The sequence below is a fragment of the Musa acuminata genome, chromosome BXJ1-1 (genome assembly GCF_036884655.1).
Source record: "Musa acuminata AAA Group cultivar baxijiao chromosome BXJ1-1, Cavendish_Baxijiao_AAA, whole genome shotgun sequence".
NCBI classification, from domain to species: Eukaryota; Viridiplantae; Streptophyta; class Magnoliopsida; order Zingiberales; family Musaceae; genus Musa; species Musa acuminata.
This window is the reverse complement of record NC_088327.1, coordinates 18,750,966-18,895,144: the sequence shown is the minus strand read 5'-3', so window position 1 is coordinate 18,895,144 and position 144,179 is coordinate 18,750,966. Positions and strand designations below refer to the sequence as shown.

Here is a 144,179-nt window from a genome sequence, read left to right as displayed (position 1 = left end):
CATAGGGATTGTGGAGAGACAAATTCTGAAGATCAGAGGTGATGTGATAGGAGGCACTAGAGTCCACAATCCAGTTGGGCTAGCTAGTCGTCGGAGTAGTGAGGAGATTTGCTTGAGGCCATTGTGAAGGAGTAGGAAGGTGGGGTCGAGACCGACAAACTTTAGCGGAGTGTCCGATTTTATCACACAATTAGCAGATGACCCGTCGTTGTTGGCTTGAAGGGGTAGGATGCTAAGGCGGATGAGTATTGCAGTTGCCACTTTGTGAGAAGTTATGATTAGAAAGATAAGGGGGGTGTTGCATAGGACCCATAAGATCAAGAATACCTTTGGTGATGTTCGGAGGGTACCGAGTGTTTTTCCTCTTAGACTTATGACTGACTTGAGCTATGATAGACGGTCCAGGCAGTTTATCTGTATGTTTCAAATACATCTCATAGTCAGTCAACTTGTCATAGAGTTCTTCAAAGGAGACTGGCGAGTCGCGTGCCCAAATTGCAGCCACCAATTCCTTATAGTTGTCTCCAAGACCATTTAGGGTATGGATGATGATATCCTCGTCATATAGGGAATGGCATATCAAAGCCAAGTCATCGATGATAACTTTGATATTTTATAGATAATCAGTGATAGTACTTCCCTCTTGTTTGGTCACCATCAACTTGGATAGAAGACTGAGCTTGCGAGTACGTGAATGATTCGTAAGGTTGTTTGTAGTTTAGACCATGCATCGGTAGCAGTCACACATGTAGAAATCAATTGAGCGACGGATCTAGCAACTGAGCTTGAATAGCCTAAAAGATGAGATGATCTTAACGCAGCCACAATTTGTGAGCTGGATTAGGTTCTCCGGGGACGTTGAGCAAGGCTGGCGGACAACTGAAAGAGCCATCAATGTAGCCTAGCAAGTCATATCCAAATAAGAGATTAAAAAATTGAACCCGCTAGGACGCATAGTTGCCACCCTTTAATAACTTAAATGCTAGTCATAGGTGCCTAGCAAGCCAATCACGTGAGTGATAGTACGTATGACTTGATACAGAATCTTTTTGCTTATTATATTTTGGCATATATCACTTTATAACTATTGCATATATGCATATATATATTGTGATGTTCTTGGATTTGTGCAATGCGAATCAGATCGTGATGAGATCACGAAAATGAGATAGATTCACCTTGAAACACATATCCTAAATAATCCAGATCATAGGTTACTCGAGAGGGATATCGTGATAACCGGACAGACTGGTGTGCTGTATACCCGTCCATATGATGGATGCAGCGGGTCTCATAGCTGCTCGTGTAGGAACACTAGGGATACAATACAGGTGCTCATTGGAGAATGAGTTCACAGATTGATCCGCTTACGGAATGTTGGATGGTTGATGATGCCTTATTATCAAACAGCGATTCCGTAGTCTTAGTGGTATATCTGGTCCTTAGACTTGAGACACCAAGGATGTCTTGTATGAGTACTCCACTCTTTGATACCAGACTTATAGGTTTGGTTGTCCCAGATCTAGTACAGTTGGTCATTGGGAGTGGTAGTCGACCTTACGAGGGCTATTGAGTATCGATAGAGGATCATCCACTCTCGGCGTCATAAGAGGAATATCACATGTGTTCTTTGTTGGGAAATCTTGGGGGTGACATCACATGCGCACCGGAAGAATAAGAAAACAAAATCCCCGATTCCCAAAAAAGATGTTCGTCGTCGTGCGAAGATTGGTGCGAAAAATCCGCGAAACATAAAACTGCGTATAGAGTAGATTGTGTTACCTAGGGAGATCGTATATCCCTGTTTCCTTGCAGATCCTTAGGAGAGGGTGAAGGAGGTCAAGCGTCCTCCTCTCTAGCGGTGATCCACACAGCAAGGTTGCGTCGACGCTCCTCAAGACTCCAGGCCTGCTCTGAGGTGGAGAGGAAGAGGAGAATAGGAAAGGCAAGCAAAGGCTCTAACCTATGAGGCTCTGATTCTCTCCTATTTATAGAGGTCCCCTGTCAAACCCTAATGGGTCCTCCCCTAGTGGGTATTGGATCGGCATCCAATAAGACAAGGGCTCCGTCGGATATCTCATGTCCGAACCTCTACTCATCGCAATGCCTACCATATGTGTGTGACCCTCTAGGCCCAATATCGAGCTGGCCGTGAGTCATACTTGTCAGAACTTCTTCTAACTCAGTGAATTATTATCTCTGTAATAATTCACTTGACTCATCGACTACGGAAGTACTAGGCCATTACGCCATAGTCCCCAGACGATACAGGGGAATCCAATCCATTGGACCTGTCTGTCCTCAGTTACCGTGTACCTATAATCCCTCATCCATCTAATATCCCAGAGACCGTATATCGAGCATTGTGTTGTCAGACACATACGATTTCTACTCGAGTCTCGCTCTAATCGGATTCTCCCGGAGAACTCTTTCTCTCTCAACCCGAATGACCCTGGCTAGGGATTTGTCTGAGCAAGAACACATGGGATATTCCTCTCATGACGCCGAGAGTGGATGATCCTCTATCGACACTCAATAGTCCTCGTAAGGTCGACTACCACTCCCAATAACCAGCTGTACTAGATCTGGGACAGCCAAACCTATAAGTCTGGTATCAAAGAGTGGAGCACTCATATAGGACATCCTTGGTGTCTCAAGTCTAAGGACCAGATACACCACTATGACTACGAAATCACTGTCTGACAATAAGGCATCATCAACCATCCAGCATTCCGTAAGCGGATCAATCAGTGAACTCATTCTCCAATGAGCACCTGTACTGTATCCCTAGTGTCCCTACACGAGCAGCTATGAGACCAACTGCATCAATCATATGGACGGGTATACAGCACACCAGTCTATCCGGTTATCACGATGTCCCTCTCGAGAAACCTATGACCGGGATTATTTAGGATATGTGTTTAAAGGTGAATCGATCTCATTATCGTGATCTCATCACGATCCGATTCTAATTGCACAAATCCAAGAACATCACAATATATGTTTGCATTTATGCAATAGTTATAAAGTGATATACGCCAAAATATAATAAGTAAAAAGATTCTGTATCAAGTCACACGTGCCACCACTCACGTGATTGGCTTGCTGGGCACCTATGACTAGCAATCTCCCACTTGACCTAAAGCCAATCACCTATATGTCTGATTCCCATCAGACCCCTGTGATGCTCAAAGATAATCTGAGACAACGACTTTGTCAGTGGATCTGCAATGTTATCTTCGGATGGAACTCTTTCCACTGCTACATATCCTTGGGTTACGATCTCTCTGATAAGTTGGAACCTCCTCAGAACACTTCTGATGAGACCCGGGTTCCCTTATTTGAGTAATCGCCCCATTGTTGTCGCAATATAAGGAGATCGGCTCCTCGCTACCCGGCACGACTCCCAAATCTGTAATGAGCTTCTTCAACCAGACTCCCTCCTTTGCTGCATCTGATGCAGCAATGTACTCCGCCTCTGTGGTCGAGTCAGCAGTGGTATCTTGCTTGGAACTCTTCCAGCACACTGCTCCTCCATTCAAGGTGTACACATACCCTGCATTCGATTTGCTATCATCGACATCAGACTGAAAACTTGAGTCCGTGTAGCCTTCAACCTTAAGGCTATTACCTCCATATACTAGTAAAAGATCCTTAGTCCTTCTCAAGTACTTAAGAATACACTTTATTGCTTTCCAGTGCTCCAAGCCTGGATCCGCCTGATACCTGCTCGTGACACTCAGAGCATGCGCTATATCAGGCCTAGTACATAGCATGGCATACATGATAGACCCTATTGCTGAGGCATAAGGTATCATATTCATGTTTGCCCTTTCTTCTGGAGTCTTTGGGGACATACTCGTAGAAAGCGATATCCCATGTCTCATCGGTATGAGACCTCTCTTGGAATTTTCCATGCCAAACCTTTTGACAATGGTTTCTATGTACCTGGACTGGGACAAGCCATGCATCCTTTTGGATCTATCTCTATAGATTCTAATCCCCAAGATATAGGATGCTTCCCCTAAGTCCTTCATGGAGAAGTGTCTAGATAACCAAGCCTTTACTGTGGATAGCATTCCTACGTCATTCCCAATGATGAGGATGTCATCCACATATAACACCAAAAAGGTGATAGCGCTCCCACTTACTTTCCTGCACACACAAGGCTCATCTTCGTTCTTAATGAAGTCATAAGATCTGATTGCCTCATCAAATCTTATGTTCCAACTTCGGGAAGCTTGCTTTAGTCCATAAATGGATCTAAGCAACCTACACACCTTATCTGGGCAGTTCTTGGACACGAATCCCTCAGGTTGCATCATATACACCTCCTCCTCGAGGTTCCCATTGAGGAATGAGGTTTTCACATCCATCTGCCAGATCTCATAATCATAATGTGCTGCAATAGCCAATAGAATTCTGATGGATTTTAGCATTGCTACGGGTGAGAAGGTTTCGTCGTAGTCAACACCTTGCCTTTGACGATACCCCTTAGCCACTAGCCTTGCTTTATAGGTCTCTACCTTTTCATCTACTCCGATCTTTTTCTTAAAGATCCACTTGCAACCGATGGGTACAATACCTTCGGGCTTCTTGGAGTACATAGAATCCATCTCAGAATTCATGGCTTCTTGCCACTTCCCGGAGTCTATACTCATAATAGCCTCCTCGTAGGTCTGAGGATCAATATCCTCTACATCCTCTCCTCTAATATGTCCCACATATCTCTCAGGAGGATGGGATACTCTATCAGACCTACGTAAAGTTAATACTTGTGTATTAGGTACTTGAACAGACTCGGGCTGTAGAGTGGTGCTTGAGCTTGGTTCTCCAACCTCGCTCAACTCTATCATTCTCCCACTGTCTCCGCCAAGAATGTGTTCCTTCTCAAGGAACACTGCTCTCTTAGCTACAAAGACCTTTTGGTCCTCGAGATGATAGAAATAATACCCACAAGTTTCCTTGGGGTATCCCACAAATTTGCATCGCTCTGTCCTTGATTCTAACTTATCGGGGTTGTGTCTTTTAACATGGGCAGGGCAGCCCCAAATCTTAACAACCTTAATATCAGGCTTCTTCCCTTTCCATATCTCATATGGTGTAGACACTACCGACTTAGTTGGAATTCTGTTCAGAAGGTAAGCTGCGGTTTCTAGGGCATATCCCCAGAATGAGATGGGTAGGTCAGCGAAACTCATCATGGACCGTACCATATCTAATAACGTACGATTTCTCCTTTCAGAGACACCATTGAGCTGAGGTGTGTAAGGAGGTGTCCATTGGGATAATATCCCATGGTCCTTGAGGAACTGAGTAAACTTTGTACTTAAGTACTCACCTCCTCGATCTGATCGAAGAGTTTTGATACTCTTTCCAGTCTAGTTCTCCACCTCATTCTTATACTCTCTGAATTTCTCAAAGGCCTCGGACTTGTACTTCATTAAGTACACATATCCATACCTTGAGAAATCATTAGTAAATGTAATGAAGTAGGAGTAACCTCCAATGGCATGAGTTGACATGGGTCCACATACATCACTATGTATGAGTTCCAACAACTCAGTGGCTCTCTCTCCAGTTCCACTAAATGGAGAGTTGGTCAATTTTTCACGAATGCAAAGTTCATAAGTTGCATATGACACATAGTTGAATGGATCTAGATATCCATCATTTAGTAACTTTTGAATCCTTCTTTCATGGATGTGACCTAGCCTACAATGCCACAGGTATGCACTGTTTACCTCATCTCGTTTCCTCTTAGACACATTTACATTAATGATATGTGGAGTAGTGTCTAACATAAATAAACCATTATGCAATGTTCCTTTCGTGATGATCTTATCATCTAATAATATCGAACAACCATTGTTCTCAAAAACAAATTTATATCCACTAACTGTTAAACATGAAATGGAGATAATGTTCTCAAAAACAAATTTATATCCACTAACTGTTAAACATGAAATGGAGATAATGTTTTTGATAATAGAATGAACAAAATAACATGCATCTAATGTAATAAAAGCTCCACTAGGTAGATGTAGGGCGACCTCGCCAACAGCTACTACAGCAACTTTTGCTCCATTACCCATCTTGAGGTCCATCTCGCCTCTCTCTAGTCTCCTAGGCCTTGCCAGAACCTGCAACGAATTGCATATATGATAAGCACTACCGGTATCCAATACCCATGTGTTATCATAAGAGTCTGACAAATGAAGACTGATCATGAATGTACCTGAAACTTCATCAAGCTTTTGTTTCGCCCTTTCTGCAAGGTACTCTTTGCGGTTCCTCTTCCAGTGCCCATCTTTACCACAGTGGAAGCATTGGCCTTTGTCCTTTACTGGGTCTTTCTTAGCAACCTTTGCTTTACCTGGTCTGCCCTTGCCCTTTCCCTTCTTAAGGGACCTTTCTGCTTTCCTTTTCTTTCTGGTCTCACCAGTGTAGAGAACTGGCTTCTCTTTCTTAATAGTACTCTCTGCCTCCCTCAACATATTGAGGAGCTCTGGGAGAGTCACCTCAAGCTTGTTCATATTAAAATTCATTATGAACTATGAAAAGGAATCTGGTAGGGACTGAAGCACAATGTCCACACACAAGTTATCCTCTAGGACCATTCCTAGACCGGTGAGTTTCTCTATCCACTCAATCATCTTTAGGACATGGTTCTGAACCGGTGTCCCCTCAGTCATCCTAGCGCGGAAAAGGCTCTTGGATATCTCATATCGTTGAGTTTTCCTTGTTCCTCAAACAATTTGCGGACATGTAGTTGAATGGATCTGGCATCCATCTTTTCATGTTGTCTCTATAACTCAGGAGTCATAGAGCCCAACATATAGCACTGAGCAAGAGTGGAGTTATCAATGTACTTCACGTAGCGAGCGATCTCATCCTCGTTTGCCCCTTCTTCGGGCGTAGGTATCACTGTATCAAGGACGTACACGATTTTCTCCACTGTGAGAACAATTCTCAAGTTACGGAGCCAATCCGTATAATTTGGATTAGTGAGGCGGTTGACATCAAGTATGCCACGTAAGGGATTTGAAAGCGACATTTTCTGAAAATAAAGATGCAGCAAAAATGAATAACATGCAGATTTTACAAGAAATAAACTATCAAGATATGGACTTCTATCTTAATATGCTCCCACTATTTTACTAACGAGTCACGCGACACCCTCAGCACGTGAAACGGAAGTCTCCGGCAGACTTCTAATGGGGATCAGGATCCAATCAGCGTCTTAATGTAACCTCGAGGGACTCGACCAATCACACTAAGCCTAAAAGGTAGGCAACTCTTGCCGATTACAACTCCTTATGATTCCTGTCCTATTCGGCCTCCGAATCACCATGGCCTCGAGGGACTCGACCAACCATGATGCTCGGTTAAGTCAACACCTTCGTTACAAGATGAGTCTGATTTGATGATATACCCTCGAGGGACTCGACCAAGTATACCATGCCCTCAGGTCACCGGTGACATCTCTATGTCGTAAGCAAGATAGCGAATCGCGATATAGGTGAGTCTCGAGGGACTCGACCAACTCAACCTACACCGGAAATCGGTTCCTACTCATAACGATGGAAGGCCACGTGTGTCAATCTAATTGCCTCACGTTTACCGACTTAATATTATCGAGAGATGTTTCTAAGATTTGGTCTCCTAATATGACATGTCACACATATGTGTGCAACGGTGCATCTCCATGCCCTGTGATCGTCCATCTCGTCCTCGTCGGTTCCGTCGACATCTTGATGCATCTTCATGCATCGCGATCGTCCTTCTCGTGGGTCCCGCTATCGCATCCACGCTCCTGTTGCGCCTCCTCATGTGATTACAACTTAATCATAAGCACGCAGACCCGACAATAAACGAGAAATATAATGGAGGCTCGCAGACCTCAATAATAATAATCACAAGTACACACATCACACGGTCCATGATCATCCGTCCACACATCATACATCACATGTATAAATAATCATCATCATGTAGGACTACTAGATAATAATAAAAATAATAATCAACTAAACCATTTAATTAATTAATATTTTCTGAAATCAGGGACATGTATGGAATTTTTGAATTTATAGGGGTATTTTCGTAATTTGGACAAAAGACAGAAACTAGAATTTCTCAAATTCCGAGGGGCAAAACTGTCTTTTGCCCAGAAAACCCTAATGTCCTTTCCCCCTTTCGCTGCTGCCGCCGCCGCCACCCTGCCGGCGGCGGCCTGTGTGGCGGGGCGAGGGCGCTGCCTTCGCCTGTAGGGGCACGCCAGCTGGCGGCGAGGGCACTGCCTTCGCCTGCAGGCGGCACGCCAGCTGGCGGCGAGGGCACTGCCTTCGCCTGCAGGCGGCACGCCAGCTGGCGGCGACGCCGCTGCGGGTGGGCGCCCCCTTCGGGCGCCGCTGCCTCCGCAGGCGGTGCTGTCCCGCCGGGCGGCAGCCCCTATGGGGGGGTTTCGCTCGAGGGCAGCAACTGTTGCTGCCCTTTCTCGCTTTTCCGTCAACGATTTTGACGTCAATATTCTTCCTAAACACAACACACGTCAACATTCACACGAACAACCTGGCTCTGATACCACTGTTCGGAAATCTTGGGGGCGACATCACATGCGCAGCGGAAGAACAAGAAAACAAAATCCCCGATTCCCAAAAAAGATGTTCGTCGTCGTGCGAAGATTGGTGCGAAAAATCCGCGAAACATAAAACTGCGTATAGAGTAGATTGTGTTACCTAGGGAGATCGTATATCCTTGTTTCCTTGCAGATCATTAGGAGAGGGTGAAGGAGGTCAAGCGTCCTCCTCTCTAGCGGTGATCCACACAGCAGGGTTGCGACGACGCTCCTCAAGACTCCAGGCCTGCTCTGAGGTGGAGAGGAAGAGGAGAATAGGAAAGGCAAGCAAAGGCTCTAGCCTATAAGGCTCTGAATCCCTCCTATTTATAGAGGTCCCCTGTCAAACCCTAATGGGTCCTCCCCTAGTGGGTATTGGATCTGCATCCAATAAGACAAGGGCTCCGTCGGATATCTCATATCCGAACCTCTACTCATCGCAATGCCTACCATATGTGTGTGACCCTCTAGGCCCAATATCGAGCTGGCCGTGAGTCATACCTGTCAGAACTCCTTCTAACTTAGTGAATTATTATCTCTGTAATAATTCACTTGACTCATCGACTACGGAAGTACTAGGCCACTACGCCGTAGTCCCCAGACGATACAGGGGAATCCAATCCATTGGACCTGTCTGTCCTCAGTTACCGTGTACCTATAATCCCTCATCCATCTAATATCCCAAAGACCGTATATCGAGTATGGTGTTGTCAGACCCATACGGTTTCTACTCGAGTCTCGCTCTAATCGGATTCTCCCGGAGAACTCTTTCTCTCTCAACCCGAATGACCCTGGCTAGGGATTTGTCTGAGCAAGAACACATGGGATATTCCTCTCATGACGCCGAGAGTGGATGATCTTCTATCGACACTCAATAGCCCTCGTAAGGTCGACTACCACTCCCAATGACCAACTGTACTAGATCTGGGACAGCCAAACCTATAAGTCTGGTATCAAAGAGTGGAGCACTCATACAGGACATCCTTGGTGTCTCAAGTCTAAGGACCAGATACACCACTAGGACTACGGAATCGCTGTCTGACAATAAGGCATCATCAACCATCCAGCATTCCGTAAGCGGATCAATCAGTGAACTCATTCTCCAATGAGCACCTGTACTGTATCCCTAGTGTCCTTACACGAGCAGCTATGAGACCAGCTGCATCCATCATATGGACGGGTATACAGCACACTAGTCTATCCGGTTATCACAATGTCCCTCTCGAGTAACCTATGACCGGGATTATTTAGGATATGTGTTTAAAGGTGAATCGATCTCATTATCATGATCTCATCACGATCCGATTCCCATTGCACAAATCCAAGGACATCACAATATATGTATGCATTTATGCAATAGTTATAAAGTGATATACGCCAAAATATAATAAGCAAAAAGATTCTGTATCAAGTCACACGTGCCATCACTCACGTGATTGGCTTGCTGGGCACCTATGACTAGCATTCTTGCTCAGACAAATCCCTAGCTAGGGTCATTCAGGTTGAGAGAAAAAGAGTTCAATGAGAGAATCCGATTAGAGCGAGACTCGAGTAGAAACCGTATGGGTCTAACTGCACCATGCTCGATATATAGTCTCTGAGATATTAGATGGATGAGGGACTATAGATACACGATAACTGAGGATAGATAGGTCCAATGGATTGGATTCCCCTATATCATCTGGGGACTACGACGTAGTGGCCTAATACGTTCGTAGTCGGTAAGTCAAGTGAATTATTACAGAGATAATAATTCACTGAGTTAGAAGGAGTTCTGACAGGTATGACTCACGGCCAGCTCGATATTGGGCCTAGAGGATCACACACATATGGTAGGCATTGCGATGAGTAGAGGTTCGGATATGAGATATCCGATGGAGCCCTTGTCTTATTGGATATCCAACAAGCCCCTGAATTATTGGATCCCATGGACGAGATCCAATAAGAGCCCATGAGAGATTATTGGATAGAGATCCACTAATCTAAAAGGCTTGGGTTATTGGATGCAGATCCAATACCCACTAGGCGAGGATCCATTAGGGTTTGATAGGGGACCTCTATAAATAGGAGGGATTCAGAGCCTCATAGACTAGAGCATTTGCTTGCCTCTCCTATTCTCCTTCCCCTCTCCACCTCAGAGCAGGCCTAGAGTCTTGAGGAGCGTCATTGCAGCCCTACTGTGTGGATCACTACTAGAGAGAAGGACGCTTGACCTCCTTCACCCTCTCCTAAGGATCTACAAGGAAACAGGGATATACGATCTCCCTTGGTAACACAATCTATTCTATACGTAGTTTTTCAGTTTCGCGGATTTTACGCACCAATCTTCGCACGACGACGAACATCTCTTTGGGAATCAAGGATTTTGTTTTCTTGTTCTTCCGCTACGCATGTGATGTCACCCCCAAAGATTTTCCCAACAGTGGTATCAAAGCCAGGTTGTTCATGCGATAGATTGGTTTTAAACTGCGTGTGTTGTGTTTTGGAGAAGCTATTGACGTCAAAATCGTTGACACAAAAGCGAAAAGGGCAGCAACTGTTGCTGCCCTCGCTGCCGCCATAGATAGCAGCACTACCATATATGTGCAGGCAAGAAGCCTACAGCAGCAGCCATAAGGGCAGCGGCCGCTACTCTCACGTGGTGACACGCCATAGGGTAGCGGCTCCTATGGCCGCTGCTCCCGCGAGCAAAAACCCAGTAGGGGCGGCCGCCCAACGAGGCAGCACCACTTGCGGGTGCTGCCTCGCGAGTAGAATTGCCCGCAGAGGGGACGGTGCCCATAGGGACGCCCGCTCACGGAGGCGACGACCCCCACTAGGGTGCCCAACTACAAGGGCAGCGCCGCCAGCGGGCGTGCTGCTTGCAGGCGAGGGCAGCCACCCCGCCCTCCGCCGCACAGCCCGCCGCCGGTAGGGTGACGGAGGCGACGGCAGTAGCAACAGCAGGGGAGGATGTGGGCATTAGGGTTTTTTGGGCAAAAGATAGTTTTGCCCCTCAAAATTTAAGAAATTCCAGTTTTTATCTTTTGTCTAAATTACGAAAATACTCCTAGGAATTAAGAAATTCTTTATATGTCCCTGATTTCATAAAATACTAATTAATTAAAAAGTTTAGTTGATTTTTTTTTTTTTTATTATCTAGTAGTCCTACATGTAATGTATGATGTGTAGACAGATGATCATGGACCGTGTGATATGTGTACTTGTGATTATTATTATTGGGGTCTGCGAGCCTCCATTATATTTCTCGTTTATTGTCGGGCCTGCGTGTCTATGATTAAGTTGTAATCACATGAGGAGGCGCAACGAGAGCATCGATGCGATGGCGGGACCCACGATACGGACGATCGCGATGCATGAAGATGCATCGAGATGTCGACGGAACTAACGAGGACGAGATGGACAATCACAAGGCATGGAGATGCACCATTGCACACATAGATCTTGATGTGAGTGATTAGGCCTACTGGCTCGGGCCTAATCACATTAGGTTGTGGTCCATGATCATCTGGTGTGATTGCTTATACACTTACTATATATGTATATATATTTACATGCGATGTAGATATATATTAAATATGTATATGTGTGACATGTCATATTAGGAGACCAAATCATAGAAACATCTCTCTCGATAATATTAAGTCGGTAAACGTGAGGCAATTAGATTGACCCACGTGGCCTTCCATCGCTATAAGTATGAACCGATTCCCGGTGTAGGTTGAGTTGGTCGAGTCCCTCGAGACTCACCTATATCGCGATTCGCTATCTTACTTACGACATAAAGATGTCACCGGTGACCTGAGGACATGGTATGCTTGGTCGAGTCCCTCGAGGGTATATCATCAAATCAGACTCATCTTGTAACGAATGTGTTGACTTAACCGAGCATCATGGTTGGTCGAGTCCCTCGAGACCATGATGATTCGGAGGCCGAACAGGACGAGAATCACAAGGAGTTGTGATCGGCAAGAGTTGCCTACCTTTTAGGCTTAGTGTGATTGGTCGAGTCCCTCGAGGTTACACTAAGACGTTGATTGGATCCTGATCACCACTAGAAGTCTGCCGGAAACTTCTGTTTCACGTGTTGAGGGTGTCGCATGACTCGTGAGTAAAATAGTGGGAGCATATTAAGATAGAAGTCCATATCTTGATAGTTTATTTCTTGCAAAAACTGCATGTTATTCATTTCTATCGCATCTTTATTTTCAGAAAATGTCACTTTCAAATCCCTTACGTGGCATACTTAATGTCAATCGCCTCACTGGTCCAAATTATACGGATTGGCTCCGTAACTTGAGAATTGTTCTCACGGCGGAGAAAATCGTGTACGTCCTTGATGCCTACGCCCGAAGAAGGGGCAAGCGAGGATGAGATCGCTCGCTACGTGAAGTACATTGATAACTCCACTCTTGCTCAGTGCTATATGTTGGGCTCTATGACTCCTAAGTTACAAAGACAAATGAAAAGATGGATGCTAGATCCATTCTCCTACATGTCTGCAAATTGTTTGAGGAACAGGGAATGACTCAGCGATATGAGATATCCAAGAGCCTCTTCCGCACTAGGATGACTGAGGGGACACCGATTTAGAACCAAGTCATAAAGATGATTGAGTGGATAGAGAAACTCACAGGTCTAGGAATGGTCCTAGAGGATAACTTGTGTGTGGACATTGTGCTTTAGTCCCTACTAGATTCCTTTTCACAGTTCATAATAAATTTTAATATGAACAAGCTTGAGGTGACTCTCCCAGAGCTCCTCAATATATTGAGGGAGGTAGAGAGTACTATTAAGAAAGAGAAGCCAGTTCTCTACACTATTGAGGCTAGAAAGAAATGGAAAGCAGAAAAGTCCCTTAAGAAAGGAAAGGGCAAGGGCAGACCAGGTAAAGCAAAGGTTGCTAAGAAAGACCCAGCAAAGGACAAAGGCCAGTGCTTCCATTGTGGTAAAGATGGGCATTGGAAGAGGAACTGCAAAGAGTACCTTGCAGAAAGGGCGAAACAAAAGCTTGATAAAGCTTCAGGTACATTCATGATCAGTCTCCATTTGTCAGACTCTTGTGATAACACATGGGTATTCGATACCAGTAGTGCTTATCATATATGCAATTCGTTGCAGGTTCTGGCAAGACCTAGGAGACTAGAGAGAGGCGAGATGGACCTCAAGATGGATAATGGAGCAAAAGTTGTTGTAGTAGCTATTGGAGAGGTCGCCCTACATCTGTTTGGTGGAGCTTTTATTACATTAGATGTATGTTATTTTGTTCCTTCTATTATCAAAAATATTATCTCCATTTCATGATTGACAGTTAGTGGATATAAATTAGTTTTTAAGAACAATGGTTGTTCGATATTATTAGATGATAAGATAATCATGAAAGGAATATTGTATAATGGTTTATTTATATTAGACACTACTCCACATATCATGAATGTAAATGTGTCTAAGAGGAAACGAGATGAGATGAACAGTGCATACCTGTGGCATTATAGGCTAGGTCACATCCATGAAAGAAGGATTCAAAAGTTGCTAAATGATGGATATCTAGATCCATTCGACTATGTGTCATATGCAACTTGCGAGCCTTGCCTTCGTAGAAAACTGACCAACTCTCCATTTAGTGGAACTGGAGAAAGAGCCACTGAGCTGTTGGAACTCATACATAATGATGTATGTGGACCCATGTTAACTCATGCCATTGGTGGTTACTCCTACTTCATTACCTTTACTGATGATTTCTTAAGGTATGGATATGTGTACTTAATGAAGTACAAGTCCGAGGCCTTTGAGAAATTCAGAGAGTATAAGAATGAGGTGGAGAACCAGACTGGAAAGAGTATCAAAACTCTTCGATCAAATCGAGGAGGTGAGTACTTAAGTATAGAGTTTACTCAGTTCCTCAAGGACCATGGGATATTATTCCAATGGACACCTCCTTATACACCTCAGCTCAATGGTGTCTCTGAAAAGAGAAATCGTATGCTATTAGACATGGTACGATCCATGATGAGTTTCGCTGACCTACCCATCTCATTCTGGGTATATGCCCTAGAAACCATAGCTTACCTTCTGAACAGAGTTCCAACTAAGTCGGTAGTGTCTACACCATATGAGATATGGAAAGGGAAGAAGTTTGATCTTAAGGTTGTTAAGATTTGGGATTGTCCTGCCCACATTAAAAGATACAACCCCGATAAGTTAGAATCAAGGACAGAGCGATGCAAATTTATGGGATACCCCAAGGAAACTTATGGATATTATTTCTATCATTTCGATGACCAAAAGGTCTTTGTAGCTAAGATAGTAGTGTTCCTTGAGAAGGAACACATTCTTGGTGGAGATAGTGGGAGAATGATAGAGTTGAGCGAGGTTGGAGAACCAAGCTCAAGCACCACTCTACAACCCGAGTCTGTTCAGGTACCTAATACACAAGTTTCAACTTTACGTAGGTCTAATAGAGTATCCCATCCTCCTGAGAGATATGTGGGATATATTTGAGGAGAGGATGTTGAGGATATTGATCCTCAGACCTATGAGGAGGCTATTATGAGTATAGACTCCAAGAAGTGGCAAGAAGCCATGAATTCTGAGATGGATTCTATGTACTCCAACAAGGTTTGGAACCTAGTTGATGCGCCCGAAGGTATTGTACCCATCGGTTGTAAGTGGATCTTTAAGAAAAAGATCTAAGTAGATGGAAAGGTAGAGACCTATAAAGCAAGGCTAGTGGCTAAGGGGTATCGTCAAAGGCAAGGTGTTGACTACGATGAAACCTTCTCACCCGTAGCAATGCTAAAATCTATCAGAATTCTATTGGCTATTGCAGCATACTATGATTATGAGATCTGGCAGATGGATGTGAAAATCGCATTCCTTAATGGGAACCTCGAGGAGGAGGTGTATATGATGCAACCTGAGGGATTCGTGTCCAAGATCTGCCTAGATAAGGTGTGTAGGTTGCTTAGATCCATTTATAGACTAAAGCAAGCTTCCCGAAGTTGGAACATAAGATTTGATGAGGCAATCAGATCTTATGACTTCATTAAGAACGAAGATGAGCCTTGTGTGTACAGGAAGGTAAGTGGGAGCGCTATCACCTTTTTAGTGTTATATGTGGATGACATCCTGATCATTGGGAATGACGTAGGAATGCTATCCACAGTAAAGGCTTGGTTATCTAGACACTTCTCCATGAAGGACTTAGGGAAAGCATCCTATATCTTGGGGATTAGAATCTATAGAGATAGATCCAAGAGGATTCTTGGCTTATCCTAGTCCAGGTACATAGAAACCATTATCAAAAGGTTTGGCATGGAAAATTCCAAGAGAGGTCTCATATCGATGAGACATGGGATATCGCTTTCTACGAGTATGTCCCCAAAGACTCCAGAAGAAAGAGCGAGCATGGATATGATACCTTATGCCTTAGCAATAGGGTCTATCATATATGTCATGCTATATACTAGGCCTGATATAGCGCATGCTTTGAGTGTCATGAGCAAGTATCAGGCGGATCCAAGCTTGGAGCACTGGAAAGCAGTAAAGTATATCCTTAAGTACTTGAGAAGGACTAAGGATCTTTTACTAGTATATGGAGGTAGTAGCCTTAAGGTTAAAGGCTACACAGACTCAAGTTTTCAGTATGATGTCGATGATAGCAAGTCGAATTCAGGGTACGTATACACCTTGAATGGAGGAGTAGTATGCTGGAAGAGTTCCAAGCAAGATACCACTGCTGACTTGACCACAGAGGCGGAGTACATTGCTGCATCGGATGCAGCAAAGGAGGGAGTCTGGTTGAAGAAGTTCATCACATATTTGGGAGTCGTGCCAGATAGCGAGGAGTCGATCTTCTTATAATACGACAACAACGGGACGATTGCTCAAGCGAAGGAACCTAAGTCTCATCAGAAATCTAAGCATGTTCAGAGGAGGTTCCACCTTATTAGAGAAATCGTAACCCGAGGAGATGTAGTAGTGGAAAGAGTTCCATCCGAAAATAACATTACAGATCCACTGACAAAGCCGTTGTCTCAGATTATCTTTGAGCGTCACAGGGGTCTGATGGGGATCAGACACATAGGTGATTGGCTTTAGGTCAAGTAGGAGATTGCTAGTCATAGGTGCCCAGCAAGCCAATCACGTGAGTGATGGCATGTGTGACTTGATACAGAATCTTTTTGCTTATTATATTTTGACATATATCACTTTATAACTATTACATATATATATATATATATATATATATATATATAGTGATGTCCTTGGATTTGTGCAATGGGAATCGGATCGTGATGAGATCACGAATATAAGATCGATTCACCTTTAAACACATATCCTAAATAATTCCGGTCATAGGTTACTCGAGAGGGACATCGTGATAACCGGACAAACTAGTGTGTTGTATACCCGTCCATATGATGGATGCAGCAGGTCTCATAGCTGCTCGTGTAGGGACATTAGGGATATAGTACAAGTGCTCTTTGGAGAATGAGTTCACTAATTGATCTGCTTACGGAATGCTAGATGGTTGATGATGCCTTATTGTCAGACAGCGATTCCATAGTTCTAGTGGTATATCTGGTCCTTAGACTTGAGACAACAAGGATGTCCTGTATGAGTGCTCCACTCTTTGATACCATACTTATAGGTTTGGCTGTCCCAGATCTAGTAGAGCTGGTCATTAGGAGTGGTAGTCAACCTTACGAGGGCTATTGAGTGTCGATAGAAGATCATCCACTCTCGGCGTCATGAGAGGAATATTCCATGTGTTCTTGCTCAGACAAATCCCTGGCTAGGGTCATTCGGGTTGAGAGAGAAAGAATTCTCTAGGAGAATCCGATTAGAGCGAGACTCGAGTAGAAACCGTATGGGTCTGACAGCACCATGCTCGATATACGGTCTCTGGGATATTAGATGGATGAGGGACTATAGGTACACGGTAACTGAGGACAGACAGGTCCAATGGATTGGATTCCCCTGTATCGTCTGGGGACTACAGCGTAGTGGCCTAGTACATCCGTAGTCAATGAGTCAAGTGAATTATTACAGAGATAATAATTCACTGAGTTAGAAGGAGTTTTGATAGGTATGACTCACGGCCAGCTCGATATTGGGCCTAGAGGGTCACACACATATGGTAGTCATTGCGATGAGTAGAGGTTCGGATATGAGATATCCGATGAAGCCCTTGTCTTATTGGATATCCAATAAGCCTATGAATTATTGGATCCCATGGACGAGATCCAATAAGAGCCCATGAGAGATTATTGGATAGAGATCTACTAATCTAAAAGACTTGGGTTATTGGATGCAGATCTAATACCCACTAGGCGAGGATCCATTAGGGTTTGATAGGGGACCTCTATAAATAGGAGGGATTCAGAGCCTCATAGGCTAGAGCATTTGCTTGCCTCTCCTATTCTCCTTTTCCTCTCCACCTCAGAGCAGGCCTGGAGTCTTGAGGAGCGTCGTCGCAGCCCTATTGTATGGATCACCACTAGAGAGGAGGACGCTTGACCTCCTTCACCCTCTCCTAAGGATCTATAAGGAAATAGGGATATACGATCTCCCTAGGTAACACAATATATTCTATACGCAGTTTTTCAGTTTCGTGGATTTTGCACACCAATCTTCGCACGACGACGAACATCTCTTTAGGAATTGGGGATTTTGTTTTCTTGTTCTTCCGCTGCGTATGTGATGTCGCCCCTAAAGATTTTCCCAACATTAAAAGGGATTAGCATGGCAGCATTGATGCAGATAAGCCCTATAGGAGAAGAACTGTGAGTCCCTAAAGAAATAGGAACTAGAATATCAGAAGAAGATAACCCCCCCCCCCCCCCCGCCCCCTCCTTTTTTTTTTACAGCAGAACTTTACGGAAGATAGAGGAAATGAGTGAGAAGAGGAGCTGCTGCAAATCTCTATAGCTGCTGTGGTTGCAAAAGCTGCTATAGATCGTTGCTGCTACTGCAGTTGCTACAGATTGCTACGGCTGCAGCTGCTATAGCTACTGCGGCTGTAGAAGCTAGTGCACCTGCTGAAGCTACAGCAGATGAGGAAGTTGCAGCGATGCTAAAGAAATCTGCAGCGATTAGGTGGAGAAATCTATAGCGATTAGGTGAAGAAATCTACAGCGGTTCTCAAGGAAAATGCAGCGGGAGAAATCTATGATAAATCTGTAGCGATTAGGTATATAGTGGAAGAGCTTCGTCAACCTCAATGTAAAGGGAAGCAGCAGCAAAAGTTACTGCGGCAGACGAAGCAAGATGCAGCAATTGCGGTAGAGGGAAGCGGCTACTGCTATTGCTGTAGAGGGAAGCGACTACTGCGGACCAAGAAGCGGCTACGGAAGATTTCGTAGCATCCTTGGGATTTTAGAGGCTGCGACGGCGAAGGAGGAAGACGTAGTAGCCACCATTAAGTGAGGAAGACACCGCCATTGTGTCTGCTGTTCGCCGATAAAGAGGACACCGCTGTTAAGGAGGAAGACACCGCCATTGAGGAGGCAGTGGGAGAATGTTTCCCTCCTTGCACGACAGTGACGAAGAGTGTCTGCTGTAGGCAACAAAGTAGGAGAGCGAGCAATAGGCCGGCGAAGATGAGAAGGAGTGGATGAGCAGAGCCAAGATGGGCTTAGGATACAACCCTTACAAATTTTTCTCTCCTCTCTTGAAAGATCAAAACTTGGAAAAAGAGGGAGGAGAACTTCTAGCCTTTACAACACTTTTGAGCTCTAAAAATCACAAAGTAAGATTGGATTTTCGGTACCCTTTCATGCAGGAAAGGGTGGGGTATATATAGGCCCCAAAATAGTTTGAATTTGGAGCTCAAAGATGTCTTTTCCCGGATTTCCGGGGTCCTGGCGGTACCACCACCTGACTGGGGCGGTACCACTGCCTGGAAGCTCGGAGACTGAGCCTCTAGGCGGTGCCACCGCCTGACAGGGGCGGTTGCACCACCCAGTCTCGCTTGAAGAATGAGCCTTGGTGGTGCCACCGCTTGACTAGGGCGGTTGCACCGCTTGGCAGAGCTCAAAGACCGAGCTCAAGTAGTTCCACCGCTTGTCAGGGGCGATTGCACTGCCTAGTCTTGCTCGGAGACTGAGCCCAGGTGGTGCCACCGCCTACCTGGGGCGGTTGCACCGCCTAGCTTTCCTGGGAGACCCTCTCTTGGGCGGTGCCACCGTCGACCCTGGCGGTGCCACCACCTAGCAGGAATTCTGGTCCGAATGGGTTGATCCATTCGGCCCAATTTGGGTCTGTCAAGGGCCCAATTGCTCCCAGATTAAGTTAATGGGATCATCTCCCATTCCTAACTTAATCTACATGCTAACTATGACATTTATTAAGACATTTACTACAACTTGCTCCGGTGCGTCAATCGCTTCTTCCGGCGAACTTCCAGCGAACATTCAACGAACCTTCGGCGATGCTCCGACGGACTTCCGGCAAACTCCTGGACTTGCGACGATCCACTTAGCGAGTTTTGACGAGCTTCTTTTGGCAAGCTCCTGGACTTCTCGGATTTGTTCCCGCAGAACCTCCGACGACCGTCTATACTTCCGTCGAACTCTCGAACTCCCAATGTGATCATAGTCTTGACTCCGGTGTAACTCCTGTTGCATGTCTTACTTTCATCGTAGTTAATCTTGCACACTTATCTCAACATATGGATTAGATAACAAATGACAATTGACTTCATCATCAAAATCTGAGATTCAACAATCTCCCCCTTTTTGACATACTTGAGATAAGTCATTCTTGAATTCAAGGCCTTTGAATTCAATAGACTTATTGATAAGTTAAGAACTCTTAACCTTATCAATTACTCCCATCATGATTCCTATCATGATGTATCTTACTAAAAATGATATCAAGACTTGACATCTATTCTCAAGTTATACATTTCAAATATGAATGATGGTAGTAGTTCAACATAAGATATCAACATGTAAATTTACAATTTAAGCTTTTGATATCTTAACGTAAAGCAAACATTTCAAGTGTTTAGCAATCGTAGTATTTCATCACATGGTAAGATATCAACACGTAAAATTACGATGCAAGTTCTTGATATCTTAACATGATGCAAACATGGCATAATGCAAATATGGCAATCATAGTTATCATCAATTCATATATTTTTGATGATGCAAGAATGGCATAATCATAGCATCAATACTCATAGCATCAATTCATATATCTCTCCCCCTTTGTCATCAACAAAAAGGTGAACGATATAAGCAAATTTTAAGCATAAGTGTTGTATTTATTCATGCCATAACTAGGTTCATGTCATTTTCTAATAGTGAGTGATACGACACCAATTATGCAAACATCTCAAGGAAAACATGACATGGAGATAGCTTTTAATACTTCTTCCTTTTCATTTGTTATTATCTTTTTGCATGAAGGAGGAAGGCTATTTGTGATACCAGCTATTTGTGAGTTTACTTTGAATGAAGTTAAAATTGATGAGAGATTAAATCATACTTCATTTTTACAAGTTCTTGATATCTTAACATGATGCAAACATGGCATAATGCAAATATGGCAATCATAGTTATCATTAATTCATATATTTTTGATGATGCAAGCATGGCATAATCATAGCATCAATTCATATATCTCTCCCCCTTTATCATCAACAAAAAGGAGAATGATATAAGCAAATTTTAAACATAAGTGCGGTATTTATTCATGCCATAACTAGGTTCATGTCATTTTCCAACAATGAGTGATAGGATACCAATTATGCAAACATCTCAAGGAAAACATGACATGGAGATAGCTTTTAATACTTCTTCATTTTCATTTGTTATTATCTTTTTGCATGAAGGAGGAAGGCTATTTGTGATACTAGCTATTTGTGAGTTTACTTTGAATGAAGTTAAAATCGATGAGAGAGTAAATCATACTCCATTTTTACAAGGATCAAGATATGTATGTGAAATAAATCCTTGTAAGTAAAAACACTAACATCCATATTTCAAGAAGGAATTTACAAGCATGAATCATTTTATCAAATCCATTTCTCAAAAAAATATTTTTCACATGATAAGTGTATGAGAGATGTTTTTGCTAGTTGATTCCATATGTCAAAAATCAATGATGAGAATCAAACTCGATATAACATATGCTTATTAAGTTCGGAAAAGGATAATGTATCGAGAAAATCTGATTGTTAGGATACCACTAGTTAAGAGAATCCAAAAATGAAATTAACACTTTCATGCATTCGGACAAGACTATACTATAGATTTTCAAATACAATCATGAAGACAAAACATGCTCATTGTTATGAAAATTTTTGTATCCATAAAACATAATTTCCAACATGTAATTTTAGGCATGTAATGGCAATCAAGTGATTTGATCATTCAATTAATAAAGTCCGAAAAATGATTTTAACAAGTTTATGCATTCGGACACATTAACATTCCTAATTCTCTTCTAATGAAATCAAATCATTCTTCGCTTAGAGGTTTTGTAAAAATATTAGCTAGTTGATGCTTAGTATCAATGAACTCTATGATTACATCATGATTAGTGACATGATCTCGTATGAAGTGATGTCTAATATCAATATGTTTTGTTCTTGAGTGTTGAATGGAATTCTTTGTTAAACATATTGCACTTGTGTTATCACATTTAATGGGAATATTTTTAAGATAGACTTTATAATCTTATAAGGTGTTTTTCATCCACACAACTTGTGCACAACATGCACTAGCTGCAATATACTCAGCTTCGGTTGTTGATAGTGCAACCGAGTTTTGTTTCTTAGATGACCAGGAAACAAGGGAATGTCCCAAAAATTGACATGATCCTGATGTGCTTTTTCTATCTAATTCTCGGATTTTAGATACCATAATCTTAGATTTGTGGTACCTTTAAGATATCTAAGTATTTTTTTAACCGCTTTAAAATGAGATATCTTAGAGTTCGATTGAAACCTAGCACAAAGTCCTACACTGAACATGATATCTGGTCTAATTACAGTGAGGTAAAGTAAACTTCCTATCATACCCCTATAAGTTTTTTGATCGAAGCTTTCTCCACTTTCATCAACTTCTAACTTAGTGGAGGTACTCATAGGAGCGTCAATAGCTTTTGAGCTATTCATATTAAATCTTTTTAGCAAATCTAAGGCATATTTAGTTTGACTAATAAAGATGTCATTGCTTAGTTGCTTAATTTGTAAGCCTAAGAAAAATGTTAATTCTCCCATCAAACTCATTTCAAATTCGAGACTCATGGTTTTAGCAAAAGATTCACAAAGAGATTCATTCGTAGAACCAAAGATAATATCATCAACATAAATTTGAACAATGAAAAAATTATTTTTAAAATTTTTGATAAACAATATAGTATCGACCTTGCCTTTTGTGAAATTATTTTCAATAAGAAAAGTACTAAGTCTATCATACCAAGCTCTTGGGGCTTGTTTTAAACCATAGAGAGCTTTAGTTAATTTAAATACATGATTATGGAGGCTATTATTTTCAAATCCGGGAGGTTGTTCAACATAAACTTCTTCAGAAATAAAAACATTAAGAAAGGTGCTTATAACATCCATTTGAAACAACTTAAAATTATTATTACTAGCATAGGCAAGGAGCATCCTTATGGCTTCTAATCTAGCCACAGGAGCGAAGGTTTCTTCGTAATCGATACCTTCTTCTTGGTTGAAATATTTGGCCACTAATCTAGCCTTGTTTCTAACCACGATACCATATTCATCTTGCTTATTTCTAAAGACCCATTTAGTACCAATAACTAAATGATCATTTGGCCTAGGAACAAGCTTCCACACCTTATTTCTCTCAAATTGATTTAACTCATCTTGCATTGTAATAATCCATGAATCATCTTTCATGGCTTCATCAATATATTTAGGTTCAATTTGGGAGAGAAAGGCAGCGTTGGCACAAAAATTTTTAAAAGAAGAACGTGTTTGAACCCCCTTAGATGTGTCTCCTAGGATTAGCTCCTTAGGATGAGCATCTACATACTTCCAATCCTTGGGTAAGGGTGTTTCGGAAGTGGATGCATCCAAGTTACTAGTTGGAAAAGGGGTTTCATTTAAATTCAAGGAATCAAAATTAACATCATCATCAAAATTATTTTTCTTGATTTCGGAAATCTCATTGAAAACAACATGAATGGATTCTTCTATAATTAAAGTTCTTTTATTGAAGATACGAAAAGCTTTAGAAACCGAAGAATAACCAAGAAAAATTTCTTCATCGGATTTAGCATCAAATTTTTCTAAGGCATCTTTTTCATTCAAGATAAAATACTTACACCAAAAAACTTTAAAATATGAAACATTGGATTTTTTATTATTCCACAACACATAGGGAGTTTTGGTGAGTAAGGGTCTTACTAGAACTCTATTCAAAATATAGCATGTAGTATTTATGGCTTCGACCCAAAAGTATTTGGGTAGGCTATGTTCATTTAACATGGTTCTTGTCATTTCTTGTAAATTTCTATTCTTTCTTTCTACTACTCCATTTTGTTGAGGATTTCTCATAGTAGAAAAGTTGTGGTTGTATCCATTAGATTCACAAAATTCTTAGAAATCACGGTTTTGAAATTCACCATCGTGATCACTTCGAATTGATGAAATCATAAAACCCTTTTCATTTTGAATAAGTTTACAAAACTTGGTGAAATATCTAAAGCATTCATTTTTGTGTTTCAAGAAATAAGTCCATGTGTATCTACTATAGTCATCTACAATGACGAAGGCGTATTTGCTACCTCCTAGGCTTGATGTAGAGATTGGTCCGAACAAGTCCATATGGATTAATTGTAAGGGCATAGAGGTGCTTATTTGATTCTTAGATTTGAAACTACCCTTAATTTGTTTTCCTAATTGACAAGCATCACACACATTATCTTTGATGAACTTGATATGAGGAATTCCTCGTACAAGTTCTTTGATGATATTTGAGTGATTAGTTTCATCCTAGCATGACCTAATCTCCTATGCCAAAGCTAAGCATCCTCATTCAAAACCGAGAAACATATTTCATTGCAAAGATCATTGATGTCAATGGTGTATACGTTATTATGTTTTAATGCAATCATAGATGTGTTTTTGTGTGGTTTATCAATGATGCAAGCATTATATTCGAATTTGACGATATATCCTTTATCACATAATTGACTAATGCTCAAGAGGTTATGTTTTAAACCATCAACTAACAAAACTTCTTCAATAAAGAAGTTGGATTTGTTACCTATGGTTCATTTGCTAATGATTTTACCCTTGTTGTTGTCTCCGAAGGTGACATAGCCTTCGTCTATGCTAGTGAGCTTAGAGAATTGAGATGGATCTCCGGTCATATGCCTTGAGCATCCACTATCAAGGTACCATCTCTTGCTCCTAGCTTGTAATGGTGTCTCTACAAGAAAGGATAATTTTTAGGTACCCATTTGCTTTTGGGTGCATCAAAAACTGATCTACATTGTTTATCATGTTGCATAGAGTTTATCATGGTTCCTTTAGGAATCCAAATTAATTTGTTCGGACTAATTTTCGTGAATGTACACTGATGCATTTTGTGTCCATATTTGCAACAAAAGTTGCATTTGCTTTAGTGTCGAACATGTAAGATGGGGTCTTTTATGAAGGTGGTTGGATTTTGGTGAGGACTTCTCACAAATCTGATTCCACTTCTTTTGGGAACGTGACCCTTGTTTGCAAGGATCATGTTCAAAGACTTGCTACCAACCTCGAATTTCTTCAAGGTATCCTTAAGTAGCAAGTTTTCCTTTTGGAGAGTTTCTAGATCATGACATTTTTCACATTTAGCTAAACTATCATGATATTCAGTTTTTATTTTATCAAAATTGGTAACAAGACTATCATGCTTATTTTTCAGTAATTTATATTTTCTACTAATTGTTTTACATTCATCAAATAAGTCATGGAAGGCATTTAATAATTCATCAAATGATAAATCTACATCAATTAAATTTGTTACCTCTTCTCCGATGGCCATTAAGGCGTAATCAGCAACTTGCTCAGTGTTGGACTCCTCTTCTTCGGACGCACTCGAGTCATCCCATGTTGCTTTGAGCACCTTCTTCTTTGATGTTCTCTTCTTGGCTTGGGGACAATCACTTTTGTAGTGTCTCGGCTTTTTGCATTCGTAGCAAATAACTTGGTCCTTTTTGGGTTCAAGTTTATTTTTTGTGTCACTTTTAAACTTATTTCTCTTAATAAATTTTTTGAATTTCCTTGTTAGAAGTGCCAAGTTATCGTCAAGTGGTCATCTAAAGTTTAAGTGTCATATCCTTCCTATTCTTTGGAATGATGTCTTCTTGCTCTTCATGAGCCTTGCAAGTCATTTTATAGGTCATTAATGACCCGATTAGTTCTTCAAGAGGGAAGTTGTTTAAATCTTTAGCCTCTTGAATAGCAGTGACTTTAGGGTCCCAACTCTTAGGAAATGATCTTAGAATCTTATTTACGAGCTCAAAATCTGAAAAACTTTTGCCGAGTCCTTTTAGACTATTGACGACATCCGTGAAATGGGTGTACATGTCGCCAATAGTCTCGCTCGGTTTCATTCGGAAAAGTTCAAAAGAATGTATCAAAAGATTGATTTTTGACTCTTTCACTCTACTTGTACCTTCGTGAGTCACTTCGAGTGTATGCCAAATATCAAACACGGTTTCACAAACTGAAACACGATTGAACTCATTTTTATCAAGCGCACAAAATAAGACATTCATAGCCTTTGCATTAAGAGCGAAAGTCTTCTTCTCCAATTCATTCCAATCGATCATTGGAAGAGAAGACTTTGAAAATCCATTTTCGATAAGATTCCAAAGTTCAAAATCTATTGAAATAAGGAAGATCCTCATTCGGGTCTTCCAATAGGTGTAGTCCGTCCCATTGAATATGGGTGGACGTGTAATAGAGTGGCTCTCTTGGTTTCCGGCGTATGCCATCTCTCTTGGGTTTTAATCCGTTTGAGAGTTAACCCTGCTCTAATACCAATTGTTAGGATCAAGAGCACTAAGGGGGGGGGGGGGGGGGGTGGTGAATTAGTGCAGCGGAAAACTTTCGACGATTAAAACTGCGTTCGTATGTTGAAATCCGATTCCGACGTAAAAGTCGTTTTGTGCAAATAATAACTTTGAAAGCTTACGGAAATATATTTGAAGTAAAGTAAGGAAGGCAGTTTGCACTTAAGATAAAAATCAGAATGTAAGCGTAAACTGAAATATGATGTTTGTACGATAAAATCGATTTCCGTCTTAACGCCGATTCGGAAAATACTTAACTATGAAACACGTTCGTAAATGAGCAAAAGGTAGTAAGCTATTGAGGAGGTTTGTAGTAAAGATAAGATGCTCGAAGTAAATGCAAACTGAGATTTAGAGTGGTTCGGTCAATCTTGACCTACATCCACTTTTGGCTTCCTCCACCAACAAGGTCACCGACGTCCACTAGAGGCCTTCCTTCAATAGGCGAAGGCCAACCACCCTTTTACAATTTCACTCCTTTTGACGGGCTTAGGAGACAACCCTTACAAACTTTTCTCTCCTCTCTTGAAAGATCAAAACTTGGAAAAAGAGGGAGGAGAACTTCTAGCCTTTACAACACTTTTGAGCTCTAAAAATCACAGAGTAAGATTGGATTTTTGGTGCCCTTTCATGCAAGAAAGGGTGGAGTATATATAGGTCCCAAACTAGTTTAAATTTGGAGCTCAAAGATGTCTTTTCCCAGATTTCCCGGGTCCTGGCGGTACCACCTCCTAACTGGGGTGGTACAACCGCCTGGCAGCTTGGAGACTGAGCCTCTGGGTAGTGCCACCGCCTGACAGGGGCGGTTGCACCGCCCAGTCTCACTCGGAGACTGAGCCCTGGTGGTGCAACCGCTTGACTGGGGCGGTTGCATCGCCTGGCAGAGCTTGGAGATCGAGCTCAAGCGGTTCCACTGCCTATCAAGGGCGATTGCACCGCCTAGTCTCGCTCAGAGACTGAGCCCAGGTGGTGCCACCACTTGCTTGGGGCGGTTGCACCACCCAGCTTTCCTGGGAGACCCTCTCCTGGGTGGTGCCACCGCCTAGTAGGAATTCTGGTCTGAATGGGTTGATCCATTCGGCCCAATTTGGGTCTGTCAAGGGCCCAATTGCCCCTAGATTAAGTTAATGGAATCACCTCTCATTCCTAACTTAATCTACATGCTAACTACAACATTTCTTAAGACATTTACTACAACTTGCTCCGGTGCGTCAATCGCTTCTTCCGGCGAACTTCTAGCGAACATCCGACGAGCCTTCGACGATGCTCCGACGGACTTCCGGCAAACTCCTGGAGTTGCGACGATCCACTTGGCGAGTTCCGACGAGCTTCTTTTGACAAGCTCCTGGACTTCTCGGATTTGTACCCGTAGAACCTCCGACGACCGTCCGGACTTCCGTCGAACTCCCAACGTGATCATAATCTTGACTCCGGTGCAACTCCTGCTGTATATCTTACTTTCATCGTAGTTAATCCTGCACACTTATCTCAATATATGGATTAGATAACAAATGACAATTGACTTCACTATCAAAATCCGAGATTCAACAGATCTCCCCCTCCCAAGTGTCGCCAAACTCCTAGCGCTACTTGGTGGCTTTCATCTGGGAGTGTCAGGGGGCTGGGATCGAACCGTCCCAACCCCTCTTTCTGGCTTGCTTCCGCCTGGGCAGGGGACCAGGCGGGTATTACGTATTACTTGACCGCCCGTAGTGGTTTTAAGATTAGTGGTGCGCCCTCCAACGACAAAGGTTGGAAGAGGCGTTTCTTCTATATTAGTTGTGATCAAGAGTGGGGCTTCAGCATTAGGTGGGCTTTTCGGACCATCGATAATGCCCTCCCGTCGCCTTCTACTGGAGACACAATGGCCATGGATCGTCTAAGGGGTATCCTGTCCTCTTCTCAGGCAATTAAGGAAATGATCGAGGAGTGAATGGTCGAAGCGGAGCTGAGCCCCGCCACCGAGGGTATGGCCATTCGTATATAAAGGATCGTTCGCTCGTCCAAAACCATCTGACCGCTGCCTATTTTGCAGAAATGGTGGATTTGAGATCGATGAAGAAGATGGCTAGCGCCAAGGCTGTCGAGCCCCCGTCTCGGGACGGGGAGGGCTCTGGAGGCGGTGTTGTCCCGCTAGAGGGCATGCTGAAGAGGGTGCCGACATCACTGGCATCAGAGTGCCCTCTTAAGAAGACGAAGACAGGGTGGCTCGGAAGATGCCCACGAGTCGGGCCACCCGCTCGAGCGCCTCCCTGGAATCACTCGGGGCTACTGCCCAGGGGGAGGGGGAGGGGAGTGTGAAGTGGAAAGGGTCGGTCGGGTCGTCTGACAGCGACCCTTCCAAGAGGGCGCCGATGTGCCCCTTGCTAGTATGGGAATTGTGCCGCATCTATTCCTAGGCCGAGGGTGAGCAGTACCAAGCCCAGCGTATGATTGATCTTCCGGCCGGGGAGCCTGAGGCCCCCTACGCCACTCGGTGGCCGACTCTTAAGGCCGACAACTGTCTATGGGGCGATGGGCTAACCGCTCAGGAGTTCGTCCGAGGGGCATTACACCCAGGCCTAGCCAAGGACCTCTATAGCTCCACTTCTGAAGTGCTGGTAGAGCGAGCGGCCAAGTCGCTCATCTGGGTAAGTAATGGCTTCCTTCTCCTACCCAATCCCCTCTTTCTTGGGTGCCGATATCGATCCTCATGTAGAGCCAGCACTACATTATGGTGTTGGTCGATCAGGTCCTCGACATCGGGCGGGTGATCGGGTGCCAGTTGGAGATCGAAACCGCCCTCTAGTTGGAGATCAATGCCGCCCTCCGACTGGAGAACCTGGAGCCGAAGAGGACGCCACGGCACTAGGTGAGGAGGTGGCTCGTTTGAAGACCGAGCTAGAAGAAAGCTGGTCACACATCTGTTCACTAGATGACGAGCTGCTGACCCTCTCCCAGGACGTTGAGACCGCCAGGGCGATGGCTTGGGCCGCAGAGGAGGCCCTGAAGGAGAAGCGGCTGGGGTTGCCTAAAAGGGTTAAGGAGGCGATCGTCGGATATAAAGCGTCCCCTGGGTTCGAACGTGGCTTGGTGAGGTCGGGTCGGGTCATGTACGAGTATGGGTACCGGGTGGCCTGCGCTCGCTTCCGGGCGAAGTACCCGGACTTGGAGTTGGAGTCGAACCCGTTTGTAAACAACCCGACGGATCAGGACGTCGACATGCCAGCGAACATCCCCTTCGACGATGGGCCCGCGACTCCTCCCTCGAGCTAGGGGTTGCGCCCCCTCTCTTTTTGTCTTTTGCTCTGGTCGGGATTGGGGTTGTGCCACCCGATCGCCATGTGTATCTCCTCTATCATTAAGAAGCACTTTTATTTTGGAATTTGGACTCACTATTTTCCCCAATTGTGGGTGCGCGAGCCCCGTATATCTTTTCTGCATCCCAACCAGCCTCCTTTATGGGTATAATTTCTTCAGGTTTGCTGCATTCCACGTTCTCGGCAAGGGACTTCCCTCCATAGTCTCGAGTCGGTAGGTCCCCTCTCGGACCATGTCATAGACTCGATAAGGGCCTTCCCAGTTGGGTGCGAGCTTTCCCCTTGCTCGGGTTGGGTCACTCACTTCTGCTCTTCGAAGGACGAGGTCCCTGATCTTGATCAGGTGCGGGCGAACCCGTCGGTTGTAAATCCGAGCTGTCGCCTTCTTATATGATAAGATATGCAGATGTGCCTTGGCTCTCCCTTCCTCAGGGAGATCCAGGTTTACTCGGAGCCCCTCATCGGAGTCTCCTTGCTCGTAATTGGAGGTGAGTAGGGTTGGGAATAACATTTTGGGCGATAGGACCGCCTCCGTCCCGAACACTAAGCTAAACGGAGACTCGCCCGAGGCGGTTTTGGGAGTCGTTCGCATTGCCCACAGGATGAACTAAGAGAGAGACTCGTCTTTGGGATAGCGCGAGCAAGGTGGTCATGGAAGGCCTGGGTCGCGCGCTGGCGAGGAAGTTTTGCTCGAACTCCCCAGTAAGCTGGTCAAAGGATGAGACTAAGGATTGGCGTAGCCGACTGAACCATGTTCGTGCCAGCCCCCTTAGAGGGGTTGGGAATGCCCGGCACATCAATGCATTGGAGGTGCCGTAGAGGGACATCTGGACCCGGAATGCGGAGACGTGCTCCATGAGATCGGAGCCATCGTCATATGTCTCCAATGTCGACAGCTTGAAGTTGAGGGGTACTGGCTTGTCCTGTACTTCCTGAGTGAAAGGGGACCCACCCGAGCCGCCTTCACTGGACTTACTCTGCGATTTTCGAAACTCGCGCTGGAACGCATCTAGGCGTTGGTTGACATGGGATAGTTGGGCCCTAAGTGAGTCATCCGTCGAGTCGAACGATATGGTGTCAGGCTCGAGATGAGGTAGCGCGGCTCGACAGAGTATGGGTATGTTCTACCTGGGAGGACCTCTCAGGTCCATCGCTTGCTCTCGGGCATCCCTGATCCCAACCTGCTCCCCGCTCGGGGGCTGTCGGGTCAGGTCGGTCGGGGGCGTCACTAGTCGCACGATTTGGGGAATGATTAGAGCGAGCGTCTACATCATGCCTGCCATGGCCTGCACTTGCTTGGTCAGGCTAAGGAACACCTCGGGTGTCACGGCCGAGGGCCTTGTGGTGAGCCTTGGGGGCGACAATCCCGGGTCGTTGAACAGATGCCAGTAGCGATCCGACGTCGAAGCCGGGATTCCCTCATCTCCGGGGGCGGGGAGGGCCCGACTTTCTGGCTCGACGGAAGGGAGGTCGGTCGGTGGTTTTCTCCCGAGGAGAACTCCTGTCAGCTGCTCCTGCAACATTGGCCCTCCTTCTAGCGCTAAAATGTTAGTGAACAAAAGTACCGTGGCTGATGAGTTAGCACGGTTAGGTCCGCAGGTCGATGTCGGGAGCTTCTTGCGGGGTAAGTAGGATGATGAGGTGGAAGGAATGTTGGCGGCGTTGGTCGGGATCCGAGCCGGCTCACTGCTCTCCTTTGTGCGATAGAAGATATCTCCAAGGTCGAGACGCTCGTCGCTTGGGGGTGTCCGCCTTCTTGCAAAATGGCCTTCGTCGGGTTTTTCCCGACTTTGGCCTCTCCGACGAGCAAGTCAGTGGAGTATTTGATATCGAGTTTTTTTTTTTTCTCCCATGGCCGGGCGTTGGCCAAGGGTTTATACTATTGTGTGAGGATTAGTTACGCCTCGGTTCGGTGTGGCCGCTGACCCTTGTGGGATGGGACGGCTTTTCTGACGAGTTACGTCTTAAGGGATGCTTAAGTGACGTCAAACGGCACCGCCCCGAGCCCTCGGGATAGTCGTGTTGTATAATATCTCAGTACAGAACTTGGCGTGACGTGCGTCACGGGGTTCTGATGGTGTGTGGTGTCGGATTCTGATACTGATTGAGACGTGACGTGTGACGTCGGTGATAACTCATCTAAGGGCCAAAATATGTCATATCACCATGAAAGTGAAAAGATAAAGAATGTGACATTTTCTTTTTATGACAACCGTATGATAACAAATGTTGGGTGGTGATTAACTGTTAAGGTCTCACCTTATATCTGCTTGATCGATTGGTATGTTACAGAGTCCGACGAGCAAGTTATAAGACTCGACCCGACTCCGACTCCGAGTCCGACTCCGACGCCTGCACCGAACTGGAACCCAACGCCTGTGATCTTCAAGGTCTTCCAAAAAGCTACCCGGAGTACCTTACCGGGTGCCACGTCGTACATTTTCCATTGCATTTTCTGGTGGGGTGGGCCCAGTCGAGAACACTGGATTCGTGTCTTTGGATATGTGGCAGTAGAACCGACACGGATACACCATGTGGATGAGTCCCGGAAAATGATCTCACGCTCGCTTCATGGGCCCTATCTGACTCCGTAGCCTATACGCGCACCTGGGGCGTTTACCCCATCTCGCCCTCGACGCAGTTAGGGTTTCTGGCTCTCCCGGATAACTGCGCCCTTTTGTTTAGGGTTTCGCTCCGGCTGCCTCTACTGATCACGCCGCCTAGGGGTCGATTTGACTGTCTCTCCTCTGTTCAACCTTCCCTCCTCCTTTTTATCGGCCGCTCACGATGATAGGGAGGAAGCTTTACAAGACGAAGCTCTGTATATTGTTCCAGAGGGGCCGGTGCCCTCGCCAGAACTGCAACTTCGCTCATGGCGAGGCGGAGCTCCGCCGTTTCGGTGGATCTTTTCATGGTAATCGCTAAAGTTTCCCATCTAAGGGTTTCTTTTTTTTCCCTTCCTTTTTCTTCGGTGGTCGGTAGAATTACATGACGATTTGTGTGATGGTTCCGTAGTGCTATTCCTTTACAATTCGCTGCTTCTCTATAGTTGTTGGTTGACGTGACGGGAGTTGCGCTTTTTTGATGACCATACCTTAAAAAGTTGAATATCATCGAGTTTAGATTCGTCGGGTAAATAACAAATTTTTATAGCATTATGCTCATATCGACTAAAGCTATTATTTGAACGATTGAGCCTTTTTCGGTAATTATCACGGAGAGAAGCCAATGGAATTTTACTGATATCTCAAAAGAGATCCAACTACCGTGTGGAGTCAAATTATACTCTTTTCAATGAACCTTTATCGGGATGTGTTTGAGCATTTAAGTGATGTTCTGATGTATGGAAGCTAAAACCCTTGATACATCCTCCCTTTTCAGAAGAAAAGAAAATTTGGTTTTTCAGTTTAAGGAGTTTTAACCTGGTTTTCATGCTTTGCTCTAACTTGGATTATTTAGATATGATGCATTTCTGCTGTTGTTGATGAATCTGTGGAGTATGGCACTAAATGGAGTAGATGAAAAAAAAATATGCATAGGGAATGTAGGAAACAACTGCAGCAGATAATTTACTGTTGGCACCACATCTAGTCTGGTTCAAGATGATAGGAATTTCTAATTTTATGAAGTCCTCAGAAAGCAGCTCGTCGCTATATATATATTTTTTCATTTTTTTTTCAACTTGCACTTTATCACTCAGTATTGAACTTTAATGTATAATGCCAATGCTACTATGTTCTGGGAACATGACGAAACTCAGTACAATTGCCTGCAGATGAAAAATATGTTCTTATTTTTCTGATCAAATATCTTCTCAGGTGAATTTTTTACAGAAACTTTATGCCATATTCTTGGTTGCCTTTTGATACTATAGTGGATCAAATGATCAACCTTCAAACAGCTTTCTTGTACCGTCTGCAGTTGGAGTATGGCACATCCTGGTTTTCTTAGCTTGAAGTCAGTGCCATGATAGTTTTGATTGTTCTGACTTTATAATTACTAGCTTTGCTGCATTTCAGTCTCTACATTGTTAGCAGGTTCAGCTAGTAGTTGATGACTCATTCAGTTTCTCTGGTGCATTCTACTTGGGTGTCCTGGATCCTTCTTAATGGCCTTTTGAAATAATTATAGAAGTCATATGTTGCAAGGCTATGTTGGGAGGATTCTCAGACAGATCAGCAAAGTTATACTGTTATTGTGTCTATGGCTCTACAATGGAGAAATTTCTCAGTTTCTGTTGCTCATGTTTTCTTTTCCTCCAGAAGGCATCTATTATAAATTCCCTATCATTTTCTTATTAAATATTCAAAGGATTCTCTTGGTGATCTAAGGTTCTTATATGGGTATTGCGATATCTATTAATTTTATGATCTACTTTGTTTACTTGGTGGCCCTTTGGAATTGTTGAGGAGCCAGTACTAATCATTATTGAATTTCCCATATTGCTCATGCTGATGGTAAGCTTGATGAGATTTATTGGTTCTCCAATCTTCACCAACCTTCAGCTTGGTATCAGAAGAGGAACCAACTTCCTTCTCGTGCATGAAATCAATTTTCCTTATTTGCAGGTCGACGGGATCATAGAAGTGGAGACTTGAGAGATAAACTTGACAGAAGGCATTCTCCTCATAGGAGGCTTTCCCCTGATAGAGATGCAAGAGGTTATCATACTTTTCGTTATCAAAAGCCAATCTCCCGTGACAGAGGTAAGTACTATTATGAATTTCATGTTTTCCTTGTTTCTTCATCAAATGCTCTTGCTGTTGTGGTGGCTGTGTTTCTTATTTGTACCCGTATTTGATTTGCCTTTTTAATCTTCGCATGCTGGTATCTGGCTGCTTTTTGTCTTTCTTGTTATGATTTTAGAATTCTTTGTGCAGGCTATAGCCTTTCAAGGTCTCCTGTCAGGAGGAGGTAAGTTGTTTCTTAAATTGTTCAAACTCATAAGAAACTTGCTTTCAACTGATGAAATCATTTGGTTATGAGACAAACATGCATATGGTACATTTACTGTGCACCTGATGTTGATAAATGAACTCTACTGGTAAATTTGGAACTTTTGTGAGGCCTCATAGCTCATACTTCAGACTCTTGTTTGCTAAATGTGCTATTAAATTAAAAAAGTCTGGATAAAAGAGTCATGTATGTTTTCCCGAAGCCTAGACCTAATGAGGCCATTTATTGCAGTCTTGGTGTATGATGTGGTTACACTTCTTATAATTGATTGCATTCACCCTAAGCAAACCATCCTTGTGGTTGGGAATTGGGACGCATATGTAGGATAACATATTAATGTAGGAAGTTGCTTATTTTACGCATAGTAAGGATGCTATAGAGAATGACACTAGTGTTATTGTTAATACAGAAAGATCCTATGGTAGAAAGTTTTGAGATGCTATTGAGGCTGCAACCCTGTTGTTGAATTCTTTTCCAACTTTTATTAAATGTTTTTCTGTTTCTATTTCTTCTCCTCTTGTGGTGCTTCGATGGTTCTTTCTCTTTCATTCAAAAGGGTTTCGACAGCGTGATTATCTCTCATTTCTTATTCATGCTTTCTGATTGGAAGAGTTCCATTTTGTTCTTAATTCTTTATTTTCCTAGTTAACAAAAAGATGTGGCTTTGATAAAGTTATGATTGGTATCCATCTTTTCTTTGCAGATTACATGTTAATATGCATTAGGGCTAACAAACTGTCCTGTAAAAATCCATGACTCTTTAACATTTACATCAACTTAATCAATTAGTAGATTAACCGTGATTATATCTTATTCTTAGTGCTCAGCTGTAGTGAATCTTAGAAAGAAACAAAGTAGTTCAGTACCAAAAAGAGATTTCTATTTTTAAATTTCCTTGTGTAGATGTCAATCGTGGGTGCCCTCTGGGAAAGGATTTAGGAAAGAAGAAGGGAAAGGAAGAAGGTTAATTGTCAATTGAACTTAATCAATTAGTATATTGACCATGAAATATCTGACTCAGTGCGCGGCCAGATTGGATCCTAGAAAGAAACAAAGTAGCTCAGTACAGGAAAAAAAATAGTGTGGATGTCAATCCTAGGCATTCTCTGGGAAAGGATTCAGAAGGAAAAGGGAGAGGGTTTATAGTCAATTGGATATATCTAGCTCTTTCCACTTTATGTACAAACATGAGAAAAGTTCAAGGATCTAGTTGGTGTATAATGTATAAAACTTTAAAGTAAGTCAAAATGATATTTAATTTGCTCATACAAATTTTCCATTGCATGACCATGTATGAAAAATCTGCCACTAAGGAGTTACTTCTTTAGGTATTAAGTGTATTAGGGAACTAAAAAGTAGTAAGGTAATTCAAATCAAGATCATTAAGTCAGTTTTCTTTTCTTATTTTTTTGCAACTGCATAGCAGTGTTTTCTCGGCTAAGAAACTTACTGTAACAGGTTAATTCCTTTGTCCCTTGAATTAATATCCATCTTCTTGCTATCTTTTCACTCGATTATGTCATGAGAGTGCAGTGGGACAGTTCTGTTGTACATAAGCCTTAAACTTTCCCTTTGAGCCTCAAGATATTCTTTTATCTTCTAAGTGTACTAAATTTTCGCATGTCCACGAAGAAAAGCTTTCATGAGAAGTACCTAATATTGACTAACAATATTATAGAACTATTGATCAAGTTTCTTTTGCTAAACAAATATTCTTGTTAGTTGTATGCTGGACATACATGGGTATGGCTTATGGTGGTGCATTTACTAATATGCAGTGAGAGAAGGCATAGGAAGAAGCAGCACACTGATGGAGAAAGTGATGTTTCTGACAGCTTTAAAGGTTCTGATGGTCCTGAAGATAGGAAAAAAGAAGACAAGACTTCATCTTATGATGAGAAAGATGGCCTCGAAGAGCAGGTTGGAGATATACCTTGTGGTTCAGTATATCTTCTCAAGTTTGACTAGCAAAAATTTTCTAACTGCTATTAATTTCTCTTTCATCTGGTGTTCTCTTTTTCTTATTGAATTTCATGCAGTTAAAGCAACTTCAATTGGATATTGAGATGCTTGATGATCACAAATCCCAACTTGTGGTAGGTTTTATTGCATTTTCGAAGTGATGCCGATTTTCTTTTGGTTTTTTCCATTGTCTTCAGAATATTTGGATATCAAGCAACATAATGTCTTTTCTGAGGAATTTTGGTGAGAGTCACCTTTAGCATCTTAATGATTACTTTCATCTGGTATCGCTTGCCAGTTGCTACAGCTTCTTTCATCTTTGCACATAATAAGCAATTATAATTAATGCTATGTTAAAATTTTGTAATATGTATACATACTCACCAATCTACCCACACACAAATCACGCCACTTGAATTTGCATTAGCACCTGAATCCGTATATGCACCTGCGTTAGGTTACATGGATTTGGAAATATATCATCAAGCTTCATGCTTGCTAGTTCCATCATTACTTATCAGTGGTTTTATGTTGTGACATAATTAATATTTCTCAAGAAAATAACCAATGAATAATTTTTCTTCATCTAAAATTCCATATGTGGATAGTAAAGAGATGATGAGTTAACAGTGGTTCTTCTTTTCGGTTATATGGCAAGAGGGTCCCTTCTCCTTGGTCGAGAGAGACCCATCTTTGGTTGTCCCATTGTCCCGTCCATTTTTTTATTTTCGTCTGTAATCAATCAAGATACTATTACCTATTTTCGTTTTGTTCTCTCTTCCATCTACTGGGCACTACAAAAGAGGCTCATGTAAATTCTTTTGCTTCTCAACTAAGAAAGGACTTGCAAGTCTTTTTTTGCAGAAAACAACCACATATTATTTGAGGACGATTTAATTGCAGGTAGTGGTATACTTATGTAGACATATTGTAGTGTAATTGATTATCTTACAATGAAGACTGTATGTGAGCTTTTTATCTGCACAAACCGATATGTTAAGACTCCGTAAGGATGACTTTATGTTAGCTTTTAGGTGCATAAATTGCACTAGCCTTGTTTTAAATTAATCTGATGGACATTTTAGGGTGTGGTTTCGTGCATGTTGATTAGATTTCGATATATGACTCCTTTGATGTTGCTTTTATGTAAATATCCAAGTTCTGCTCTTTTGTAGTTGTGTTACAGCTTTTTGATTGAATCTGATCCAAGTTTCATTCATTTTTCTTTTATTATACTAGATGTGTTCATATCCATGATAGTGAATAAGGTTATTAAGATGTGATGGAATTCTTGCTATTGCTGGAAAAGATCTGGCTTCTATTGCCTGTTGAGTTGAAATGTGGTTTCAGTTGATTGTAAAATAATGCACAAAATCATGTCATTGAAAGGAAAACCTGTGAAGAACTTAAAACCCTTGAAGAATGTTACCATTCTTGTATCAGTCCATGGGTTTTCCTAGATGTTTCATTGTATAGGTTTTAGTCATAGGATCCATTTTATTTTGGTTATCATGTCCTGTTTCACTTTGTTTCTGCTGTGTTTTCACATCATGCAAATTCTCTGACATGCTCACTCCTGCTGTTGATTTTGTGCATATCATTTTTTCTGGTTGTTGACTTGTCTACAGATCTTTCTGGAGGAGAAGGTTGATGAAGCACACAAGCTTTCTAGTCGAATAGCAGATCTTGAATCACAACTTAGTAAAGAGCAAGAAGATTGTAGAAGGTTATTAGTTCCATCGCAAATATATAACTGGACTGGAGCATATTCGTTTAGTTTCCAGCACCAAATTATCTATATGTTGAATTCTCAGTGTTTATCAACTCATTTTTTTTGTTTCTTTTATCCGTTGACTTCAATGTAGGACCACTTCAAAAATTAAAAAATTCATTAAAGCTCATGGACGGTATATGAAAGCACAGGAGGAGTTAAAAAGGCAAGTATAATTTTTGAAAATAAGAAATAATTTATCATTTTATTCAGTTGAGTGTGTCTTTTATGCTTCCTTCTTAGGTGTGCTATGGTGAAATGTATGTTTCTCCATTTGTACATGAGATTCATGTGTTTATAATAACATAAAAAGCATCTCCATACCCAGGTCGGGCTGCCTTTGCAGTCCCGTGTTAGGAGCATCTAGCACTAGGCTGCTTTTCTTTTTCCTTTTTGTTTTAAACTTAGCCGACGGCATTTCTAAAATCTGTTGGATATTGTGACGGAAACATTGAATGTACAGGTCACAAACTCGTCTGCAGAAGATTGGTGATCAGCTTGGTTCAGATACCTTAAAATCTAATGCCAATGAAGATGATCCAAGCATAAATGTTGTCAGCGATGGAGAGCCTAATGATGATGGTAAAACAAGTCCAAGGAATGATGACATTCTGAGTAATGCTTTGTCAAACAAGAAGAGATCACTTGGATATCTGGCTGCAAGCGAGGAAGTAAAAATTGGTAATGCATTTATATAAGTTTTAGTAGGAGTAATTCTTAAGCAATAAAAAAAATTTAGTATTGCTATTATAATATTTTCGAGTAATACTCATGGTGCTTGTTTGACTAATTTGTTTTTCTTGTCATGCCTAAATTGCTTTTACTGATTGATGTTGGGATCCATACTCTTTATGTTATGTCTTGGTTAGAAGCCATGGAACAACAGTACCGTGTGCCTTTCCACATGGTTATGCTTAATGGTGTGGAAGATTTTATGGACTAATTATTGTAGCCTCTGGTTGTCAAACTAATGCCTTATGTATGTCTGTCATAGCACTTATTTCGTTTCTATTCATGATGTTTGGTTATGAATTATGTATTCTCCTGCTTTGTAGATCATTGGTCACTCGAGTTCTTGCTGGTGACTGGCCTTAAATAACTTCTAATCTGTTGTTTATTTTCTGCTGCCTCTTGTATTCAACCTGTAAAATAACAAATTTCCTAATCTTTGTTGTTTTCTAGTGCTTCCAGTGATGCAGTTCATGATTTCTTGTTTTATTCTTAATGCAATCATCTTGTTGTTGCAGGGATTTCACGTAAAAGAGAGAGAGACTCAGAGGTAGTATATAAATCTGAGAAGCTTCCAAGGTCTGAAGGACCTGTCCCGCTGTCAGAAATGATCAATAAAGGTACTGAGACAATGAAAACAATCCTGACCAGGAATAAGTCATTGGTAGAGGATTACAAGCACAAACAAGGAAGAAGTGCTTCTTCTAGCATTGCTTCTTTGGATAAGGTTAGATGTGATTATCCTCTGTTCTTGCCACATCTTGAAATAACTAATGGTTTTAGTACAGTGTCTAATACAATATATACATATGTTATATATAGATAGGTAGATAGACAGATAGATTGATAGTAGTTTACCATCTATCCTATAGATATGATAGTTTGTCTCATGAGCACCAAACATTTGTATAGTTATTCAGACTAGACTTGGTACTTTCTTGAAGATATTTTGATTAATTACTTGAGATATGGTTTGAAGAAACTCCACTGTCTTTTCCTATCTTGCTGAAGTAGTGTGTTCTTTTTAAATGAATTTTCTTTCAGTTGTCCTTCTTTGTGGATCTTTCTTCATTCAATTATGTGCTAAGCTTAAGCAACATTTATAACCAACAGGGAAAGGGTTCTGAAGTGAAACACTCCTTGCCTTCGACTGGTATGGCTGCTAATGCTGCAGATGAATTCATAGAGGCAGTTGAAATTGATGATAAGCCTGAAGCTATAGATGCTACTACAGTCTTTGATTATGGTGATGTTGATTATGGGACCAAGTCCTCTTATATTCCTCCTGCACCTCCTCCGGTCACTCAAAACACATACAAGCAGGTGAATCTCAACCTTTGCTCATGGCTAAAGATTCAGTTTGGTTAATAGAACTTTATTAACTAGATTCATCCGTCTTGTTACTTTATAGGCTTCACCTAACTAGTTTGACATAATATGCGTTTTGAATGTATGCTCTCCAAATGCAAGTTGATGAAAATGTTACTATTTTGTTTCTATCTTAATTATACCTGTGGCAATGTGAATAGTTTTACACTTTTCTGTAGATGTATGCTTAAAGTTCTCTTGAGACTATGTATAACCGTCTTTTGATTTCTCGACATTTTGTCCCCTTACAACAAATTCTCAGTTTTGTGTACATATATTAAATTTTACTGCATTTCTTCCACTACCTTCGATATGGATTTTCGGATCTCCGAACATTTATCAGCTCTCATACATCGTTTTCCATATCATGAATCTTACGCAGTTATCGGTTGTGTTTTTTGCAGTACGAGGGTGATGACGAGGAAGTGGATGTGGAAAAGGTGGACTCTGAGATGTTAGATATTGACCTCAACAGTGAGGTGGAAATCGAGCAGGTATGATATGTGTGGGCTCTATGATGAAGCTGTTTGGTGCGTGCAATATTGTCTTGCAACCATCATGTTAGAAAACCCTTGGTTACTATGCTTTTCTCTTTTGTTTAATATTCCTGTAATGTTTATCTAGAAATGGAGCCTTCTCAGATCTATTTTTGCTTACACAATAGTAATGGTAAGGTTCTTAAGTGTCATATCTAACTCCTTATGCGTTCGTTGCCTGTAAAACTGTTTTCTTATCCAATTGATGCTGGATTTTGCTGTTTTCATGTGCTTGGCGTCCTTTTTTGTCTTCCTTTTTTGTGTTTGTTGCTTGCCCATTATGTACATCTGTTGCCCGCAATAATAGCATGTCAGTTAACACAGCTACGCAATGAAACCGGCGCAGATCTGTGCATACAGCCCTCACGAAAGCCTCTCACCGTATTCGCCACGATGGCAATGTACTCAGTCATCAAGCTTCGACAGGACAAATAATGCAGGAAAAAAAAAAAAGAGGTTACCTTTTTGGAATCGATTTATCGCTATTTTTATGAACGTGGATTTCTTTGTTTCATTACAAAGTGAAAGTGCGAGAGAAATGTATCCAACGAGAGAAACATATTTTCTCTTTGGAAGGTCGTCATGGTCTCACCGGTCAATCGACGCCTGAATTAACTGTTATTGTTGCATAAACCCTCGTCTTTTAGTGGGCCCTTCTCGTGTGCCGGATGCCATGAAAGCAACAGATACCAGATGGCACGAAAGCGACAAATTTAGAATCTGACAGCTCATTATAAATGCCACCAACTATAACACGCATGCATGCATGCATGCATATTTAGAGTGAGAGTAAATTCTCTCTTCTGGCAGAGATAGATACGCTCACACACCACACCGTCTTGCGATAAAAAGGTTGGAGGCGCGCGCGAGAAATAGATGGAAAAGGAAAGAGCAGAATAGGACAGTGTACCAAATATAGATGCGCTCCCCTGTGGTGTTGGTGTTTATATTATTGGAGAAGAAACAATGTATGCATTGAAATTACAGTATTTGTAGGAACGCTACACTGAAACGTATCGATCTATTATACTCGGAACTTCAAATTGATTTTACATTTCAATCTCTAGGTTAGATTCATCTTTTCGGTGTCTTTTTTAATTAAATATAATGAACATTTGAAAACAATGAGTCTTAATATTTTTATCAATTTCGGTATCAATATTGTTTTTAAGATAAATTTTCTTTTATCAATATCAATAATATGTTCTTCTGTATAATCACCAAGAGTTTTAGTATCTCAAAGTATATGAAATTTATTGATACTTGTTTAGTTGTAGTTTTGGTCCATAAAACATGGGTCTCTACTATCCCTAAAATTTATGTATATTTTTAAAAGTAATATTAAGAACCAAACATATTAACTAATTACCACTTATCGAAGACAGACAAACGATGACAAAAAGAAAATTAAGAAAAAGTCTAAATTAACAGAAGTCGCCCGCAGGCGTTGGGCAAAGCCAGGCAGGGGAGGGGGTATTCATCTACGTGAGCCTTCATATTCGTCGATCCTAACTTCTCCTCACCGTCAGTATCGATCACAAGGCAGACTGGCGACGTCGAGCTGCAGCGGGCGGAGGAAGGCCCACCAGGGAGTCTCGCGAAGGGCGCGGTGGCGGTCGTCGGCGCCGCGGAGCAACGCGCTTAGCGTCACAAGAGCAGTCCCGAGGCCGACGAGGAGGAAGAGGTCAAGGCAGTCGAAGACGGAAGCGTCAGCCCCGCACTCGCTCGGGAAGACGAAGACGTAGCCGACGGCGAACCAGATGAGGAAGCAGCCGTAGGAGGCGACCACCGACAAGAGATCGTTCATAGTCGGGTGGGGGCGAAGAAGACTACGTATTGGGATGGTGGCGTGAACGAAGCACGAGGGGTGGTGCATCGCTTCTTCTTATATCCATCGGCGAACGTCATGCACTACGTCATCCCCAGCAGCAAGTCTAACGTTGCTGGCTATAGATTCTACTTGCAGCCCCCAACATGATCTGAATGATCTACCCTAAGCTAATAAAAAATTATTCCTACGACGTAATTTGATTAATTACAGATTAAATTTTTTTTATTATTTTAATCCTTAAACTTAAAATATTTATATTAAAATCTATCTATCTAATTAAACCTCTTTAATATCTCAATTCTTAAATTTTAAAAAATTTATATTTTTATTATCTTAATCAACAATATATCATGAAATTATCTTTTTACTCATTATTTTTATTTTATTCATACATATATTATCACGTATTATATCTTCGACAAAATAAAATTATTAAACTAAATAAAATTAAAATTTTCAGAGAATCTCAATATTAACTTTTTGAATTTAAGAAATGAGATATTAAAGAAGTCTAACTATAAGAATTTTAATAATTTTTTTTTTAAATTTAGAAAGAGATCTAACTACAATGAATAATCTATAATTTTCTCCTACATTATTGGTCAAACTAAAATATTATTAATGAAGATCATATACTTACCAGCTGTGTGAGTGATCATACATTACCAGACAAAACACTGCTGTTTCCGAACTTAAATAGCAGCAGTCCGTGTGAGTACTGCAGCATGTCAAACAATCGAGATCTGACGGTCGATGATTTCGTAAACATCATATAAGAATAATAATTACAGAGTTCCAACAAAAATGTGCTATTCTTTCAATTGTTTGATGCTGAATAATATAATAATAAAAAATATACCTTCCAAGATAGATTTAGCAGGTGACACCAACAAAAGCAGCTCCTCATCGCTTTTGACCGACAGATCATATCACAAACACCTATCATCCAACCGATCCATGGCCCAGGCTTCAGTTTAGCAGAACAGCCTCCATCTCAGATTCTCTCGGAACAAGTTGATATTTTGCATGCCTCTGTCGAGTTCAAGTCGAGCCTTACTCAGCAAATTAATGCGCTCTCTACCGCTTATGCCTAACCTTGAGGCCATTGGAGAGGCAACAGTCTGACTGGTGTGACCCAACGGTGGGCCTTTGCCATCCTCTTGAGGTTGCAAGCATCAAACTGTGGAGTTGCATTTGCAAGAATGATTCCAACTGATGACTTGTTGGAGCTTGTTGTAGCATGCCACCTACTACAATGTCATAGCAAGGGATGATTTAGCCTTGCAGTTTGCTGCATACTGTGGTGACTCAAGGAAAAAGAAGAGTATTTTTTCTAAATCATCCAGCAAATAAATTATGCATATTGCAGCCATTGGCATGTCTTTGCATTTCCATAAAGGCAATTATCAGAACACCTTGTTCTTCCCTCATTCAGAAGCAAGTTTCAATAACAGTATGCCGTTTTGCAAGATTGGATGAGACAACGAACATGGGGATCCTCTTTTGGTATCTGTTTCAGCATTTCGTTGGCAGCTTCCTGCTCCCTTGATGCCAGAAGTGCTTGGTACATCCTGCTCGGTAAATTAGATGACAAGCAACTGCTTCAGAACATTTCATTCAAGATGAAAGCAGAAATCTATATATCTTAGATGATATAACCTGCCTATCATCAGCAACAACAGTTGAAGACAGATTCTGAAAAAATTATTATTAAGAAGGCTTTTTTGCATTTTCCTGAGATCTAAAAGCATTTGAGGTTATTAATCATGAAAATTATAATGATCCATTATCTGAATGACTTTTTTTATTTTCTTTTAAAGGATTATCTTATCATACTACAAAAGAAACATGCCAAACTACAGGACAGAAACAACTTACTAGTGGATTCCAAAGAAACAACTTGTAAGTTGTAACTATGAGCTCCATTGCTGATATGACACTTTTAACCACAGCCTGAAATATCTACTTGGTGGCATGTACAGCACAGAAAATCTGACCAAATGAGGGATGGCAAGAGACTTGACTGACTACAAGTTTGGGCGAGCTCCACTGCTGGTGGGTTGCCCCTTCTTAAACTCTTTTTCCTCACATTTAAATCTTTTTGGTCATTCTTCTTTCCACCAATGGCATTGTACTCCAGCCTCAGACACAGCTAAACAGCGAGGTACATTTACATTTAATTTTTCAAAATTAATAGGCTCCACTCATACACCTAATTTTTCAAATTTATTCAACTTTTCTGCCGATATTTGCTACCCTATACCATACATTAGAATGTGACTGGTATGATGTATGATCATGCTCCGAACAGAGGATCCATATATAGGCTTTCCTTCACAACCATGTGCTGATACGTTTACCTTAAGCTCTTTTTTTATTCACCCTTGAAATTTCAGAGTTAAATGTGTGAAAACTATTCTTGACAATTACTGAACAGCAACTAGAAATCATTAGCCCCATACTTCATCTAAATAAGAGGTCTACTTGTGACTTCTCGGTTATCTATAAATGCGGTCAATCATTGCTTAGGATTTGTGTACTTTAAAGTTGCTTAGGCTTCCAATTTTTAGCTACATTTAGGTAGTCAAGTCAGCTAATATCAGCAAGCATACTTCCTTGAAGATTATGGCAATCCTTATAAATGCACTTTGCAAAACTTCCTACACTTGAAAAATAGCATAATCAACCTAACACCAGCGGATACAATTGTATATCAATTTATGTTACAAGACAGGATCCAAACTGGGATCATAAGCAATGTTTTATAAATCGGAGCATAATCACAGGATTGACATAATAATAATAATAAAGTACACCTTTTTTGGTCTCTTAACTTGATAATATGCTACAAATTTATAGCAATATTGCCAATTTAAATCCACTTTTACAACAACTGTCTCTCTGACATCACATGTATTACATCACAATGGATGAAGAAAAGGCTTTAAAGAAGCCTTATATATGACTTCCAATGTGACTGGACAAACCAACTTATGATACCTCTATAGCTGAATACAAGTGTTTCCTACATTTCCTTGTGATCCTGATATGACAAATGAAGGCATCTTCTAATCTGTTCCCAATGTGGAATCAAAACCTCAATGCAATCCAAGTAGATCACAAGCTTGTATTCATTATGATAATGTACACACAACAGGAGAGATTAGTGATCATTATGTTCAGGCATGTCTGACATGGCAATTCTGACACCTAATGTAACGACACCATACTAACAGACAATTTTGTAGTCTTTCTTTTCAAAAACTGGAGGAACAAGAAAAATATCTGCAAATGTGGCCTTCAAGCCTAAACCAAATTGCACCATTAATCTAATTTTTTTCCTTCAATAAATTTGTTGGTTAAAATATGTGGGGCCCCCAAGATATTAGGATTGTAAAACTAAAAATGAGATTCCAAATGACAACTTGCAACCAGAAAGAAGGCCATTTTTCTTTGTTTCAAAGCTGGGGAGATCAACAACCAGAACCAAAGATGGAATAAGAGCTTATTCTTGGATAATCTATGTCTCCACTTGAACCAAGGATCATTAAGAAATGCATTTTCAAAACAACAAATAGATTTCATGTTCAAGCAATTCCTCGTACTGATGACTTAAATATGTGAAGACACTAAGATGCAAAGACTTTAGCACCATAGCAACATGCATTTGATATCTCTTTTAGCAAGATGTGTTAGTGATATCAAGTGGCATACCTTACAAAAGTCGAAACATTGTAAGAAAGGCCAGCAGCTTCATATTCTGCCCAAACAAACCAAGCAAGTTGTGAATCTTTTGCCTTCACACAGGTGCTGAGAAGAAAATCGAGACTTGTTCGAGAAGGATGAAGCTCAAGCTCTTCCTTAACAGCTTGGAGTAGTTCTACACCAATCTTTACATTAGTAGGTGTTGTCTCCCATATCTGGCTAAAAATCTGATCCATCAAGAAACTTAATGAGTTGACAAAATTTAATAAATAGGTTGTAGAAACAGAACAAGTCAAATGTAATTTGGCATAAAAAATGTAATGTGTGGAACATAATATGAATGAGCAGATGCACATAAATCATCAGGAACCTACACGTTTTAACATGGAGTAAGTACCATCGTGCTGAAAGCCAAAGATTCAAAAGTGAAGAGAAAATCACCTTACTTTCATAATGACCTAGCCTCAGGAAACTGACCTGAATTAAAACCAGAATTCAAATTCACCAGTAGCAGGTGGCCTAACATGACTTGAGAAAATAAAGGCTGACGAGTAATGGCCGAAATCCGACTGTTACTAACCTGTACCGATTGATAATGATCGGATTTCAATCGTTATCAATCAAGGGTTGAGATCGCTCTATTTCAAATGGTCAAATTGATCGTTTGAACCGTAGGAAAGGATTTTTAAACCCTTTTCTCCCATTTTTTTCAACTCATATCACTCGCTCAATCTCTTCAACTCTTAAACTCATTCTTACTCACATCTCTCTCTCATTCTCATATTTTCACTCTCCTAAACTTAGCAAAATTATGATTTGTGGATTGAATCAAATTTGGGAGGCATAAGAGGATGATCCCCCTCGGTTAGAATATGGCGAAAGGAGTCGGACAACATCGAGTCAAACTACTCGAGGAACTAGAGACACCAAACCGTCACAGTCGTTTGCCCAATATACAAAGGCAAAGGCAAAGGGGAAGGGGAAGAAGGTAGTAGCATCAGCTACACCGTTGGAAAGAATCGAGTCGGATGACGAAACACTTTCTCAATCGCATTCAAAAACCCGCTCAATCCACAAACATGGCAACAATGTGGACAACAATGCCTCAACCGATAATAGTGACAACGCCGGAGAGTCGATGGTTTCGTCTACATAATTTGAGGGTGGTGCATGGACCAAGGAGAGGTATTTTACACATGCCACCCAAGATTCAAATCATGAAACTCGACAAGATACTGGTCAAATTTAGACATGAAATGGGAAGGGGAAGGGGAAGATAGTGAATGATTTTGAGCAGATGCAATAGAGCCTACATGACGTAGACACAGAGCGAAGCTTATTGTATTCACAACCATCGTATCATAGAGAATCTTATGGCCAACAACAGTACGGTGATAGTTGGTCATACTTCTCCGAACAGCAGAACAGTAATCGAACTTATGATACATAATAACAAATCAATGGCGAAAGTAGAAGTTTTGACATTCTCTATACTCTGCACCAATACATCCCACAATCGTATTTGCTCAGGAGCCGCCTCAAACACATGTGATTCACGACGATCAGACTACGACCATCACTTCATTGATGCACCAATAGCATACAGTGTATCAATATACTAAGTCGTGAGATCAATTTTAAGATTGGGTCCAATAAACATATCAAATTGATATACAAAAGATACATATGATCAAGGACCCTGATCCACTACCCGTGGAGTCCCATCGTTCATTTTGGAGATAGAACCAAATATATTCATCGATCGATTATTTAAAAAAATAACAATTCAAATAATTTCTTTGTAGATAATTCAATATTAACAAAAGGATGGTCCAAAATGTACTACAAAGCTACTCCTCAATGTTAAAAAAAAATGTCACTATTCTTTCCTAATTTAGATTATTTTCGCTAAAATTATACTAAATTTATATTTATTTTCAACTTAAAAAACCTAATCTAACTTTTTTCTATTTTGGAGTTATTTTCGATGTTTTTTGGGCATACTATCGGTACCCTAGCATACTGTCGATATGCCTCGGTACGTAATGTATCGACCATTTGTCAGTATACCGATACAGACTGAGATTGCAAACCTTATCAATACGTAACATACCGACCATTTGTCGGTATCGCTTGGTTTACATCAATGTACTAGTTAGTGAACTATTATTGGACTGATAGTTATTGCTCATACTATATCTTACGAGACAATATTCTAAACCTTGCCATTGATATTAACTGTTTTACCTCTTTGATTTACAACATCTATAGATCTCCTTACAATATGACCATATCCCAAATGATTTTTCTCTATTTTATCATCTGTCAAGGCTACACCTAATTTTTCATAAATCAATCTGCCTTGACCACATTCTCAAATTCACATTCTCATCATGATGATGCTCTTTTTTTATATGTTGTTTGTGACCATTCAACATTCAACTGCATAAAGCATTGCTAGCCTATAACTATCTTATAATTTTTTTTTCTTTTTATCTAAAATGTATTCAGTGATCACACAAAACTCTGTTTGTCTCTTTACACTTCAACTATCCAATTTACTATATCATCTTTAATCTCATCATCTTATTAAATAATTGATCTAAGATATTTCAAACTTTTACTTATTGAAATTTTTTATCCATCAAATTAAACTACCTCTTTAGTCAACTCCCAGTATTACTAAATTTGCATCATATATATTTAGTCATTCTACTTAATTTAAAACCTTTAGTTTCCAAGGTTTCTCTCTAATAACTCAAATCTAGAAATAACTTTATTTTAACTCTCATCCAAGGTTCATCGTACTACGGCGTACTACTTGGTATGGATGGTACATACTAGTTCGTCAGTATACCCCACTATATCGTGTGTCGGTATGTCGATGCATACCGTACCAACGGCCGATCAGTTTACTGTTATAGATTGGTAAAGCGAACCATGCTCTCATCAACTAAAATTATATTAACAACATATTAAATACATCAAGAACCTATACGACTAGTAAGTTCAACCGTTACAAATGTAAAGAATAAGGATTTAATGTTGAGCCTTGATACAACCCAATATTGACAGAATACTTACTAGACACACTCCTTATAATCTAACACTAGAGACTGCACTATCACACATATTTTCTATAGCATTAACATAGTTAGTGGAATGCCCTTCTTTCTCAAGCCTATCATAATAAATCTCCAAAGACTTTATTATAGGAATTTTTTAAAACCCACCATCTACCTTGACCACATTCTCAAATTCCTAAATAGCCGCTTGGCTGATGAGTCCACTCGCTTCTCTTTTCCCCACATCTCCTTCTCCACTCTTGTCCTCCCATAATCAGCCAAGACTGAAATGGCCATTCCCTTTCTTTTTGCACTATTTGAGGGCATATCAGGCCGATCAATCAATCTCCATCGAATTGATTTTCTTCAACCTATGTCTTAATCACTATAGCATGTGTTTGTTGGAAAATTATCTTAAAAACATGAAAACATGAGCATACTGGTTCACTTTGACCCACTTTTGAAAGGGAGATTCATCAAGCAACACAACTGGCACAATTTAGAAGGAAACGAATCAATGAGAAAGAGAGTGGTCAAATAACACAATCAACAGAAATGATGAAGAGTAAAAGAAATACTAGATAACTAGCCAAAGTCAACCCTTTCTATGTATCAGTGTGATTAAATTCTCACCACTTGAAATTCATCAGGGCACTTGGCACCAGTAGAGAGTGTAATGATTGATTAAACTGGTTAACTGGATGATCAGTTAGTTAACCAGTCCCATTCATTCTCCTATAGATTTGAATTTTGCTAAACAAAAGGTTCATTCGGTTCATCAATTTGGTCCAAGATTAATTCATCAAAACCAATTAAAACACCACTGACGATAGGCATGCAGGATATGCAGTCACAATTATGTACTTTATCATGTGGAAATTGTGACAATATGCAGCAAACTCATAAGCAGTACTAATTATGAAAAATAAAGAAAGAATTCAAAGCCAAACCTGATCGATAACAATATATGTACTGGATTTATCTTTCTCTTTGAGCTGCTTAAGTAACTCAATAGCAGTACTGATTGAGAAAATAAAAGCATCAGAACAAAAGCAATAAATGTATCATTTAAAAAAAGATACACACAGCCAGTAACAGCATACCTAGAAAGGTTATACTGGATGCAGTACAGGATTACTCTACTGCATCCATCAAACCAACTGTTTGAATCCTTCAACTCCCCTAGTAGTTGAAGCAATCTATCTATTTCTCCTTCTGCTCGGATGTGTTCCTGAATTAACAGATAAAATACACATCAATTATATATCATTTCTTCATTATTTTACATGTATTAAAAATTAGAATAGCAAAAAATAACTTAAACAAACAACAGTGCGATGGTGCTTACAATAAGGGATATAACAGCCTTAGGCTCTAGGTTGGATCCAGCTTGCTTGATTTCATCAGAAACACAGAGTGCATCATTTACTTGCCCATTTGATGAGAGGGCTGACACGAGCACACTTTTAATTTCGTTAATGTACTTGACTGGTATCTCCTTATCCAAAACAACCTGTAACAGAAGATGTATCACTTTTATCTAGAATGACTACCACTCCTTTAAAAATATAAAGTGGTCAAGATCCCAAAAACAAAAGTCAACTAGCAGATGGATGAGATCACAAGAAAGGTTTTCTTAGTCAAGTTGAAATCAGGTTGGAGTAATCCAGCAAATGAACATTTATAAAGAGACTATCAGTATTCAGACAGTATTCCCAATCAATCATCAATGAAGGCTTTGACTTCTGGACCTATTACAAGAAGTTCCTAAAATGTGTAATGTATGTACATATATACATATGTCTTTTCTTTTCCTTTTTTTTGCTTTTTGAGAAATAAAGTCAGAAAAAAGTTGTCATACAGCTGTGGGGTAAATCTTCCTCAGTACCCGTATTGATGGATATGGTAGGAGAACAACACCTGAACATGTAATTCAGCACCAGATGCAGCAAGGAGAGAAACGAGATACATTGACACAAAAGAAATAGGCCAATTTTCCAGGAAAAGCACCAAGTTTTGGGCTTCTTCGGGATCGCACACCCTATTCCATGATACCCAAATAGAGCCCCAACTTTTCAAAAGAATAAAAATACCGTCACTGACAACTGACAACCTTAATTCAGCCACCAACTTCTCTTGGCATTACCAAATTGCACTTGATAAATTCAGTTTTAGTTCTACTTATTCATTAAAAATCTCTTAGTTTTGTCTGTAGAGGAGAAAAGAGGAATATAGGACAAACATGGTGCATACTAGGGTTTTCAGCTGCCTTGCATGACATCATTTGCCTGTTCACTCTATCATCTATGACAGAATTAACTAGGGCTCAAACTACAATAGCAAGGGTAGAGAGAGAAGGCAGTTCAGATTGTGACTTGATTTTATTAAAAAAGAAAAGAAAATAGAATATAAGTGGAAAAAGAGAACATTAGGAAACAAAATTTGGACACCCAAGATTGTAGCATGGAAAACTGCTTGAACCGGTTTGCAACGACCTACATGTAAACTGCATCTTTTTGGCAGTCTAGTTAGGTGACTCAAAAGACGCTCGTCGCACTGTAGGTCCACCCCTCACCCATCGCTTGCCACTACTTTGTCACGGACAAAGCTGTAAACGAGGTGTTTAATATAATGCTCATGTATGTTCGTGTCTTTCGGTTTTGTTCATACTTTGCACAACATGTAAAGGGTCGGCAGTAGGCTTGATAGCCCAATTTTGGTTGGCTTTGGTGGTCATTTTAGGCTTGTAAATGCAGGATGTGTCATGTGGGCACTTGTGGAGACTTTGGTTTGTGGGGGACCATCTTAGATCCTTTGTTACGCAACCATTTAGAGCTTGCGAAGCCCATGTTTGTAATTTGCATTGCCTATCAAGTGTTTGCTGAAATGATTGTTTGTGAATCCAGGGTTAAACAGTTTCTCTAGCCCGTTTTCTCTTTTGTAGGTCTTTAAGGCATCATAAGAGATTTTGCGGAGGCTGACCCTTTACGGACGAATATGCACGGGTGTCGCACGGCTTAGGCAAAACAAGCTAAGAACGTGATAAATGGTATCAGGACGAAATGAGTACACTTAAAAACACTTGACATGCAAATGTGATAGACCTAGTGGGGCTATGTTGAGGGCAGCCAGCACGCGTGATCGTTTGGGGGAATGAGCATAGGTGTAGGGAAAGGAGTTGCTCAGAGGAGCGAACATCTGAGATGACATTAAGAGGAATGACCAACCCTTCATGCGAGAGGCATCACGAGGACAAGCGAGTTGGGAGGAACGCGTAGCACACAAAGGCAAGTGGGGTGCTTAGCAAAGGATGAGACCATGTAAGGTGGGATGGGTTGCTTAATGATTAAAAGAGTTGACCAAAGCTCATAGAGGTGCGGGGAATTGCTAACTCGAAGTATTCGGTACTTATGCAAGGGCTTGTATGCGGATAATGGACTGTTTGTGGCCATCTCAAGGCGACCAAAACTCGATGCCATGGAGCATTGAAACTTTCTCTCGACATGGGAAGGATATGTCAGCAGGAGGCTGAAGTGAGCAACAAGTTCAGCATGTTGCTTGGCCTTGAGGGGTGCAGTGAGAGTTGTATTAGCGAAGAGTCGTGATCTAGCAAAATGCGTTTGCGGGGGCTGAATAATTAGCAATTTGTTCAGCAACGCGAAGTAGCCCAAGGGGATGGTGATCTCCGAAACTTCCAAAGGGAAGGATGCAAAAAGAGAAGTTGCTTCAACGGGACAAATATCCAGGAGGGATGAGTCCTAGTTCTCCAGAGGGAGAATCATGTGCAACGGATCACAAATGTTGAGAGGGGGTATCTCAAGACGACAACAACACAAAGCTCAATAGAACGAGCAAGCGACGAGGAGTCATCGCATGATCTTGCATGAGGCAATGCGTTGGTGGATGCATTGCAAGATCATGTGAGGGAGCGACCCAAGGCAACACTAGACGAAGGCACACTTAGAGCCGATGTAGAAATCGGATTCAACAGAGGGTTGACTCGTGGAATGGTGGGCGTGAGAGCTACCATCAACTCAATACAAACCGAAGGGAGGAGCAACTTGGTTGGAACTTGGTTAAGTGCTCAAGCCGCATGAAGGGAGTCAATATAGAAGATTAAACATAGAGCGGAGGCACAAAGCTTTCCTTGGACAGAGGTCAAGGACATGAACTCTTGCAGAGGCAAGAGCTGAATAATGTCATTTTATGGGTCTCTCATTCTGATGGAGCGACTCATCCTGCATGGTGCCAAAGACGAAGGGAGCTTCGAGGCACATGCACTTTATCTCGGTGAAGCATTTAACGGAGGAATTGAGGTAACTCAACCTGTGGAGGTGAAGTTAGGGTCAAAATGCCTTGGCACAGGGCAAGAGGATGTGGAGGCGGGTACTCTTGAAGAATATGCTACAATGCAGTCATTCGGGTTGTCGGCGAAGGAAGCGATGGGTAGCGGACATTGTGCTGGGGGCAGAGGCCCAGGATCCAGACAATGGCGTATCAATTTCAGTGAAGTCGGTGGACTTCGAGAGTTGCTAGGCGACGGACTGTCCTAGAATTGCACTTTGTCCGGGTGTGACTTGAGAGCGGGTGGACGAATGTTGATTGCAAAGGAGCAAACACAATCGGAGATATTACCAGGAGGTGACATGGTGTAGCGGATCGTGATGGAATAGTTCGAGGCAATGCGACACACACGGGACAAGTCTCGCGAGGGACTAGATCATGCAGAGATATAATCGGGAGCACTATTGGGAGCTCCACTTCGGTGAACAACACGATGACAAAAAAGGTTATGGATTCAATGAGTGAATGCCATGGTATCACAGAGGCGAGTCTTCCGTGCGTGCATCGAATGTTGCATCGAATGAAAGCCTTGGTTATTAGCATATGGGGGTTGTGTACCATCGAGGGAGAATTCCGAGTGTAAGTACCAATGAGTCTTATAGGTGGAGCTTATTATACAGAGGTATGATCAGAGCGATTGGAGAGTTGAACTATTCCAAAGCTCATATTTGCTCAAGGGAGTCCGAAAAGTTAGAGGACAAGCCAAGTAAGTGAACATTGCAACCAAGGAAGCTAAGAAGAACAAAACCAACGTGAGCCCTTCAACATGATGGTAGAGGCCATACATGAGAGTTGTAGTCTATCTTTCCATCGACTACGGGAAAATGCTTGGAGACCATAGAGGTGTTGAAACACGAGTCAGAAAGGGGCGAGAAAGCGACTACGAGTCCAGAGGGACTTAACTACCCAAAAACAAGCGTCGGCTAGAATAGAAGTGGACTCAAAGGAGTGCCACAATGCTATAGAGGCTAATCTACCGATCGTGAAGCAAGGGGCGCAAATGCGAGGTGATGGATACTAGGGCCCCAGAGGCGAGACTTCCGTGGAATCATTGATCACTTGCTCTCACAGAGGGAGAGCGCTTGGTCATGAAAGGGACTGAGGTGAAGAATGCAAAGGCAATCTCCAAGTACCAAGATAAGGCTGAAAGGTAGAGGCTAGGGAACTTTGTAAGATTGATGTCAACAAGATTTTCATCAAAGTAGCCAAAAGTGGAGAACTTTGAGTCGATGCAACAGTGTTCTATCGAGGAACGAAGTAGGCAGTACGTGGTGCTGTACCTTTTCTACTTATAGTAAGCGATAGAAATGATGGAGAAGATAGTACAATCCCAAAGGTGACCAAAACTAGTGGAGACTTGCTTTAAGTCAGGGCAAAATTTTGCTCTTTTTGTGTAAAACTTCTTGCATTCTAGAAGTTCGATGGCAGTGAGAAAGCGAATCACGATAACTAACTTAATGCAGAAATGCAAACGCTTCGAATGCTTCAGAAGTGTGAGCAAAGAACAAGCGAAGGCTAGTAACCAACTCAATGCATGGAGTATAACCCTCAAGGAGGCAAGCGAAGTCAAGTAACCTTTGTTTTCTCAACTCTTAAGAGAATGGATGAAACTGAGTACCCTAGTCCTCTTATTGGACGAAACTCTACATAGGTTTAATGACCCTTTGAAGAAACTTAGTGGAAGACAACAACTGTCAAATCCTTATCAATGATGATCAATTCTACCGAGAGTAGATTGTCCGTTTCATTTCTCAACAGAATGCTAATCAAAAGCGAAAATGATGCGAACCTACTTAAAGGTGATAACTAAGTGAAAGAAGAATCGATGGACAAATTTTGCGGAGGAAAGACCCCAAAAAACTTCAAAGTTTACGAGACGATGCTCGTTAAAGCTCCAATATGCATTCACCCAATTCAAACGATGTGAGATGTTTGAGAGACTAGCATACAACAAGGAAGGTCTTTTTCTGAATCGGAAGGATCTGTAGGAACCAACAAGGATCAGCATAACTCAATTGATCCCACACCAGAGTCAAGAGTCATTAGCGAGTTGAAGCAACATAATGGATCAAAGTTTAACTACTCAACAATAGCGGCGGAGAGCAGCTAGGAACCAAGAGACACATTGCAGCTAGAGCAGAAGATTGAAGATTCAGCAAATGCGAGATGTAGCATCCGCAAAGACTTCAACGAGGACGTCGAAGGAATAAGTGGGGGAGAATATCACGGATAAAGCTGTAAATAGGGTGTTTGATGTAATGCTCATGTATGTTCGTGTCTTTTGATTTTGTTCATGCTTTACACAATATGCAGAGGGTTGACAGTAGACTTAACAACCCCATTTTGGTTGGCTTTAATGGCTATTTTAGGTTTGTAAACACAAGTTGTGTCATGTGGGCATTTATGGGGACTTTGGTTTGTGGTGGACCATCTTAGACCCTTTGTTGTATAATCATTTAAAGTTTACGAAGTCCATGTTTGCAATTTGCATTGCCTATCAAGTATTTGCTGAAATGGTTGCGCTTGTGGATCTTGATTTAAACACTTTCTCTAACCCGTTTTATCTTTTATAGGTCCTTAAGGGACCATAAGAGGTTTCGGGGAGGCTGATCTTTTACAGACAGACATGAAAGGGTGTCGCACGACTTAGGCAAAACCAGCTAAGTCCGTGACAGCCCGTCATTCCTAGACTTGCGCATTGTCTTTTCCTCCTTGCCTCACCCATAGCATGGATTGGACACATATCAATAGACTAGTATGGGTCCCCTGAAATTAAATTCTTTGGGTTGTAGACTCTCAATAGTATGTGCATCATAAGGAAAAAAAATTTGACGCCAAAGCTAGATCACATGCAGTCGAATAATTCAGAGTGGAAGTTCAGCCATCTAAGACAATTTACTTGTTTACTGCCCCGTGGTTTAGTCTTAGTTGAAATTGTGGTTTAATTTACAGCCATATCATTTTCCCTTTGCAATCAGTGCAAACAATATGTAGTAGAATGATTTATTCTGTTGAAAAGTATGGATTATGTATCCCACTTTAAGTTGATTGCCTCAAATGAAAGTCAATAATATGGAACTCCATTTTGCTTGGACTAGTACGTCCTAGGTAATATGTACAAGTCTAGGCATGAACCAGTACATGGACGACCCAAAAGCCCCTATTTGTGGTGCTCGAGTCGTAATTAAAAAAATTTAAAAGGTTAAAATTAGCCCTCTTCTCCATAGATCCTAGTTGTCGTCCGCCACCATGAAACCTCCGCTCTTCTCACTATCACCTACATCTCCTCATTGTCATCCGTTGACCTTCGACCTTGGGTATGCTTCCTCGTCTTCTCCTCTTCCTCCACCGCTTTCTCTTCTTGCTTTCTTTTCTTCCATCTTCCACTGCATCCTCTTCTTCCTTCCTCCTTTCTTTTCTTCCTCTATGGCCATATGTCCCTTCCTTTTCTCTTTATTACTCTTCGAACCTTCAGAATTTACCAATGTGGTTGGTACGTTCCAATTTGACCATTCCTTGTGAAATGAGGTAAAGACCAAGAAACTAATAAGCTCATGCTACATTATGTATTACAATACCTAAAATGCACTTGGATTCTTCCATCTTAAAATAGCATTTCAATTATTGTTTTAGTTGGTTCTATTGAGATGCACAAAAAAAGCAGTGGCTTTAAAGCAACCTTTTGCATATGTGTAGGAAGAACAAAATTTGAATGAATGGAACATGTAAATTATATTATCACACCATCAGGTATAGGACTAATAGAGACAATTAAGTAAATAAGGGATAATCTGGTCATAAACTAACAAAGGATAAGGAGATTCTAAGCATGGTAAACTTGCTAAAATACAAGAATTTTAATTTTCAATAATTGATCTCAATCATGAATGTGCCTACTAACAATTTCTAACATGACTTATTAAAAACAACCAACACATGATTACAAAGGAATCATATATGATGACAAGCTGATGTATTACACATGGAACAAGTACTCAGATACCAATATGGCATTGGATGAAAGCACAAATGAGCAAAGAAAATATTCTTTTTCTAAAATATAATAGTTATGGATTAAAAAATAGAAGATTTTAGATGAGATAAAATTCATATAAATCAATTAAAAAAACATATAAATCAAAACTACAAATTTTCATCTTAGCTCAAGGCTCAATTCTCGAGAATGAAAGCCTCACACTTCCGAACGTCTTATATATGAATGATGGAATCACATCATTAGGAACATGACTGCAATTAAATAGTAGAGAAATGAGCTAGGGATTTTATCGAGTCGACTCGCGAGTGGGTTCGATCCCATTAGATTTACCTTCGAAGACCAGCTCAACTTGCCAAGCTTGACCTGGGCTGTAAGATTGTGTGATCTTAAGGCCCATATCGTGAGTTTGACAACCTTGATTTAAACACTTTGTAAAACAAAGTATTTCAAGGAAAGTTATTGTCAATAGGTGGTAGCTTAACCCAAGGATTTGAGCAATAGTTACTCTCAAATGATATCATGAATGCAAAAAAACAGTACTCTCTACTTATAGAGAACATGATTTGGATAGCAATGTTAAGAAAATCATAAAATTAGCCACAATTAAAACAACAAGAAAATTGTGCACATATCTGAATGGATTACCTGTTTTGCCATTTCAAAGTTTCCAAATTTTGCATAAGCATTTATGAGGGCCATATAAACATACTTAGTAAATTCAATTCCAGAGTGGCGCATTTCATCACGATACTGCATACAGTTCAAAGCTCACTATATTAGGCTTTAGCAGAATATCATGAGTGAACAACAATAATTTATGGTAAACATCATAATGGAACCATCATAAACAAATGAATTTTTGGAAAAAAAAAAGATTCAATAAATCTTCAGAATCATGATGAAAACATATTATAGACGAATATAAATTGGACTTACCTGTTCAGTACAGGCCAACCAGGTGGTTTAGGTCCAATACAGGGGTTACAGCTTGGTAACCCCTGTAAACTGGACTTACTGTCCATTACAGGCCTGATAACAGGTCCGTACAGGCAGTAAACATATCCAATAGTGACCTGACCAAACAGACTTACAATGCTTGTACTAGGTCCAATACAGGGGTTACAGCTTGGTAACCCCTGTAAACTGGACTTACTGTCCATTACAGGCCTGATAACAGGTCCGTACAGGCAGTAAACATATCCAATAGTGACCCTGACCAAACAGACTTACAATGCCTGTTCTGGCAGTAGGCATGCACATTACTGACCTCAGCCAGATGGGTCTCTTTGGTAGCTTTAAACCGACTCTCTCACTCACTTTATTTTCTTCTTTACTTCCCTTCTAAATCTCTCCTTAATCTTTCACAAATTCTTCCAAAATCATTTAAGAAAATCTAGGGGAGGGCTATTTGCTCAAGAAGATTTTTAGTCTCGTACCATTACTGGCTCGACTGGTATGTACTGGTTGGTACCAGTACACTGACACCCTATGCTGGTACACACCAGTGTTTTGAAGATGAAGAAGCAGAAGAAGGTGGCACAGTGGAGGAGGAAAAAGGAAGAGTAAGAAAGAGGAGATGGTGGAGGAAAAGGATGAAGGAGAAAGAAGAAGCAATAAGGGAAGGCAATGGAGGAGGAAGTACTGAAGGAGAAGGAAGAAAAAGGAAGAAGAGAAGGATGAGAAGAGGAGGAAAAGAAGGACAACGGTGAGAAGGCTCGCAGATGACAACAGTGGTGTCACAAGAAGAGGGCTCAAGAATGGCAGCAGCAGCAAGAAGAGGGCTCATGAATCACTGTTTTATGTTTTTTTCCATGAGTTGTACCAACCACCCGAAACGAGAGACCAGGATGTACCACAGCCCTTTTCGTACAGGTTTGAGTGGTACAACAGTCTTACTATTGATTTTATTTACAAATAAAATATGAGAAAGAACCCTAAATTAGGTTTTTTTTTTCTAGCCAATTTTTTGGTTTTTTTGTACAGTGGTGTGTACTGACATACCATCAGCTAGTATGCATCAGCCAGTATGCCAGCACATATAGGACCTGTACTGGTCCAAGGTTGGACTGATGTCCAATAGGCAAAATTGAATCCCATGCTCCAAACATAAGCTTATATGAATAATGTCTTTTGGTTTTCCCCAACAATCTCTAGATTCTACTTTAACTTCCAAAAAGCTAAATCAGCAAGAAATCTAGACAACAAAAAGGAAAACAATGTTTTTAAGAGAATTATAGAAGGACAAACATTAATAGAGATAACTGATGAAGACTACTTCAACTAGATGCAGCAATTGACATTGAAATGCATAGACATAAAAGACAATGAATTATAACAAAAAACAATTAGAAGGATCTCTGGACTCATCATTACAGTATGTTCTCTTAGTTCCTGCTTAGAACTCTGTCATGAAAGTTGTCTCTTTTTAACTCTCCTTTACCCTTTTTTCCAATAGCATCACTGCAGTCTTATTCTCCTCGAAGCCTGCAATAGTTTTTCTCATAGTAATCAGAACTGGACCGAACCAGGGTGGTCAGACCGGAAAAAGTGGGAACCACGATAATTAGCACAAATGTTTATGTTCATAATGTTGGTTGATATTATCGTTTTCCTCTTTTTTTATATAGTTTTTAATTAGTCTCAATATTTTAGATTTTTATTATATATAATTTAAAAGTATTTAATATAATCTAAAATATTATTAAATTAAACATATGGTCCGACCAATTGACCCACTGGATCGGCCAGTAACCCAATGCTTGACTGGGTTGCTCCTGGTTCAGTTATGATAACTATGGTTTCTCTCTTGCACACACACACTAACAATAGAATTATCAAGTGGACCTAACAGCAGAATGCATTATGAATTATCGCTCAGTTTTCTCCCAGAAACTGATAGAATAATTTCATCAGGTTAAACTAAGGTGCTGTCATCCGCTTAAATTTTACGATGAGAAATAAGACACCTGTCCATTGATATCTTAAAAAGAATCTCAAACCCCATTTTGAGTTCACATAAAGAAAGCTAGACAGTGCAGTTGCATGTCTTCAAACTTATGCTTGGAAATTTCACTTTGGGGAAAATCATTATTGCATCCATCACACACAATCATTCCCTAACATATCAATGTCATATATTACAAACAATTTGAATATTAAACTGAAAATGTCAACATCAAGTCCATCAACATACTAGTATCCTTCCAACAATTAAGCTTGTAATTCACAAACCAATAAGCAACCGAACTCAAAGGACTAGGCGCATGTAGGTTGCTAAAGAGTAAATAGTGCTCAATTATACTCGTTATTGAATAACAACCTACAACTAAACTGGTTGCCGAGGTGTCACGAACGGTCGTCGCGCACCAGCAACAACTCTGTTCAACGAACCGTTCGTCGCTCCCACCCGCATGTACAGCTGCTTGACAGCATGTTTTCTCATGGTTTTGGGTCATTTTGCTTGTAAATATGTAAGTTCGAACAAGCTGCAGCGTTGCAAAGCGACCGCTCACCGAACCGAGCAAAACAACCCCAAAACAGCCCAAAACAGCTCCGTTTTCGCGTGCCGCGGGAGGTGAGCGGAGAGCTGCCTCCGCTCACCAAAATGTCAGCCATCTCAGACCCCAGGAACCCCCCGGGTGGCACATGGCTGGATGGGGCTTCGGTTATATACCGGGCGTTGAACACTCTTTCGCAAGTTCGCACGTGACCTTTACGGGAACTTGGTTTTGCGCCCGGGACCAGGTGAGCGGCTGTTTGTGGGCTTGCAGCTGTTCGTTCATCCTTGAAAGCCTTGTTTTTCTCCCTCTCCCTCTTTTCTCTTGTGCACACAAGGTGTTCGTCGAATTGCTTGTAAAGCTTCCCTTTTCGCGAGACTTCGGGACTTGTCCGTTGCTCGTTCTTTCGAACTAACTTCTTTCTCTTTTACAGGTCCTTCGGGACCTGCGAGAGGTTACAAAGTGGGCTGATCCTTGCGGAGCAAGATCGCAAGGGCGAAGCGCGACTTAGGCAACGCAAGCTAAGTTCGCGTCTTTGCCACAAGGGTGACTCGCGACTTAGGCAACGCAAGCTAAGTTCGCGTCTTTGGCCGCAAGGGTGCCTCACGCCTTAGGCAATTCCAGCTAAGGTCGTGACAGAGGAGCAAAGTAAAACATCCCAGATTATTTCAATTAAATGAAATATTTAAAAAAAAATATTTTCAGTGGAATTGTAAATGACATATGAGATAGATCTCTCTCTCTCTCTCTCTCTCTCTCTCTCACACACACACACACACACACACACATCTACTCTTATAGATGAGAAGTTTGTCTCCAATCAAACATGAGGAGTCGATTTCTTCTCATCTATCTACCTTGGCTCCAGCAATGTCAAATCGGCCCCAAGAACCTTGAAAAGCAAAAATAATGATGATCAAACATGTACCAAAGAAAAGAATATAAATGAAAGTAGGGTTCACGCCATGCAGAGGAGATTGACACCACACCATTGTATTGAATGCACATTTACAAACACCCTAGATATTTTGAAAGGCAGCTCCAGCATTAGTCTCTCAGTCATGTGTTAGTCTTTGCTAAACATGATTTATGCAGTCTAATCTATGATACTTGGTCTGAGTTTAGTAATGGCCTGAGTGACGTAGAATGGTCAGATACTGCACTGTCCAAAATCTCAGTCACCTCATCACCATGCCCGTTACATTTTTTTACCACAATATATCATTATCGCTATAGATGTATCTATCATACTGATAAAGGGTCCATGACTCAAGCCATAATTTTAAGAATTAGAACCATGAGTCCTGAATATTGTACAAACACTAATCTTATTGAAATCTTAGAATCCCAAATAAATTACCGGAATGTCACGGACTTAGCTGGTTTTGCCTAAGTCGTGCGGCACCCTTGCGTGTCCGTCCGCAAAGGTCAGCCTCCCCGAAGACTCCCATTGTCCCTTAGGACCAACAAAAGAAAGAACGGGCTAGAGAGAACGCCTCAATCGGGATCCACAAGCAAACATCTCCGAAAAACACTTCATAGACAATGCAAATTACAAACAGACTTTACAAGCTCTGAACAGTGGCACAACAAAGGGTAAAATGGTCCATTACAGACCGAAAATATCTCGCACGTGTCCACATGACACAACCTTTATTTACAAGCCTAAAGAGGCCACCAACCCAACTAAAATGGGACTATTAAGCCTTCGGCCGCCCCTGTTTCGAAGTTTGTCCGTGACATTCTCCCCCACTTATTCCTTCGACGTCCTCGTTGAAGCCTTTGTCGACACTGCAACTCCTCGCCTTTGCTGAGTCTTCAATCTTCTACTCCAGCTACAATGCGCCTCTTGGCTCCCAGTTGCTCTCCGCTGCTGTTTTTGAGTAGTCGAACCTTTGATCCGCCATGCTGCTGCAACTCACCAATGACTCTGACTCTGGTGTGGGGTTGGCTGAGTTGTGTTGATCATTGTTGATTCCTGCGGATCCCCCAGATGAAGGAAAAAACCATCCTTACTGCGTCAGTCTCTCAAATTCCTCATGCTGCTTGAACTGGGTGGATGCTTGTTGGAGCTTTAACGAGCATCGTCTCACAAACTTCTGAAGTTTTGGGTCCTTCCTCCACAAAATTTGCTCATTGACTCTTCCTTCACTTAGTTGTCACATCCAAGTAGGTTCGCATCACTTCCGCTTTCGATTGGCATTTCGTTGGGAAATGAAGCGGACAATCTACTCTCAGTAGCACTGATCACCGTTGGTGAGGATTTGACAACTATTGTCTTCCATTATCTTCGAAGGGTCTTTGAACATATACAGAGCTCCTCTGCTGGATAGATAAGAGAATTGGGGTACTCAGTTTCGCCCATTCTCTTAAGAGTTGAGAAGGCAAAGGTTACTTGACTTCGCCCGCCTCCTCGAGGTTGTACTTCATGCATCGAGCTGGTTACTAGCCTTCGCTTGCTCTTTGCTCACACTTCTGAAGCACTTGAAGTGTTTGCACTCCTTGCGTTGAGTTAGTTACTGTGATTCACCTTCTCAATGCCATCGAACTTCTGGAATGCAGGAAGTTTTCACCCTAACTTGGAGTAATTCTCTCATAGGTTTGGTCGCCTCTAGGATTGTACCGTCTTCTCCATCAACCCTGCCGCCTACTCCTCTGAGTAGCAAAGGTACAGCACCGCGTACTGCCTGCTTCGTTCCTTGTTATGCACTCTTGCATGACCTGAAGTCCTTCACTTTCGGCTATCTTGATGAGAAGCACATTGACACCGGTCTTACGAAGTTCTTCGGCCTCTGCCCTTCAGCCTTGTCTCGGTACTTGGAGATTGCCTCTGCATTCTCCGCCTCCTCGGCCCCTTTCACGACCAAGCGCTCTCCCTCCATGAGAGCAAGGGATCAATGACTTTCACGGAAGTCCCGCCTCTGCGGTACCATGGCACTGCCATGCCCATGGCCCTATAATCCGTCGCCTCGCATCTGAATCCCTTTTCTTCACAATCAGTAGATATGCTTCTGTGGCACTCCTCCGAGTCCATTTCCATTCTAACTAATGCTTGGTTTTGGGTAGCTAAGTCCCTCTGGACTCGTCGTTGCTTCCTCACCCCTTTCGACCCCCTGCTTCAACACCTCTGTGTTCTCCAAGCAGTCCATTTGGTCGATGGAAAGACAGACTGCAACTCCCATGCATGGCCTCTGCCATCACATTGTAGGGTTTGCACCGATTCTGTTCTCCTTAGCTTCTTTGGTAGCAGCGTTCGCTTACTCGACCTTGTCCTCTGACTTACCGGGCTCCCTTAAGCGAATATGAGCTCTGGAGCAGTCCAACTCTCCAGCTGCTTCGATCATACCTCTGCATGATCAAGTCCCTCCCATGGGACTCACTGGTACTTACATTCGAACTTTTCCCTTAGTGGAACACAGCCCCCATATGCTGATGACCAAGGTTTTCATCCGATGCAAAATTCGATGCACGCCCGGAAGACCCGCCTCTGCGGTACCATGGCCTTCACTCCTTGAATCTATAGCCCTTCTTGCCGTCGTGTTGTTCACCGAAGTGGAGCTTCTAGTAGCTCCCGATCATACCTCCATATGATCTAGTCCCTCCCGGGACTCTGTCGTGTGTATCGCATTGCCACGAACTGTTCCACCACGATCCGCTGCACCATGTCGCCTCCTGGTGACATCTCCATTGCATTCTGATCCTTGTGGAATAAACTCGAATTGTGAACCCTCCATGTGTGGCCTCTGCCAATACATCGTAGGGTCTCCTCCACCTTCGATTTTGTTCGCTCCTTTGGCAATCGACCTTCATCCACCCACTCTTGGGTCACACCTAGATGAAGCACCGCTCTAGGATAGTCCGTCGCCTAGTAGCTCCCGAAGTCCACCGACTTCACTGTAATTTGTGCACCATTGTCATGATCCTGGGCCTCTGCCCCTACCAGCACAATCTCCGCTGCGCACCGCTTCCTTCATGGCAACTTGAATGACAACACTGTGGCATATTCTTCAAGAGCACCCGCCTCTGCGTCCTCTTGCCCCGTGCTAAGGCCTTCTGTACCCAACTTCGCCTCCGCAAATTGAGTCGCCTTAGTTCCTCCATCAAATGCTTCTCCGAGATAAGGTGCATGTGCCCCGAAGCTCCCTTCGTCTTTGGCACCATGCAAGATGAGTCCGCTCCGTCAGAATGAAGGACCCATGGAACAACATGATCTTACTCTTGCCTCTGCAAGAGTTCATGTCCTTGACCTCTGTCTAAGGAAAGCACTGTGCCTCTGCTCCATGTTCCAACTTCTATGATGGCTCCCTTCAAGCGGCTTGAATACTTCGCCAAGTTACCCCCAAGTTGCTCTGCTCCTCGTTTTTGCATTGAGTTGATGGTGGCCCTCGCGCCCACCATTCCACGGGTCAGCCCTCCCTTGAGTCCGATCTCCATATCGACTCCAAGTGTGCCTTCATTTAAGTTGCTTTTAGGCCGCTCCCCCACTTGATCTCGCAATGCATCCACCAATGCATTCTCTCAAGCGAGATCATGCGACGATTCCTCGCCGCTTGCTCAGTCCATCGAGCTTCGTGGAGTTGTTGTTTGTTGAGGTACTCCTCCTCAACATGTGAGGTCCGTCCCACATGATTCTCCCTCTGGAGAGCCGAGACTTATCCCTCCTGGATAACTATCCCATTGGAGCAACATCTCTCTTCGTTTCGGAGACCACCATCCCCTTGGACTACTCCGATCTACTGAACAAACTGTGCATTGTTCTGCCTCCTGCAAACGCACTTGCTAGATTGCGACTCCTCGTCAATACAGTCCCCGCTGCACCCCTCAAGGCCTAGCAACATGCTGAACTCGTTGCACACTTCAGCCTCCTACGGACGTATCCTTCACATGCCGAAGAGAAAGTTTCAATGCTCCATGGCGCCGAGTTTCGGTCGCTTTGGGATGGCCACGAACATTCCATCGTCCGCATACAAACCCATGCATGAGTACCAAATTCTTCGAGTTAGCAATTCCCCTCACCTCTATGAGCTTTGCAGAACTCTTTTGGTCGTTGAGCAACTCATTCCACCTTGAATGGTCTCATCCTTTACCAAGCGCCTCGCTTGCCTTGAGCACCATCAAGTATGATTGTCAACGTTGAGCCGTAGCTCAAACTCAGCCATCCCAACCTTTGTGCGCTCCACATTCTTCCAAGCTTGCCTGTTCTCGTGGTGCCTCTTGCGCGAAGGGTTGGCCATTCCTCTGAATGCCAATCTCGGATGCCCGCTCCTCTGAGCGACTCCTTTTCCCTACATCTCCATGCCCGTTTTCCCCCAAACGGTCGCGCGTGTGCTGACTGCCCTCAACGCAGCCCCGCTAGGTCCCCCACGTTTGCATGCTAAGTGTTTCTATGAGTGCTTGTCCCACTCTGATACCATCTGTCACGGACTTAGCTGGTTTTGCCTAAGTCATGTGGCACCCTTGCGTGTCCGTCCGTAAAGGTCAGCCTCCCCGAAGACTCTCATTGTCCCTTAGGACCAACAAAAGAGAGAACGGGCTAGAGAGAATGCCTCAATCGGGATCCACAAGCAAACATCTCTGAAAAACACTTCATAGACAATGCAAATTACAAACAGACTTTACAAGCTCTGAACAGTGACACAACAAAGGGTAAAATGGTCCATTACAGACCGAAAATCTCTCGCACGTGTCCACATGACACAACCTTTATTTACAAGCCTAAAGAGGCCACCAACCCAACTAAAATGGGACTATTAAGCCTTCGGCCGCCCCTCTACATGTTGTACAAGGCATGAACATGCCAAAAGACACGGACATACATAAGCATTACATCAAACATCCTGTTTCGAAGTTTGTCCGTGACAGGAAGTCAAATCAATATTGACGAGGCTATAAACATAAAGCCAAATATATGTTATTGGTTTAGACCTTGGCATAGACAACAATAAATTAGGATATCTAGGCACCATGTTTAGTGGGTAATTAGAGGCTTATTAATGCATATTTCAGTACCAAATTTAATTTATATACTATAAAATTACGATAAAATCCCTTTCTTGGGTTTAATGACATGTACTGATGTATATGTTACACGAACAGTACGTACCGGTCCAACCAAAGACCAATACTTCGACATGATAAGGTGAACCATGGTTGTTAGTTGTTACTCTCCCGAGTATGTCTAGTTCAAACCAATTCAAATTCCCTTGTTAGAGAATGTCTTCTTCGGACATTTATTAGCCATGGAAAACAATTATTCATCATTTTATGTACAATTCTTTCCTTATAAAACAACTCATCCTTCCCATGTTTTATCTTAAAGAAGAAGACCATCCAAGGCATACCATATTCTCTCGCTTTCTAGAAGGGGCTTCCCTTGTTGTATTCTTGGGTACGATTGATTCAAAATCAACTCAAGTTCCTTTGTTTTTGTATTTAAAAGTCTTTTTTTGTCACCAATGAATACCACATTGGTATTATCCATTGTGAGTACCTTCAACAAACGAATAATGTAATCATCTCACTCTTTCCTTATAAGGCACTCAAACTACCCAACATTCTGGCTTAAGAAAGCAAGGAAGATCAGTGAATTTCTGATAAAATTATCTTCAAACATAAGTGTATTAGATAGTCAAACAGAAATTCCCGATGCACCTCTTCCTCTCATCTTTCATTCATTAATTTATTCAAGGCACTGAAAATTTCTCTCTTTGCTATATACCTCTATTTTCTGATTTAGTATTGACAAAGTTCCTTTTGCTTGTAGTCTTCTGCTAAAATGATCTCTACAACAACTTGATAATGTAAGTCTATCACACTAGCTGCAGACAAATATTGACTTTGAGGACTGGCAGTTGGGGCATAACTATATGATAAAGGCTCAACTGATCCAAACAAGTAAATGATCCAGTATGTCTCCCCAGTAGGCCACAGTAAATATCATTTTAGTATCTAAGAAGAAGGTTTTAACTTTGGCAATCCAGTGCTATTATCACGCTAGTAACAAAGGTCTGAGCCAGCTGAAACAAGTCAAATTTGGTACCCTTCTTTATCAAAATACTCTGGACACAAATACCATATGCCTATACCATGCCAGAAAAGTAGAAGTCCCTTGACATTGATCAGCATAGCTAGTAATCATATAATATGCCTTTTCTATGTCCAAAAATATAAAATATAAATATCTATACTTCTCCCCAAAAATTTTGAACACTAGCATTAGCAATAGAAATTATCACTGTGCCATTGCCATTAATTACTCAGACATGTAAGAATAAAAGAAAAAGGGCACCAATGCACAGCACAAGGCTCCATTAATACAGGGTCTAGGAGGGTCAATGCAAGCCTTTAAGAGGTTGTGTTTGTGAGTCAAGCTTTGCTCACCTAGGTCACAAAAAAACAACTTTATTATAGCACCTATAGCTTTCTCCCTCTTGGACATGTCAAAATCCACCACAAAAGGCACACAATTTGAGTTTATCATATTCAAGTTAAGATTAGACATACAAATTTATGGTCGATGCAAATGCATCAGTAAAGGCTAAATAACCGAAACACAAAAATAGGAGAAACAATCTACAGTGGGATTCAAGATCCATGAATCTGAAACAAATAATATGCATCGTCCATTGCAATGACACAATAACAGATATAATGCAATCTGATATATACTAACCTTGACAATATCCTCTTCACATTTACAGTTAGCTATCAAATAACTGAAAGTCTTGGAATCTGGTTTTATATCTGCATCTTCCATTTGTTTGAGAACATTAAGTGCTCCATAATAATTTTGCTACATATACGGAAAAAAAGAAAGACATAAGAGACCAAGATAGACAATAAAAAAAAGGGTATTATTTTAAAAGATATCCATTTTACGAAGGACCAAAGGTAATGCCAGACTTTACTGAAGAACCACTAGGCTTCTTGGTCAAGAAGCAAATGGATCAAGAAGATACCAGCCATAAAAAGTTGCATCAGTGCAACCTAGCTTGGTTTTAGCCTTTTAGGATTAAGAAGTAATGTTTGCTATTGTACTTTTAAGTTTTATCTACTTACATATGTATTAGGTTCAAATACCAGTAGGACTATTAAGTATCAAGTATCATCCAGTATTTGCTAGTCTGATCAAGGATGGGAACTGGAACATACAGCTCAATAACAGTCCATGATTTTCAGTGAATCGGTCAGTACAGATCGGTGTCCCATCCAGTATACCTATACTGAACCAATGCTAGCATGAAAAGATCTTTTGAACTTTTACAACCAAACCATTCATAATGTTTCTTTTGTCTAGGCCTTTCTTGGTCACTCTCTTCACTTGGAGGATCCACATTAGTATTGGAAAAGGTTCTAAAATGGTTCTTTAGCTGCTCCATGTTGATTGAATAACTAACTACATTCTCATATAAGAACTTTTAGACAAGTAGCATGGTTTTTCAATTAAATGCACAAGTTTTTATATGAATTCATGTAAAAATGGGCAAAGAGAAATTTTTTTTCAAATGTTTGGAATATTCATTTGTGCACTTAGTTTTTGAGGAAATTCCATGGCTTTCTGCAGTTTGCATGAGTTTTACATAGTAATAGAAATAGATTATCAATTATAGAGACAGTGGTTTGGACAATTTTGCTTCATCTTACAAAGAACAATGACAAAACAACAAAATAAGTACTTACCTCCCTAAAATACCCAGCCATGATAATATTATACATGCTTGTAGTAGGCATTTCGTTCATCCCTTTCGCATATGCTAGCAGATTGTAAGCACCTTCAAACTGGTTAGAAAGCAAAGTTCCGCTAAGTATCAACATTCAACAGCAACAAGATGGATATTCACAATACAACAACCACAGATAATGTCCACAGAACACAGTACGAGTTTATTCATACCATTAAAAACTACTTTTCATTAGATTAGCCACAATACTTCCTAATCAATGTGAATCACTTGAAAAATTAAATTTGACATGCATGAGATTGACCAGAACATAGCCTTGTGGTTTACACTGATAAGAGTATAAATCTGGACAATCAATGTTGCCAAGGAGACTCCAAACTGTCAGGAAAATTATGTGCGTTATAGTATTGAAATGAAATAAGACACACGTAGCTTTTGGTGGTTATTATATCAATAAAGGCAACTATACATCATATGTGAGAAAACACATCAAAGCAAGGATTAAAGGTTTGACCTTACTACTTGGTACAGACTAGTTTTTACAGTCCAATCCAGAAACCAAACTTACCAAGTGGTGACCTTACTGCACTAGGTTTATTGGATAGTAAGCTGACTGGTACCAATTTGCATTAAATTGGTATGCCTATCGCCACTTACTCGTATCCATCTGACCATTATTGGTTTGTTTTGTATAGGGAGAAATCTGCAGTATTCTAGCAGCCTCACTTTTGCTTGTGTTTTAAGTCCTTGTAAGCTTCACAAGCAGAGTTGTCCGGTTATTATCGCTCAAACGAAACCAGGCCAAACAACCCCTTTTCCCCATATTACCGACGTGGTTGCAACCAAGTCGAGCAACCAACAAAATGTCAACTATCACAGCTCCTTGGAATCCCCTAGGTAGCAGCACAAGGAGGATGGGAGATTCAGAAATTGGAGGAGGGGTGGTAAGTAGTATTAACTATTAAGCAAGCCCTATTGTGTCATTTCTTGCAAGTGCCTAGTGATCGTTATGCATCATCCATCAGCGACCACTCACATTCACAAGAGTGCTTAGTTGCCTAACAAAAGTTCAGTTGCCTTTATTTGCTTGTGAGATCCAAAATTCAAGTACCATAGCGTACCACCCGATACGGGTGATATGTATTGGTCCGACAAGGGATCAATATGCGGACCATCTCGTACCAGGCGGTACATGTTGCATGACCCTAGATCAGGTGAAACATGGTCTAGACCGGTTGGAATGGTCAAGATCCGATCGTTACCAACCTATACCGATCGGATTTCGACCGATACCGATCAAGGGTCGAGATTCCTCTCTTTCAACCCATTTCACTCTCTCAAACTCCTTGTCACTCATATTTCTCTTACATTCTCATATTTTCACTCTCTTAAACTCAACAAAACTGTAATTTGTGGATTGGATCAAATTTAGGAGGATTAACACTTAAGTCAAAGGAAAAACACTCTAATCAATAGGTATGTATTCTCTTTCTAGATTTTTGTTGATTTATGATATGATTAAGCCACTTCTATATGGTTAATGTCTAATATGTTGTTTGACATATTTTTGATGATAGAATAGCGTTAATTAAGGAGTAATTAAGGCCCTTAATGTTGTGAATAGTGTGCTTAATGCTGATTTTTTCAAAATTAGACATTTAATGGGTCAAATTTTGTATTTCATGCATATTAAGATGATTTACATGTTTATGATGGTATAATAGGTTTAATTAGATTTTAAGTAAGTTTTTTAATACAGTGATTATTGGTTTTAATGATGATTTAATCAAAATTTGACACATATCAGGTCAATTCAATGTCTTTAATACCTATTAGGGTGTTTGACATGTTTATAGTGATGAAAGAGGACTAATTAGGGATTAATTAACTGTTAATGCTATGATTAGTGTATTTCAATACAATGGTATTGAAATTTGACCCATATTGGATCAATTAAATGTCTTTAATGCCTATTAGTATGTTTGATATGTTTATACTAATAAAAGAAGAATAATTAAAGAGTAATTAAATATAGTAATAGTGTGATTAGTGTATTTAATGATGATTTCATCGTAATGTGACCTATATTGGATCAAATTTACGTATTTAATGTCTCTTAAGGTGTTTAACATATTTATAATAATAAAATAGAGTTAATTATGGTTTAATTAAGTTTTTTAATGTTGTAATTAGTGTATTTAATGATAAATTTATCATCATTTGACCCTTTATTAGGTCAATTTCATGTATTTAATAATTATTAGAGTGTTTGACATGTTTATTGTGGTAAAAGATGGCTAATTAAGGGGTATTAAATGTTTTTAATGTTATGAATAGTCTATTTGATTATGAATTCATCATAATTTAACATATATTGTACAAGGAAGCAACGAGGCATCAACAACCTGGCTCACAATAGGAGCATAGCGTTGGCAATGAGTCTACGCCAAGGATTCCAAAGGTTGGCCAACATGAGACAGCCAACTACCCCTCCTCGTCAATGGAGTCAAATCGATAGCATGAGAAAGGGTGGAATCTATGATTTTATTAAAGGACTTAGCAAGAGGTCAATACCAAATATTATTGATATCGATCGACAAGTCTATCCTCCACAAATAACGAAGCAAACATGGATTGACAATGCATATACAAAAGAAAAGAAGCAAGATATTGGGAAGACAATTGAAAAATGATTCAACTTCTACAAGATTCCAGCAAACATAACCCACGGTCTATATCATCAAAGCATGATCTCTTTTATTCAAAAGGTTAGCGTCGGGATCCAACCTCCAACATCGAAGGAGATCCATGGCATGAATTTAGATAAGGAGGTGGCAGAACTAAAGGATCGAATCAAATCCTTCAAGAAACAATGGGAGGAACATAGGGTGACACTAATGTGTGACAATTGGACAGTGCCAACAAGAATGAGTATCATCAATTTTCTTGTGTATTACAACAGACGGGAGATTTTTCATAAGTTAGTAAATGCTTCCGACAAGATTCAAAATACAAACTATACTGAAAACCTAATGGACACCGTATTAGAGAAGATCATATTATAGTACATTGTCCAAATAATCACCAACAATAGAGCTAATTTCAAGAAGGTCGATTTACAATTAATAAAAAAAAGGACCATTGTTTGGGATTCCATGTACAGCTCATTGCATGGACCTAATGCTAAAAGATATTGATGAACTACAATCAGTCAGCAAGTGTGTAGCCCGATAACAATCGATCACAAAGTTTATATATAATCATCATTGGGTCCACTCTTTGATACAAATGGTGAGATACTCCGATCCAGAGTCACTCAATTTGTTATAAATTTCATTGTCTTAAACTCAATGCAACAAAAGAGGCAAGGCCTCAAGATAATGATCACCTTACAAGAATGGTCTAATTCTAGGTATTTGAGATCGAGCTATGGAAAAAGGTGAAAAGGACTTTTCTTACTCATCGTAGTGGAACCACTTTATATTGTCCGCTGCAAGGTTAATATGGACAAGCATCCCCAAATGCCTTATCTTAAACATATGCTAATTATAATAAGAGAGGAGGTTAAGAAAGCATTTACAAATTATTTTAAAGTTGATCAGTATTTACAGATCATCGATTGCAAGATCGAAGTTCATATGAACCAAAACATTTTTAATATATCAACGTATTATTAAAATTCAGCCATTCAATTTCGAAATAGTCTTAGAACATAATTAAATTTATTGTAACCAATAAGAAATTTATATATCAACTCTTGCTAAAAACTATTGATACAATCGATGCTATTATGGAGGGTCGATTATTCCGAGAAATAATCGGTTCATTCTCCGATGTTGTAGTTGTATCATGTCATTACAATATAGATCCTAGTATAGCTTTGCTAGGATTATAAACTATATTGGTTATGTTAATAAAGTCATTTATATCTTTTTATAATCGAGTGGTGGCTACAATTTGGAGGGAATGCATCAAATTTAAGGAAGATTGTTGTCTGTGTACTTTCACGAACGATGACCTCTAGTAGTTGCAAATGTAACTAGTCAACGTTCACATTGATTCACATGAAGGTCTGAAACAGACTATCGTATGAACGATTTGAGAAGCTAGTATATATCCACTACAACGTGCAACTAAGGTTGCAGTGTGCCGAGCTGGACAAGGAGCCAGAGGAACCAGAGATTGATCCCATCGACCTCCAGTACTACAACGAAGATTCACAGCCGATATTAGAGTGGGTCGAAGCAATGAAGAACCAAGAGGATCCTTTACTTGATGAGGCGAGAGATCCTCCATGTCCTTCGTGTTTTATCACCAAGGCAATAGAAGAAGAGGAAGACCATCCCTAGTAGGAGGAAGATTCCCCTTAGTCAGAACGTGGCGGAAGGAGCCGGACAACATTGAATCAAACTTCTAAAGGAACTAAAGACACACAACCATCATAATTGCCCGCTCAGCGCACAAAGGCAAGGGCAAAGGGGAAGGCAGTAGTATTAGCTGCACCGTTGAAAGAATCGAGCCATGCGACGAGACACCTCAATCACATTCAGCAACCCACACGACACAGAGACGTGGTACCGATGTGAAAGAGACTGGCGTATAACAACGAAGGTCTTTTCCTTCATCTAAAAGATCCGTAGGAATCAACAAGGATCAGCATAACTCAGCCGACCCTACACTAGAGTCGGTCATTAAAGAGTTAAAGTAACATAGCGGATCAAAGTTCGACTACTCAACAACAACGACAAAGAGCAGTTGGGAGCCAAGAGGCGCGTTGCAGTTGAAACAGAAGATTGAAGACTCAGCAAAGGCAATAAGATACAATGTCGGCAAAGGCTTCGATGAGGACGTTGAAGGAATAAGTGGGAGCGAATATCATGGACAAAATTGTAAACGGGGTGTTTAATGTAATGCTCATGTATGTCCGTGTCTTTTGGTTTTGTTCATGCTTTGCACAGCATATAGAGGGCTGACAGTAGGCTTGGCAGCCCCATTTTAGTTGCTTTGGTGACCGTTTTAGGCTTGTAAATGAAGATTGTGTCATATGGACACTTGTGGGCATTTCGGTCTATAGTGGACCATTTTGGACCCTTTGTTGTGCGACCGTTCAGAGCTTGTGAAGTCTATGGTTATAATTTGCATTGGCTATAAAGTATTTGTTGAAATAATTGCTTGTGGATCCCGAATGAAATGCTTTCTCTAACCTGTTTTCTCTTTTGTAGGTCCTAAAGGACCATAGAAGATTTTGAGGAGTAACCTTTGCGAACGGACACGCAAGGGTGCCGCACGACTTAGGAAAAACCAACTAAGTTCATGACAATGTGTCGGTACGTTTGGTGCAACTTGATACGTATCGTACCGACAACTGATTGGTACATCGACACGATATGGTATTCAGAACTTTGGTATTTATACCCTTCTCATTATGAGGCATCTTATAGCCAACATATATAAGGCATGTGAGGTCAACTTTTTTCGAGTTTGATCATTCCTATGCTATAAAGCAACATATCAATAATGATAGTTAAAGTTTCAATGCACTCCAACCTCCGTAGGCCTATATGCCAAGGTAGGCAATACCGAATGATACCGCCCGATACGGGCGGTACGTACCGGTCCGACGGCATACCGGTACGCGGACCGCCCGCTACCGGGCGGAAGGAAAAAATAATAATAAAATTATATATATATATATATATATATATATATATATATATATATATATATATATATATATATATAAACATCGCCTTTTAAATAATATATATATATATATATATATATATATATATATATAAACGAGGTGATGTCGCCGAAGCGAACGTCGAAACACCGGTACGGTATGATATTGCGAACCTTGCTATATGCCACGACCATTCTTGCATCAGGAAGCTCTTAGAAAACTTGTTAATGATGATAGGCAATGACTCTTACCACATAGATGTATCAATGATACATGGTTTACCACAACAATATGAGTGTTTTCAAGATTGGGTCCGATAAATCTATCATATCAATATACTAACTTCAAAGGATTCAGGGACCCGATCCATCAACCATGGAGTCTCGTCATTCAATTTGGTAGTAGAAACAACTATATGTTAATGTTATCTTGATAGTTTATTTTGCTCGAATATTAGAGGTTTGAAACCTAATCAAACATCACAACTCTCTTTTTTTATTAAGGTGATTCAAGATCAATGAAAGTAACTTTCTTCGATGGAAGGACCATGCAACAAAGCTCATAGATCCGAAAATATAAGAGTTTCAATTTTCACTTATGGCTTAGATATATATTATTTTTATTTAAATTTATAAATTAAGCGGAAAAAACCCAGAAATGGGTTTTTTTCTCAATTTCAATTAATGTACTAGTATGTACCAACGTACCAACATACCAACGTACAACACATAGGTACCAACCAGCATGTGCCGGTCTGGTCGAAGAACGATACACCTGGTCCATATGAGATAGTAAACCTTGGATTAAAGAGAAATAAAAGAGCATTTAATTAACAATAGTTCCCACATCTTGTTGACCTTTTATAGTGTGGATTAATAGAGAAGAAAAATAACATACCTATTTCTGATAAGAAACCAGCATGTGACTGCCAAGGTTGACTAGTCTAAATCTTGGCATACTAGAAAGATAAAAATATATATTAACTATGAGGAACATGCAACTCCAAAACCACCCAAAGTTCAATTCAAATGCCTTTGCATCTCACATGCTCAAACTTCTAGTTTTTAGTTATAAACTAATTTCTTTGACATGCAATGTGCCAGCTTTACATGTAATAATTTTTCAAATAACATACTAGGCTATATCAACAATAAAAGCAAGAAGAGAACCTGAAAACGATTTTCCTATGAAAAATAGTTTCTTATCCATGCAAAGAACAGTTGTTTGTCATTTTCGACAAATATTCCACCACACAGAATAAATAGTACGCCCATTATGAAGACAAGACAACAATAAGTTACCAAGGAAAAAGAATTCAGGTAAGATTTGGCATCACTCTTTTTTTGTGAAAAAAAAAATAAGCTACAAAAAATGTTTATGACGACTTTCCTTAATGATCGCACAAAATTATAATTTTCAGTTTTTTTTCAAAAGCGAAACTCCATCCTTCAAAAGATTTCAGAAACAAAACAAGACAAACAAACAAGAATTTGTTTTCCCAATTATTACTTCATCTTTGATAACCATATTTTCTCCAGAAAACCAAAAATGGGGCAAAAAGTCTGTTTTGGTAAAAAAGACTAAAGAAAAAAGGGACTAAGCGATGAAGAATATCCAGGTACTAAAATTACACTAACATACATCTTTCATCTTCACAAACAGGCTTATCATGCTCTCGGAGAAGTCTCCTTTTGGTGTCAAGTTATGTTGCTGCATCATCGAATAGACTGGATGAACCTAAATCAAGAAAAATTCAACCTCAAAAACTGTAGGTGACCAGGAAAAAAAGATCTGGGGCATATAAGCAAAATAATAACCAGCAGAAAAAAATAAAATGCAAACTCAATATCATACATAAATGCAACAAAATAAAAGTTCAATATTTTTCAATTAGGATAGATGCTTCATGTGCTGTACAATGGAAGAGAATCCTTACTAGTGCTCTTCTAACTCAGCACGAAACATAGTTCAGACTCTGAAACTAAAATGATGGATAACAGCATCGAAGAAACTGTATTCAGTTTTAATAAATTTAAACGATGCAAGCTGAAATTATAATATTTCCTAATTCACCATATGTCAAGTATCTTCAGTTCTTGCCAACATTAGTAAATTTTTTTTCAATTATGAAGATAAGATGAAAGGTTTCTTCACCCAATCAAAAAAGAGAAGGCCCACAAAGTTTTCCAGAAAATAAAAGGGAAAAAACAGAAAAAGGAAATTGAGACTTCCTCTTCTACTTCATGCCATCTAGGATTATGAAAAGTGAGTTTTGGCCTTTAAGTATTCATTTTTCCCCCTTTGGAAATTTGAACTGAAGAATCCTTTTCATTTCCAGCTCTCTGTACATTTTTTCCCCCATGTCATTCCGGTTATATTATTTTATCTAAAAAATGTGGCATCACATTGCTGAGTTATATTACGACATTACTTTTTAAATCAAATTGTTCTTAGTTACCAGTATCTTTCAATTTAGAAACCATTCCAGCTTAAGATCTGGATGTTGGTATGATTGTTATGTTTGTTATAGCATAAAGACCAATCAGTTTATTTGGCAGGATTAGGAATATCATTATAATATTATGTAAGATTGTTGGAAATTAAGAGGTGTAGAATTGATGCCAAAGTACCATAATTTTGAATCAAAGCCTACATTGTGAAGCTTAATAAATTGACAAGAATTCAGTTATTCCACTATCTGAAGGCCTTGGGGTCGGTTTATATTTGTGTACAGCCAACTGCCAAAATACATATATCAAAGAAAATTCTAAATTCGGAGCTAACTCATCTAATAACTGTATCAAAAAATTCAAACCCAAACTTGACCTACCTGATATATGTAAAGAGAACCAATTTGTTTAAACTCCATCAATAAACAGGTCATTTGTTTCAAGTCAATGATGACACGGTCAACATAAATTGACACACTTGCACAATCCAAACTCGAATTGGTAAATTCAGATTGACCAAGTAATGACACAATTAAACCTTATAATATTCATAAATAACAATAACATAGTTAACACAAAAATGAAAATGGCATATCTAACATATTTAAGATTATTATCAATTGCCCTAATTGGCTTCAGTCAGTTCAAATTTGTAAACCTGAATCAGACCCTTTTAATGATTTTGTTGTTCCTGTTAAACCTTTTATGACTGAAATTCATATAAGCCAAAGAAACCTGCTTATATTACATCAAGGTTGGCCAGGCAACAATTGCCACTCCTAATGGTAGTTAAGTTTATTTCCTCTGACTTGTTGAGAGATAAGGACCTTTGCTCACAATATAGGCCTCACAACTTAGCTGGCCTGTCATACAAACTGGCAATTACCATGGATGGTTGCCCCTCTCATGTTCAGATGATAAATGGAGCCATGATCCAAGATTACATTAGGATTTATGAGTTGTGAGCCAGAGTCCACAGATGTTAATGACATTTCACAAGGGAACACCAAATTTTATAGATGCTATCCTTTTTACCAACACAACCTATACAATAACAACAAGATTAATGAGAAACAATATTTCTACAATGTTTACAAGTGCTAACTTAGATGAAACAATAAAAAAGCTCATGAAATGAAGTACTCCACTCAAGAGACATACTATTCCACCACTTTGTAAGACAACTGGATCCTACCCAGTGTCAGATGAGATGACCTCCAATCATAACTCAAGAACAAGCCATGGTCAACAGAAGTGATATGGTGACAAATGAAGACAGAGATCATGTGGATTCGTAGGTAGAAACTTGTAGATTAGTCAAAATTCAGATTAGCTTGACAAGCCTCAAAATGTATATTTTATAGAATAGTCCTTGACAATTATTTAGGCTCTGACTTACAGCTACATCCCACAAACAGTGAGTGTTGATCCAACATGATCACAAGTTATTTGCTAACAGGCAAACTACTTCAGTGGAGCCGATCTACCTACTTGAACATGATAGAAGAGAGAGCCGCAGATGATCACCTAAAAGAAGACAACCGTCGGAGCCACAGTAAGGGTGGCTTCTATAAGCTAGGTGACCAGGATTTGAGACAGAGAAGCAACCTCTCTATAAGACTGCACATATTGACTCCCACTAGACCCCACATTGGCACGCGCCTTCTTCACTAGACCTTCCTTTCTTTTCTATAATCAGCCAAAACATGGTTGCTGACAGTTATTTGAGCATAATATAGCAATTTGAATGTTAAATAGATCGATTTCCTAATTCCTAGGCCATTGTTTTTTTGCCTAATCATCATGAAAAGCAGGCCAACGATGACACAAGGATTATCTAACATTTTGAGCCACAGAAGAATGTAGAATAAAACGAAAAGGAGCATCTGCTCAATGAGAGAAATTTTACAAGTTTCCTTACGACAGAGACTACCTTTCTGTTTGAATGGTAAATCCTCATCAAAGTCTAGAAGAAGCACAAGCACGCTCATGAAAATATCTTTTTAAGGATAACTATTTTACAAAATCCAAGTGTCATGAATTCCCTATTATCCTTTTGAGTTGTCACTCATTGGCATACTTTGGTATTGCTTTTGAAATGAAGTATAGATGCGAACTACTAATTGGGCACATTTGGTGAGATAATTGGCGGCAGAATCATGCCTAGATAATAAGGACATCATCCTAATAGAATCAATTTCAGAATCCACATCATCCAAGTTATGTGACAAATAAGCATTATTGGGTAAAGATGTTGAATCCACAAACAGTAGAACTTCATATCAGCAGATTTGGACTTCAACAAACCATAATATTCCACTATTTGATAATGGAGTTTCTGAACAATACTATAACCTGTTTAGGACATTAACATATTAACAGCATGAACAAACTAAATGGAGTTGGTGGAGAATTAAAGCATACCATGTCAAGCTCACCATATTGTTCACAAGCATGCAATATTGGATGAAAACATTGGATTGGTACATCCAAACCAGATTTACAAATATGGTCCACTATATCAAGGGCAGCATAAATCTGCAAACAATTCATGGAGTATTCCATTAATTCAAAAATGAACCAGAATATATGGCTAGAGACTTCAAAATAAAATGTAAAACACAGAACAAAGATCGAACAAAATTCAAAAGTGTTTATTCCTAAACTGAGTTCAAGATATGTGATGTTTAATAACCAGCAGAATGTTTCGAAGCGAAACAGAGAGATGAGTTTCATGATCAATACAGTTAAAGCATCATATTTTTCAGATCAATATGCTAAAATCAGAGGAGCAAGTCATTAAATTGCTAGAATATGTTGCCACCGGCATATATCTACAACGAATTTCATACTAGCCAGAACAGGATTTGTGCCTAGACCATGCGGTGTTAGCACACCCTCATGCCTGTACAAAATATTGCACACTAAAGTGACAACCAAAGAAGCATTGACACAAGCACATGATATACATAAGCCAAAATAGAAAATCCTCAAAACGAAGACACATCACAGCAATTACCAAATATGAATTTTGTATATATAGCTAAAATCTTTATATATCAAGAAATATTGTGCAGTGTGAACAACTTGGATAATCTATGATTATTTACATGGACTGCAGTTCCCCCTAGTTCAGTTTGTAATGACTGATGTATACTAGTCCGAGCCCAAACTGAAATGCAGAAAGCCCCCCATTTTAGTTAATTCTATTAGAAAAAATTAAAACAAAGGATTAGGACATCACCTTGCAGAATTTAAAATTTTGAGGCCTCTTCATTCACAAAATTTGCACAATGATTTCACTTTTGCTTATCCATTACCTCGAAGTTTGTGTCACATCCGCTTTTCAATGTCACTCTACTAGAAGATGAAGGAACCTTTCGTGAAATCGATCGACATGGGATAAGTAAGAGAAATGAGGCATTCGATTTCACCCATTCTCTCAAAAGTTGAAAAGACCAAGGAATCTTGACTTTGCCCACCACTAGAAGATGTACTCCATACATTATGCCAATTATAAGCCTTCACCTTCATTTGCACTTTGCTCATCCTCTTGGAGCGCTCGAAGTGTTCCACTCCTTGCATAGAATTGGTAAATAGACTTCGCCGCTTCTTTACCATCTCATTTCTAGAATGCAAGAATGTGTGTTGCCCTGAAAGAACAAAATTTCACCCTGACTAGAGCAAGTCTCTAATAGATCGGGTCCCTCTAGGTTTACCACCTTCATCATTTTTTCCACCTACTCAACCGAGCACAAAAGGTTATAGCACTATGTGCTGGCTACTTTGTTCCTTAGTCGATCACCATCACATCCACCTGAAGACCCCCACTTTTGGTTATCTCGATATGAAGTCCCTAAACAGAAACCTTACAAAGTTCTCTAACCACTACCCTACTGCCTTGTCCTGGTACCTCGTGATTGCCCCATTGGACTATCCATGCCTAGACCCCCTTCTCAACCAATGCCCTCTCTTCATGAGAGCAAGAGAATGATGGCTCCCCAAAAATCCCACTTATGTTGTACTGTGACACATCCTTAGGATCACAGCCCTATTGTGCCTCAGATCTACAACCATTTTTACCATGATCAATAGAATCCACCACTCCGGCCTCATGGCACTCCTTCCTGAGTCCATTCAGACCGATGCTGCATGTGTTGGCATGCACTCTAAAGACCCACCTATGTGGTATTGTGTCACATATGCCGATACTTAAAGCCTCTATCTAATGCAAATTTGATGCACACATGGAAGACCCATCTCTACGGTATACCATGGCACTCTGTTAGAACCCTTGCAGATTCTAAGCTTGGGGTTGATCTCTTTAGGGGATCGGCCTCCATGGAACTCTATAGGGGTTCCTCCCTCCAAGTTGTCGTTCAAAGGCTACAAAAAATATTCATCTATTGCTTATCAAAAGATGATGAATACATGGCTATTTATAGGGTTTCTAAACCCTAACTCCTAATAGGACTCCTACTCAAGACTCCTACTCAAGACTCATATTCCTTTACAACTCATAATTCTTCTCTAAGAAATAATCTTCAAACCCTAGCCGGCCTCTTCACCTCTTTAATAGGGGTCCGCTTAGGTAGGTTTTACATAAATGCCCCTCTCAATTAGGACTCTCCTAGCTAGAGTCCTAGCAAACCCGCCTTCTTCAAATCAGCCTTATCCTCGAGGCTTACAATCCATGAATTCTGGGAATTTGATCTTCAAGTCGTCATAGTTCTCCCAAGTGGCACCTTCTGCTGGTAAGTTCGCCCACTGTATTAGCATTTCAATAGTGGGTCATCGTCGTCGAGTCACGATCCGTCGATCAATAATGGCACTCGACTGGGTATGGAGTTCTCCTTGGGTAGTCATATTTGGTGGGTGGCTTTGGGCTCTCTAAGCACCTGTTTACCACTTTCGTCTGGCCATCGGTTTGCGGGTGATACACCGTACTCCTTTTCAATTTAGTGCCCTTATAACGTAATTCTTTTGACTCCCAATTATAATGAGCCACGGAGCTTGGAGCTTCCTCCAATTTTTTTTTTTTATGATCTTACTGGTCTCCGGATCTTCCTACCATTCCCTCTTAATATCCTCAAGGATGTTGCTAGTCGAAAGTGAAATGGCTGAAAATTCAGCTTGCTTGGGTAGCCGTGAAAGCACATATGCAATAATATTTTCTTTCCCCTTTTTGTAAGTTATTTCATAATCATATCCAAGAAGCTTTGTTACCCATTTTTGCTGCTTGGGGGAAGATATCTTCTACTCCAAGAAATATTTTAGGCTTTTATGGTCAGTCTTGATTTGAAAGCATCGTCCGATCAAGTACGATCTCCATTTGGCCACCGTATGCATAATCGCGAGCATCCCCTTGACATAAATAGTCATTTTGAGATGGGAAGGAGATAATGCCTTACTGGTATAAGCGAGGGGGCGGCCATCTTGCATTAGTACAACACCAATTCCGACTTCGGAGGCATCGGCTTCAATAACGAAAGTCTTGCCGAAGTCGAGTAGCGCTAATACGGGCGTTGTCGTCATTGCGGCTTTAAGTTTGTCGAAGGCGGTGGTGGCTTTGTCCAACCATTGGAAAGCATCTTTTTTCAACAAGGAAGTAAGTGGTGCACTGATCTTTCCATCATTTTTTACGAACTTGTAGTAGTAGCCTATTAAACCGAGAAAGCCACGTAGCAATTTTATGTTCCTCGAGGTCGACTAGTTCTGTATTGCTCCAATTTTAGAGGGGTCCACTGCCACACCTTCCTCTGATATGATATGCCCAAGATATTCCACCTTCTGTTGAAGAAAGCAAAAATTCGTAGTGGTCCTTGTGTGTTCAAAAGGTGGTTTTCGGTATGTCTTCTTCGCACACTCATATTTGATGATACTCCGATCAAAGGTCCAGCTTTGGAAAGATTTGTGCTCCCTTTCATCTAGCAATTCATCTACTATTGGAATAAGGTATTTGTCCTTGACGGTTATGTTGTTGAGAGCTCGATAATCAACACACAATCGCCATGTTCCGTCCTTCTTTCGTACGAGGAGCACCGGTGAAGAGTAGGGGCTGCAACTTGGCCGAATAACTCCTGTTTCGAGCTTCTCTTTTACAATCCTTTCTATATCATCATTCTGGAGATGTGGATACAGATATGGCTGAGTATTTGCTGGAGATTTGTCTGGAAGAATCGTTATACAATGATCATGCCGACGGGTAAGAGGTAGGTTGCACGGTTCGTCAAATATATATGAAAATTCAGCAAGCAAAGGAAGCAGATTTGGATCTTCAAATTCTGTTGGCTCTCCCTTAGTTTGCTGCTCAAGTTGTACCAAAAAGCCGCTGCATGCTTTATGCACAACCTTCTCCATTTGTTGTGTGCAAATCATAGTTACGTTGCCCCAACGTTTCCTGTGCAGTATCTATCACCTGTTTCTCCTTACTGTAAAATTTCATAATTAGTTTCATAAAATTCCAAGAAACATCACCTAATGTCGTCAACCATTTAATTATGAGCATGGCCTCATGATCATCAAGAGGGAGGAGGAAGAAATATGCAATTATCTCTTGGTCCTACAGCAACAGTTTCGCCCGCGAGCATCTTTAGTCGCACTTTAGGATTCTGCCGTCGGCAACCTTTACATCGGACTTGCTGCAACCTTCGATGTGGAGTGTCATCTGAGCTGCAACCTTACTATTTAGGAAGTTATTAGTGCTGCCCGTGTCGATGAGAACAATGATCGATTGTTGTTTGAGAAAGCCTCCAACTTTCATCGTTTGTGAGTTTGAGTAGCTAGCTAGTGCGTGTACCGTAACATCGGTCGGTTGTGGCTCTTCTTCTTCATGTTCAAGGCTTTCTCCTGGATGTTCAATGGCCTCTTCTTCTACTAGTTCAATCATAAGAAGTCTCCCTTTACTACAACAATGCTCACGGCTCCACAGCTCGTCATAGTGCCAACATAACCCCTTCGCATATCGCTCCCGAAGCTCTTCTCTTGTCAACCTTTTTGGTGTAGGGACTCGGTTGACAGTAGGAGGGGTTGAGGGCTTCAGTATTGCTGGTCGAGGAGCGACCCTAGTCCTCCGGGCTTCATGGTTCAATCGCTTCTCTTGAAATCGTGCGAAAGAGATGGCTGCCATAAGCGTGTACGGTTGTCGCGCTTTACCTTCTCCCCGGATCTCCGGCTTCAAGCCCTCAATGAAGATCCCCAATAGTTGTTTTTTAGACCAATCATGAGTTTGATTAGATAACCTTTCAAACCTGGTTTGGTACTCCTGAATGGTGGAGGTTTGTCGGATCTTTGCTAGTTGTCTGTCAGTGTTCTCGTAATCGGTTGGTCCGAAGCGGATCAGCAGTCATTCTTTGAATCGTTGCCATGAGAGGACTCCATGAGTGTGTTCAAACCAGTCAAACCACTGTATGGCATCCCCTTCAAGATGTATAGCCACAATTTTCACCATAGATGTGTTCGCGGTTTTGTAGTACCGAAAATATCGCTCCGCGCGCGAGATCCAACCAATCGAGTCTCCTTCCCATCTAGGGAAGTCCACCCTCATGTGTGGATAGTTGGGATCCATCATAGAACCTCCCCTCTCTTGGAAGTCATCTCTTCGGGCTTGGTGCGATTAGTTAGAGCTCTCCCCTTGATGTGATTTCTTCGAGCTTGGTGGTCGGACCAAACTGAGTTCGATAAAGAGAATCCGAATCTTATCTTCCATTCGCGCCTCGAAGGCTTCGAATTTAGCATTGATTGCCTCCTTAGATGCCATAGTATATGCCTCCAAATCTGTGATGTTAAGATCTCTCTTTTATTGTCGGGTTAAAGGCATGTATAGGTTGAGAGAAGTGATGGTCGAAAGGGTTAGTGGATTGGTAGATGTAAGCTGCGGTTTAGGCTTGTTTTGTGATTGTTTTGGGTGCAGTTTGAGGGTGTGGTTTAGTGGAGTTTTAGGGCTATGGATGAAAGTTTTAGATCTGTGGTAGATGGCAGCAAAGGTTTGATAGAAATCAATGGAAGTTGCTGCAGGTATGCGTTGTCTTGTAAGAGCAGAATTGTCGTCGAAGAAACAATGGTTTCTCGATGAAATTTTCACCAAAAACTTGAGAAATTTGAGGAGGGAATTGACAGCAAAATCCCAATTTATATGACAGCAAGGATGTCCAATTTAATCAAGAAACTTTCGGCAGTATAACAGTAAGGAAATTAGTGCAAGTTACGATAGCAGAATTCTCGTCAAAAAATTTCAACAGTTTGCGATAAAAATTTACAGCAACACAATCATTTTTAGAGATGAATTTCTTAATAGATCAATCTTAGATGGATGCCAAGATGATCTATGAAGTGTATAAGAAATTTCATTCAAAAAAGATTGCAAATAGATGGGTTAAGGCAATAATATGCGGCTGAAATTTTCTACAACACAAATTTTCAAATGTAGCAGATTGGACGTAAAAGATCAATTGTTTATATTGAAAATTTTTCGACGAAACCAAAAGGAAATTCACTGTTAGGAATTGTCAAAGCTATCATAAAAATTGCATAGAGATTTGGACAGAAAAAACGTAGTAGCAAAATCAAACAAACTGTGCTATGCAGTTGGAATTTTACAATGCAGATTTTAAAGTATAGCAGTTTAGACGTAAAAGATCAATGGTTTATATTGAGAATTTTTTAACAAAACCAAAGGGAAATCTGCTGTTAGGAAGTGTCAAAGCTATCATAAAAATTTCGTAGAGATTTGGATAGAAAAAACGTAGTAGCAAGATCAAACAAACTGTGTTATGCGGCTGAAATTTTACAGTGCAGATTTTCAAGTATAAGCAGTTTAGACGTAAAAGATCAATGGTTTATATTGAGAATTTTTTAACAAAACCAAAGGGAAATCTGATGTTGGGAAGTATTAAAGCTATCATAAAAATTTCGTAGAGATTTGGATTAAAAAAACGCAGTAGCAAGATCAAACCATGGTATGCAAATTTCGAATGGTACCGCCCGATACGGGCGATACGTACCGGTCCGACGACATACCGGTACGCGGACCGCTCGCTACCGGATGGATCGTGCTTGCTACAGTGCTACAGTAATACACTATTGGGATGGCTGTGGAAGGGCAACGAAATGCCAAGAACGCTGCTATGATACCATGTGATAGAACCCTTGCAGATTCTAAGCTTGGGGTTGATCTCTTTATGGGATCAGCCTCCTTGGAATTCTATCGGGATTCCCCCCTCCAAGTTGCTGCTCAAAGGCTGCAGAAAAGATTCATCCATTGCTTATCAAAAGAGGATGAATATATGACTATTTATAGGGTTTCTAAACCCTAACTCCTAATAGGACTCCTACTCGATTAAGACTCCTACTCAAGACTCCTAATAGGACTCCTACTCCTTTACAACTCCTAATTCTTCTCTAAGAAATAACCTTCAAACCCTAGCCGGCCTCTTCACCTCTTTAATAGGAGTCCACTTATGTAGGTTTTACATGAATGCCCCTCTCAATTAGGACTCTCCTAGCTAAAGTCCTAACACACTCACTCCCTGAGTCCATAGCCATTGTTCTAATACAAATTCGATACACGCATGGAAAACTCACCTTTATTGGTACTAATGACATCATTAATTGAATATCATAGTACTTTTACAAACTCTTTCGGTGGTCGATCAATCATTCTTCAACTTACATGGTCTCATCCTTTGAGTCCATTGTCAAGCGTTCTCACTTGCATCGAGCATTATCAAATTAGGTTGACATCAAGCCATAGCTCGAACTCAGTCATCCCAACCTTCATGCGCATACACATTCTTCCTAACTCACTTGTTCTCGTGGTGCCTATCACATGAGAGGTTGGTTGTTCCTTCGAATGCCAATTTCAAATGTCTATCGACTCCATTATCCATGCCTCATGCAACCCTACTAGGTCCCCTACGTTGCGTGCTAAGTGTTTGTTAATGTGCTTGTTTCGGCTCTAATACCATTATATCACAAACTTATCTGGATTTTTATTAAAACGTTGAATGCCTTAGGTCCAACTAGAATGGGTTATAGATATGCTTCGAATGCCTTGACTGTAGCACTCTGTGATAGTGTGTCGATACGCTATATAGATAGGTCCAAGCATAGATTATTTATATATGTAACTTGTTAACAACCATTCATAGAGATATTTCAAATGTGTAAAGAAAATATAAATTAAGGAAATTATTCACATCAGAATAAGTCAACAATTCAAATTCACTCTACCTTTATTCAATATGTCTAGAAGTCACATATATATGTGTGTGTGTGTGAGTGTGTGTGTGTATATATATATATATATATATATATATATATATATATCATAAATGTAGTATTAAAATGAAAGGGGGCATCACTTCAAAGGAATAGTTCAGCATAACTTGGACAAGAATTCATAGTAATCCCTTTATCATGCTATCATACTAATGGCTATCACAAATGCCAGTTCATATTATTCCAGAAGTGTACTTGTGTCCTCGTGTAGTCAATCATACAATTAACTATAATGCATAGATGACAAAAACATATCACGTTCGACTACATAACTTTTTTTAGGCATAACTTTACAACTAAACATCCCTTACATGCCCACTTTCTTGCAGATGAAAACATACTAACAATATAATGAAAATTTAATTCTAGCTCCTTCATAGGTTTAAGTAGAACCATTGCCTTAAGCAGATCAGGATCTAATTCAGTTTAGCTCTAGCTATACTGAAACGGTATATCTATCACAGCCACATATATAAATATGTTATTCCTTACAAGAAAGAAACTTGATTAAGCAGCTTAATTGCTTCAGGTGGGATTGCACTATCTAATTCAGTTTAGCTCTAGCTATACTGAAACGGTATATCTATCACAGCCACATATATAAATATGTTATTCCTTTCAAGAAAGAAACTTGATTAAGCAGCTTAATTGCTTCAGCTGGGATTGCACTCTATTGGTCATGGATAATAACATGAAACCATTTCCCCTTTCCCTCTCAGAGCCATCACTACTAAATTATCATAAACAATGCAACACCTGGCAGACTATGTAACTAATTGTAAACAAGTACTTCTCACTGCCCCTGGTCAACAATTTCAGCAGACAAATTTTCACCTCTTCAAGTTTACAATGTGTTTTCATAAATATATTATCATGTCAACATGCATCTATGTGGTCCATTACTCCAGCTTTTTTTCTTTTTCATACTAAATAGTTCACATATTCTTCTGATAAATTAACCTAAAGTACATAACATCATAAGATGCACAAACACCTTTCCAGATTCCCAAAGATTTCTTATGTATGTTAAATCTTGCATTTAGTTTCTAATTGTATACTCATTCGCAGAGAAGCACATTTTCCTTGAACCACCTAGCCTCTACAAGGATCAACATAGCACATGATTAAAAGAAAAAAGGAATCCAAGATATGCTCAATCTTCATACTTTGTATTGAAAATCCCTGCCATATTCGATAGCTCCAGTGATCGAATGCTAACATATTGTTAAAACAAATCGTCAACAAAAGTATATAGGATAACAAAAGTAACATAATCGGCAAACAAAGAGGTCTCAAATTTTGACCAAGTTGCCTAATCTTGTCAAAATGCTCGAGTTTCTTTACCAGAATAATATGACATGGAATATTAGAACATATGACAGAAAAAGTGGCTAGGGGATGTACCTTACAAGAGTTGCAACAATGCATGATGACCTTCTCATATGATGCAATGGAGGGTATTATTCCAAGTTTCTGATGCAAGTTAATGAACTTTGATACAACATCTTCAACCTTCAAGGTTCAGTAATGTCTCATCATATGGTGAAATTATGAACCATTAAATACATGAAGACATTCTTTAAACTTCACGATACACAGACTTCTCATTGTGGGAACCAACAACAGACCAAGAAAGAAAAGGAGATGGATGGGAACATTCAGTTAAAATGAGTAATTTTAAGCAGACAAACATTACTGAAAAAGAATAGCATGTATTATATCTAATAACAGCAGGAAATGATGTTCACAGCAGGTACAAATGCCTCTTGCAAATATTATATTAGCAATGTAGACATCAAATTCTAGGCCTTCTAAAAGCAACTATCATGAGCAAGGTTCGTAATTTCGTATCATACCGGTGTTTCGAGCTTTGCTCGGTACGGTATGGTACAAGCGTACCGAGCAGTATGCTAGGGTGTACCGCTCGGTACGTATATATATATATATATATATATATATATATATATATATATATATATATATATATATATATATATATATATATATAAAAGAAAGTGTACGTTGCCTCGGCGACGTCGCCTCCATTTCTTCTCCTCATCTGCGGCGTTTGATGAAAGCGTCGAAGGTCGTAGATGCCTCCGACCTTCAACGAAGAACGCGGTGAAGAAGAAGCCGAGCCGCCGCCTCTCCGTTACCTTCTGGATCGAGATTGTCGAGGGAGAGCGGTGCTAGATCGAAAAGCATCGAGGTTCTCCTAATTATCCCTCTTCTTCGAGCAACTTCTCTCTCTTCTCCCTCGACACTTCTTCTCTCGTCGCAGCCAGGCTGATACCGCTTGGTAGCGAGCGATCTACGTACCGATCTATTGGCAGACCAGTATGTACCACCCGGTACGGACAGTATCATTCGAATTAAAATCCTTGATCATGAGTATCTAACAATCACATCAACTCAAAAAGATTTAACAACTAGGTAGGTCTCTTGCCTATAGTTTCTCTCACAGGTTTCTCTCTTCTCCAATAATGCCATGGTCGGAAGTTTGGTTTGGTAGAATCAACTGAAAATTTCACTCTAGTTTGAGCCTAGTCAAAATGGAATCTTGAACCAAGATTCGTCGTACCGTACCGTACCGGCGTTTCGACCCGGGCTCGGTATGGTATGGTACCAGTGTACCGGGCGGTACATCAGGGCATACCGAGTGGTACATTCTGGTGTATCGAGCGGTACACCCTAGTGTAATGAACAATTTTATACTTTTTCATACTGTAGCAGTGCTACAATATAATACTGTAGCACTATAGCGGTACCGGGCGGTCCACGTACCGGTAACCTATCGGACCGGTACGTACCACCCGGTACGGGTGGTATGCTTCGGTATGGCAGACCTTGTCCTGAACATTGACAGGTCATCTCTGATGGGTCCAAATAACTGAGTACCCCACATATACAAGTAATTGTTCACTACCTATTGGCTGAGCCAAGGTTTCAAATCTCAGTCCATTATTGGTTTCAGAGAATCATCAGATTGATATGGTACCAATGTACCAGGCAGTATACTGACCCAAACCGCCAGGCACCAACTGAAAAAATGATTAAAAAATTAACAGTAACTGGTACTTTGTCAGAACAGTAAATACCAGTTGGTATACCTTATCGGCCAATATTTGAAACCTTAGGTTAATTTCTTTTCCAAATAAAATCTTAGTTGATATTATGATCTGGCCTAACCTTGGATCCCTCCCATTAGCCTCAAGTGTCGGCTATGACTTAACTAAACCTATATGACACATCTTTAAAACCAAACAAGGCTTGGACTAACCTTAGACAGCCTTCTACAACTTTGGACAGGGATGCAAGCACAGGGTCTCATGGTTTGTAGAAATGTAAATCAGATGTTCATTACGATGGTTCTCCATTATTAAGAAATCATAATATATCACAATGTAATAAATAAAGGTTGAAAGGGAGTATAAGACAGATTTAAGGGGAAGACCACAAAGCTGGTGGGAATCTCACAAGAGATGGGGAAGAGAAAAACATGAGGCTATCACACTATAAAGGAATTCATCGTTTTATTTGGAAAGAACATTATGTCTCAGTCATCAAAATCTCCTGCTTAGACTCTTAATAATAACTCTATGCAACAAAAGCAGTTCTAAAGATTTGAAAAGAAAGAAATAAATTACAATAGATTGATTTAAGTTCCCTTTTCTGCTTTCTGTTTTTCCAGCAAGATCTTAAAAATCTGTCATACTAAGGCTGATTTTAATGTTTGTTGTTCTCTACTGTCTTGTTCTAATTTGATGCTCATTTTAATATAACTATTACTCCAAATAGTTCATCAAACCATGGTCTGCCATACTGAAGCGTACCGCCCGTACCGGGCGGTACGCCCCAAAAACCCCCGTATCGGGCGATACGGGGCAAAATCGGGCGGTAACGGTCTAAATTTCGACCGTTACCGTCCGGCACCACTCGGTACCACCCGGTACCACTCAGTAACGGTCGAAATCGACCGTTACCGCACTGTAGCAGTGCTACAGTGTTCCAACGGTCAAGTTTATGCGCGGAAGGGGAAGGGGAAGAGGAAGGCAGTGGATGAATATGAACAAATACGACAGAGCATACATGATATAGACACAGAAAGAGGCTCATCGTATTATGGAGAATCATACGGGCAACAACAATATGGTGATAGTTGGTCATCCTTCTCTGAGCAACAATATTATACAGAACAGCACCAATATATGCCTCAAGAGTTGCCTCGGACAAATATAATTCATGACGATCAGTCTACGATCAGCACCACATTGATGCATCAATGGCACACGGTGTATCAATACACTATGTCATGGGATCAATTTCATGATTGGCTCCAACAAACGTATCATATTGATATGTATCGAATCGAGGACCCCGATCCACCACCCATGGAAGCCCGTCATTCGTTTTGGTGGTAGAACAACAATCAGGTATATCTAGATATGTGATAATTTATTTCATTTGAATTTTAGAGTTTATATTGTAACAAAATAGTCTAACAATTCAATTGATTTTTCTGTAGATATTTCAATCTATAACGGGCTGAAATACGAACCTCGAACAAGACTACCTCAAAGCCTGAAAAAAATGTGATACTATTTTTACCTAATTTACATTGATTTTGCTAAACTTATACTATTACTATATTTATTTGTAACTTGAAAACCCTATCCTAACTCTTTTTTTCTAATTTTCAGGCATTTTGAAGGGATAAATCGGTAAAATCGGGTGTACCGCTCGGTACACCTCGGTATACCGGTCGGTACACCCGTACCGTACCGTACCGAGCCCGGGTCGAAACTCCGGTACGGTACGGTATGGCGGACCTTGCATCAAACATTGGAATCCTGAACTAAAATAGACTTGAATCTGATAAAAAAAATCATTATTACATTATTCTAACAAAAATAACTTCGACAATATCAAGGAAATAAAAGAATCCCTATGGCTCAGATTAAACCTAGAAAAGGCCAAATAAAGATGATCCCAAAAATCAGATAACTTAAGCCTAACACTTCTACCCTCAATCTAATTAGACCCGATCTTGGCTTTGGGGTCAAGTTGATCTTCAATGAAAATCTTGTAGTCATGATATTCCAGCATATTTCAGCTGATTGACACTAAGTCTAATCCATGTCATCTCAAAAAAAAAGGATCAGCTTAACCTGACTCGAAATAGGAGAAAAGATCTTTGCTACCTGCAACAAGAACTAGATTTACTATTTTACAGTGAATTGCAGATGTCTTTTTCCATTATTTTTAGTATCAACTTGACGAAGTTCCTGAAGTTCTATTTTGAGTCAAATTAGCATCCAAAAGTTCTCTCTTATGATATTTTATAAGGTAACAAGATCCCCACTACAGGAACATTTTCCGCACAACTCCTAATTATAAGAGTTGCTATGCAGGCTTTAAAGCAGAAGGAAGTTTCTTTCTTGATTGGCAAACAATAACTTAGTTTAGCTTAATTCTCATGCTCAGAAAGTTTGGAGGGTCTCATTTTCCTCAAAGTAGAGGCTCTTCTTAGAAAGGGCATCTCCCAATAATAGTTGCATGGATAGTCTTAGGAGCAAGGCTCGCCGTATCGTACCGTACCGACGTTTCGACCCGGGCTCGGTATGGTACGGTACCGGTGTACCAGGCGGTACATTAGGGCGTACCGAGCGGTACACCCTGGTGTACCGAATAATTTTATATTTTTTATACTGTAGCAGTGCTACAGTATAGCACTGTAGCATTATAGCGGTACCGAGCGGTCCACGTACCAATAACCTGTCGGACCGGTACGTACCGCCCGGTATGGGCGGTACGCTTCGGTACGGCAGACCTTGCTTAGGAGTTAGGATTACAAGTGTGAAAGTCAAAAGTGAGGTTCACCTCCTAGGTTTTTGAGATCTCATAAAATCTTATTTATTAAATTAAAAAATTTGGTCATTTTTTATCCCTGACCATACATGTTTAACTATGTCAAAATTCAGGTACTGACATTTTTCTCAAGGATTTAAATAACGATATTTATCCAATCAGATAAGTACCAATAGCACATTGTATAGCTCAATATTGATACTACACCATTCATTTTCTAATTTTTTCTATATTTATGCAATACAGGTAGGTATATCACACAGTTTACTGTTATCATACCTGTTCAACAGGATTATGGAAAAGTATTGGATTGAAACTTAAAAACCTAGTTCTTCTATCTTTATGTAATGTATTTTTCATATTTTCAGCTATTTTATTATAAACAGTGATTAAGCATAGTTTTCTACTAAGTTTGTTTTGCAGTTCATCATTTTATCTTTATTCATTTTTTTATGAATTAAGCATTCCTAGATTTTGATGATTTAACACAGTGTCTGGTAACAGAATCCTGAACAAAGAAATAAGTACAGAAAGACACATTTGTCAAACACATGAAGTTTGCACTTCAAGGAAGCATGAGAATTACCATCATCCATCATGAGAAGTTCCTCACCGCTAAGTTTGGTACACAAGTAGTATATTCATAAATGTAGAATGAGATGTCCTCCTCTCCAAATCCTGAATGTAACAAATCAAACTCATCAATTAACAAGAAAGTTAAGAGCCTTGCCAAAATTACTGGAAAACAGCACTATGCTTCATAAAAATATTAGCCCAAGCAGTTCCTAAGAGTCCAATAATGAGAAGTCAATGGATGAAGTCATCATTGTCCAGCTCAAATGTTAACTTAGGCTCATCTCACATTCACAACCCATCTTCGGTGATCATATTCTCCTTAACAACACTCAAGATCCCACAAGGTGATGCTGGAGTAATTTAGTTTATCAATTATGTAAATAAAATTTATTATTTAACAATATTTTGCATATATCATAAGTTGCCACATGACAACATCTACTCAAGTCCAAGAAAAAGGAAAGAAATGCAGAAAAGAGTGGAAAAAATCAAGGTCGTTATTGATTGAAGATCTTAAAGATTCATCTCTACAAAAATAGGCGTCTATCAATCAAAAATATTATTGAGAATAGGAGGATTATTCTTCAAATCAAGTAAAGAATATTATCTTCTTTGAAGGAACTGATCATATATTTCATTTGATGCGATTGTAATTTTTCTTGTTTCTGTATTTTCCTTTCTATTATTGTACTTTGGCCTATAAAAAAGAGACTAGAACCAAGTTATGCAATACCGTACCGTACCGGTGTTTCGAGGTTGGCTCGGTATGGTACGATACTGGTGTACCGAGCGGTACACCCTGGTGTACCGAACAATTTTATATATTTTTTTATTACTGTAGCACTATAGCACTACTACAGTGTAATACTATAGCAATGTAGCGGTACCGGACGATCCGCATACCGGTATGGCATCGGACCGATACGTACCGCCCGTACCGGGCGGTACCATTCGGTACTGCATACCATGGCTAGAACTTTGTAATACATTAATCATGAATGAATCAATGAATTGAGTTCTTTTTCACCTTGTGCATGAGTGGTACGAGACCACAATTATGTTTCCGATGGAATGATTCCATCGGCCACATGCGAGATGTGCGGAGGTATGAGGCCTTCATTTTAGGAGTTCGCTCCTTGAGCCAGAGCGAGTCGAGTAGTTATCCCTTTGTTTTCCTATTGTTTTTCAGTTACTATCTTTCTATTCTTCTCTTTCTGGTTCCTCTATTATCACAGAGCGATCTGATCATACCACAAAGTTGCAAACCCACCAAACATTCGCATGAGGCTAGTGCCACTAGTTCTCCTTTTTCCACCACCAAGTAGAGGTCCAATGACAAGTAAAAATATGAAAAAGTAGCCAATTTAAACATCCAGCAAGACCATAGGTCTTTGTGATCCTTCCACAAAGATCTCTTCTATCCTTTCCCACTGCTAGAAACTCCAACCATGAAGAACACCTCTCAAGACTCTCTCCTACTACCATTGTGAAGTATTTTTCCACCGACGAGCTTGTCCTTCACACTTGACAACCCTCTCTACCAAAGAACCCAACCCATCCTTGTAAACTCCCCTCTCACCAAAACAATATAATAACAATAATCACACAAAACCACCAGTGGAAAAAAAACACCCCCACTTTAGCTCAAATTTCTCTGGTCTAATCATCTGCAAGTATAATGACAAAAGAGTGATGGTTCATGCACACACCTTCAGCAGACATGCTAGTGAATGGCAGTTGCATACCATGACATGAACCTGTTTGTTAGAAAATTGTGAACATACCTTAAGTGCTTTTGATGGTATGACACCCTGATCTGTAATTTAACAAATCATCCATTCAAAATCTCACTCTACCATTAGGTGCAGGGAAACAAAGGCCAAATCATGGACCTCAGTGACCACACATCAAAAGAAGTCTGTGACATCAAGATTTTAATATACAAGTCAGCATATTACAAAGTGGAAAGGTTTTGAATTTTTTACCAGATCAGCAAGATTGTGCTAAAGAGTTTACGCCGGTGTCGGGTGCAACCAACATAGTGGACAAGGTGGAGTCAGATGGGTTGTTATTGGCTGGGTAACAACTCTGCTTCAAGCTGTCCTATCTCCTATTAAAAAGCAGTGTCCATATCAAACACAACAAAAACCTCAGTACCATGCTAGAGGACCAGAGGTCCATCTACTTCAGCTAAACCTCTGGCTCATCTAGTGTAATTAATGTTACACTAGAAAAGTTCCCAGTCTGATATGAGCAGTAACTTCATCCCTTATGAGACCCTATCCTATGCTACATATTTTTCCAAAGAATTTTGGATACAATGTGGTCTCGGAACTTGCAAAGCACAAACAGCCTACAAATGAAAATTACACAAACTAGTCCATCGTGCACCCATATGATAACTGTGTAACAATTGTCCCAAACTGCAGCTTCAGTTTAGTATCTTCATCACAGTAATTACTAAGCAATGGCAAATAGCAAGAAGTAATTGTTGGGAAATCTTTGGGGCGACATCACATGCGCAGCGGAAGAACAAGAAAACAAAATCCCAATTTCCCAAAAAAGATGTTCGTCGTCGTGAGAAGATTGGTGCGCAAAAAATCCGCGAAACAAACTGCGTATAGAATAGATTGTGTTACCTAGAGAGATCGTATATCCCTGTTTCCTTGCAGATCTCTAGGAGAGAGTGAAGAAGGTCAAGCGCCCTCCTCTCTAGCGGTGATCCACACAACGGGGCTGCGACGACGCTCCTCAAAACTCCAGGCCTGCTCTGAGGTGGAGAGGGGGAGAAGAATAGGAGAGGCAAGCAAAGGCTCTACTAGCCTATGAACCATTGAATCCCTCCTATTTATAGAGGTCCCCTGTCAAACCCTAATGGATCCTCCCCTATTGGGTATTAGATCTGCATCCAACTACCAAAGCCTCTTAGATTAGTAGATCTCTATCCAATAATCTCTTATGAGCTCTTATTAGATCTCATCCATAGGATCCAATAATTCATGGGCTTATTGGATATCCAATAAGATAGAGACTCCGATGGATATCTCATATCCGAACCTCTACTCATTGCAACGCCTACCATATGTGTGTGACCCTCTAGGCCCAATATCGAGCTAGCCGTGAGTCATACCTGTCAGAACTCCTTCTGGCTTAGTAAATTATTATCTCCATAATAATTCACTCGACTTATTGACTGCGGACGTACTAGGCCACTATGCCGCAGTCCCCAAACGATACAAGGGAATCCAATCCATTGGACATGTCTGTCCTCAGTTACCGTGTACCTATAGTCCATCATCCATATAATATCCCAGAGACAGTATACCGAGTATGACGCTGTCAGACCCATACAGTTTCTACTCGAGGATCGCTGTAATCGGATTCTCCCGGAGAACTCTTTCACTCAATCCGAATGACCCTGGCCAGGGATTTATCTAAGCAAGAACACATGAGATATTCCTCTCATGACGCCGAGAGTGGATAATCCTCTATCGATACTCAATAGCCCTCATAAGGTCGATTGTCACTCCCAATGAACGATTGTACTAGATTTGGGACATCCAAACCTATAAGTCTAGTATCAAAGAATGGAGCACTCATACAGGACATCCTTGGTGTCTCAAGTCTATGGACCAGATACACCATTAGGACTACGAAATCGATGTCTGATAATAAGGCATCATCAACCATCCAACATTCCGTAAACGGATCAATCAGTGAACTCATTCTCCAATGAGCACCTGTACTGTATCCCTAGTGTCCCCACACGAGCAACTATGAGACCAACTGCATCCATCATATGGACGGGTATACAGCACACAGTCTTTCCGGTTATCTCGATGTCCCTCTCAAGTAACCTATGACCAAGATTATTTAGAATCTGTGTTTAAAAGTGAATCGATCTCATTATCGTATCTCATCACGATCCGATTCTCATTGCACAGATCCAAGGACATCACAATATATACATACATATATGCAGTAATCAATATAAAGTGATAAATGCCAAAATATAATAAGCAAAAAGATTCTGTATCAAGTCACACGTGTCATCACTCATGTGATTGGCTTGTTAGGCACCTATGACTAGCAGTAATATACATACTAAGAGCTTTGTGTACTGCACTTGTTATTCCAATATGATTCACAAACAAATAACCAACTTTTATCCTACTGAAACAAGCACAAAAGAAAGATATTTTGGTCATCCAAATAGGATCAAAGCCTTATTTTCATACTCCAAAAGCCAAATATCAAAGAGATAAAAAACTGCCAAAATGGTTTTCTTTTTCGAGAGTAGAAAATTTACACACAAAAAAACAGGTCCCAGAGTATAGCAGATATACGAAAAGAGATCACATGCTTTAAGATCATGTACTTACCATCTAGTTGCAAAAGATCATTGCAAACAAGGGCAGCAAAAAGGTATTCGTTATGTATATTTAAACAAAATTATAAGACAGCATCACAAAGTGGAAATAAAAGATCAGAGTAATCATGGAAGACTTACTGCAAACATCAAGCACCAGCATATCAAAACAAATAAAATATCAAGATAACACTTCAGACAGAAAGTCAGCCCATCTTCACCCACATGTCGACAAGTATCAGTAACAATAGGATGATAAACTGAATATGAAGGCACAAAAAGCGAAAATCGCCTTTATATCTTTACCTGCTGTCTTGAGCTGCAAAATGATTTTCTCCGTCAAAGCCTCCAGTTGTAATCTACCCAAGGTCTGGAACACACTATTTATGTACTTTGGTGATGAAACCTTCCAGATATTCACGACCTCCAGCAGTCGCAACAGCTCCTCCTTCCTATCACTTTTACAGAATGCCAATAGATAGCTCTCTGTGCAACAAGGTTATCATGTAAGGAATAAGCAAAACTAAAAAGACATCAGCTCAAAAAGTTTGTTATATAATGATGATAGAAGTGCAACAAGTATTGCTTGGGTTGTTTACAAACCAGTTTGTAAAAGTTGACTAAATTAGTACAGCAAGTTACAAGCTGGAGATCCACATTAGTGCACACAAGAAAACTGCTACCTTATATACAATCATGTAACAACGTGGGACCCTACCATAGTGGATCATATCAGCCTCAAGCCTACCTTGGTCTGTTTTGGCCTGAAACCACTTTTGTTGGACCTTGCGAAGGCTGCCCTGGCCTTAACTGGGCCCCATTCCAGTGACATATGTTGATTCTAATATAGTCTTTCACAGTTTGAAGACAATTTTAGAAGGTTTGCATGAGAATTTCCAAAGCCAAGGACCCTTAAAGGCAGGAAAAGAAGAGGACAGCTTCCCTGTTTTTCTGAAACGAGGCTCTCCAGGCAATTCTAAAGCATTGAGAAAGGAAGACTTCTAAAGTAGTCAACCAATTCCCAAGTAGAATAGGATAGACATTTCTATTTCTAATGATTTTTGGACTAATTTTCATAATTAATTTTAGTATATTATTAAACAGCCAAAAATGTCTCACTTTCAAGTCTATTTGGTATCTAGCATCTTAATATGGTTATACCATAAACCCAATTCCCAAGTAGAACAAGATAGACATTTCTATTTCTTATTATTTTTGGACTGTTTTTCATAATTAATTTTAGTATATCATATAAGCAGTCAAAAACATCTTAATTTTGAGTATATTTGGTATCTAGGATCTTAATATGGTTAATATCATAAGTAGAAGTGCAGCTTAGGCGGGTCAGCCAATATTGATCCAAGCCTAACCCAACTTTCAGCCAAAGCTTGAACTATATTTTCATGGGTTGGGCTAAGGCCCAGTTTAGAAAACTACTGCCCAGCCAAAATCAGATCAATCTGGCCATTAGTTTAGAGATGTGTTGATTGTGTAGGTTATTACTTGAAGCCAACATACTAATATCAGTACAACCTTGCCAGTTGCCACTAATGACAAACTATTGTAATATCTATGCAACTTCATAATTAAGCTAGATGGCAACAGTGCAACCAATCCCATATGTCTGGTATAATGATTTACTTACGACTCCATGATAAAAGTACTTGTTAAGGCATATTCAATTAATCATTAGTTGTTTAGCAAGAACATCACCATTTCCTGCCGACATAATATGGATTCTAATAAAAAAATTAATCATAAATTCATCCTGCATTTGCATTGATCAAGCTGTTTGTCTAATGCAAGACTTGACTATCATTTTGCAACTAAGTCGTAGCTACAAGTCAGAGGATTGGCACCACATTTGACAAAATTAGCAGTGCATGAATTTAGGCTTGATTTTCATGTATACAGGCTAGATGCACGATAATAAAACATTAATCCTCGAGGACCTAACCTAAATCTGCAAGGTTCATAGCTTGATCTTTGTGGATCAAGCCCCAAATCATTAAGGAAAAGAGCCTCAACACCAACCTAGATTCATAAAAACTAATTGCAATAAATCCTAAATATTTACATCTAATGGAGAGTAAGTATATCGAAAGATTAGGTTCAAATTTACCTAATTTTAAAGAAAATCTTATTTGAATTTCAAAGATTGTGCCTCTCCTTAATGATTCGAGTTTAGGAGAGAAATTAAGTGAGATTTGAGCAGGATTGAGAGAGGGAAAGAAAGAGGGGGAAAGGGATGGAATGGGTTTAATAGAAAGACAAAAGACTCCAGCCGATCTCTTTGAGAACCAAGAATAGGGTGGTGAGCTGATGATGTTACTCCAGTAAACATCAACAATTAGGCAATAAGCCCAATTTTTGGCTGGTACCAGGTGGTTCCGTAATACCACAACAGACCAGAATGTCAACCCAGTTTTCTAAACCGTGGTCATAATTTGCCTGCAAAAAATTGAGACATTTTTCTTCCTTTTTTAAGCCCCAATTGCCAAATTTCATATACTTCAATTTGATCAAAATCACTCTATCACGCAACTAAAAATCTGAACAAAATTATCAGCAAAAGAAAAAAACCTTTACCAACTTAAGACAAGCAAGCCACAAACACAATATAGACTTGTCCATTCAATCTCCCTGAACCAAATTACAACAGCTTGAGTGATGGTCCTAGATCAATAATCATAAATTTCCACATTAGGCTTTTCTTATCAACAAAGAGTTTTAGATCAAGAGTCTTAAACTTCCATGCAAGCAAGGAAACACAAGAAGCACATAGACTGATCATAAAGGGTATTCTATTTGCTTCGACTGTGATCCAGTATTAATGGGTCACAGCTTAAGATCAGCATCTCTAAGCAAAAAAAGACAGATATAATACGAACAAATTATAAAGAATCTTAAATGATACACAAGGGCAGTACACATGCATGGAATATGGACTAAAAATTGATATCCTCGAAACCAGAAAAATGAAATAGTAACAAAAGAAACTGTCATATATTAACAATTAGCACCAAATACACTATAAAAGGAAATGGCAAATCGGAGGACATTCTATCAAAAATTGGGAACTAGAAGAACAAAAGTACACTTAGAACAACAACCAAGAGAATCAAAGGGAATAATAGAAAAATAACACGGACATACCTGCAAATTTATAGCTGTCTTGAGTATCAGCAACTCCAACAGAATCAATTAGCTCCCGAATTTTATCTTCGTTACCAACACTTATCCAAAGCAACATTTCATAATAACCTATTCTGGAAGAGGACTCAGGATTCTCATCTTTGAAGAACTCACTGAACATTTGGAATTCTTGTGTCAATTTCATGTCAATCATGTACATTAGTAGTGGACCATAACTTTGTTCCTCAATTTGCAAGCCCTTTTCTCTCATGGATGCAAAAAGTCCATATGCCTTTTTTATATGAACCATGGAATCTTCTTCGTTGCTACAATTTCTAGCTTTACTTATGCAGAGTCCTATTAAGGCATTATATTCCCTCAAGCCCATTTCTCTCCCCAGCCTACCGAAGAATTCCACAGTGGACTTAGTACCAAGTTTGTCTGCACATTTTTTCATCAGTTCTACAAATCGGCGAGACTCTGTATTCTTGAATATGTATTTCTGCTTTCTTTCCCTTGATACTTCCTTCTTCCATTGTGTAGTGTTGATCTGAGACATACTAGAAAACCACGGTACATCTAATATGTTCTTTAGAAGCATCCCATCAGTGGACTCTTTAGAAGAGGATGGATGTGACATGTCATTGTCACCTTACAATAACAAGTAGATGATGACAAAGGAAAAAAAATATTTCAAGTGAGACAACCCTCTGGTTATCAGGAAAATATTCCCCACTAAAAAAAGGACACATGTTCTTGAATTAAATTGCAAAACATGTTAGCTGCCACTCATAAATTTCCATGCTTTAAGGAAAAAAAGGTTGCAAATAAAAATAGGAATTTAAAAATGACTTCAGTGAATTAAATTCATTGGATATCTCCAACTAGAGATGAATACAAAAAAAGAAATCTGGAATGTGCTCCAAAGTCTATGATGTGGTTAAAACAGAAGTAGACTGCAATGTTTCAAGTCCAACAATTGCAGAGCAAAGTTTTCTTCCGTGTAGCTAACAATACTAGAAATTGAGAATTGAGGTCAATGTCACAAGCACTTTAGAAAAGAAAAAATCAGAAGGTACGGCTGGCTACCAAAAGAGGCAATTGAAAAGACTAGGCAACACATGATAAGCTTTGGAAAATCAACTAAAATATTTTACTGATCCCACAAAGCCAGAAGATACTTCCAGAAGGCTTAAACCTAGAAGGGATCAACAGTAACAGCTTTACAGAAGAAGTCCTCGAAAAGAAAATGAGAGAAAAATTTAATCTAGCCTATTATACCAACAGAAGGTGAATAAAGTTCTCAGTCCATTGTACCAACAAATGAAGAAAGTGGTCATCTAGAATTTACCAATAAGCTGAATGACTTTGTTGTAAGTGCATTATAAATTGAGAGTTTCCACAAGAAAAATATGTTCACTAAGATGAGCCAGATAAATGCTAAAATGGTCAAATTTTCCCACATGTAGAACAATCATTTGCAGAAGCTCAACCTGAGATCATATCTGATTTTATTAAGTTCCTCACTTGTGCTAAAGCCATATCACAGAAGAAAAATATGTTTCTTTTATTGAGCCAGATAAATGCTAACAATATCTAAATTTTTCGAGTGTAGACTAATCATTTGCAGAAGATCTACTTAAGATCACATCTGATTCTTTCAAGTTAGGTTGGATTGTCTTCTTAAGACCATATGACTATTGGAGCTCTTCAATCAGCATGCAGAGATCAGATATAGAAACCATCAGGTGCAATACAAGAATCAAGGAGAACCATAGGGCTTTCATGGGCCTTGCCGAGCAAGATAAATTTGCAGTCCACGAGAACAGCATATGTTGGCATCACTGATCTCGCAAATGTTTAATCTCCCCAATCCCTCAGGCTATTTGTTAATTGCTCTCATGTAGTTTGATGACCCTTCACAGGTGTATGATTTGAATTTGGGATATCAAAAGCTTCCCAACATATTTGATATCACCAACACAATTTTTACTGTCTTTTCTCGTGTTCTTCATTTCTCTTGTTCCCTCTTTCATTCAGATCCTGCACCCTTTTCTTTTATCATAGCAGCATAGCCTACTAACAATATCATTGCATTCATTCCCTTGCTCATATATGGCTTCTCCTAACTTCCCTCCACATATATTTCTATTTTTTGGGATACTCTCCAATTTCCCTATCCTGCGTCTTCTCTTTCCTCATATCTATAATATGCATCATCTTCTTTTTATGCAACTTTTAGTTTTGATCACCTTTGTAGGTTTGCATCGGATTTCCAGTTTAAACTTTTGATCCAACTAATGTGAGAATTGATAAGTGTTATACATGCATAAGCTCAAATTTTTATTCTTGTTTAAGTGTCTAAAAATCATATATTAAATAAAACTCAACAATGCCCAGGATCTATAATTATTAAATTATGGCTTATAGTGAAGGTGCAGTGGTTCATATTCTCTACAGAAACTGTGTAGAACTGAGTAGAAAATGCCTGACCATTAGATCTACAGATTCTAGTACGCCGATCATTTCAAAGCAGCCCCATATCATGTTTGCATTAGTGAGATACTAATAAAAGTTTATACTGCCCAATCCTCTAATTTTTGCAAAGCTAAATTTTTTTAAAGAAAAAAAGATAAGATGCGCGCTAAACAGATTCATGGTAGTTTGCACACAAAAACGCCTCGATGCAAAACCAAGAGACTGTTTTCCTCAGTCTTGATGACACGAAAAGCCAAAAAAAACCAAGAACCCGTTTTCCTCATTCTTGATGACGAGAAAAGCAAAAAAAAACCAAGAAACCGTTTTCCTCGTTCTTGATGACAAGAAAAGCAATACAAGCATCCCGAGACAACCTATCGAAATAAAACACACGCGTGTTACTGTAAGAACTATCAACATACCACTTAATATTGAGGATATCGCCTTAGAAATCCCGAAAGCGGAGTCTACCGCTGAAAATAACCAAGAAACAATGATAGAAACCGAGCATTAGCACGTTCTTACAGATTTAGGCACCGAAAATTGCATCAAAAAGGCATCATTGGACGAACATATCTGACCCTCACCAGGGGCAAGAGACGACTTGGAAATCCTCGAGGCTGCTGGCTTCAGCCGCGATAGCACCTGTTTTGAAACAACCCCCGCGGGCTTCTCGGCGGTTTCAGAGCCGGAGGACTGCGGCGACGAGTTGGTGAAGTGGATAGGGTCGGGGCTCTTCTTCGGGGGCACGAACTCCGGCGACGGCGGAACGGGTTTGGGGTTCTTGGAGGTCTTTGTTGCGGCAAAAGCAGCGAATAAACTGCTCAGTTTCTTGCTGCACATCGGATCCGATGGAGGACGAGGGTTGAAATTCTTCTCCCCACACCACTACAAGCCCCAGAAGAATGAGACGGAGAAGAGGGATTTAAGACAGCTATCGCCCCCGATTCTTTCTCTTTTACGGCAACTCTGCCACCGAGTTGAAAAAGGGTTCACAAAGAAAGCCTTGTCGAAACTCCTCTTCCCTTCTTCGGCGAGACTGGCGCTATTAACCCTAATTCATACTCTCTGTTCCAACTGCTGGGCGATTTGAGACGCTTTCTATATGCGTTTCAGTTTGCCCTCGTAAATCGCTTAGCAAATGTCTCGAGGACCAGAGGTAATATATCTTTCAGCCTAATTACTCATACATGGAAAATAAATAAAATTATTAACTTCAAATAAATATTTAAGTCAATCAAAATTGATATAAACCTCCCTCCTTATTAACGTTACCATGATCATGACATCTCGATTGTATTAGTCAAATAGAATTATCAAAACGAGGTAGCATATTTTCATTCTAAGATTTCATGCCGGGTATTATATTTTTTTACAGGAACAGATTTATTTTATTTGAGATAAATAAAATCTTTATTATGTCGAATTTTTATTACTATTAGGGAGGGGTTGATTTTTTGTCAAATATGAACATATATCATAAATAATTATAGAATCAAACTCGAAGAATGACAGACATATTTTAGATAAATGTATTGAGCCTCCGTGGTAGGCTATGCAAACTTGGTTAAAAAAAATATTACAATATTACACATGCAATATAATCTTGCAGTGACTCAAGACTAATACGAGTCGATATCCAATCGATTTTTGATAATTATATGATTTTCTTGTCTCATATAGCATCAGATTGTTATTTTAGTATTAGATCTCATGGGTACAGATCTTTTGTTGGTGAAGGAGAGTTTAGTAAGGAACACGTTATCGAGTCAAGATCTTTACAAGTAAATCTGTCGATGAAAAATTCAACTGTCACAAAGTTAGAATAGAAATTCTAAATCATGAACGACAGAAAAAAAAAACTTCTAAAATGATTTTAAAATCCTTGAACATAAAGATTTTTCCGAATCTTACGATTCTAACAGAAATCGCCAATCCTGAGGTGGAGACTTCGCCAAAAGGTATCAATTGAGTGTTTGGTGAATTCTTTTCACCAGGTTGGCAATCAAATGTTCTTCTCAATTAAACCAATTATTACATATTTTCTTTTACAAAAAAAATCTTGCCACTTTATCGTTTCCAAAAAGTGTGTACAAGAAAAAAAAAAAAAAAAAAAAAAACGTGTACAAAATACGCACCTGTTCATGTCGTACCCACGAAATATCATATAGTTGAAGACATGATCCATTCGAACCAGCAACAATGGGTAGCGGAACAAACTGAGTAACTTCCTTGTAATCCCTTCATATCATGCTCAAATATTGTGGCTGCCCAGGATTTCGATGTTCTATGAAGCAACTGGCTGACATGATGAACTGAAAATAAGAACATAGATGACTAAGACGATATGTTGATTGATTCATCAATATCATCTATCGTCAGCCACAACAGTGCTTGTAGTTTCCTGCTCCTCTTGAATAACTTGAGTTCCACAGAGATCATCAGATGGGACATTGATCCCAGCAAAACCAGCCAAAACAGCAACCGCTCCAATGTAGTCCATGAGGCGAGGAGCATTGCCTGTAAGCGAATCCACAACAGCAGCTATTGGAACCTGAATCGTGAGACCAGCTGTTGCAACAGTTGTTGTAGTTAGATGCACGGCCTTCGCCCACAAGTAATCGCTCAGCACATTATCTAGCAAACCTGTAACAAAGAAAATAGGAGCAGGTGTTTCACCTCTTTTCTCAATACTAACACTCACAAATTATGCCATTATGCAAGTACAGAGCCCTTATATAGCAACAATTTAGTGAAAGAAAACATATGTTCTAGAACAGACGATCGATCAGTACCTCTAGTAAAATTGTCAGAATGCTCTGAAAACATAAAAACCGCTAGATGGCTAAACTTGCACCATACATGACTCCACTGAGTGGACACAAGAAAAACTAGGAAGAACAATATGTGGGTTGCCCAATGCCACAATTTGATACTATCAGTAACCACCTGATTAATACAGGTCAGAGGAAAATTCACTTAAAAAGACACGGGGAGTAGAGCATCCTTTGGAGTGCAAAAATCATCTTTGGATAAATCATCTTACCTCCAGAACAATTCAAAGTTCCTATCTAAAAGTCCAAGACAGGCAACAGCAAATATGGGAATCTATTCCATGTAACCACCATCTAAATTTAATACAGATACCACCAGAAATAGTATCCCCGAAGACCTTTTATTACCAAATATAAACATTCAAATGTACAATCATTATCGATACAACTCCAGCTACTTGAATTGCAAGGCTTTTAGCATTTATATACGCATCTCAACCAGATGCCATAATAATTCAAGACTTCTAGATAGAGAAGGATTTCCAGGCGGAAGTAAAAGCTCCATTGTTTCCACGACCTGATCTCAAATAATTTCCATTTGCTGAAGATAAGATGAGACTTACAGCTTCTAAATGATTAGGAAAAGATGAAGTATCCAACAAAACGAGGAGGTGGGATATCCAATAAATTGTTTCAGTTGAAGTTTTTACACACATTCTTGATAACCAAATGTTCTTCCCATTTTACCAAATGAGGCAGATGGCTCAGCCACATCAAAAGGCTACTCATAGTGCTGGCAGCTAAATGTGAAAGAAAACAAGTAGTAGGGTAAGCAAATAGACTAGAGCTTTGTTATTTGGGTCCAGGCATGTCATAAAGGCACTGGTTTTAGAGAGATTCTTGCCACCGTGTTTCATAAGCTCTTGGTTGATCCCTACAAGATACAGTGGCCTGCTCCCCTGTACTATGCATGCAACAGGAAGCACCTTGAACTTAGTAGAGTTATACTAGTCACCAAGAGTAAAAGATGAAAGAGGAAGGAAGGAGAGCTTAAATAGTTCTTCCCAAACACAAAGGAATGCACCCTATTTATTTCTCAATCATCCCAACAGTTAGCCTTAATGACCCATCGATTAGGAGAGTATTGGATTCTCTTAAATTAGGCTAATATAGGTTAAGTGTCACCACCATGGTCAAGTCTTTCAAAGATAATTTAAACACAAACAACATCAAGCTCATTCAACAACACATGATAAACTAAAATTTTATACAATGATAATAAAATCATAAATTCCCCAACTGTTTGGTATCAACTGCATGGATTTTTTGCCACAATTGAGATATGTAAAAATTCATATCTTTATAAAGAGTCATATCTTTAGTTAAGTTAATAGTATTTAAATATTTATTTATAGTTTTTATAAAAATCTTTTTGGGTCTCTCTGTGCCTCTCCTCACACTATTAATAATAATCATTTCACCTGTTCTAACTATTGTCTATTCTCGTACTACTAATAGTATGTCTCCTATGCACATGTCTGTACCATCTTAAATAATTTTTTTCACATTTTATCCTCTATCGAGGCGATACTCCTTGTTCATAAATAAAGATATTTCTTTTCTTATCTTTCCTGCTAACTCCACGCATTCACCTTAACATTCTCATCTCAGAAGCACAAACTTCTTATATATGTTATTTCTTAACTATCCAATACTCAAATCGATAAAACATTATTGGTCTAACAATTATCATATAAAATTTTCTTATAATCTCAAAAATATGTGATCATAACTACTAACGCTCTTTACCATTTTAATCATCCTATTTTTACTATATAAATAATATCTTTATCAATCTCTTCATCTTATTGAATAATTGATTCAAGATACTTCAAACTTTTACTTAATGGAACTTCTTATCCTACTAACTTAACTATATCCTTTTGTCTCCTAGTATTACTAAAATTGATCTAAAAGAAACTTACAAAATTTCAAACTTAATTAAAAATCTACCAACAGTTAGAATATAAGAATTTGCTTTTATCCTTTGAGAAGGGAGAAAAAGGAGGATATAGTGGTTTACGATAGAGCAATTCTGAAGTTCTCTATAAGGAAGTCCTAAAGCTCCAACCAAATACTCAAGAATTCAAAAGGCTTTATGACAAGTAATTCATGAAAAAGTTTCCCCTTTTCCACCTCCTCTTTATGTCACATTCTATGCAAAATGTGACGTCACAAGAGAGATTTAAAAGATGGGGACTGCTTAACCTTAAATATACTGCCATGTATTATAGATTCTCCTGCACCAAATTTTTTTTAAAAAGATAAGTCATACGTCACTTAATAGAATATTTTGTGATGATAGGGGATTGTTGGCTCTCATGCTAAGAATGCCTCACGCTAGAAACTTTATAAAAATCTGGCATTGCACATGACGGCTATAAAGTGTGCTTACAAAAATACATTAGAAACAGTAAATATTAGCAATTTTTTATGCATTAACCAAAAAATAATTAAATGGCTTTTTTGTTGCATACATAGACCCTCCCAAACCTACATTGGTGGGAGCCTCATATACTGGAAAGCCCCTTAACTCAAATATGAGTGATATGCTGCAAGGCTGAAACCTAATTAGTTAGCACTATTCCTACTGTAATAGGAGGATGTAAACAGATTTAACTACTTGAAAGATTTACCCAGACTTTCAAATTTGGATAAAGAAATGGAGCATAATTTCAACCAAACTGTTACGATACTGAAGAAAGGAAGAACAGAAGAGCTTCCTATGATGATTCATACAGTAAAAGAGTATATATGTCAAGAAGTATATAATGATATCATAAACAAGTACTTCTACAAAAACTTTTACGAACATGAGATGAACACAAATAGACAACCAACCTTTTCCAACAATAAGACCAAATTGCTTCCAACTAAGCTTGTGAAATGGCTCTAGCTTTGTGAAATCCAACATTAACGAAACAGGAAGAAAGATCAGCAGATTAAACAAACCAAGAAATCCAAGAAACTGAGCGGTGCTAGCTTGACCTTCTCCCTCTTTCTCATCAGACAATTTTTTCCGAATCAGGGTGATATAAACAGCATATAGCCCTGCCGAAACGAGAGCAAGAATATCTCCAAGAAGAGGGTTGGTCACAATGGCATTAATTCCTGAAATTGAATCAGTTAAGCTGACTATTATTGTTCCTCCCATGCAGAGAAGGACACTAAATAGCTTCACCCATGTGAACTTTTCTCCTAAAAATGCCAGAGCAACCAAGAAAGTGAAAAGGCTAGAAGTGCTGCTCAAAATAGTATTTGACTGTGGAAAAGAGAACAGATTAATTAGAATGCTACTAGAAAGAGAATGTAAAAGAGGAAAAACAAAGAAGTGCAAACATCAATTGCCATTCATTATTCTTTGGTACCTACCGTCACAGTCGTGTATTTAAGAGAGAGATTAAATGTTAATTGAGCAAAGAACCAAAAAGGGCATATCAGCAGGCTGACTTTAGCTACACGAGTGCGAGTCCAGCGCCCCTTCGCATCCACTTGTTTCCTGCATTCATCAGTGATCACATATCGTTCTTGCTCAGTGAATGCATTGCTAGAGACAGAATCTTCAAGTCTAGAATCAACCACAGAAACAATTTCCCGCTGACTATGACTCATTATAACAAGTGGTCCAGTATCATGACAACTCTCCACTAGAAGATTTACATTCTCCAGATTATCTGATTGTTGCCCGTCTGAATCATTCTTGCTTCTGAACCAGTACCAAGAATTCTCCAATGTATCCTCAAGACACCGAGAAATCTCCACAATTGGTATAAGTACCACGAACAATGAATTGCATATATAGGTTATTAGAAAAGGAGAAACACCAGAATCTACAACTGATTTAACTATATAACTAGCAGCAATCCATATAGTAGCTACTGCAACTATGCATATCAAACCCAAAGCCCAACGCCAAGAATCTCTGTTCAACCACATTGTAGCTGGTCTAAATGTACGATAAATCCAACTTGATCCAGCTTACAACTATTTCCTGTGGAAAAGAAACTATAATATTGATTTAAAACTTTTAAACAAACATTTCGTTCAACAGTCATAAAATTAGTGAGTACAATATCAAATAGTAAGAGATGACTAAAAATGGCCTAAAAGTAAATAGTAGCAACAATATCTGTCCCTGCTTTATGACACATTTAAAATTTTCACCCCCCGATAAATATTTCCTAACCAAAGCAGTCACACATGAAACAAACCGAACAGAACAACCAAGCCAAAAAATTTTATTGGTGAACTCCGTTACATATAACCAAAGAATCTAAGTTTTTCCTTTGAAAAGTAGAATCTAAAACTTCTAGTAGTTTATTAAAATATTTTTAATTCTCACCTGCACAAGTGTGCCTTTTGCTCTCTTGTAATTTATTAGATTCTCTTCCCATGTAGGTTGAATTGAATCGTGGCACTTGCTTTCTCACATTTGTGGTTTCATATTTTCTTCAAAATTAAATAGATTTTACAATCTAATATTTCATAGGCACAACTTGTATAACTCCAACTAGTTTTCTATATATTGCAGCATGTACAGTCTTCTAAATTCCTGGGCCATTACAGTATCAGATTATTTTTGGACGAGATAATTATGCTGCTTCCACAGTCAAAACACGCAAACTGTTATCCCAAAAATGATTGACACGTCCAATAGCAACTTAAAATCATTTCCCAAAACTATATGTCGAAATCCGCAAAAACTCATACAAATGACTATCTAGTACACCCTGCGTCATTCCAGAATCAGATCATTTTTGGACGAGACAATCATGCTGCTTCCGCATTCAAAATTGCTACTCGTTTCCAGAAGAATGATTGACGCGCCCAAAAGCAACTCAAAAACATCTCCCCAGATTATATGTTCTGATCCATAATGCTTGAACAGAGGTTTTTGCACCTACGTGCAAACCAAAGTGCAAAATTCTTCACGCTTAAAGAATCAGTAATTTTGTGGTTGTCCGTATAATCATGGTGAAAGCCCTTTGATATTTCTTTAACATAATTGGACTCCAACTTTCTTGCCCTTCTTTAAATCGGATTCTTAGCATGAAAAGTAGAACCCCCATCAAATCGAGATCGCGTCAAATTGGAAAGCCCAATCATCAAAACTCACAATCCTCTGAATCAAAGAGAAGCAACGGAGCAAACAGGGACAAAACGGAGTCTGAGAAGAAAGATACCTTGGAGGGGTTTGATCTCAGTCCAATCGACTACCAGGAGAAACGAGGAGAAGACGGGAATCTGAGGAAAGAAAGATATCCGCAACTAGAGAAGCCCTCGTTTACCCATAAATTAGGATCCGCCGTTCGATCCCCGTGGACGCTAAGTCGCCGACGGGTCATCCACCAGAGTGACCGTTCGTGGTGTCAGGCATCACAGCGCCTATTAAATGCAGATAGCAGCAGTCGAATTTTTTAGGTGGATTTTAAAATATAATTCCTTCATAAATAATTCCTTCGTACTAATCAAAAGGTGGATTTTAAAATATAATTCCTTCATAAATAATTATTTTTTAAAACCATAATAAAGTGGATCGAATTGGGATAGATACATTAAGATTGATAAGTATTTTGATATTCTCATAATCAACAAGAAATCGGAATATTAAGAAGAGTCCTCGTAAAAGAAATAAATGTTAAAAATTATGTTTTAATTTTTTTTATAATTATTCTCAAAATATTTTTCTCTAAAATTTAAAAAAAAATATGGGAGAAAAGAAACAAATATAACGAGGAATCTTAGTACGAGAAGAATCCTTATGAAAGAAGAAGATTTGATTATTCATTATAATGAAAGAGAACAAAATATGAAGAATACTTGGTGTGTTTCTAAGTTATTCTCTAAAATCTCGAGAGGGTTTTCCTACATTATTTTCAAAAAGAGTGGGAAAAAGGATGTAAATCTTTTACGGTATTTATAAGAGGATATACAAGGGATTTGTACTGAGTGAAGATAATTCAATGATCTTATAATTGATTTCATAAGAAATTTATTTTTCTCTATAGATATAAGCTTTCTAGTACATACAAAATTACGTTAATCTTTTATCGATTTTCTGATATATTTTTTATTTATTAATTTTTACATTCCTCTTTTAGTTTTTGAGTTCTCCTTCTTTCTCGAAACATCATCATAAAGCTTTTGAATATATTATAATATTTTATTTCATCAAATTGGTTATTATATTCCTTTTGAATGTCGTTATAATGTTTTTGTTAGGATCAAGAACTAAGAGGGGGGGGTGAATTAGTGGAGCGGAAATTTTTCAGTGATTAAAACGAAAGCTGCGTTCGTTCGATAAAAATAATTTCGATGTGAAAGCCGATTCTAAGATTACTTTAACTTGAGATTAAGCGAGAAGACGTTAAAGTAGATCTACGAAGGCAGTTTGCAGTTTATGATGGAAAGCAGAATACAAGCGCAAACTGAAAAGCGACATTCGTACGATAAAAGCCGATTTACGTCTAAACGCAGATTTGGAAAGTTCTGAACTTAGAAACTTGTTCGTAAGATCGCAGAAGGCAGTAAACAGTTATGATTGAAATCAAAACGTAAATGTAAACTGAAATATGATGATCGTACAGAAAAACGATTTACGTCTAAACGTAGATTCGGAAAGTTCTGAACTTAGAAACTTGTTCGTAAAATCGCAGAAGGCAGTAAGCTATTGAGAAGTTTGCAGTGAAGGTAAAATGCTCAAAGGAAATGCAAACCGAGATTTAGAGTGGTTCGGTCAATCTTGACCTACTCCACTTTTGGCTTCCTCCACCGACGAGGTCACCGACGTCAACTAGAGGCCTTCCTTCAATAGGCGAAGGCCAACCACCCTTTTACAGATTCACTCCGTTTGACGGGCTTAGGAGACAACCCTTACAGAAGTTTTCTCTCCTCTCTTTACAACTCAAACTTTGAAGAACAGAAGGAGGAGAACTTTTTGTCTTTACAACAGTTTTGAGCTCTAAGAATCACAGAAAGATATCAAGATTTCAAGTGTAAGTTGCTACCTTTTAGTGCTGAATGGGTGGGGTATTTATAGGCCCCAACCCAGTTCAAATTTGGAGCTCAAAATTGTCAATTCCCGGAATTTCGGGATCAGGCGGTTGCAACTCCTGATTGGGGCGGTTGCACTGCCTAGCAGAGCTCGAAGGCTGAGCCTCTGGGCGGTGCCACCTTTGTCAGGGGCGGTTGCACCTCTCTGCCAGAGCTCGAAGACCGAGCTCAAGCGATTGCACCTCCTGACTGGGGCGGTTGCACCGCCTGGCAGAGCTCGAAACTTGAGCTCAGGCGATGCCACCTCTTGTCAGGAGAGGTTGCACCGCCCAGTCTCGCTCAAAGACTGAGCCCAGGCGGTTGCACCTCCTACAGTAATCAGGGTCCGAATGGGTAGATCCATTCGGCCCAAATTGGGTCTTTCAGGGGCCCAATTTCCCCAAGATTAAGCCAATGGGATCACCTCCCATCACCAACTTAATCATTGTGCTAACTACGATAAATCCTAAGACAATTTCTGCAGCTTGCTCCGGTGCGTCAATCGCATCTTCCGGCGAGTTTCCGGCGAACTTCCGTCGATCATCCGATGAATCCTCGGTGATTCTCCTGCGGACTTCTGGCAAACTCCTGGACTTGCGACGATACACTTGGCAAGTTCCGACGAGCTTCTTTGGCAAGCTTCTGGACTTCTCGGATTTGTTCCCGCAGAACCTCCGACATTGTCCGAACTTCCATCGAGCTCTCGAACTCCCAACATGATCATTGTCATGACTCCGGCGCAACTCCTGCTGCATGTCTTACTTTCATCGTAGTTAATCCTGCACACTTATCTCAACACATAGATTAGACAACAAATGACAATTGACTTCATTATCAAAATCCGAGATTCAACAATCTCCCCCTTTTTGATGATGACAATCAATTGATAATGGAGTTAACCTTAACTCCCCCTGTCTATATGCCATACTTGAGATAAGTCATTCTTGAATTTAAAACCTTATAAATTCAAGAGACATATTCCCATCATGATTCCTATCATGATGTATCTCTTTGAAGATGATGTCAAGTCTTGACTTTCATTTTCAAATTTTACATTACAAGTTTGAATGATGGTAATAGTAGCAATTCATCATATTGTAAGATATCAACATGTAAAGCTGTGAAGTAAGATTTTGATATCATTACATGATGCACACATTTCTTATATTTTAGCAAGTGTTGCATTTCTATATATGGCATCTTTTCATATATCTCTTGATGATGCAAGCATGGCATAATCATAGCATCAGTGTTTATAGCATCGAATCAATTCATATATTTCTCCCCCTTTGTCATCAACAAAAAGCATAATAGATGTGATACCAGGAAAACAATATAAGCAAGTTATCAAGCATATAAAGGAAGGCATGATAAGTATAATGTTTTGAATACTTCTTCTCCTTGTATGTTATAATTCTTTGTGCATGAAAGAGGAAAGTCATTTTATCAAATCCATTTCGAAAAAATATTTTTCATAAGAGTGTGTTTGATTTTTGTCATTCCAGCTGTTAAGCGAGTCCGAAAATGAGATGAATTCTTTCATGCATTCGGACCAGATTATGCTACAAAAATCAAAGCATTTCAACACATGGCAATCAAGTGATTTGATCATTCAATAAAGTCCGAAAAGTAATTTTAACTAGTTTAAGTATTCGGACACATCAACATTCCTAATTCTCCTCTTATGAAATCAAATTGTTCTTATCAAAACATGTCAGCTAGTTGATGTTTAGTATTAATGACAATGACTTATCAACTGCATTGGTATATCACTTTTTAAAACTATATTTATCACGGAAATTAAAGCACAAGGTTTTCAAAACTTTTATAAAATCCGAGATAACCATTTAGTTTATATTTACCACAAGGCACAGGGCATATATTCACCACGATAGATGTTTACAACTCTACATATGCTCAAAATATATCAGGTAACCATATCAAGGATCAAGTCAAAGCACATCATGGTGAGTAACATAAGGAGTTTACAATAACAACAGATGATTGTGTTCATACAAGCTCATTCATGAGGTGGAAAATTAAAGTGCCTAAACAAGGAGTCAAATTGACGATGAATTTGCTGCAGCTCAGATAGGATTTGATCTTGTCGTTGTTCAAGCCGTTCTTTGCTTTGTTCGAATCGGTCCATCCGAATTCCAATATCTTCGACAGATGATGTATGAGTTTGCTCAGATGGATGTGTTTCCTCAAAGGGACAGATCGGAGGAGATTGGGTACCCCTAAATACTGGTGTTTCCGGTTCTGGTTCAGGTTGAGGAGGATCAATTCTTCTTGGCATTCTAACCCAGTTACCGTTTCTATAAAAACATCTTAATCGGTGAAGTAGATTTTTATTAATTATGCTAAATCTATCTACTTTTATTACTTCTTCTTCTGGTGGTATTAGAATATCGTAGGCTTTCATTATTCTAGTTATTATACCACCATATGGGAGCATCATGTCTTTCTTAGATAGTTCTAACATGTTTTGTTGGATAAGATAACCAAGACAGATGTCATGTCCTTTCATGATCAAATATATAGTTCCTAATTATAATTGGCTTACTTCATCATGATGGTATTGTTTAGGGAGAATGATGCTAGTTAGGATATGATGAAGTACCTTAGTGTTTAGAGGCAGTAGATGTTCATAACTTTTAGGAACAAATGCTAAATTGGGATTGGCAAAAATTGTTCCTAGGGCTTCAACGTATGTTGTTCCAACAGTTTCATCATCCCATGATCCTCTAAAGTAAAGTCCTCTACTTTTCATGGGAATACCTATCATGTCGCAAATGAATCTATCCGTAATTGAGATGTGTTGTCCTAAAAGATAGGTGGACATTCTTTCTTCTTCATCTACTTGTATGTTATTGTAAAACAATCTAACAAGTCTTGGATAGATGGGTTCGTTAATTTGCAAAATTGGAAGTAGATCTAAGTTTGCAAACCATTGGATTGTTTCTAAGTCTCTTAGCTCATTTAAGTCTACGTATTTTCCCTTATTGACACTCCTAAGTTCGAAAGAGGAAAATTTTTCAGCATGGTATTTTGAATCGAAAAGGGTGAGATCAAAATCTTCTACTAATCTCCTCTTTCCTTTGTCCCTTGAGGATCTTCTAGATCCCATAACTACTGCTGTTTAGAACAATAGTGATGAGCAAGAGTAAATGAATCAAAAAATAGAGTTTAAGGGCTTCTTAGAGAGTACCTTAGTGAGATCTTCAAGAGAGGGAAGGATCGTTGATGCTTTGCTTCGAAATGAGGGGTTTTTGGGATGCTAAGATGGGAGAAATGGGGATGGAGGAGGCTTGGAAGAGCAGAGGAGGGAAGGGAGTGAGTTGGGGTCGGTTTCACCGCCGGCCCTAGCTTGGGTTAAAAAGGGGCAGAGTTGCGGGCGGTTGCACCTCTGGTTGGAGCGATGCAACCGCTCGCAACACGTGACAGCTAGAGGTGCTACCTCCAACTGGGGTGGTGCCACCGCTTGCAAGCGGTGAGCACTTGTTCTGATCAGTGTGATCTGATCTGAGAGTTTTTCTGTCTTGAGGAGAATTTTCATTCAGAGCAATCAACTTTACTTACGTAATTACGTAAGAATTTTTTATTTTAAGATAAGGACTTTTGCACGATCAAGATAGATTTTTAACGTGCATACTCTCAATGTCGTGCACGTGTTTGTGATAGTTTCTTCAAGTTGGTAAGTCTTGCAAGTTCATGACAGACTTAGTCACTTCATGGTACAGAGTTAGATTCGAAGGTTATGAACGGATGAAATTGATGGGTTCGAAAATCCAGGGGATATATGAATTTGGGAATCATACGTTTCTAATTCAGAAAAGTCAAATAAGGTTGTATCTAAGTCGCATTTGTGATTCATAATCTCCGTCTGTAATCTAGGCTAGAGAGCATTGCGAGTTCCTTTTTGGATCTTGGGTTATGAATATCGAGAATCAAGGAGCAGAATATTATTTCTTGCTCCAGCCTAAAATTTTTATATTTTTAATGTTTTTACAGGAAGGGATAAATTTTTAGGTACCCATTTGCTTTTGGGTGCCTCACAAATAGATCTACATTGTTTATCATGTTGCATAGCATTTATCATGGTTCCTTTAGGAACCCAAATCAATTTGTTTGGACTAATTTTCTTGAATGGACAATAGTGCGTATTGTGTCCAAGTTTGCAACAAAAGTTGCATTTGGTTTGGTGTTGAACATGTAAGATGGGGCCTTTTATGAAGGTGGTTGGATTTTGGTGAGAACTTCTCACAAATCCAATTCCACTCCTTTTTGGAACGTGACCCTTGTTTGCAAGGATCATGTTTAATGACTTGCTACCAATCTCGAATTTCTTCAAGGTGTCTTTAAGTAGCAAGTTTTTTTTTTTGAGAGATTCTAGATCATGGCATTTGATGCATGGATCTAAACTATCATGATATTCAGTTTTTAACTTATCAAAATCACAAGTAAGACTATCATGCTCCTTTTTTAGCAATTTATATTTTCTATTGATAATCTTGCATTCATCAAATAAGTCATGGAAGACATTTAATAATTCATCAAAAGATAAATCTGCATCTAATAAATTTGTTACCTCCTCTCCGATGGCCATTAAGGCATAATGAGCAACTTGCTCGGTGTTGGACTCCTCTTCTTCGGACGCGCTCGAATCATCCCATGTTGCTTTGAGCGCCTTCTTCTTTGTTGTTCTCTTTTTGGCTTGGGGACAATCACTCTTGTAGTGTCCCGGCTTTTTGCACTCATAGCAAATAACTTGGTCCTTCTTGAGTTCAAGTTTATTTTTAGTGTCATTCTTAATCTTGTTTCTTTTAATGAATTTTTTAAATTTTCTTATTAGAAGTGCCAAGTCATCATCACAGTCCTCATCACTTGAGTTTTCTTTCAAGTGGTCTTCCAAAGTTCTAAGTGCCATATCCTTCCTGTTCTTTGGAAGGATGTCTTCTTGCTCTTCATGAGCTTTGCAAGTCATCTCGTAGGTCATTAATGACCCAATTAGTTCTTCAAGAGGGAAGTTGTTTAGATCTTTCGCCTCTTGAATAGCAGTGACTTTAGGATCCCAACTCTTAGGAAGGGATCTTAGAATCTTATTTACGAGCTCAAAATCCGAAAAACTTTTTCCGAGTCCTTTTAGACCGTTGACGACATCCGTGAAACGAGTAAACATGTCGCCAATAGTCTCACTCGGTTTCATCCGGAAAAGTTCGAAAGAGTGTAACAAAAGATTGATTTTTGACTCTTTCACTCTACTTGTGCCTTCGTGAGTCACTTCGAGTGTGTGCCAAATATCAAATGCGGTTTCACAAATCGAAACACGATTAAACTCGTTTTTATCAAGTGCACAAAATAAGGCATTCATAGCCTTTGCATTAAGAGCGAAAGCCTTCTTCTCCAAATCATTCCAATCGATCATTGGAAGAGAAGACTTCGAAAAACCATTCTCGACAAGATTCCAAAGTTCAAAATCCATAGAAATAAGAAAGATCCTCATTCGGGTCTTCCAATAGGTGTAGTCCGTCCCATTGAACATGGGTGGACGTGTAATAGAATGGCCCTCTTGGTTTCTGGCGTAAGCCATCTCTCTTGGGTTTTAATCCGTTTGAGAGTTAACCGCGCTCTAATACCAATTGTTAGGATCAAGAGCACTAAGAGGGGGGGGGGGGGGTGAATTAGTGCAGCGGAAATTTTTCAGCGATTAAAACGAAAGCTGCGTTCGTTCGATAAAAACGATTTCGATATGAAAGCCGATTCTAAGATTACTTTAACTTGAGATTAAGCGAGAAGACGTTAAAGTAGATCTACGAAGGCAGTTTGCAGTTTATGATGGAAAGCAGAATACAAGCGCAAACTGAAAAGCGACGTTCGTACGATAAAAGCCGATTTACGTCTAAACGCATATTTGGAAAGTTCTGAACTTAGAAACTTGTTCGTAAGATCGCAGAAGGCAGTAAACAGTTATGATTGAAATCAAAACGTAAACGTAAACTGAAATATGATGATCGTACAGAAAAACGATTTACGTCTAAACGCAGATTCGGAAAGTTCTGAACTTAGAAACTTGTTCGTAAAATCGCAGAAGGCAGTAAGCTATTGAGAAGTTTGCAGTGAAGGTAAAATGCTCAAAGGAAATGCAAACCGAGATTTAGAGTGGTTCGGTCAATCTTGATCTACTCCACTTTTGGCTTCCTCCACCGACGAGGTCACCGACGTCAACTATAGGCCTTCCTTCAATAGGCGAAGGCCAACCACCCTTTTACAGATTCACTCCTTTTAACGGGCTTAGGAGACAACCCTTACAGAAGTTTTCTCTCCTCTCTTTACAACTCAAACTTTGAAGAACAGAAGGAGGAGAACTTTTGGTCTTTACAACAGTTTTGAGCTCTAAGAATCACAGAAAGATATCAAGATTTCGAGTGTAAGTTGCTACCTTTCAGTGCTGAATGGGTGGGGTATTTATAGGCCTCAACCCAGTTCAAATTTGGAGCTCAAAACTGTCAATTCCCGGAATTCCGGGATCAGGCGGCTGCACCTCCTGACTGGGGCGGTTGCACCGCCTAGCAGAGCTCGAAGGCTGAGCCTCTGGGCGGTGCCACCTCTGTCAGGGGCGGTTGCACCTCTCTGCCAGAGCTCGAAGACCGAGCTCAGGCGGTTGCACCTCCTGACTGGGGCGGTTGCACCTCTCTGCCAGAACTCGAAGACCGAGCTCAGGCGGTTGCACCTCCTGACTGGGGCGGTTGCACCGCCTGGTAGAACTCGAAACTTGAGCTCAGGCGGTGCCACCTCTTGTCAGGAGAAGTTGCACCGCCCAGTCTCGCTCGGAGACTGAGCCCAGGCGGTTGCACCTCCTGGCTGGGGCGGTTGCACCTCCTACAGTAATCAGGGTCCGAATGGGTAGATCCATTCGGCCCAAATTGGGTCTTTAAGCGGCCCAATTGCCCCAAGATTAAGCCAATGGGATCACCTCCCATTACCAACTTAATCATTGTGCTAACTACGATAAATCCTAAGACAATTTCTGCAGCTTGCTCCGGTGCGTCAATCGCATCTTCCGGCGAGTTTCCGGCGAACTTCCGTCGATCATCCGATGAATCCTCGGTGATACTCCTGCGGACTTCCGGCAAACTCCTGGACTTGCGACGATATACTTGGCGAGTTCCGACGAGCTTCTTTGGCAAGCTTCTGGACTTCTCGGATTTGTTCCCGCAGAACCTCCGACGATTGTCCGAACTTCCGTCGAGCTCTCAAACTGCCAACGTGATCATTGTCATGACTCTGACGCAACTTCTGCTGCATGTCTTACTTTCATCGTAGTTAATCCTGCACACTTATCTCAACACATAGATTATACAACAAATGACAATTGACTTCATCATCAAAATCCGAGATTCAACGGTTTTTTGTTTATTAACAAAAAAAAATACCATACTCGATCCTTTTCAGTAATGAATGATAATAAATATTATAAAATTATTTAAAATATATAAACAAGAGTTTAAGATTAAGTGAGAACAAAATAAAACATTTGTTATCCTTTATCTTTGAAACATATAAAAACATTTCTCATTTTTATTAGAACCACCAAGATTCTTATGTAAATTACTTCATAAAATCTTAAAAACTAGTAAGGTCCTCTTCGGAATAGAAGACAATATTGGATTCCTAAAGCTAGCCAGTTTTGTTCCTAAGCAACACCATCTAAGGGTAATGTGATGAAAAATATTTTTGGTTATGACTACTCTAGTCTAGTTTGATGGTAAGATCTGAGGATCAATTCTCATCCTCACCGGTTACCTTTTGAACCCAAAAAAAAAACAAAAGAGCATTTGGAAACCACAACATTGAGATGTAGAAAATATGATTTCCAACAGGTCAGGTTAGGCATAAGATGGTATGTAAATTCTGAAGTAGGGTAGTTGGCAAATATACATATGAGAAGCTGCCTTAAACGATCTTCCAATTATTTAGTGTGCTAGAGAAATTTTAATAACTCATATAAGTAATATTTGGAATCTCCAAGTTCTTACATAGTTCAAGAATAAGCAGACCAAAAATGTGATGCTGGTTCTAATATTGTCATCTTTTGTATTTAACATTTAGTGTGTTACATTCTCTTCTAGCAGATTAAATAGATGGATCAGCCATGCAATATAATAATGAGGGTTAGCATTGGTTGTACTTCATGTTATATGTTGAAGATGACTATATTGTCATCTTTTGCATTTAACATTTAGTGTGTTACATTCTCTTCTAGCAGATTGAATAGATGGATCAGCCATGTAATATAATAATGAGGGTTAGCATTAGTTGTACTTCATGTTATATGTTGAAGATGACTATTGTCATCTTTTGCATTTAACATTAAGTGTGTTACATTCTCTTCTAGCAGATTAAATAGATGGATCAGCCATGCAATATAATAATGAGGGTTAGCATTAGTTGCACTTCATGTTATATGTTGAAGATGACTATACTAAATTTCCTTCACGAACTATAGTGAATTAGATTACCAATTAGCATTAGGCTTGGTGAATTATGCTGTTGCAGCTTAGTAGTCTTACTTGTGCTGCCTAAAATACATGTCAAGGTAGGGGACACAGTCAAACTTATCACAGGCCATGAGAAAGGTAAGAATGGGAAGACAGAGCATACGAACAGCAGTTTGTGAAGGTTGGCGTTCTCCTTCCTAGAATTTATATTTGTAAATGGATAGATGGCAGGATCAAAAAATTTCTTCTCTTGGATTGGCGTTTCCTTCTTTTCCCTTCTCTCCCCCACGTGTAGTGCCTGAAGTTGACCTGCACTATGAATAATTACGAAACAGATCGAAGCACCTAACCATAGCTCAATTCTGATGCTTTATTCTAAGAAAAAAAACAGATGTAGCAAGCAGAGTGGGTCATGAAATCTTCGAGGAGAAGGGGAGGAGAACTGCAACCCTTCCACATATTAGAAACGAGGTCAGCACTAAGAAGAATGGTGAATTAGTGTAACGATAAAAATTACGTCTTTAAAAAAACTTTTCGTTGCGATAAAACCGATTTCATAAAGATGTTAACTTGAAATTGTACGGAAATATAGTGAAAGAGGAATTCAGTTTGCAGTAAGGTAAATAGCAAGAATAAAACGCAAATCAGATTTTAGAGTGGTTCAGTCGTCATGACCTACATCCACTTCGCCGATTCTTCTTCTGTCGATGCTACCGGCATCCACTATTGATCTTCTTTTAACGAGCGAAGATCAACTATCATTTTACACCCCTCTTCTCCTTTTCACGGGTTTAGGAGACAACCTTTACAAGCACTCACTCCTCTCTTACAGAATTCTAAACTTAGAGTGGAGGAGGAAATTTCTAAAGAGATTGCACCAGCGTTTCTTCACTTTTAAACTCTCTGTGCTTGTGTGCTTTAACCAAGGATGAGAGGGGTATTTATAGGCTTCAATTTGATTCAAACTTGGAGCCTAAAAACATCTCATCCCAGGTTTCTCGAGCATGGGCGGTACCACCGCCTGCACTGGGCGGTACCACCGCCAGTGTCAGTCTGACATTGGGCAGTACCACTGCTTGGAGACTGTGCTGGGCGGTACTACTGCCCAGACTGGTGGTACCACCGTCTGCAGCCTCTCGGAGGTTGTGTTTGGGCGGTACCACCGCCTGACATAGTCTCGGAGATTGTGCCACGACGACGGTGCCACCTCATGGGTCACTGTTTGGGCCTCTCATTGAGCCCAATACAATCCTTACATAGGCCCAACTAGCCCCTAATTGGGTTGGCCCAAATCTAAACCCAATTACGTGCTAACTACGATTCCTAAGACATATTCTAAGCTAAACAAGTCCGTAAGTCTAGTTTCTTTCGACGATCTTCCAACGAACTTTCGATGATCTCTCGACAATGTTCCGGCGAACTCCCGGCAAGCTCCTAGACTTCACGATGATCTTCTTGGCGAGTTCTGATGAGCTTCTTTGGCAAGCTCTGAGACTTTTCGGTTGGTTCCGACAAAACTTCCGACGAACGTCCAGACTTCCAACGAACTCTCGAACTCCCAACGAAATCGCGTTCTTGACTCTGGGACTTCATTTTGCTTCATGCCTTGCTCTCGTAGTTAATCCTATACATGTAAAACATACTTTGATCTAGACAATTAATATTAAGCATCGAATCATGTTGTCCGACATGTCATTGGTCCCTCGACGCTTCGTCCGATTCTTCGACGCATCGTCCTCTCTTGCGGCCTATTGTCCAATCGACCAATTGACTCCGCAACTTCGATATCCTTGGCGTAATATTTGCTCTTATTGGCCCGATGTCCAAATCCATAGCCTGAAGCCTTATGTCAATACGTCGACCGATCCACTGGTTCGACATCCAATCTTTTGATATGTTTTCCCCCGGCCCAACATAATTCTTCCTGCTTTAATTGTCTCATCTTGATCGAAGTATCCTGCATCACTCAAAACGTAGATTAAATTATAAATACTTATCAATTAGTTTCATCATCAAAATCTGAGATTCAATACCACCTTCCATCTTCCGTATAAAAGCTCCCTCATATGAGATAAGGGGAGAAAGCCATACGAATAGAGGGAGACTCAAACAAAAAGACTATGTAAAGTTTCTTTACTCTAAATCTAATTAGAATTACTTTCTTTCTTCTTTGTCGGGAGGCCCTGTTTTGTAGGTTTCGCTGAGAGGAATCACTCTCGAGCGCTATTTCGTACTGATTCTTGGATCGATAAAGCTCTTCTTAGATTGTCTTACCAAATTTTTGGGCCGACAAAGCCCTTCTGATATTGCCTTACGATACAAAATTTACAAAAGGAATCCAATTGTTTTCATTCGTCACTGTGACGGATGACTTATACATGATACGATAACCTCATCAAATATATATTTAATATAGATAAAATATCAGCAATAGAATGTTACATCAATGCATACCACCTATGGAGACAATCTTTTCTAGTTGTTTTATGAATGGGTAAGACGAAACTGACAAATCATTTCCAAATCAAATTTCACTTATAGTCAGGTCAAACCAAAATAATCATAATTTTATGGTTAGGAGTGGCTTTTACCTTAAATTAGAGATGCCATCCATATTAATACAACTAAAAGATCTCTCAAGCAGTAGATTAGTACGTAGATGGAGAATAGCGGGTATTGCTAAATGGAGTATATACAAATGTAAGTTCTCACAAGCAGTGCCGTAATCACTAGAGTAATGCTAAAAGTAATGATATGCCATGAACACAACTTCACCTAACATACTGATGTATAAGAAGGCTAACTTAGGAGGCACTAATAATATCACATTGACCAAGGAAGAGTTGCCTTTTCGTGTTCAATTTGACAAGTTCATGTGCCAAAAAAAAGAAACACTATCGAATATTTCAGAAAAGCAAGTGAGCTATCGAGGATAAGCCATTAAATGGTGTGTTAGGCCAAATAGATCAAATAGGCACCCCTCCTCGCATTTACTAACGGAGTCTATTTCTTCCAACTGGAAGGTCCCAATAAGTTAATCTCATATATCGATTGAAAAGCAGAAAAGCTAATATTTTTATATTTGTCCTTTGGGGCCATCTATAATGGATAAAAAGTCCATCCAAAATAAACAATTCCTACGACCTCAAATCTAATATTTTTATTCTTCTAATACAACATTTATCTAAAACAGTTGGAGGGTTTAATAAAATTGATACTCACCAAACTAAGAAATTGAAATCCTCTAAAAATCTCTCTCTGCAATTCCACATCCCTCTCTTGGTCCAGTCCTTGCGTGCAAGCATGCACTCGACGTACTCCCTAACGTACCCCCAACAATTCCTGACTTCCCTAACGCTTACATAGCGACAAGAACACATGAAAGGCATGCCTTTTCTTTAACAATGTGATGAACATAGACTTGCCTTCTTAACATTCATTTATTTATATGCAGCCATCTTTTACAACAAGTTAGGTTGGCTTTGCTTCGTCAAACATCCAATCCCACAGGGACCCCCATTCATTAGTGTTGGACTTCTTCAAGACGCAACACATGTATTCTATGTTGTTTACAAGGTCAGCAGTCAAATTGCCTCTTACACCCTTCCACGAGGGCTTATCTGCACTATAATATTAAAACAAAATCTAACCAGGATTTTGGTTAAAAAATAATAAATTTCATTTAAAATTAAAAAAAAAAAAAAGGTTTAGAAAAATAAAACCCAAAGACGCCAAAGCAATTCCAACCACAAAATAGAACTGAGGCCCCCTCTTATCTAACCACAAAACATCATGAACGAACATGAAGACAAATAAATACGCCTTCTGCTTTTTCTAGACTTTGTTGGTAGCGACTGACTACATAAACAAGAAGGCCTAAATACTTTTCGTATAGAGGTCCAATGATTACATGATTGGGGCTTTAATAGTCTCAATCACTAAAATATTCACGGCTCCAAGATAGATTAATCGATGGGACTTAACAAGTTTAAGGTCGCACCCTTAAGACTTTCTTGCCCGCCCATTCAAGCCCCAAAGAGTCTGTGAAGGGAAGGCAAACATCCTCCTTGTGGGACCAAAAACTCATGCAAAACAGAGAAGAGAATAATAAAAAGGAAAGAGAAAAGTAGAGAAGAAAATTTTATGGTATAATACTTATGAAAGCACGTGTGTTACGGGGAAATTAAGCTCGTTTAAACCAAAGGAAAGATGTGGCATGTTCCTTGCCACATCTTCCTTAAACGTCAGGTCATGTTGACCTTATCGGTGAACTGCACACCTCAGAGGCAGGTGTGATATAGAAAGAGACGTCTCAGACCCGAATAAATATTAAAAGACAAGTTTGGTGCACGAAACAAGATTCTGATGTGATGCATTGTGATTGCGTATGGTGGATTTAGCCATTCTTTCTTAAAAATCCGGATTCGACTCAATTTAGCATTTGCTTCAAAATAATAATAATAATAATATATTGGTCTAACCTGGACATACATCGCCATGTCCATCATATGCCCAAAAGATGTCGGAGGTTGATGCGGAAGAGGCACGTCTGTCTTCAGTGTGTTTTCATGTTGTGCTCGATCACCTGCGCAAAGAACGTGTTCAGTGTGTTTTCATGTACAACATCAACGTCGAGCTCGCACTGCAACAGTAACCGTAACGTTCCAATGTTACAGTGCACTGTACTGATACAGTGTTATAGTACACTGCTACAAATGCTACAGTGTAATGCTACAGTCGGACCGTTAGCGTTACACTATAACAGTGCAGTTAGTCTATCGACCGTACCGCCCGTACCAGGCGGTACGATTCGGTATGGCAGACTCTAGTCACTCCAACAAAAGTTTTGCTTCGTCAAACATTCAATCTCCAAAACACATTGTTCCACCTGCACCTCTTTAATCCTAAATGCATAAATACTATGCACCTGCAAGAAACAGCATAACACACAAGCTTCCCAAGCTTAGCAAGTCCATGGCAGCGTTAGCAATACTCTATATCCTTGTTAGTATCGTTGCAACCAGTGAGGCTATCAGAAGAGATGACTTCCCCAGTGGTTTCGTTTTCGGAACAGCTTCTTCAGCTTACCAGGTGTGAGGTCATGCAGAAATGTCTCTTTTACATTCAGCTGCATCTTGCTCTGCACAAGTTAATGGAGTTGCTGATAACCTTAGTTTGAAGGAGCTGCTGGTGAGGGGAACAGGGGAAAAAGTATATAGGATACTTTCACAAGACGACCAGGTATGACTTGCGTCGAGAGAGACAAAAGCACTCATATTCTGAATTCTGTTTCGTAAGCTTGAAAGTGTTTTTGGCAGGGAGGATTTTGGACTTCAGCAATGCAGATGTGGCAGTCGATCAGTACCATCGGTACAAGGTGAACTCTGGAATACTCAGATCATTCATGAGTAGTCATCTGTGGATGTTCCATGTTAGATTCTGTTAAAAATATAGATCATTAGATCATGTCCCATCTACAAGCATAAGCTTTTAGATGGAATGACATTGATTAAAATTTAAAATGGTATCAATTATCAAAGTTAAAGATCCATAGTTCAAATCTCAACATGACCATCTTATAAGAAAAGTCCTAATTAAGAGACACATATTGAATCGAGTCATCCGTGGCCTACATGTTATTTCCAATTTATTTGTACATTTGATGACTTACCAACACGATATACTTTGATTAGCTCGAGTTTTGCATGAATTTTAAATTTATTTTGTTTTTGATTGTCAAGAGCAACTCCTAGTGGTTCTGAAATAGAAAAAAGTCCCCTTCTTCATGGACTCTTAAGGGATCATCAGTAGCTTTTAGATCATGCACTGTTTAATCCAATAGCTAAATACTGAAAGTATGATTGGTGCAAATGAAAGATAACTCGTAAAAGATTGCCTTACCACAAAAGAAGCATTGTTCTTGCTGATATGTACCAGAAGACTATTTTTTATCTCATAGATAGTGTTCAAGTCTAAGATGCTGCATTCTTCTCATAAGTCCATAAGAGTCAATGCATAGTCAAGGTGGAACTTGATGGATTCCATGGCCGATAATCTTATGATCCAGAAAGTTAAACATCTGAAAGATGCACGATAATTAATTTCCCTATTTACATAAGAAGAAGATTTGATTTTGCTGACATTGTTAGGACATACTATTTAGTCAACGGTAATCGTGTGGAAGAGCATATAATTGTACTCGAGCTAGCAGAAACCTATCCTACTAGTACCTATATTAGTTGGTTGAGCCACAACACTTGTTTATACTTTAAGGCTGAAAGTTCAGTCTCTAAATCAACCATAACACTTAGAAAATAAAATAAAATCAACAAAAAAGGTTCAAAAGTAAACCAAGGGGAAAAAAAGATGAAAGAGGTGCAAAAATAAGCTGAGCACTCAAATAGGGAACTAACATCATCAAATACCATTCTCCTGATCAATTTCTGTGGACATAGATAAGCGAAGGGAAGTTTTCACTTATCAACTTGTCCTGTAGCTATTTTATCTTAAAAATGCCTCTCAGTTACATGATTTATTTCTCTGAAGGGTGGGTCTCCACTCAAGAACTGTTAGTATTTAATGAGCAAATTCTGTTGTCAAGAGAACTGACATGTTCCCTCTTGGATCAAAACCTCATCATAGGCAAAATTCTTAGTTGATCATTTGAGTGTCTTGGAAATCTCATCTAAAAATGTTAAGGATTTTTATGTTTTTGGATCAGAAACCTTTTATTGCAAATCAAAGGTGAACTTTTTGCAATAAAAGTTCTGCCTTAACCTTAGTCTCCTTTTTTTTTAAACTTCAAAAATCATATGACTGATGGCCGTTATCGTAGCAAACTCAAAACTTCTGTTTCACTCAACCAATTCATTTTGGAAGATCTCATGAGACACAAAAGTTCAAGATTATCTAAAAAACTGTAAAATACTGCATTGTGTAAAATAATCTAAAATTTGCCCAAACACAACAAATCGAAAACCATCAGGCTTTTGTCATCACCACCATAAAGCACATATGTAATCATTTAATGCTTTGTCAAGACAATATTCATGTGTTAGAGAGATTGAAGGAAGATTAATGAAAAGAACGCCCGGCTAAAAGTTGTTCAAGAATAGTGGCCTTAACTTTCTTGACTCTCTTCTTTCCTAGCTCCTTCCTTTTTCTTTTGAGACACCTTCAGATGGAAGTCTACATGATTAACTCAAAGTATTTGTTGATCAAATTTTTTCCAACCATGTTTGTGAGCTTCGTAAACCAATCCATGGTCTCGAGCAGGCTTCACGTGAGAATAGTCCCATGTTGCTAAGGACTAAAAGAGTCAAATGACATATAATGAGTTTGATCCATAACTTAGTAAGTTTAAGTTTTGTAATTGTATTGGTCTCCGAACTCATGTACATTAGCCATGACTAAAAAAATCTGAGCCATGACCGAAAAAATCTGAGTATGGTATCAAAGTTAAGATTTATCAAAATAATAATAATAAACGACTGAAAAAAAAGAGAAGCAACTAGATATGGTTGCACCCAAGCGAAAAAAACGTCTACACACAAAATAACCTATCCTTATAAGTAGAAGACAATTAAGCCACACATGAAGTTGCACTCAAGTGAAAAAAAAGTCTACATGAAATATGACCTATCCTTACAAATAAGTAGAAGACAATTAAGACACCCATGAATAAAAGGGGATGCTAAGACAATATTTATGAAAGAGATTGAAAGAGGACTTCAAGAATAATCTCATATTGTTAAAGTTGAAATAGTCAACTAATATACATTGGATTTGGTTCATGTTAGAACCCTTGCAGATTCTAAACTTGGGGTTGATCTCTTTAGGGGATCGGCCTCCTTGGAACTCTATAGGGGTTCCTCCCTCCAAGTTGCTGCTCAAAGACTGCAGAAAAGATTCATCTATTGCTTAAGAAAAGAGAAGGAATACATGGCTATTTATAGGGCTTCTAAACCCTAACTCATAATAGGACTTCTACTTAAGACTCTTACTTCTAACCAACTCCTAATAGGACTCCTACTCAAGACTCCTATTCCCTTACAACTCCTAATTCTTCTCTAAGAAAAAACCTCCTACATTAATGCCCCTCTCAATTAGGACTCTCCTAGCTAGAGTCCTAACAGAATGTCCCTCTCAATTAGGACTCTCCAAGCTAGAGTCCTAACAGACCCGCCCTCTTCAAATCAGCCTTGTCCTTGAGGCTGATGATTCGTGAATTCTGGAAATTTGATCTTCATGTCGTCATAGTTCTCCCAAGTGGCATCTTCTATTGGTAGGTTCGCCCACTGTATTAGCACTTCATTAGTAGGTCGTCGTCGTCGAGTTACGATCCGTCGATCAATAATGACACTTGGCTGGGTCTGGAGTTCTCTTTGGGTAGTCATATTTGGTGGGTGGCTTTGGGCTGTCTCCAAGCATCTATTTAAAACTTCTGTCTGGCTGTTGGTTTATGGGTGATATGTCGTACTCCTGTTCAATTTAGTACCCTGCATATGGAATAACTTTGTCTAAAATCTGCTCTTGAAGATGCAAGTAGAATTTGTCACAAGCACAATGCGTCCCTTATAGCATAATTCTTTTGAGTCCCGATTGTAATGAGCCACGGAGCTTGGTGCTTCCTCCATTTTTTTTTTTTTTTTTCTTACTGGTCTCCGAATCTTCCTGTCATTCCATCTTAATATCCTTAAGGAAGTCGCTGGTTGGAAGTAAAACGACCGAAAATTCAGCTTGCTCAGGTAGCTGCGAAAGCGCATCTGCAACAACATTCTCTTTCCACCTTTTGTAAGTTATTTCATAATTAAATCCAAGAAGTTTTGTTACCCATTTTTGCTGCTCGGGGGAAGATATATTCTGCTCCAAGAGATATTTTAGGCTTTTATGGTCGGTCTTGATTTGAAAGTATCGCCTGATCAAGTACGATCTCCACCTCGTTGCTATGCGCACAATGGCGAGCATCTCCTTATCATATGTTGACTTATTTTGATAGGAGGGAGATAATGCATTGCTAGTGTATGCGAGTGGTCGACCATCTTGCATGAGAATAGCTCCAATTTTGACTCCAGATGTGTCGGCCTTAATAATGAAGGGTCGGTTGAAATCTGGTAGTGTTAGCACCGACGTCGTCGTCATGGCTGCCTTAAGTTTGTCGAAGGCAGCGGAGGCTCTGTCCAACCATTGGAAGACATCTTTTTCCAGTAAGGAAGTAAGTGGCGCACTGATCTTTCCATAGTTTTTCACGAACTTGTGGTAGTAGCCTATTAAACCCAGAAAGCCATGTAGCAATTTTATGTTTCTCTGGGTCGGCCAGTTTTGCATTACTTTAATTTTGAAGGGGTTCACCATCACACCTTCCTCTGATATGATATGCCCAAGATATCCCACCTTTTGTTGAAGAAAGTAAAAATTCGTAGTGGCCGTTGTGTGTTCGAAAGGCGGTATTCGGTATGACTTCTTCGTACACTCGTATTTGATAATACCCGGATCGAAGGTCCATCTTTGTAAAGATTTGTGCTCCCTTTCATCTAGCAATTCATCTACTACTGGAATAGGGTATTTATCCTTGATGGTTATGCCATTGAGAGCTCGGTAATCAATGCATATTCGCCATGTTCCGTCCTTCTTGTGTACAAGTAGCACCGGTGAAGAGTAGAGGTTGCAACTCGGCCGAATAACTCTTATTTCGAGCATCTCTTTTACAATCCTTTCTATTTCATCCTTCTGGAGATGTAGATACTGATATGGCCAAGTATTTACTGAAGATTTGCCTGGAAGAATCGTTATACAATGATCATGCCGACGAGTAAGAGGTAGGTTGCGCGGTTCGTCAAATATATTTAAAAATTCAGCAAGCAAAGGAAGTAGATTTGGATCTTCAAATTCTATTGGCTCTCCCTTAGTTTGCTGCTCAAGTTGCACCAAAAAGCCGCTGCATGCTTTATGCAAAACATTCTCCATTTGTTGTGTGCAAATCGTTGTTATGTCGCCCCCACGTTTCTCGTGCAATGTCACATGTTTCTCCTTACTGTAAAATTTCATAATTAGTTTCATAAAATTCCAGGAAATATCATCTAATGTCGTCAACCATTTAATTCTGAGCATGGCCTCATGATTGTTAAGAGGGAGAAGGAAGAAATATGCAATTATCTCTTGGTCCTGCAGCAATAGTTTCTCCTGCGAGCGCCTACGATCACAATTCAAAATCCGTCCGTCGGTGACCTTAACATCAAACCTGCAACGATTCTCGATAGGTAATGCTATCTGAACAGCAAGCTTACTATTTAGGAAGTTAGTAGTATTGCCCGTGTCGATGAGAACAGTGATCGATTGTTGTTTTAGAAGGCCTCCAACTTTCATCATTTGCGGGTTTGAGTAGCTGGCTAGTGCGTGTACTGTAACGTCAGTCGGTTGTGGCTCTTCTTCCGCATCTTCTTTATGTTCAAGGTTCTTTTCTGAATGTTCAATGACCTCTTCTTCTATTGGTTCAATCATAAGAAGTCTCCCTTTACTACAACGATGCTCACGGCTCCACGGCTCGTCGCAATGCCAACATAACCCCTTCGCATATTGTTCCCGAAGCTCTTCTCTTGTTATCCTCTTTGGTGTAGGGACTCGGTCGACAATAGGGGGGGCTGAGGGCTTCAATATTGCTGGTTGAGGAGCGACCCTAGTCCTCCGAGCTTCATGGTGCAATTGCTCCTCTTGATATCGTGCGAAAGAGATGGCTGCCATAAGCGTGTACGGTTGTCGCGCTTTAACTTCTCCTCGGATCTCAGGCTTCAAGCCCTCAATGAAGGTCCTCAATAGCTATTTTTGAGACCAATCATGATTTTGATTAGATAACCTTTCAAACCTGGTTTGGTACTCCTGAATGGTGGAGGTTTGTCGGATCTTTGCTAGTTGTTCATTAATATTCTCGTAATCGGTTGGTCTGAAGCGGATCAGCAGTCCTTCTTTGAATTGTTGCCATGAAAGGGCTCCATAAGTATGTTCAAACTATTCAAACCACTGTATAGCATCCCCTTCAAGATGTATAGCTGCAATTTTCACCATAGATGCATTTGCGATTTTGTGGTACCGAAAATATCGCTCAGCGCGTGAGATTCAACCAATCGGGTCTCCTTCTTCCCATCTAAGGAAGTCCACTCTCATGCATGGATAGTTGGGGTCGGTCATAGAGCCTCCCCTCCCTTGGAAGTCATCTCTTCGGGCTTGGTGTGATTGGGCAAAGCTCTCTCCTTGATATGATTTCTTCGGGCTTAGTGGTCGGCCCAATCTGAGTTCGGTAAAGAGCGTCCGAATCTTATCCTCCATTCGTGCCTCCAAGGCTTTGAATTTAGCATTGATTGCCTCCTTAAATGCCATAGTATATGCCCCCAAATCTATGATGTTAAGATCTCTCTTTTGTTGTTGGGTTAAGGCATGTATAGGTTGAGAGAAGTGATGGTCGAAAGGGTTGGTGGATTGGTGGATGTAGGCTACGGTTTAGGCTTGTTTTGTGGCTATTTTTGGTGCAGTTTGAGGGTGTGGTTTGGTGGAGTTTTAGGGCTGTAGATGAAAGTTTTGGATCTGTGGTAGATGGTAGCAAAGGTTTGATAGAAATAAGTGGAAGTTGCAGCAAGTATGTGCTGTCTTGTAAGAGTAGAATTGTCGTCGAAGAAACAACGGTTTCTTGACGTAATTTTCAACAAAAACTTGAGAGAATTGAGGAGGGAATTGATAGCAAAATCACAGTTTATATGACAGCAAGGATATCTAATTTAATTAAGATTATTTCGGCAGTATAACAGCAAGGAAATTGGTGCAAGTTGCGCTTGCAGAATTCTCGTCGAGAAATTTCAACGGGTTACGACGAAAATTTGCAGCAACACAAAATCGTTTTTTGAGATGAATTTCTTAATAGATCAATCTTAGATGGAAGCCAAGATGATCTATAAAGTGTATAAGAAATTTCATTCAAAAAAGATTGCAAATAGATGGGTTAAGGCAATAATATACGGCTGAAATTTTCTGCAGCATAGATTTTCAAATGCAGCAGATTAGACATAAAAGATCAGTAGTTTATATTGAGAATTTTTCGATGAAACCAAAGGGAAATCCACTATTAGGAAGTATCAAAGATGTCATAAAAATTTCGTAGAAATTTGGATAGAAACAACGTAGTTTCAAGATCAAACAAACAGTGCTATGCGGCTGAAATTTTACAATGTAGATTTTCAAGTATAGCAGATTAGACGTAAAATATCAATGGTTTATATTGAGAATTTTTTGACAAAACCAAATGGAAATCTGTTGTTAGGAAGTGTCAAAGATGTCATAAAAATTTCGTAGAGATTTGGATAGAAAAAATATAGTAGCAAGATCAAACAAACGGTGCTATACGGTTGGAATTCTGCAATGTATCTTTCGTCATAGAGATGAAAACTTTATGACGAAAAGTTTATGCAGCAATATAGGAATAATTTTTTTGGGATTTTCAAATAAGGATAACTAAATTGCAGCAGCAATAAGGTAGAAAACCAGAACCTGTTGCAATTCACGGGGAGATCAAAGGATGATCCGTCGTGGTGGAGATGATGGCGAAATTTGGCGACGATCTTTTAAGCAATTGTGGGAATTGCTTTGGGCGATTGTGGAGGGTTGATGGATGGCTGTGGAAGGGCAGCGAGATGCCAAGAACGCTGCTCTGATACCAGGTGATAGAACCCTTGCAGATTCTAAACTTAGGGTTGATCTCTTTAGGGGATCGGCCTCCTTGGAACTCTATAGGGGTTCCTCCCTCTAAGTTGCTGCTCAAAGGCTGCAGAAAAGATTCATCTATTGCTTAAGAAAATAGAAGGAATATATGGCTATTTATAGGGCTTCTAAACCCTAACTCATAATAGGACTTCTACTTAAGACTATTACTTCTAACCAACTCTTAATATGACTCCTACTCAAGACTCCTATTCCCTTATAACTCCTAATTCTTTTCTAAGAAAAAACCTCATACATTAATGCCCCCTCAATTAGGACTCTCCTAGCTAGAGTCCTAACAGAATGTCCCTCTCAATTAGGACTCTCTTAGCTAGAGTCCTAACAGTTTTATATGAATGTCCCTCTCAATTAGGACTCTCCAGGCTAGAGTCCTAACAGTTCATAACTTGATAAGTTTTGCATTGATGTTCAATCTCATGTGCATCAAACCTGAATAATTTGATTTAGACTTCTTGTCAATTTTAAAATGTCAATGTCTCCCATCACTTTTCATGCACTTGATTGCTTCACACTCTTGGACTTTTAGATAAGATTTTGGTTCTTGCACTGGATGCCTAGAATAACCATCCGCTCTGATACCGTTAACTAGTAGCTTACAGCAAAATCAGAGATTTCGCTCACATGTTAATATTGTCTTGTTAGTATTCTTAACACAAAAGCCTTGTTTCTTTTCTTCATAGGCAGAATGGTGACCAACTTCAGTAAATATATTACCCATATCATTTCATAATAGCAAGATATATTATTCTTTTTGTACAGAGTGACGTGGATTTGATGAAGGGCATGGGAATGGATGCCTACAGGTTCTCTATCTCATGGTCACGGATCTTCCCAAGTAATATGAAGCTGGCCTATTGGTACTAGACATATTTAAACCTCTATCTTGGATAAAATAACAGCCTTTCCTGTTCACAGATGGAACAGGAGAACCTAATCAAGAAGGAATAAGCTACTATAACAGACTCATAGACACTCTAATACAAAAAGGTAGCTTTTAAAAAGGTTCTTTGAAGGATCTCCTGAAGTTTTGAGGCTGGTAACTATTATTATTATTTTGTTGTTGTTACAGGAATACAACCTTATGTTACACTCTTCCACTGGGATCTTCCACAAGCTCTAGAGGACCGATACAACGGATGGCTGAGCCAAGAGATCATGTAAGGATTATATCGAATCTTTATTTAATCGGCCACAGTGTTCAGGAAAAGATAGGTAAAACTCACTCTAAAATGCAGACAAGATTTCAAGCATTACGCCTATACTTGTTTCAAAGCATTTGGAGATAGAGTGAAGCATTGGATCACCTTCAACGAGCCTCATGGATTCTCAATTCAAGGATATGACACAGGTCTGCAAGCTCCGGGAAGGTGTTCTATTCTAATACACATGCTATGTCGGAGAGGTAAGTCATCAATTGAACCATATATTGTTGCTCACAACATCCTATTATCTCACGCTGCTGCTTTTCATACATACAAGCTCAACTTCAAGGTAAACCATGCTTTTCTTGTCGCAGCCAACTTTTTATTACTGGTCAATGAATAAGAAAAAGCAAGATAAGAAGCTAACTTTAATGTGTAGGAAAAGCAAAAGGGTGTTATTGGAATTGCTCTTGATTCCAAGTGGTATGAACCTATATCTGGTGCTAAAGAAGACCTAGATGCTGCTAATAGAGCCATGGAATTCGAACTAGGATGGTAATCTGCTACTGATTTCTGAATATATGAGAACCCTACTTCATCGATTGACAACTTACAGTGACTGTGGATCCCCAAGCAGGTTCTTGAATCCTCTTATCTTTGGGGATTATCCTCTCTCCATGAAGAATCTTGTACGAAGCAGACTACCCAGATTTACAAGTGATGACTCTACGTCATTGGCTGGTTCTTTGGATTTTTTAGGCATAAATCACTACACCACATTATATGCTCGGAATGATCGGACAAGAATCAGGAAGCTGGCATTGAATGATGCATTAGCTGATGCACTTGTCATCACGACATGTATGATAAGAGTCACTAAAATACTTAATTAATCTTCAGCGATATGGAATTTAAACTTCTATAATGTTTGTAACAGCTTCTCGAAATGGAGAGAGGATTGGTGAAAGAGTAAGTCACAATACTTATGCTTCTAATCACTTTTGAACTAACGCTCAGGTTTAGGAATGATCACTTAATTATTCTTTCAGGCTGCATCAGGATGGCTTCACATTGTCCCATGGGGTATCCGCAAGTTAATGAATTATATCAAGGAAAACTATGAGAACCCATTGGTTATAATAACAGAGAATGGTACAAACAATGTGATTGAATCAGGAATACAGCTCTCCTTTTTGAGAAATCTTACAAAAAACATTTGGTGTTGTAGGCATGGATGATCCAAATTTCACTACCCTCGACAAAGCACTGAAGGATGATAAGCGGATACGCTATCATGCTGACTACCTCTCAAACCTACAAGCTGCTATATGGTAATTTACTGTGTATTAGTTCACCTGGGGGTGTCAGGATCAGCATAACAATCTTCAGCTCCATTACTTTTTTTTTCTACAATTAACTAAGATGAATTAATGCAGGGAGGACGGTTGCAATGTACATGGCTACTTCGCGTGGTCGCTACTAGATAATTGGGAATGGAACTCAGGGTTTACAGTTCGATTTGGCCTCTACTATGTCGACTACAAGAGCAACCTAACTAGGATACCGAAAGCCTCAGTTCAGTGGTTCAAACACGTTCTAGAAAAGAATGACACGCTTGCGCAGAAAGGAATCACATTTAAAGATCAGATTGGATGACTTGTTAATGTAGATTCAACAATTTACCATCCCTTACATATTTCTCTTGGTTCCATTGAGCAGTCAATCATGAGAATAGTAAACGCCAAATGTCTGGGACCAAAGTAACAAGTTCAAATGCAATCAATTTCTTGTGGGAAATTTGGAATATGTAATCAACGAAGAGCATCAAGAACAGAACAACCACTTTTGCTGCACTGGAACTAACGGTCTAAAATCAGAAGCGGAAACCTCGATGGATTCCAAAGCACAAAGAAGGAATCTCGATGAATTTACCTAAAATTTTGGTGGGAGAAGCGATTTAGCCTCCTCTTTTCTTGATCCCCCAATCAACCAAATCCCTCCCCCGTTTCGTTGCTCAGCCAACTCCAAGACGCCATCGAATAGCTTTTAAAGCACTATTCCGAATTGGGATTCAGGGCGACATTGCGGCAAACCACGCCATGATTTCGAGGCCGACGAAGCGGGGGCGTAAACGGGCCGCATTATTAGGAAAAGTAATCCGAACAAATTATTCGTGTTTATGTGTTAGCCGTTCTAATTCATCAATTTGAATATATATATATATATATATATATATATATTCGAATATTAAGATCGTCAAGAAAACTTAAACGAATCATTTCTAATCACAGTAATTATTTATCTATATTTAAAATATAAAAATATACAGAAAAAAATATCCTGAAAATTCTCCATTTTAAAAAAATATATTATGAATTTACTCGAGTGTTTTTTAATAAATGGACAAATATGCTTTTATTTTTTAAAATTATTTTTGTGGTTGGTGTGTTTGAATGTAAAATAGAAGGAATAAGCCAGATAAAATCGAACGGCTGGGATTGTTCAATCTTCTATCTCATAGATAATTTCTTCTTCCCCTTATTTACTGTTTTTACCTTCTTCTTTCTTCTCCTCCTCCTCCTGAAATATTAACATCCTTAACTCATGTCATTAATTTTAATAGTCATCTAGAAAAACTTAAAACTGATCACTTGTAAACATAATTGAAATTATTTGTCTATATTAAAAATATTAAAGGTATATAATATATTCTTGATAATTTTAACATCGAGGACACTACTGTAATTTAGAATTTCTTCTACCATATAGCATACCGTTTAACAGAGACTAACTATAATGACATATCAAGAGAAGTTGTTAGGTTTCTGTCACACTCAAATATAGAGGAAGAAATATGGAAATCAATGACTTTTAAAAATATATAATTTTTTAAATAAAAAATTTATAATTGATAAGTCAAAAATTATATATTATTCCTATTATAATTTTTATACCTAAAAAATTTATATTGGGATTCCTATAACTAAATAATAAATACTATTTACCATAGTATTATTGATTGTATTGACTAAAATATAATATGTGATGTGAATCAATATAAAAATGATATGTAAAAAGATAAAAATTATTTTTTAATTAATAAAATCGTTGAAATAAAAAGAAAATATTGAAATTATTTTCTTTTAACATCACTTTCACATTGATTGTTATCACATGTTATATTTTTTCGTTCAATGTAACTGATTATCTCAAATAACCTCATTTTTGTTGCAAAACAAGTCAGAGTTCAGCTGTTACATCAGCAAGCACACATACGCTCCCTTTTCAATTACCAAATTTATTTACGTGAATTGATGGCGTTAACGAGTTCCTTTAATTGATGTGACATGTTGGGGACCAGTCAATAAATTGATATGAAGCCACACAAATAAATGCCACCAGAAGAAGGTGGCTTCCTACCCACCAAATAGATTCCAATTTTATGATGGTCGCAAGTTTATCATCCTTCACCTGCCTTCCACGTGGATCCGTGGCTGGCATTCCCACGCCGACAGGGGAGCGAGTTCCGACTTAAGTCATGATTTGATTTAAGAACGCAATAGCTAGACGCACCTAAGGAGAGCCGATGATGAGAGTGAGAGAGAGACGGGAGAGGAAATCTTGATGGGGAAAGCGGCAGTGCTTTTCTTTTTCTCCTCCTCTTTGGTGCTTGTTACGATGATGAGGTGGGATTTTGAATCCTCTGTGGTGCTTCGTTAGAACGGATTATGATAGAATCTAAAATGATTATAGTTAAGAATAAAAATGACTAACCTACGAAGTCACATGGGACAAAAAAAAAAGGTACAAATTCGATCCTATGGAGATGCTATAGCTTATCCCATCATGTACTCGGATTGTTATGATATCTATAAGATAATCATATTAATCTAAAAAAATCGACAGAAAATATATTAGAATTAATTATAGATCATTCTTTGTAATTGATTATGGTCAGTATTTTAGTTTCTACGCTATCAAAAAATTATATTAAGATTCTTTACAAAATAAAATAAAATATTTAATTTTATTTTTTTTATACTATCGATTTTATTAATAGAAATATTATATGTGCTTAGTGATAAACTATTTTTGTCAATAGAATTGACGACGTGAGAAGAAATATGATTAAATATTTTACTTTCATAAATATAAATATTTTAATATAATTTTTAAAAATATAAAATTTAAAATACTAAAGATAACTAATTAGAGGAGGATAATATGTAATTAACTCAAGACCCAAAAGGCTAATTATATATTACTCATTATAATTAGTTAGATTTAGTATCCCGATCATTATATTTTTAAAAATTATTTGGGATCCCTATATGTATAAAAGTAAAATAATTAATCATGTTTCTTCATATTTCATTGATTTTACTAGTGGAAATATCATAGAATTTATTATTTCGCATGTATTGATTTTATCTTATTTCGATTTATCACTCAGCATGTATGGTATTTCTATAGAATAAAAAAAATAATTAAATATTTTATATTATATAAAAATATTAATATAATTTAAAAAATATATAAAAATCGAAATATTAAAAATAATTAATTATAAAAAATATAATTAATCTCTTAATAGATGATTATCACTAACAAATTCTCGGGTTAGCATATTATTCTTTTATTATTTCATATTATTTGAAAAAAAAAATAGACTAGTGATGCTATCAAATTATCGGATGGAAGTCCTACTACGAAACCCACTCAATACCGCCAAGTTGTTGGCTCTTTACAATACTTAGCTCTCATGCGTCCAAACATCTCATTTGTTGTCAATAAATTATCACAGTTTATGCAGCAACCATCTACTCTACACTGGTCTGCGGTCAAGAGACTTCTACGACATCTTAAAGGGACCCTAAATCATGGACTCTTTTTTCGTAAAGACTCTCCACTTCGTCTTCATGCCTTTGCTGATGCTGATTGGGCAGGTAACCTTGATGATAGAACATCCACATCGGGTATATTATCTTTCTTGGTGCTCATCCAATCAGTTGGAGTTCTAAGAAGCAAAAGATAGTCGCCCGGTCTACAACTGAAGCTGAATACCATGCCATTGCCGCTACCATTGCAAAACTCAATTGGATCATGAATCTACTCCAGGAACTCAACATCGATTCCACCCCTACAATATATTGTGATAATATTGGAGCTACCTATCTGTGCGCTAATCCGGTATTCCACTCCCGCATGAAACATATTGCTATCGACTTCCACTTTGTACGCGATCAAGTTGTCCGCCGTCAACTTCGTGTTTCTCATGTTCATATGGCTGATCAATTGATCAATTGGCCGACTCATTTACGAAGCCTCTAACTCGTAAACTTTTTGTACTACATCAGTCCAAGATTGACCTCAGCACCATCTTGCGGGGGCATGATAAGATGAGATTTCCCTAACTGTTTGAGGAAATCTCTCTACTCTGTTGAGGGAAATCCTTTGACCCGTTGAGGATTTCCCTTCTAACCTGTATAAAAGGAAGGGGGATATGTTAATAACAATCAACTTCTTCTACACTTATTTATCTATTTATTATCTAACAAAAAAAAAGGTACAAATTCTATCGAATGGAGATGCTATAGCTTATCCCATCATGTACTCAGATTGTTTTGATATCTATAAGATAATCATATTAATCTAAAAAAATCGACAGAAAATATATTAGAATTAATTATAGATCATTCTTTGTAATTGATTATGGTCAGTATTTTAGTTCCTATACTATAAAAAAATTATATTAAGATTCTTATAAATATAAAATAAAATATTTTATTTTATTTTTTATATTATCGATTTTACTAATAAAAATATTATACGTGCTCAGTGATAAACTCTATAGTATTTTCGTCAACGGAATCGACAACGTGAGAAGAAACATGATTAAATATTTTACTTTCATAAATATAAATATTTTTAATATAATTTTTAAAAATATAAAATTTTAAAAATAGTTAATTAGAGAAGAATAATATGTAATTAACTCAAGCCCTAAGCAGTTAATTATATATTACTTATTATAATTAATTAGATTTAATATCCTGATCATTATATTTTTAAAAGGTACTTGAGATTTCTATCCTCATGAAAATAAAATAATTAACCATGTTTCTTCATATTTCATTGATTTTACTAGTGAAAATATCATAAAGTTTATTATAGATTTTGTCTCATTTCGATTTATCACGGAGCATACATGTATGATATTTCTACATAATAAAAAATAATAATTAAATATTTTATATTATATAAAAATCTTAATATAATTTTAAAAATATATAAAAAACGAAATATTAAAAATAATTAATTATAAATAAAATAATTAATCTCCCGACAGTTGATTATCACTAACATGTTCTCGAGTTAGCATATTATTCTTTTATTATTTCATATTATTTGAAAAAAGAAACTAAAAAAATTGCACTAAGGATAAGAATGAAAAAAAAAAAATCCAACCCAGCCACCGCGTTGCCTTTCCCATCCAATCTGACACGCGTTGAAGCAGACACGTAGGTAGGTAGCGGCAGGAAGTAGCTCATGAGTCATACATCTGTGGGACCCACCATCTCAGCACATATTATATTATATAATAAAGAGAGAGGGGGAAAGTAGGAAGCGGTGGATACAGAATCACCATATGA

General features: G+C 39.5%; 4 protein-coding genes and 1 long non-coding RNA gene across 6 annotated transcripts; 2 read left to right on the top strand and 3 right to left on the bottom strand.

The window, feature by feature from the left end:
- The first annotated feature begins 32,561 nt into the window (after window positions 1-32,561).
- LOC103998618 (zinc finger CCCH domain-containing protein 13) lies at window positions 32,562-41,522 on the top strand. Its single transcript, XM_009420138.3, has 11 exons — window positions 32,562-32,887; window positions 34,542-34,679; window positions 34,854-34,887; window positions 36,708-36,849; window positions 36,969-37,025; window positions 38,520-38,617; window positions 38,757-38,828; window positions 39,126-39,343; window positions 39,910-40,118; window positions 40,505-40,714; window positions 41,164-41,522. The coding sequence occupies exons 1-11, from the start codon at window positions 32,761-32,763 to the stop codon at window positions 41,257-41,259; spliced, it is 1,401 nt and encodes a 466-aa protein (XP_009418413.2). The 5' UTR covers window positions 32,562-32,760; the 3' UTR covers window positions 41,260-41,522.
- Window positions 41,523-43,870: 2,348 nt separating this feature from the next.
- On the bottom strand, window positions 43,871-106,392 carry LOC103998626 (pentatricopeptide repeat-containing protein At4g04790, mitochondrial). The gene is made up of 16 exons (XM_009420157.3): window positions 105,840-106,392; window positions 105,675-105,725; window positions 102,796-103,425; window positions 99,946-100,125; window positions 95,308-95,372; window positions 90,231-90,338; window positions 80,973-81,086; window positions 77,740-77,835; window positions 70,414-70,512; window positions 69,407-69,526; window positions 58,883-58,987; window positions 51,245-51,409; window positions 51,000-51,127; window positions 50,847-50,916; window positions 46,841-47,058; window positions 43,871-44,697 (listed from the first exon to the last, which is right to left on the bottom strand). Exons 1-16 carry the CDS (start codon window positions 106,093-106,095, stop codon window positions 44,571-44,573), a joined length of 2,532 nt encoding a protein of 843 aa, XP_009418432.2. The 5' UTR covers window positions 106,096-106,392; the 3' UTR covers window positions 43,871-44,570.
- A 723-nt stretch (window positions 106,393-107,115) lies between these two features.
- Window positions 107,116-113,477, bottom strand: LOC103998641 (uncharacterized vacuolar membrane protein YML018C). 2 transcript variants are annotated; one of them, XM_009420178.3, is made up of 4 exons: window positions 113,270-113,477; window positions 111,459-112,091; window positions 110,928-111,348; window positions 107,116-107,898 (listed from the first exon to the last, which is right to left on the bottom strand). In XM_009420178.3, exons 2-4 carry the CDS (start codon window positions 112,020-112,022, stop codon window positions 107,621-107,623), a joined length of 1,263 nt encoding a protein of 420 aa, XP_009418453.2. In that variant the 5' UTR covers window positions 112,023-112,091; window positions 113,270-113,477; the 3' UTR covers window positions 107,116-107,620. The 2 variants fall into 2 exon arrangements, with proteins under 2 accessions (XP_009418453.2, XP_009418443.2); XM_009420168.3 differs by having other exon boundaries at window positions 111,459-112,077; window positions 113,270-113,461.
- Window positions 113,478-128,452: 14,975 nt separating this feature from the next.
- LOC135676693 (uncharacterized) lies at window positions 128,453-139,687 on the bottom strand. The gene is made up of 2 exons (XR_010514381.1): window positions 139,459-139,687; window positions 128,453-129,058 (listed from the first exon to the last, which is right to left on the bottom strand). It is a non-coding gene; the product is annotated as an uncharacterized LOC135676693 (long non-coding RNA).
- Window positions 128,577-139,419, top strand: LOC135676687 (putative beta-glucosidase 41). Its single transcript, XM_065188138.1, has 13 exons — window positions 128,577-128,710; window positions 128,794-128,860; window positions 128,938-128,996; window positions 137,144-137,219; window positions 137,300-137,371; window positions 137,454-137,541; window positions 137,620-137,875; window positions 137,966-138,081; window positions 138,164-138,387; window positions 138,464-138,495; window positions 138,576-138,678; window positions 138,755-138,857; window positions 138,963-139,419. The coding sequence occupies exons 4-13, from the start codon at window positions 137,159-137,161 to the stop codon at window positions 139,180-139,182; spliced, it is 1,275 nt and encodes a 424-aa protein (XP_065044210.1). The 5' UTR covers window positions 128,577-128,710; window positions 128,794-128,860; window positions 128,938-128,996; window positions 137,144-137,158; the 3' UTR covers window positions 139,183-139,419.
- Window positions 139,688-144,179: the final 4,492 nt, after the last annotated feature.

Coding starts and splice junctions, on each gene's coding strand:
- LOC103998641 (XM_009420178.3), bottom strand. CDS start 112,022: ATGTGGTTGAACAGAGATTCTTGGCGTTGGGCTTTGGGTTTGATATGC. Junction 111,349..111,458: donor TTAAATACACGACTGTGACG/GTAGGTACCAAA, acceptor TCTTTTCCACAG/TCAAATACTATTTTGAGCAG. Junction 107,899..110,927: donor TGGTCTTATTGTTGGAAAAG/GTTGGTTGTCTA, acceptor TCTTTGTTACAG/GTTTGCTAGATAATGTGCTG.
- LOC103998618 (XM_009420138.3), top strand. CDS start 32,761: ATGATAGGGAGGAAGCTTTACAAGACGAAGCTCTGTATATTGTTCCAG. Junction 34,680..34,853: donor GCCAATCTCCCGTGACAGAG/GTAAGTACTATT, acceptor TTCTTTGTGCAG/GCTATAGCCTTTCAAGGTCT. Junction 37,026..38,519: donor ATCACAAATCCCAACTTGTG/GTAGGTTTTATT, acceptor ACTTGTCTACAG/ATCTTTCTGGAGGAGAAGGT.
- LOC135676687 (XM_065188138.1), top strand. CDS start 137,159: ATGAAGGGCATGGGAATGGATGCCTACAGGTTCTCTATCTCATGGTCA. Junction 137,542..137,619: donor TGGCTGAGCCAAGAGATCAT/GTAAGGATTATA, acceptor TCTAAAATGCAG/ACAAGATTTCAAGCATTACG. Junction 137,876..137,965: donor CATACAAGCTCAACTTCAAG/GTAAACCATGCT, acceptor TTTAATGTGTAG/GAAAAGCAAAAGGGTGTTAT.
- LOC103998626 (XM_009420157.3), bottom strand. CDS start 106,095: ATGTGCAGCAAGAAACTGAGCAGTTTATTCGCTGCTTTTGCCGCAACA. Junction 95,373..99,945: donor TTTGCAGCTCAAGACAGCAG/GTAAAGATATAA, acceptor TGTTACATTCAG/GATTTGGAGAGGAGGACATC. Junction 50,917..50,999: donor ATCCAGTATAACCTTTCTAG/GTATGCTGTTAC, acceptor TTTCTCAATCAG/TACTGCTATTGAGTTACTTA.